Source organism: Diceros bicornis, chromosome 10 (genome assembly GCF_020826845.1).
Source record: "Diceros bicornis minor isolate mBicDic1 chromosome 10, mDicBic1.mat.cur, whole genome shotgun sequence".
NCBI lineage: Eukaryota > Metazoa > Chordata > Mammalia > Perissodactyla > Rhinocerotidae > Diceros > Diceros bicornis.
Genome location: NC_080749.1, coordinates 14,546,300 through 14,673,283, shown reverse-complemented (window position 1 = coordinate 14,673,283; position 126,984 = coordinate 14,546,300). Strand labels below are relative to the sequence as shown.

The following is a 126,984-nucleotide window of genomic DNA, read 5'->3' as shown; positions in this document are numbered from 1 at the left end:
TTGACTTAACGTAGGATCATATGGAAGCATCCCAGGCAGAAGGAATCACTTACGTCGAGTCCTTCCTAAAAGGAGGTTGTTTGCTTGCTAATTTGGTGGCAACTTCCATTGGACTTTTTAGACTTGAACCTTTTTTTTTCAGTTAGTGAGGCCTTCCCTGACCACTCACTATAATTAAAAAATGCTCAATTTCTGAAACAGATCAGTTGATGATTGACTTTATGTAAGGATGCACTTGTAATTCTTTTTAATACAGAGTATCAGATATAGAAGTCTACTGACAAAATATCTGATTTACAATGAACATTCCAGGAACTTCCTTAATAAGCATAATGTGTCTGTTGTGCCTCAAATCTCTTTGTACAACATGACTAAGATGGGGTTGGGAGGCTGCAAGAGGAATTAAATCTCTTCCCTGTCAGGATTTATTTGCTGATTAAGGGAGCACTCAAGTGTCTTCATGTCAGAATCCAATTCCACAAAGTTCCAGGCCTGTAGGATGGATGTGGCTAACCTAATAGTTTTATTTTATAAATTTAGTCATGTATGATGTAAAGTATACTATGTTTCTCCCCTTTAACACGGCCTCCACGTTTCTTCAGGCATGTCTGAACGGAATTTGGATTCTCATCGTGGTTGCTGTCCTCTGTGAGCATCTATTCCACACGTGGGTACCATCCCCAAAAGCCTATTCTTCTGGCCCCTGATCCGGTCCCTCCACACTAATGCTGGATGGTACAGAGAAGTGTCTTTTAAACACCAGGTCACAGCCTATCATGAAATCAATTTGGTGGTTGTCTGTCAGCTGTGTTCTCAATAACTGTGCACAATTACTACAAAATCTCAGCGGTGTGGAGCAACAAGCCTTTATTTCTTGCTGTGCTGTCTGTGAGTTGGCTGGGGTTTCACTGATCTAGGCTGGGCTCTTCTGGGCTCGGCTTCAATCTGCAGGTTGGGTCTCTGTTTGCTTCTTGTGTCACTCGTCCTCCTTGGGCCAGCAGGGTACGTTCTTCTCAAGAGAGGCGTGTAAGAGGGCAAGCCCAACCACACAAGCACATTTTCAAACTCAAATATTTGTTGGTTGAATGAATGAGTTAACGGGGATTTATTTTTCACATGGAACAAGAAATATGGAGGCAGGTGGTCCCCAGGTTGCTCATATCAAGTCTGCTAACAAGCCGTAGACCAAGCAAAAGCCCAAAGTGAAGGGGTGGGGAAGTACATTCCACTTGCCAGGAAGCCATCACAAAGGTGTGTGCTCCGTGGGAATTAAAAATGGAAACCAATAATTCAATGCTCAGCATTTTTAAAAAGTTAAGTAGAACAGGAAAAAAATCAGTGTGTAGTATAGAAAGGGTAAGCCTTGTCTCATAAAACTTTTGCTTCAGGTATACTTTCATCTGGATTATTAGTGGGCTCTTTACTGGGCTCCTGCTTCTTCCCCTGCGTCCCCTGCAGTCTGCAGTCAGCACAGATCTCTATTAAAATCTTCTCAAAACCCTGCAATGGTTTCCCACGCAGGTCCCCTTCATGTTCCTCAAACTCACCTACCGGGCATGCTCCTACCTCAAGGCCTGACACCGGCTCCTCCCGCTGCCAGGAATTTCCCTCACAGGGGGTCTATAGGACTCACTCCCTCACTAGTTGTGAGGTTTATTTGTTTATATTTATGTAATGCTAAGAACACAGTTATCCTAAAGAAGAGGCAATTAACAGAGTTTTTTCTAAACAGGATTTTGATCATAAAAACACCAGTAATTCAAACCTCTAAATCAGAAAAGCACATAAATATAGAAAAATGTAAAACATATTTTCTCTTACCTGAATTAACCTGAGAACACCTAAATATTTTCTTTAAGAGATATCAATATTAAAGTCATGCAAAGAAACTGTACTCATAGTGTTTATAAAACCAATACCTGGTTTATACATGACAAAAATAAAAGCATATAAAATAATGCACAGTTTATAGAATTCAAAGAAAATCAGGGTGACTAAGAGTCAGGTGAAAGAAGGCAGTTAGGGACAGGAGACGTTTGTAAAGAGGGGCGCTCCGGCCATGTCTGTGGCAAGCCCAGATGACCTAAGAAGCTCTGGATGCGGAGCATCCCTGATAGGAGGGATGAAGCCTGAATCTCTAACAGACAGCAGATTAACTGATGCTCTGGAAAAATGTCCACAATTAAAACCCTGGTAGTTTTCAGTACAGAATGTAAAGCAGGAGTCCCTAACTACTCATTATAAAATTGCAACCGTCACCACCAAACCAGACACTCCGGATCCCTGTTCCTCGCTTAATCAGCACCTTGAAGCAACATGTCGTGGTTTATCTATTTACCTTGTTGTGTTTCCCCAGAGTACAGCCTTAAGAGGGCAGGTGTATGCTTCGTTCACTGCTGTATTCCCAGGGCCTGAGCCATAGGAGAAGCTCAAATATTTGTTGGTTGAACGAATGAGTTAACTGGGATTTATTTTCCTCATTGAAGAAGAAATACGGAGGCCAGTGGTCCCCAGGTTGGTTCAGATGCTCACGATGCCTTCAGGGAGCCAGGCTCTTTCCACCTTTCACTCTGCCAAGCTCAGTGTGTCAGGATGTCTCTTCTCACAGTCTCAAAAAGGCTAAGCTGCTCCAACCACCTTGTCCTTCCCCAACAACTTGCAAAAACAGAAGCTCTCCTAATGCATCTTGCGCTGATTATCAGCAGGAAAGTCTCCTCCCTACTCGCCATAACTGGGTTAGACACACATCTGTAAACGAATTCTTGGCAAGCAGAAATAGGATTCCTATGACTGTTTTAGAACAGCTGTCATGAGTCCTCACCTGGGCTGGACACATTCCACATCAGAGGCAGAAAAAATCAGAGCTCTGCTGGTAAGGAAAGAGGGGCGGGGAAGGGATCACCCACAGCAGGTTTCCACAGAGGACAACATGCCTCCTGGAGAATGCTAACAGCTCCCCTTGGACCATGGTACAGGGGTACCATCTCCACCTTTTCCAGCCCAAAAGCCAGAGGACCTGGGGTTGTGCTGTGATTCTCACGAGATGGAGGCAACCCTGCAGCAGCCCTAGTCTGTTCCCGGGGCGCAGCCACTTCACAGGCCATCTCCCCATCCCCACCCCCTCCTTTCCAGCCCCACACGCTCACACATCAGAGCAGAACCACCCTCACTGCTTCGTCTCCCAAAGCTGCTCCACCAGAGGAGGGCGGTGCCCTTTCACTTCCCTATTTCCCTCCAGACCTAAGAAAAGGAGAGCTTAACTACTTTTGGCTCAAGGGCCTAAATTCCTAAGGAAAGCAGATTTACTGAATGAGAATCTTCTCTCTTATTTTTGTTTTTTAGAAAAGTAAACCAAATTAAAATTTAAAAACTTTATTTTTTGAATAGATAATACATGTACATGGTACAAAATTCAAAAGGTACAAAAGGTATACAGTGAAAAGTAATTCCCACCCCTTTTCCAAGAGGCAACCAAGGCAGCCAGGTTCCTTGTATCCTCCCAGAGATATTCTAGGCATATGTGAGCAAATATGTTTAGATATACATGTGTGTGTGTATACAGATATATACACACACACACATATATATACACCCACAGACACATTTTTCTCCATCTCCTTTCTCTTTTTAAAAACAAACACTGGTACACCATAAGCCTCTTTTCCCCCACTTAACCACACATCCTGGGGATCAATCCATGGCAGTATATACACAGTGGCTCCATTGTTTTAAATTTCTTTTAATATTCCACTGTATGGATTCGCCATAATTTACTTAACCATTGCCCTATGTTGGTGGTAGATTCCAACTATTTTCTATTACAAACAATGCTGCAGTGAAAATCCTTGTACATGGAAAAATTCCTAGAAGTAACATTGCTGGCTCAAAAGGTCTGTGCGTTTACACCTTTGATAGATATCGTCCATTGCCCTCCGTGGAGGCGGTACTGTTCAAACTTCTGTCAACACTGCATCAGAGTGCTGCTTCCCAGTTCTCGGTTTCTCGTGGCTGAGTCATTTCAATCAGTCAAGTTACCTTTAGAGTCATGACATACTTTGAGCCAAAACATACCCCATGATCTAATCTCTGACATCAGTGTGTGTGCACCCTTTCTTTTTTCCTCCCTACATGGGGAGAAAAAACATCTGTAAAAGGTAATTCCTTTGAGAGGTTTGAAACCCCTGGCACCTTTCTTATTCCACCCTTCAAGATTAGGATATAACAAACACACTCTGAGAGAGACCCTCCGAAGCTGCTGAATAAAATTGTATACCTGTTCTCAAACCACGGTGTAAATGAGACACACAGTTCAATCTGAACTTTGTTAACACAGGGATGCAAAGTGGCAATGTGGAGTAGCTGTTTTACCCAACGAGAGTTTCCTGATCACCCTCCCCAGCCAGGTGCTGGGGAGACTGGTGATAATAGGGGCCAGGTCCCTGCCTTGTTGCTTTTATACCCCCAGGGGAGGGCAGGCACAGGGTTTGCAAAGGACCAAGACACTCAAACAGTGACATGTGCCATCAAGACAGACAGCAGGGAAAGGGCAGAACGTGGTCAGGGCTGCAGGCTGACACTGAAGGGGTTTGTACGAGTGTCAGGTGGTCAGGGAAAGCCACTGCCCATGACCTTGGAGGGAGGGCCGTCCAGGCAGAAGCAACAGCAAGGGCAACAGCCATGGCCAGGCGCGAGCTTGCACTTTGAGGAACTGACGTAAGGCTGACGTGGAGAGCACACAGGATTCCCTACATTGTCAAACAGGCCGCAGACCAGCTACTAAACCCCTCTAACATTTTTATAGTTATTGTGAGAAGAGGAGAGACTATCATAACAACATTTTTTATGTAGCATTTTCAGCCTATCACCATGCGCTGTTAGAAGGAATGCTCTGGACTGGGGGAAAAGAACCAAGACAGGGCCTGGGGTTCCCTGAAGATGCATCAAACAAGGCGCCTCCGCTGGCTGGAGCCCAGCCATGGGACAGACAGTGGGCACCGCATCCTGCTGGGGCTCTTCACTGCACTGCTCTGCGGTAAGATGTGCCTTCACCTGGAGGCCAACCCAGGCCATGAGCAAATCCGACAGCACTTCCTTAGTGCTCTTCCTCAAGGCATGAGTCAAGCCAACTACCTGCATCTCAGGCTCAGTCAGAGTAACTGTTAACACAGAATGACTACTGCCCTCTGCCACTGATCATCAGTCACCTGCAGAGACGGCAAGAAGGCTGTACTGACAGAAATCAAGGTGGCACAGGTTCACAGGCCACTGCTTACTGTCCAAAGTGCCCTTTCAGGCAGGTCTGCTTTGGTCACTACAGATGGTATCGGGGCTTTCAATATTACAGCCTGAAGTCGCGAGGACGGTGCTTTGTGAGGTAGTAGGAGGGCTGCCTGGGGCCTTCCCCATCCTCTGCCCTGGTTTCAGGAGGTCCCAAGAGCTATCGTTCGTCAGGGCGTGCTTCCTCAGCCTGGTAAGGGTCTCCTGTCTGGACCAGCCCCTCTGCCTTCCGGTTCCACAGCCAGACTCACAGACACTCGCAGGACCTGGCTCTCCACCGAATATGGGCAACGAACTAGAAGCCAGTTAAAACCACGCAGTTCAGACTCTAACAAGAGCTTAGGCCTGACAAACTCGGAATTTGTTTAAAAGGGAAACAGGCTCCTCATGTGTGACAGCGCAGCTGTTCTCTAACACTCGGCAGCTCCCGCCAGTGCTATTAGCTGACCCCAGCGATCCATGAGAGACTGAACCCAGCCAAGGACAACAGGAAACATGTCCCAAGTGTCTCCCCAGACGGCCTCATAATAGTCTAGTCTGTCCTGATTTTGCAGCTGATTTTGGCTTAAACCAAAGCAGCCCCATGTACTCCACGAGACGCACATAGGAAAGAGGGGAGCCCCTGACCCAGAGGCTGGCCGAGAACCCCAGGGCACTGGGCAGTCAGCCACAGCAAGTCTGCCCCGTTAGCAAGCTCATTGCTCTGACTGAGCAGGACAACTGAACGCTTCCTGGGGAAACCTCATTCCTCCTGAGGCACACCGTTCATAAAAGTAACTTAAGGATGTTTCCCCCCCCCCCCCCCCCTTTCTTTTTGTGAGGAAGATCAGCCCTGAGCTAACATCCATGCTAATCCTCCTCTTTTTGCTGAGGAAGACCAGCTCAGAGCTAACATCTATGCTAATCCTCCTCTTTTTGCTGAGGAAGACCAGCTCTGAGCTAACATCTATTGCCAATCCTCCTCTTTTTTTTTTCCTCAAAGCCCCAGTAGATAGTTGTATGTCATAGTGGCACATCCTTCTAGTTGCTCTATGTGGGATGCGGCCTCAGCATGGCCAGAGAAGTGGTGCGTCGGTGCGCGCCCGGGATCCGAACCTGGGCCGCCAGTAGCGGAGCGCGCGCACTTAACCGCTAAGCCAGGGGGCCGGCCCCTCCCCCTTCCCTTTTTCACTCCAGAAGAGCCTGTGGGCTTAGCAAAAGACCCAGCCATACTCTGTCTGGACACACAGAAGGATGCAGTCCTGGGAGGAACCCCCTTGAGTGACTTCTGAAATGATGGAGGCCTCGGGGCCTCTCCTCAGCCTCTAAGGCCTGACCATAAAGCACACTTAATGTCCTAATTACTCACAAAGGCACCAGTCACTCTGTGGGTTATCTGCGGCAAACAGAGAATTCTCAAGACTGGCTTCTGCCTAATGCAAAACGTGTTCAAGGAATGGAAACTAATTTATTATCTGTATTAGGCTTTGTAGATTAAAGAAAGGGAAAAGATTTCTACTGATACCTCCCTATCCCAAAAGCAAACCAAATGACTCTTTAGAAACATAGTCTCAAATAAACGCCCCCACTTTTAAAAAGAATTATTGGTTGCTCTGGATTAGCTGTGGCAATAATATAGAGAGGTGGACTACCATAACCCAGAATATCACCCTCCTCCTCCCTGCCACCTCTGGACAAATATACAAATAATCTCCTAACTGCTCAAAAAGTTGTTAATTAGGGAATGGGTCTATGAGCTTCTCAACAAGATAGTGCAGATGTTTTCCTGAACCTGAAATAGTTTACAGTCAAACTGCTGTCTCCTTCCCCTGCCTTCAGAGTGCCACCCACTCTTTGGCAGTCACTTGCTTCAACTTCATGGAGCCCTTCCACAGTCCACAAACAACCATGGCCCAGGGACCAGCCTAAGTGGAGATGCACGTGGCCTGGGGAAAGTGTGCTCAGCACGTGGGAGTACCATTTCAAAGACTGCTGCTTGCACTCAGCTCCAGGAGCAGCCATGCCCATCAGCAGGCCCTGCTGGCCCTGGCACAGAAACTGACGGCTGTTGTCAATCCAGCACGAAATTTTTTAAGTCTGTACACATCAACCCTGCTTAATGCATACATTAGGGCACTAAAAATGAACATGAGGCTCCTGTGGCTGCACTGAATGCCCTATTTCCCTGACATGCTTAAGCTTTCACGTTTTATGGTCCAAACCTGCTGACTGGTATGTGTGCAGGCTTATGCACAATGAAGCGCAAACCTCCTGCTGAGGTTAAGTGAACATGACTGAGGCCTGAGGGCCAGGGCAGGAGGAGCTGTGTGTTTGGTCTGGAATGCTCATTTTCAGAGAATAAGTCAACCCCTCTGCCTTCCCCTCGAGGCCCTCCAAAGGCTGGTCCCGCCCATCTTTCCAGACTGGCCTCTAAGGCCTCCTGACGAGACCCGTCCACTCCTCTCCCAACGAGCATACCTCGTCCTCTCCCCGTACCCTTGAGTTTTTAATCATAGTTGTACTTTATCCAAAATGGCCCTGCCACCTATCTCTGCCTATTATAATGCGAGTCCCCCTTCAGATCTAGCCCAAATCTTGCCTGCTCCATGAAGTCTCCTGATCTCTGCACACCTCACTGCTCTTCCTCTCGCTGCCCTCTGCACCTGCTCATGGCCTGTCACTCTGGGACTCATCACAGACTGCCCTGGACTGCAGTGAAGGGTGTGCAAGTCTCATCTGTGTGCTTACAACATGACCTATCCAGAGCATAGGGCACATTTAATGTGCTCTTAATGACGGGGATGCACAAGTCCCTCCCCATGTTGGCTGTGACTCAAATGAGAAATAGGGCATGATAATATGTCATTCTTATTTAAGTGTCCTCAGTGTGAGGCCCCTGTTTTCAATTTTGGGTGAAATGACCTTGAGCAATGAATAGTGTGTAAGGAGTAAACCAACAGCAGACACCGACCTTTCACGCCAGTTGCTACATCATTAAGCCTGGTTGGGACCTCGAGGAGCCAGGAATAAAGGCACCATGGGCAATGAAGGGCCCAAGGGACCAACATTCACACGGGCTGTCATTCAGCTAAACGCCTTTGTTTGCTAAAAAAATCCCAAGTGGCAAAGCTCTGGGATCAAGTGGGCTATATCTGCACCCCAGGACACTTGCTAGGTGCCTGAGGTGCAGGGTCTGTGTTTTATACTTCTCTCTGTCTCCCTCAGTGCTTACTTCTCAGTGGTTGCTCAATTAACATTTGCTGAACAAATGAATTCCTCTTTATTCAGAGAGTCCATACAAATACAGGTACCTTCATATGTGCAATGATACTGAAGAAATAAAAGCTGAATCGACACAGAGAACAGATACTGCCCACATTCTTCACAGGATTATGGGTGTTATCCAAGCCACAATGTCTACACTGATTCCATCAACAACAACCAACACAGAGATGAAATGGAAGCAAATCGGAGAAAGAAAATGTCCAGGGTGTTGAGATCATTACACCCGCATCTCTCTACTGTAGCGTTCAGAACCATTTCACAATCTTGTAGTCGATATATGGCATTTAAAAAAAAGTCATGGACGTACGTTGATGAAGTTGGGGAACTTTCAGGAAGCCTTGGCTTTCACCTTAGACAGCAGCACCTCGTTCTTGCGGCCTTCCTGCAGGGGAAGCAGAGAGGTGGTGACTACGTTAGCACCCACGAGGCCCAGATGGTCTTAGTATCCTTCCCCTAGTCCCACAGGGAGACACCTACTGACCAACTAAACCAGCCTCCTGGTACGCTGCTATGAGCACGGTGAAACTTCCTGGTGACATGCTGACCTTCAACGGCACGACAGCTATATAAGGACAATTAGTTTCTGGACTATCAGACTGAGAACAGGATGAGAGGATTAGGCACGGTCATTCCAAAAGGCTTCCTGAAGCTTCTCTAATCCTCAAGGGGTCAGAAGCAGAAAGCCCACACTTATGTGCCGATCTTGGACAACTACGGTGAGCAAGGGGAGAAGGTAGTCGGAAACAGCAGCCAAAGGAGTGATAAAAGGCAGCCCGTTTACACTGCAAGCAGAGCACGCAGAAAAGTTCTTACTCTGATAACACTGAAGGTTAAGAATGTCCTAGCTTTAAGAAAGGAAGAAACTCATGGAAGGCAGGGTGAGAGAGATGCATCAAGGGGCACCTGTCCCCTTAAAAACGAGCAGTATGAGATCTATTACTGTCTGTGCTGAGGAATGTTATTGAGGAAGGTCACTGCCCCATCCGGTGCGTGGAATCTGACGTCTAGTAGTGCAGGCTCACCTCTGCATCATTTTGTATTCCTGATTTCAGACATCTTCCAAAGCTTCTCACTGTGGGTCCTCCTTCCCCCTTGTTCCCACTGGCCTTGAGAGCTCAGGATACCTCCATCTGTGAGCAAACAACCCCCACCTCTTCCCTGGGCCATGTCACAAGGAGCCCTGTTTAAATTGAGAGGTGAATGTGGTAGTAGGAAGGGCCTGGAAAGGGCAAGCTCAAGGGCCCAGGCTTGACAGGGTGGCCAGGTCTCCAATGGCCATGCTTCCTTGGAGATCCACTTAGTGTGGAAGAGAAACTTTCTTTCACCCTTGAACCCTCTGCATCCAAGACCCCAGAGTCAATGTTTCCATCTCCCTGGGCCCCGTTAGGTGCTCCCACCTCTCTAGAGGCCCTTTGATCTTTCCGGCTACAATGACCCTGGTTTTACTAAGACAAATGCCAGTTCACTTGTACGGTTTATACTTATCTTCCACTCAGAGCTGGGGAACAGCTAGGCTCTGGGCTGGGGGGTAGGCTAAATTATTCTGTTAGAACCAAGGTACTCTGGCACTTCTTGAGTAAATGTATTTGGAGGGGAGGCACTTAATTTTTCCCACGGGTGGGAAGAGAAAGAAGGTGAAGTTGAGTAACTTTAATTGTATTAGAAAAGTTAAGAAGAAAGTTTTCCTTCTTAAAATGAGTTACTGAGATGTGCTTGGGGGAAAAACCTCTAGCCAAAAAGTGGGGAGGGGTGGAGAGGGAACAAGAGCAGGCAGACAGGCACACTGTTGTTATATTGCCTTCTCTAATTCTGTGTGTTTCTGAAAATTTCCAAAATAAAAACATGAATAAATAAATTAGCTTCAATTGTCAGCCACCTCGCCTTTTAAATGAGCAAAACACCTCAGAAGCATTCAAACGCTCCTGTGGTAGAGTTCCACCAGGGGTAGTTCTGTATATCACACCACACTGAGATGCTGCTGAAGTTTTCAGTAAAGATATCCTAGGTTGTCACCTGGTGTGTGTGAACACTGATTAAATTTCATGCAATCTACTAGAAGCCTTCTGGGAGACTACGGAATGATATTGTCTGTGCAAAGCAAATACAGAAAGAGTCCTTTAGGCATTTCTTTCTAGAAAAAAAGGAAAAATGTCTCCCTGTCTCTATTTCTTTCCTGCTGAAGACCATACGGGGCCCACTATGAGCCAGACACGCCACTCAGTGAACTCAGCTCACTAGAGATGAGGTACCCAGAGCCAGCTTCCAAAAAATGTATGGTTTGTACTCGTCAGTGCTAGGCTAGAATTTAAATCCTGGTTTGGTGACCTTGTGAGAGACAATGAATTAATGTAATGCTGTGATTAAGGTGATTTCAGAGTATGTGCTGTTTCCCGGCCAACCTGTTATTCACACACTCTCCCTGGGCGAGCGAGCCAATGAAATTTCAGAGATAACCCAATGTCTCTAATTAAAAAAGTCCTGATAGCAGAGGTGGCCGGGAGTCAGGATGAGGGCATGACTTGTTACCCACACAGAGCCCATGGGGCATCAATGGTGCTCAATTAATGTGGAGTAAACCAAACTCAACAAAGGGAACTACTAAGGTGGCCAAAGACCATGTTCTGGACAATAATACCGTGTTCTGCATGAAAAATAATTATTGCCCAGCACAGGTGCTAGGGACCAGGATGCGGCAGAATTGAGAACCTGGGAGCAGACGACCAAGCAGGTGGGGGAGAGGCAGGGAAAGAAGGCAGAACAGAGAGGGTTCTGGGAGAAGATTCCACCTGGGATGAAGGTCTGCCTTTTCGAACTGTTTTTCTATCACAAACAAGATCTTACCAGGAACTGCAATGTGTAAAATAGCAGAATTACTCTGGCTGAAGGAACAGGGTGGAGACTGGGGCCCCCATTGCCACCTCCTCCTCAGTACTGGTGGTGGTCCCAAGAGGGACCAAGTTACCTCAGAGGAGCTTATGGAAAAAAGTTTAAGATTTGGGAATGCTGACATGTAGTGGCTAATTTAAAATTTTTGCCAAGTACAATGTTTAAAAAAAAAAAAAAGGAGTACATACTATCACCATTATTTTAAAAGAAAAAGGCAATTTTAACATTAAAAAACAAGAGGACATGCTATTTTTTAAAAAGGTGAGTCCTTTAAATGAAATATATTTAGGTGTCTGAAGAACATCTTGCATTCCCCCTCCCTTTTTCTCCGACTTGCTTTGGACGGAAGAAAACAGGCATGACAACACCTGGTCTCAGGTCTCCACCGGCTCCGAAGGACCCACCCTGTCTCTGACGTGTGAGTTACTGTGCCTGAGGCGCAGTACACAGGCGCAGAACACAGAAATCTTGACGCTTAACATCTGAAGGAGCTGTTTTCTTTGGAAGGCACCCTAAGCCCTCAGCCCTGAGAACCTGGACTGCAAGAATAAGCGTTTCTGTTTTACTTTTATTTGCTTTGATTTTGACAGCTTATATTTATCTTTCCCAACTTACCTGCTTTGTATTTCTGCTGTCAAAAGGGCAGGGCTGGTGTGTCCAAGCCACATTTGAAAAGTAATTCATCCCCTCTGGGTCTTTTCTCTTGGTGAGTTATTTGGATTAAAGGGAAAAAAGAGCTCCGGCGGGCAGCAGAGGGTCCCTCTTTGTTCCCTGGCAGCTCACTCACTGGCCCTTCCAAAATCTCAGCACCACCCCTGCCAGCCCTGGAGCACCTTGCCGCTTACTCTCCATGCTGCCCAGCCTCAGCCCCTCACCCGTGCTGCTCTTGGCTGAAGCATTCCTGCTCTGCCCACGGCCAAGTCCTTTCCACTTGACCACATCACCTACATTAGCCCCCAAGGCAAAAACTGAAATTACTTCTCATCTGTTACTACTTGTTTACTAGAGTTTCTGTTTTCTAGTGTATCCTCTGTCTCCCTCCCCACAAAGGAAGCTCCTTGACACAGGGGCTGGGTCTGTTCAACAACTCGATATATCGCCAAGGGCATGGGAGGAGCTGGAGGAACATTCACGGAAAGGATGAGATTGTGAAATGCCCATGAGTTGTGGCTACCAAAAATTACAATTACACAAAAGAGAAGGAAAACATAAGGAAGAAAGGAAAGGGGGAGGAAAGAAGGGAGAAAAGTCTTAAAAAAATGATATAAGAACAAAATTATTGGTATAGATTATATTTTTTATTCTGTAGAGTAAACACCAAGATACAATCTACCTTTAGCACCTCTGCATTTTCAGCAATCTCTAAACTCACTAAAATCACATGGATTTAGTTTAGAAAGCCAGAAGGAATTCCTGAAAATAAAGCTGCTGAGATCCTGGCAAGAGACCAAATGAAGTCTCTTTTCTCTTAAGGGCAAACACTTTTCTTTCTGGAACAATGGACAGTAACCCTGCTCAAATGCAGGGAGAAAAGACAGAGACAAAAAATTCAGTTGAGTGTTGGGTGTTCCAGGCACCAAACACAGTGCTAGATGCTTCCATCCCTCATCTGATTCAACAGAACCCATCAATGAGGAAACTGAGGCTTAGAGGGATGAGGTCACAGCCGAAGTGCATGGTGGGTAAGCGGTAAAAGTGGGACTCGAACTCAAGCTTGCCACACTCAACGTTCACTCTCTTCCCATTCCGCTTCTCAATGTCCCTCCCCTCCTAAGGTGGGGTGAGGTAGGGGAGCAGGAGTGGGGGGGGCGGGGGGGCCCGGGGCGCGGGCGATTGTAGATCTGAATCCATAACAAATGCTGTTTCCAGGTGGCCCTTGATGTGGGCTGATGGTGCTAGTTTACTTGTGAGTTTAATGTGCTTACTAAACGTTAGGAAAATGAAAATAAAGATATGCTGTCTCGTAGAACATTCAACTAGAGCCTCAAGATGGGCCACAGAACAACACAATCTTGAGCTACCTAGATGCCACACTTAACTGTCAGAGGCCAACTTGCTATTTCCCATTACAGACCAGGGGAGAACTAAGGAATTGCTCTGGTTTTGAAAGGCACATCTGGAGGTTAACACAGATCTCATGTCAGCCTCACATGCCTGGCCCAACTTCCTCTTACCTCCTTGAACTCCTTCACGGTCTTAAAGTACAGCCTCTGCTTCTCTAGCAGCTCCAGGTACTGGTCGTTCAGCTGGTCCCTTCTCATTTTGTTCTCTTGCTTCTTCTTTTCCATCTGTGGAAACATTTTGGGACACAGTGAAGAAAACGCACATTCTGACGAAGGGCTGCTGGCAACATCCAAAAGACAATTATTACTAACATTTTCATGGATTTCCTTCCAGTATTTTCCCTCTATACAGCATTTTTGAGGTTGGTTTATTTATTTGCATGACATTGCATAGAGGCTCTATAATTTATTCAGCAATTCTCCTATCATTAGGTGTTAACTATGCATCACAAAAATTTTTTTGTGACTACAAATAATATCATAACAAGCAGATTGGCGGTTCTCAACTAGGGGCTATTCTGCCCCCAGAATGTCTGGAGACAGATTAGATTGCCACAGCTGTGTGTGTGTGTGGGGAGGGGCAAGGGGGGCTGCTTGTATCTACTGGCAGAAGCCAGGGATGCTGCTAACCACCCTACAACACTCAAGATAGCCCCATAACAAGGAAGTATCTGGTCCAAATGCTGTGTTGAGCAACTCTGATTTAAATAACTGAGATCATAGTATAAAATTATGTATTCTCTTTTTACTTAGCGTAAGTGTTTCCATGCTATTACAGACTTTCTACAATTACAACTTAAAAAACCATACAATATTCTTAATCATCATTGCTTACTTACTCATCTTTCTATTGGTGGACAATTTAGGTTATTTCTAGGATTTTGATCTCATAAATAAAGGCTAGTCTTTGATTAAAGAGATTTTCCTAAGGCACCTAAAAGCTTATTCATTTAATAAATATTGAGTGAGTAGACATCTTGAGAACTAAATGCAGTGGTGACAAGGCAAGGTCACTGCTCTTACAGAGTACACGTTCTAGAGACCGACACTAACCAAGCACCCACACAGCGAACTACACACGCGAATCCCCAGCAGTGATCAGTACTGAGAAGAAAATGAACAGGCTTAGGTGACAGAGAGGAGGGTGGGTACACGGCCTCTTCAGGCAAGATGGTCAGGGAGGGCTCTCTCAGGAGGTGACATTCAGGTAGAGGTGGCAGCAGTATGCACTTTATTTTCAGAAGACAAACCAGAGCCTCGCTCAGCCAGGAAGTGAGCGCAGAAGGAAGGTGGTGTTGAGCAGTGCCTGGCTCATGGCAGGTGCTCAAGAGCGTACTGAGTGCTGAATGAAATTATGAGTGATGCTTTGCCCTGGCTTCACTGGTCCTTTGACGCCTGAATGTTATTTTTGAGTTACTCTCTGGAAATGGTTTTATAGTTGGTAAACACAAGTTAAAATTGAATAGGCTGCACTTTATTCAGCATTGTCTCCCCTCTCTCCACACCACAGGCCTCTGCTGATCACACAGGTGAACTGCAACCTGGTGTCCCCAAGGCTACCCCACCTTATTCAGAGGAAGGCCTACCCCACACAGGCATTTGCCTCGTCCTAACCACATGCCCAGCTCCTAAGTCCACTGGTAACCAACTCTGAGACTCTGCGCTCTCCTCTTTCCACAGGTCTGCACACGGACACCTGCTGCATACCTGTGCCTAGGTCTGGAGTTTGGAAACCTGCCTTGTGACCAGCTCTTCCAGAAGTGGGCATTCCCCTCTGGGGACCCTGGCCAGGGCCCTCCGACACTCAGAGCCCTGGTTCAGCAGTCAGCCCTACTCCCTTCTGGCCGACTTCCGGATGCTGCCCGAATGAAACTCTATCACTGGCTCACAATTCCTGCCACAACGCCCACTGCGGTTCCTTCTTGGACCTCACTTCCCAAAGCCGTCAGATATTTTCCTGCTGGGCTGGGTGGGACCTCACAGCTAGGCCCCTGTCTCACAATTAGCAGAGCAGGCAGGCATGTCGATTCCAGGACTTTCCTGTCTGCTCTGTACTCTAGCAGAAAATCTGGCCATGACTGATTATATCCTAGGGATGCAAACAATGCACTTTAATTTGAATGTATCCAGGACCCACTCTGGGAGGTAGTGTGGAAACCTTGAAAAGGTATAAACTTGAGGCCAGAAAGGCCTGGAGTCAAATTCTAGCTCTGACACTCACTGTATCCTTGGACAGTTACTTAACCTTTTTGAATGATATGTCCCTTAGCTGTAAAATAAGGATAATATCACCCATATCACAGGTTTTATTGTAAAGAATATATTATATTAAGTATTAAGTAAATGATACATCATTTGGTTCACAGTAGCTACTCAATAAAGATAGTGCTTCTTCTTAACATTTAGCATCCTAGAAAGCACATGGTAAGAAGTGGTAAGAGGCCCCCTTACTCTCAGAATCAGGAGCTGACTCTTAGGTCTGAGTTCCACTTGCACACTGTTCTCAGCATCCCCTTACTCACTCACACTAGTCCTACTCCTTGCTTATTGTACCACCCCTTCACACTCCAGATCAGGAACTCCAGAGTCTTCGGCCGAGCCCTCGCTCTCAGTACTCCAAAGATGCAGAGACCTCCTCTGGGTGAGGCCAAAATGCCTACTAATATGTGAGTCCCTCTTTACTCAGGAACCCTTCCATGGGCCATAAGCACGTATTCTACTACTTATACCCACTGCTGGTCTATTCTGTGTACACCCTGCGTCTGCCAGTTCTGGGGAAATCAGTGCTGCCCCTACTCTGAACAGGACCCATCATGGCACCGAGACAGGGAGGGCTATGGTTTTTTTCAAATGCAACAAAAGACATCCATCCAAATGAGTGCTGTTCTGCAAAGCAGACAGACTTACTCCATTCAGGGTGCTAGTCAATATTCAAACCCTACCTGGAACCCTCTTTGAGAACTGCTTTTGGAGTCAATTGAATGAATTCACTTGTTCTGCTTTTGGAGTCAAATGAATGAATTCACTTGTTCAACGAAAAGTTCGAGTGCCCACCACAGGCCAGGAGCTGCGTTAGCCACTAGCAACAAGACAGGAGAAAGAGAGACTTCTCTGTCAGGGTCCTGACCACCCACAGAGTGCCCCACCACCTGGCGGGGGAAGCAGACACAGTGGCAGCCTTCTCAGCCAGCACTGATGTGCCACCAGTAGGAAGCCTGGGAGAGAATGGAGAGAATGAAAGGTCAGGCCTACTTCTTCCCCCAGGAATCATCTCCCAGTAAACAGGAAGAGGAAACCAAGTGAAAAAGCCCAATAAATTCCTGTGGTTCTTTACTATGAGCAAAAGCAGCTCCCCGGGGGAGGAGCATGCCAGGGGTGGAAAGGTCCACCACATTGAGATGTGCGCTGTTACAGGCTTGTGGTGAGCCAGTTCCCTGGCCTCCACCTGCCTCACACCTCAGAGCGTTGAGAAGAGACTCACTCTCTGTGAGACAGCCTGTCCTGTCTGGGTATGTGTACCTGCACACGACAAGTGCTGCCTCACATTGCTCTCATTTTTGTGGCTGAATAATCTTGTTACTAGTGATCCATTTTTTTTTTTTTTGCTCCTTTGGCATCATTTTATTGAAGTCATTAATGGGGAGATGAATATTTTCTACAGGGACAGGGATGTGGAGAGCTTGTGCCCTTAGTTCATCTCTCGTGAGAGGAGATTACAGGCAGCCTGAATGTCTGTCTTTGTGCGTGGGTATCATGATGACAGGTCCTGCAGGCATTCCTTTCTTTCATGTGTCTACTTTCTGGCATCACACACTGAACCACTTTGCCCTCAGATCATGAAAGAAGGTGCCCTAAGACCAGCAGGTTTTTACTGCTGTGCCTGAGGACCACTTTGGTGTGACACATTTTTTAAACAGGACCAAAAGCAAAAGACATTGGAGGTATTAGTGAAGATTCGTTGGTTTTGGTAGTAGGGAACTGCAGCTGTGTTTCTGGCTTCCAGACAGTCAGCAAGTCTACTTCACTACTGACAAACCAGCCCACATGCAGAGCCACAAAGCGAGGATAACCCCACGCTGCCCCTGACCAAATGATTCTCTTTAAAGCTTCTCTGGAACTCCCACATCCCTTATCAGTTCCTCTTTTCTCTTCTGACTTTCAAGGCTCAATATCCTCTCACTTTAGCAGAATTCGGTTCAACAATTATTTGCATTTTTTTATAGGGGGTTCCTGAAAACTAAAATGCTCTCAAGATCTGCAGGAATGAATCTCTAATGGCAGAATGTCAGGAACCAAAGATCCAGTGAGGAAGTGATTCTGAGCAAGAGAGGAAGCCTGCTGGTGAAAGTCAGTAAAATGGGAGTAACACAACCCACTTAAGAGGGCTCTGAGGAGTGGGTCAGCACCATGCTTGGCACACGGGTGTTGGATCCATGGGGGCTACTGCCAAAAGCAGCCCTTGGACCACCAGTGCAGACAGCGCCTGGAGCTGGCTGGGCCCACTGCAGGCTCAGAGGCATGGCGGGATCCCCCTGCAGAGACACTGAAGATGTGTCTCCAGGACTAAGAGCATACTCCCAGAACAACCAGAAGAGGCCTGCTTTTTGCAGGGCCTTCTCCATCACCACTACGAACAAACAGAAAAGAACCATCTGACCTTCATTTTACTTTGCTTAATTCCTTCTACGATCTGTTCCATCTGACGTAAAAACTGGTCCCGGGCAGCAGGGGAGGCCATGGCTCTGAAAGAAAAACCAAAGAAGGTATGACCAGCACACAGGACTCTGAGAAAGGGGGAGGTGCCAAGGAACTGGCCCCATCCCCAGATAATGCCCCAAGAGGCAACCAGGCCTTTCAAGGCATGATGGACCCATGTGGGCCCTGGAATCCCAGGCAGTTAGGGATCCTAAACTCTGAGGAAGGCATGAAAATTAGCTTGGTCTTTTAAATGAAAATTAATCTTTTTTTTCCATTCTTCCTATAATTTTCTTAACTATCTGTATTTTCTTAAAATAAAATGTGACTAAAATTAACTAAAAATATATTTTTTACTTTGAAAGATGGCAGGTACCGCTTAAGAAATGATTTCGATTTAGTTTTTAAAAATCTGAGGATTTGAAGGCACTGCTCAAGACTGGAAGAGACCTTCTGAGATTTTCCTAAAACCAGGCTGGGAAAACCTGGTCCTGTTTCCAGAAGCAGCAGCTAAACGAGTGGATTCCCTGATGTCCTGAAACACTTCCCTGCACCTCCAGTTCTGCAGAGGGAATGACGCCAAAAGGATAAGAGCACATGCATACAAACACTGAGAACTCTCCCAAAGGGTGGGTTGACAGAGGGCAGAACTCATCACAAAAACGCTCAACATGCAGTCTCTCTCAATTACCAGGAAATAAAGATGAAGGCACCATTTTTGGAAACGTCACAAGGTTGTAAGCCATTAGTTGAATCTCATCAGGGAGCTGTGGGATTTTTTGTTTGCTGTTTATTAGAAACGAAGCTTAAAATCTAGAATTTGCAATCCATTAAAATCTTAGTCGCTGGTCACCTGCCAGGGGAAAGCAGAGACTTGTGCTGGAAGGAAAGGAAGCCTGTGGCACAGCGAGCTAGCCGTGGGGCTGCCAGACGGTGGGCCGGCCATCGGCAGGCTGGAGGGCTGCTATGATTTGGGTATAGGTGGGCCTTGCCATCCAATTTTTGGAGAGAAAATTCATCTCTGAATAAAGCAGCTTGGAGGATGCATGTTAACTAAAAAACAAAATCTACCACAAGATTAAAAAAAATTTTTTTTAATTATATAATTATCCAAATTTTAAAGGATCTCTAGTGCTCAAGAACAAGTGGTATTAATCTAATCTTAGCAACAAAAAAGTAATACCCAAAGAGATTAAACTAGTTAGTTAGGCACAGTCAAATTATTTGCAAGTTAACTTTTTCCTAAGATATTCCTTGGTGTTTTCAAAACTCGCTCTAATATCATTGCGTTTTTGCAAGAATTCAGGACCATGTAAACCAAGACACGTTTGCACGTGGCAGCAGGGGTGGAGGTGTAGGAATCACATGTGAGCTCTGTCTTACTCAACCACACCACTGCAACATGAAGGCGAGCTGAAGACAAGGGACAGCACCAAGGCAGTGACAGGGAGGAGGATGACAACACTTACTGTGAGAAATTCTCATGAATTGAGTTCAGCAGGCTAATCTGAGGAAGAAAGAAAAAAAAAAAAACAAAAAACAATCAGCAAAAGGTTGAAAGGTCCTTGTGCTACTTCAACCACCGGAAGCTTGTCTTGATTCTAGATGTCGCTTCTGAAAGGAGCACACCTTGTTTGTACAGATGCAAGTAACATGAGGAAAAAGAGCAACATGTTCTTAGCCCCATGGTTTTTCCCAGAGCATCTACCTTACGATAACCCATGACATAAGAATGTAGAAAAAGGGCCCCTTGAAGGGACCTAAGTCCCAGCCGGGAAGACACTATAATTAGGGCTCTGGGCAGCTGCCACCCTTTCTATCTTGCCAAACACTGCACTTTATTCCCACAGCTATCAGCTTAGCGGAGGGTGAGCTGGGGCGGAGAGCAAGAACACTGTGCCCATCCTATTGGTTCCTACAGAATCTTTTTGCCAATGTGGCCAGCTGCTGCATAGCTCTGAGAGCCTCCATGGGAATGCATCATTCAAGGCCCCCATTCCCATGGAAACTGCCTTAGCCCACAAAGTAGGACCCTCTATCTGCCCCAGTGACACAGTCCACACTGTGGGCTCTGAGACTGGAGTCTAAAACCTAGGTCCTCTTTCTGGCTGTGTCACTATCTCAACTTGTGAGCTCAGGACAAAGCATTTACTATACGTGGAACTCAGGTTCACAGTCTGTAACACAGAAATGATATTCCTGTCTTTATGACTCCACAGGGATGTTTGAAAGCTAAAGTATCACATAAATGGATTTGGAATAAAATGCACAATTTTTTCAAATGCCAAGTTCTAATTGTGTTAATATGGGTTAGAATGAAAAGCCCCCAGCCCCCTGCATACTCCTAGATTTTAAAAGGATGCAACAACTTTAAACACTGCTGATGAAGGAAGGTCAATGGGGTTCAAGGCTTTCTCAGAAGGGGCTGGCCTGTCCCTAAGTTAGGGTTGGCAAGTCTTCCCCTCGCCAGGTAGGAAAACCCAAGGCCAGGGTGTGTAGCAGAGCTGTCCCCAGACTGGATGTAAATCGCACCAAATGCACTCAACTCATCTATTCAAACATTTATCAAATGCCTGTTACGTGTCCATCACTGTATAAGGCCCTGGATACAGAGAAAAATAGAACCCAATCCCTCCTCTCAAAGAGTGCCCCCTGGGAGGAGAGAGATTCATCTGGTTTGACTGACAACAGGCAATAAAGGTGACAATAATTACAGATGCCCGCATTTCGGTTCAGGTAAGATACATCTGTAATATTGCTTTTATTAAAGTGGTAATCAGTGCAGGTCACAAGGTGAAGATAAAATGAAAACAACTTCTGTCAACCTCAAGGTGACGGTGTAGGCAGGAACTAATACGTACTGAGAACCTCCCCATGTGCAAGAAACGTCACCGTCACTTTCTCCTTCTGTCTCCATCATAATCACGTGAGGCAGATGTTGTTTCCATTTCAGAGGTGAGGAAAATATGGCCAGGCTAAAACCCAAATCTGCCTGACCCCAAAGCTCATGCTCTCTGCTACACCATGCTGCTACTGTGAAAACCAGTGCTATTCTTTTTTTAAAAATAGCTGCACACCCTGCCCCCATCATTTGTCATCCAACCTGAGGGAGCCCTGAATCATGAATGGATTTAACCTGAGTCAGAGTAACGAGGGGCTGTCAGTGCCCATGGGAACCCCTTTTCAGTCCTGCTTTGAATTTTACAATCCTTTTAGTTCACGCCTCTGTCTGCCACTGACGATTAAATAGCTCCTTTCCCCATGTAAACTATAACGGCCCACCATCCCATTTCATTTAGCTGGTTCCTTCCTTCCTTTAAAACTCAAACTGAAGTTTCACCAACTCCAGGACTCCCTGCATGTGCACTGCTCAAGCATCTGCCGTTTCTTTTTATGACGGCATTTCTCACACGCACCAGAAAACAGCTGTCCACCAGCCTCACCTCACCCCGTGCAGTGTGAGCTCCCAGTGAACCCTGCACTCTCTGACTCCGTACCTCAGCACTGGGCACACACTGGGCGCTCCTTCCACTTAATCAGAATGCATCCCAGACATCAAGTCCATCTGAACTTCCTGGAGTCAAGAGCACTGGCAGCTGCACATCTAATTAAGTTATTTTCTTTTTATAAAGGCTCTTACCTCTTTTTCCAAATAAACCTTTTTATCGTCCAGGGTATTATATAAAGTGAAAAACTGCTTGGTTTCTTTGTGCACTGCTGAAACTGTAAATACAAAGAAATTAGCATACGAATGAGAAAATGTATCAACAGGACCCTAAGCACCCTCTCCTCCATGAGGCACATGGGCAGGATTCGGACCTGTCAGGGCACCACTCACTCGGCCGTCTGAGCGGAAGGCCCCCAGGGCACAAAAGCTGGTGCAGAGCTGCTGCAGGGTGATGGTACTTGGCCCGTCATAAACTGGCCCAGCCATGACGAGGGGCTAGAGGAACCTTCCTGTCGGTGTGTGGAATAGGGGCGATTCTCAGAAGTCCTTCAGGTGAGGTGCCCTGGGTGGAAGGTGGCAGGGATGAGGAAGCCACCATGCCACCTCTTCCTGTTTGTGTGGCTTCCTTCCTTCCCACATCCCTCAGGAGCAGAAGCCACAGCTTGCTCACTTTTGTAACCCCCATGCTTAGCACAGGCCTATATAGCAGCCCCTCCAAAATATCGACTAGACAAATGACATGCCTATCCCAGGGCAGAACACATGGCCTAACAAACATGAATTCTCTTCCCACCCCTGTGCACGTGACTAAGAGGGGCTTAGTTACCAGGCTCCCAACATCTTACTTATAAAATTACTTTGCATCTCTGTCCACCTCCCCTTCTTCACTCTTCCCTACAGAAGAATGACTTATGAGCAAAGGGCCAAATTCTAGGACTGTCTGTGTGCCCTGTTTACCAGGGTACTCGGGCACTGGGGTCAGAGCTTCCCATCCAAATGCATCCCTCTGTTTTAGGGCTGGGTGGATGGGCAGCCCCCCACATGGCTCTGAGCCTACGTGACTTCCTCACTGCTCTGAATTCCCATAACACACACCTGCCCAGAGGGAGATAAAATCCCAAGACCTGCGTCCACAATCAGGCTTTGAGCCTAAGCTGAGCTCTCGGGTTAGCTATAGCTAAAGATCCTATTGCCTAACGGTTATTAGGCACTGGCCAAGACTACAGTGGGGTCTTGTTTCCCAGTGGCTCTTGCTCCCTGAACGCAGGTTCCCTCTGGAGCATCATGGGTTGGGGAGCAGAGAGAGGTGGAGCAGGCTGTGGGCACTTCTGGTTTCCTTGGGCAACTGCAATTAACATTTAAACCTGATCCTTGAAACCCATCAGTCAACTTAACTTTATTACCCAGTAATAGCTGTGTCTCCCTCCAGCTGTGTAGCTCAAAGACGGGTGGGAGTTGGGGATATCTGCTGTACATATTTGGTAACAGAAGTTAATAATCTGATACAAGTATTTTGATGCAACAGTTAAAAATGCTCCCAACATCAAAATGTCTAATTTATATGAAAATCACTTCATGAACTACTCAACATAAAGTATTATTATTGCTAAGAGCTTTGGAAAAGTGATACTCAATCCTGGTTGCAAAAAAAAAGAATCACCTGCGGAGTTTTTAAAGTCTTATGACCAATTAAATGAGATGTTCTGGAGGTGGGACCCAGGTGACAACAATGTGTAGCCAAAGCTGAAAATCACTGCCATAAACAAACTAGTCAACTTTCGGCTTTATGGCCCAGGAATGTGTCTGTCACCCTTACCCCATCAAGCTCAAGGACTGGGTGGGGGTTACAGATATTTGATGATCAAAAAAAAAATATATAGATATTTTGGTGCAACTGCTTGAAAATGTCTTTGGTGTAAAAACGTCCTGTGAAAATGATTCTAGGGGCTGGCCTGGCGGCGTAGTGGTTAAGTTTGCATGCTCCGTCGGCGCCCCAGGGTTCGTGGGTTCAGATCCCAGGCGCAGACCTATGCACGCCTTACCAAGCCGTGCTATGGCAGGCATCCTACGTATAAAGTAGAGGAAGATGGGTATGGATGTTAACCCAGGGCCAATCTTCCTCAGCAAAAAGAGGAGGATTGGCAATAGGTATTAGCTCAGGGCTAATCTTCCTCACAAGCGAAAAAAAAATTCACAACTCTAACGTGTGAAATTTACTCTGTGAAATATACAGATGCAAGGCATTATTACTTATAATTTTAAAAGCTTTAAAGTAGGTAGGGGTAGAAAATTAAGGGGAAAGATTTAACTTAAGGCAGAAACTATTTTCTGCTGAGAAATTGCTATTATTGATAGCTGCCCCTGTTCATCTGAATCAAATGTGAGGACTGTATAAGACATCAAGATGGCGGGGTAACATGCGTGAAGGAGGCATGATTCTGGACTCCAGTAAGGATAGTGCTCTAGCTTGAACCTGGAAGGATGCTTGAGAGGTCAAGATCTCAAGGCAAAATCTGAGATGGATTTTGGAAAAAGAGCCAGAGTTTGTAGGAATTGCAGGGCACTGGCACTGTGGACTTGGGGACCAGCTCACAGGCCAAGACACAGATGCCCTCACGAAAGGGGTGAGGCACCGAGGGACTGCAGGGGGAGTCAGCCCATGAAGCTGGCCCAGACGATGGAGGACTTTGATCAGCATATTTAGGATTCTGACCATTATCCAACAAGTTATGAGGAACTATTAAATATTAAAGCTTTTAAAAGCAAGAGTGTAAAATGATTAAATTTATGTTTGAGAAAGATCTCTCAGGCAAGAGTGCAGAGAAGGAGTTAGTCTCCGGGCAGTGATGAGAGGGCGGCTACAGCAGTAGTCCAGAAGAAATGGAGTTGATCATTACTCAGAAAAAGAACTGGCAGAGCAGCATGAGCCAGAGAAGACTAGGAGGGGTAAAGCTTAGTTAGACAGTGATCCCAGTGACCAAGAGGAAAAATGGGATAGGAAGGCTGGATTCAGCTTTATACCTGTTCAGTTTGAGGCATCCAGGGGATGTGCAAGAGTGGGGGCCGAGAGGAAGTGGTAATGGTCTAGGACCTGCTTACACAGGATATATGGGCTGGGTCTTGAAGTATTTTGTCTGACAGAGGGGAAGGGGTCCTAGGCACTGGTAACAGAAGGAGTCCAGGCCTCAGATGGCAAAGTGCATGGTGTGTTCAGAGGCATTGTGTGGACTGGTGAGGCCAGTGTGGGTTTAGAGCAGGAAAGGTGGCCTCTAGGAGGGCCACTTAAGACTAGGAAGGATCCTGGGCATAATAAGGAGAGAGGCCTTTTTCAGTCCTGAAGATTTTTCAGCAGAGGGAGAAGTGACACAATCAGATGGGTGGACGAAGGACTCAGAGAAGGGGCTGCACACCAGCTAACGGTCATTCAGCTGAGCTACGATGGACGTAAAAACAGATGTGGCAGTAGCAATGGGAACTGAAAGGCCATGACAGCTCTGAGGGCCACTCTGAGCATGACAAGATGTGGTCACAGATTCAGGCTGAGGGAGACCCAGACCTGGATTACTGAATGAATATGATGATGTTAAAGGCAAGGACCACATTAGCAAGGAAGTTTGTAGAGAACAAGTGAGGACTGATCTAGAGATGCTGGGGTCACCGTGATCCACTTGGAAAGTGGATGGGTAGCTCAGTGGAGACGAATGGCTGGCCAGGATGAGGGTGGTTCAAAACATTACTCTAAGGGCTCAATTAGTGTACATAATCAGTCCACGAGAGGGCAGTAAGAGCACCATGGCGTTGCTCCCTGGATTACAGGTCACCCACCAGTGGGCTACGTGGAACGAGTGGGCTGGATGATGAGATGGAGGCCTTTCCAGTGGTGGCTTTCATGGACTGAGCTATGATGCACGCTCCTCCACACTAAAGCGGGGCAGGTCCCCTCGCCTCTTGTCCCTCCCAGGACCAGCCTCGAAAGCTTGTTTGTGGTCGATGCACCTACTCTGGCGGTAGAGTTCAATAAATCTCTTCTGATACTGTATTAGCTCGGCTCGGCTGGGCACTTCATCAATCTTGCGATGCAGAATTGCTATTTCTCGGTTTCTTCGAGCCTAAATGCAAAAGGGAGCGGGAGACAACACTATTTGGTACAAGGCCTTACATGTTCTCTGGGAAGCCAAGATATTTTCCCCTCCCTCACCTGAGCACAACCACATGCCCTGAAATGCAAGCACAAAATTCTGCTGTTGGCTTGAGGCCCTCAATCTCAGATTCTGATGGACTCCACTTTGCAATACATGAAGGAGTGGCTGTGAACCGGAACCACAGAAGCCATCACACTAATGAATAGAAAGGAAGATTCTGAATGGGAAGGGCTTTTGTGGACAGAGCCCCCAGCTAGCCCACCAGGCCCCAAAAGACTCTTGAGTAGCTGATTCCACTAACGCCAGGTGGGGAATGAGCAACGAAAGGAATGCTTCCCAGATGGTAAGGAACTGATGCCACCCGCTGCCTCCTTATAAATTCCAAATTCCTTAGGCTGGTTGAAAAGCTCCTACGATTTACTCCTAAAATACCCATCCAGCATTTTCTCCCTACCATGAACTGGGGCGTGTCAGGCAAACTGCTCCCCTGACTGCGTCCAGGGAGGCTGAGCAGTGCGGTATGGCGCAGGGAGAGCTCAGGCTCCTGGGGCAGGCAGCTCAAATCACCGCTGCCTTCCTTCCCCAGCAGGGCAGCCTCCTGGGGGAAGTCGCTCAGCTCCCACCACATATTTGGGTCTCAGGACTAAGTGGGCTCCCAGCACTGCCTTTCTTCTGTGCCTTCACCACCCCCAACCACCACTCACTCCCCCAGCCCGCTTTATTCACAACAGCAGATGGGGATCTCTAATTCACTGGGGAAATATAAGCCTCCAGGTGAGAAATCCATCATCAACTCTGGCAATCAAACTCAAAACAGGGTCTCTGCAGCTCTGGTGAGAGGGAAGATGTGTTTCTCCTTCTGGCTAAGGCCACACCTCCCCCCATGGGGGCTCAGACTCTGACTCTATATTTTTTTTTTCAGGAATCTAAAGATACAATTATTCAATTTTTTTTTTACTGTATCTTTAACCTCTCCTTTTCTCCTGCCTCCTTCTCATCAGCATTTAAGTATATTCAACTCCCTCACTCCTTGTACAAGCCCTTCCTTAAACCCAGATCACCTTTCAGCTGGCAGCCTCTTTCTCTTCCCTTTAACAGCCCACCTCCCTGAGCCAGGTGCCCTCGGCACCTCTAACTCCCCTACTCCCTTCCTGTCATCCTGAACCCGCTGCAGCTGGCTTCTTCCATAGCTCACTGAAACTGCTCTTGCCAAGCTCACCACAGTCCTTCTCTGGGAGACATCTCATGGGCGAGTCTCAGCTTTTAGCTTTCTTGACTTCTAGCAACATTTACCATTCACTCCTCTGGGCCCTCTCAGTTCCAGGAGACCTGGGGCTCCTTTTTTCTCCACGCCTTCAGCTGGAGTCTCACCTTCATTGGTGGATTCCTCCTTTTCCTCTGCCTGTCCTTACACAGGGTTAGTCCCAGAGCCTCTTCTCAACCTTCATTTTCACAGCCTCGGTTATCACCTACCCAGTGCTGACACCCAAATCTCCGTCCAGACTATTCTGACATCAGAACCAACGCCCAAGCACTTTTTGGACATTTCCACTTGGTCCAGTCCAACTTTTAAAAGCCCCAAACAGATCTCGTTAACACTCCTCGTTATACTCCCACCCACATTAGCCTTTTCTTTCTCCTTTACGCTTTTTCTCAATCAGAATTTCCGAATCAGAAATTCCAGCACCCTCCATGACTCCTCTATTTCTCTCACTCGACTGATGCTAAGTTCCATCAGATACAGCTTCTCAATCTCTCCCCTGCCAGTTCATTTCCCTCCATCCCTGCTGACCCTGCCCTGGCTCAGGCCCTCCGCAGGCTTGTGGTTTTACTGTAGCTTCCCTCTAGCCAGTCTGATGCTGCCCTATGCAATTTGTTTTGATGTATATGGACGTATCTTGGTTCTCAAATAGTCAGCCAGCTCCCAGAAGATGGACCATCCCATTTACTATTCCTGGGACCTAATGCAGCACTGAACATACAGTAAGCACAGTCAAAAAGTTTCCAAGTATGCAGCTGTACTGTCCTGATTTTATTTAATTCTGTGTCTCCTTAAAGATTAGTACAGTGTCCTTGCATCAAGGACAAATTTCACTCACCTGAATTTAACCAAACAGCTCAGCAAAATAAGCCAGAGCCAGAGATGGGAGAAACAGGGTCTCACTGGCCCCTGCGGCCCGTTGGCTGTTCCCACCAGAACCTGGACTTCCCCTTCCCAGAGGAAAGAAAGAAACTCCAGGCCAAAGTGCAACACACTTTAACTCTTGACTTATGAGCCTCCATGAGCCAGATCTGGGCAACATAAGGGATTTTCCAATGTCATTTTGACTTTATGTAAATTTAACTGTAGAGCCAACTTTAAGACCTACCTCCTCTGTATTTGCTGGCCTTCTCACAAACACCCAAGGCCATCAACTAAGAGAGCTAAAATGGGCACTTAGTCTTAGAGGAAAAGTACTAGATAAGAACATTAGAACTTGAATTCTGCCTCTGGCACTTACCAGTTGCTTGACTTTGAACAAGTATTTTAAGGATATGAATTAATTTCTTCATATAGAAAATGAGGCTAATACCTACTCTCCACCTGGGGTGAGGATCAAATCAAATGAGATGATTGTGCAAGTAACATACCAATATGAGGTGTCATTATCAACATCTTAAACCACTGAGTGACATCCCAAATAGAAGACTGGCCAACAGCAGCCTCAGTGCTGAGTCTCTAGTTCAGGACATTCATACCTAGTTAGATGTGTTTATGTACTTTTTTAGCTCTTGTTTTCACTCACCTGTAGTAAACGGATCTTGTAAAGTTTCTCTTTCTCCATATTATATCGTCTGTCTAGGTCTTCCTAAAAATTGGAAAAGGACATAATTATCTGAGAATAGGAGACTTTCATTCTTTGATGAAGTCTTTTGAAGTTGAATGTTTTTTATCCTATCTTGCCCAATCCTGAGGCCTCAAATATAGTTTCTCAATCAGCTGAGTTAGGGTCTGGATTCGGTCATGTGAGACCCCTGACACCCTTTCACATCACTTTATAACAATTCTTCCTTCTTCTGGGATCCAGGCTGAAGCCTGTGTTCCTGGGTTAGGTATCCCTCAAGTCCATGTGCCCTTCCCTCCTCCCCTAATAACTGAGGAGACAATTTATTACTTAAAGAATCTGCTGCTTTATGCCTCTGTGTTTGGAGACGATGCTGGTTTACTTTCCATGTTTCTATTTAGAGCTGCACTGTCCAAGATAAAGCCACTAGCCACATGTGGCTATTTAAATTTACATGAACTACAAGTTAAAAAAATTCAGTTTCTCAATTGCACTAGACACATTTCAAGTGCGCTCATGCAGGCCACATGCAGGCAGTGGCCACTGTATTGGACAGTACAGATATAGAACATTTCCACCACCAAAGTTCTTTTGGACAGCAGTGAATTTAGCACCTCACTGAACCCAATGAGGTAACAGAGATGGCTAGATGGCTGCAAGGGGTCAGAGATGCCCCTCTTCCAACACACACACACACACAGAGTCTCCTCCACAGGGCTCAGCTGCAGGCAAACCCCAACAGATTTCACTGTAGGAGTCCCGAAGCTCATTCTCTAAGAGCGTGTGAGGGCACAAAGGGAAGACAAACCCTAAAGGAGGCAAACGTTTAGAGGTTTTCCTGCGTCTCTCTTCCTCGTCTTCCTTTTCTATTTCTTTCTCCCGGAGGTTGCCGAGTGCTGGAGCGCTGGGACCACCGGTTTAAACCCAGGACAGGGGTCAGCAAACTACAGCCCATGAGCTAAATCCTACAGTCCTTGGGCCATATTTGCCTCTCTGCCTATTTTTGTAAATAAAGTTTTATTGGAACACAGCCATGTCCTTTTATTTACTGACTAAATGACTGCAGTATTACTAAATTATTTTATGTGTTGACTATGACTACCACAGTGGAGTTGGCCCACAACACTGAAAATATTTACTATCTGGCCCTTTCCAGTTTTCTGACCCTGGAAGGTAATACCACCGAGAGAGGAGTTTTCCCTCTGCACCACCCCCACCCCTCGGAGTCTACGGATTGTGACCAGCATGTGCGACCAATGTGGGCCTCTCCCCTTCTCAGCTGAGACGCCAGAGTGAACACAGAATGTCTGCCCAAGGCCCTGGGAGAAACCCACTGGAATGGTGGCCTTCAGGGCCGTCCCTGGTGAGATCCTGCCTCCATCTAAGGGGCCAGGCATGTAAAATGGAGCAATGCCCTGAGAGCCCGCAGCTGAGGAGGTGGTCGTAGAGAAAATTAAAGAAGGCATGAGAAAAACTGTCACAAGAGAGTACAAAGCTGGCCACCACACCCGCAGAGGACAGTGGCAGTCCTGAGAATGGGCAGGTACTTACATTATGAGTCATCATAGGTTTGAGGGCACCATGCGGCTCTCCACTGGAGAGGGTCTGAAATGATGAAAAGTAACAAAGAGCTTTTCTGAGTAAGGGGACTGGGATGGAAGCTGAGGTCTAGATGTAGGAAGGGTGGGGGCAGGGGACAGGTCACTGACCGTGTCTGGACAGGGAACAGCCTGTACATGAGCCCAATTTTAAACTGTTCTTAAATGTCTGTCAGTTACACACTAACAAGCTAAACTGTAACTGTCTTTGAATGTAACAATCCCTCTAACAAGATTGATTGCTAAGAAGAGAAATGTGATCCTGAAAGTTTGTGATCTGTGCAAACTCAGAGGCTAACTGAGCAGATGATTTGGCCCTCAAAGCTTCAAAGTCTTAGAAACAACTGGAAAGGCAGGCTGTGTGATAACAGTCACAGGACACCACTGCACGGCAAGATTCTGCCATTCCCCAGTGCCAGTCCTCACAAGTGTGAAGAACTGTGTGGCCCATCATGCCAGGGGGGAGGCACCTCCAAGGCCTGTCTCCCCGCTGAGTACGGCAGTGTCTCGCACAGCCAAGGGCAAACTCCCCCGGCTGAACGTACGTGGACTTATGCTGGTTGACTTAGACAAGTCTTTCTCCCTCTCTGAGCCTCAAGTTCTCCATTTCTGCAAGGGAGAGGGTGCCAATAATGGGTTCTGAGGCCCCGTCCCGCTCGCACTTCCTAAGCACAGGGGTTCTCAAGTAATAAGCTTTGAATGAGATGTGAGAAGGGAAAACAAAAACAGCAATCCCTACAATCTTATTTGGTGAGAAACAAACTTTTTGTGTATCCTTATGTTTTAACTTAATAGTTAATGGAAATCAACACTAGCTCCTGGAGGATCAAGTCCTTTGCTCAGAGGGCCAGCTGCTCAGATGTGCTCCTTAAGCCCACAGTGCTCCCACACTGCTGGAGCGCCAACATAAATCCACTCCTGCTCTCCTGTTGCGTGTTCACTGCTGCCTCCTAGGGGTGGGGCATGTCCCTGGGCAGGAGTGGAGGTGAAATGGGTAAACCGGCACAAAATTTAGAGAAGAACAGGTTCAGGGGGAAACAGAGCTCAGAAGGTTCCTGGAAACATGCCTTCCCTAAATGGAGGGAGAGGCCAGACTTATAACCTGCTACTTCCCGTCTGGGGTTGCTGCCGTCCACACTGGCTGCTGCCTTTTACCCACCGGAAGGAAGAGAAAGGAGAGGAAAGAAATCTAAGAAAATCCTGTGATGAGAACAGTTGAAGAATGTGTATTCAGAGGAACACATTAAGGAAACCGGCCAGTCCTCTTTAGTATCTGACTCTTTGCTGGTCAGTCCTCTAGGAATCCTTTCACCGTTTTAAGTCATAACAGCACTGAACGGTCTAGAGGATCCTTCAGAGGCTGTACCTTTTCATCTCCGCCTGGTGATCTCTCAGCTTTCAGGTTCTCAATTTCCTGCTGCAGCCGTGTCATCTCCTCCTTTAAAAGTGATATGAACATTTACAAAACTCAGATAAGCTAATAATTAGATGCAATTATTTAAATACTTTCCAGAGTCTTATTTTCATATTTTGTGATTTATGCTGGACAAAATTCAGATGAAGTTTTTTTTTCATGAGAACATGGGCAGCTGTACCTCAGTCAGAAGGAGCCTTTCTTTCTAAAGGGCAGGTGAGGCCCACTAATCACCGGGACACGGAATGGATGAATGGCTTAGACCCCAGTTTCAATCGGCCTCATTTGCTTCCTCTTCTTGACAAGCCAGTCCACTTTCCCTGGGACCCTCCGGCCTGGAGCTCACCAGGCCCCTCTTCCACTTGCCCTCCTCACCTACCCTTAAGTAAGATCCAGCTTCCAGATGGCCCCTGTGCCAGAGTGACCTCTCCTCCCTGGAGCTCACACAGAACTCTCTGGCCCTCACTTCCTGCCTCTCGCTGCCATCACCTGTGCAAGCATCACCCCCACTACTAGACCACGAGTTCCCAGGTGACAGGAACCAAGGCTTATACACGTGACACACAGACATCCCAGGTTTTCAAGACAGCTCTGGTTTCATAAGATGTTATTCATTTCACACTTCATAACTTTTTCTTTTAATTACATTTGTAAATTAGAAAACATTGTTTGTTAGACTATGCTCTTAGTTTTGGGGTTTGGCAGACACAGTTACTAATATAACTCACTTCTGGCATCCTCGGAGGGTACCTACCATAGTACTTTATTCATCTGACACATGACTGCTTGATCAATCTACTTTTTCAATTGCACCTGGACAGGATGCCACACTAGGACAAGGTGAGGTAAAGAAAGAGATTTTACAGGAGTCTTGGTTTAATGTCTGCCGAAACCAAGCAACACTTACTCGACAATGTGCTTTAAACTCCTGTTCCTGACTTTTCAGATTTTCATTCATGGCTACAAGTGCTCTTAAGTTCTGCAGGATACTGAAGAGAAAAGATCAAAAAGTGACATACAGCAAGCCATTACGATTTTATGAATCACAGCAAAAACCAAGACCCCAGTTAAAAAGGGACTCCTTTTTAATTTCCTTTGTCTCTCCCAAGAGTGTCTAATGGGTTCTCCACAAATGATGACTACCATTTAACTGACATTATTATTCATTTATATGCTGGAGTCTATCAGGCCACATCCAAACGACCATTACAGAATCCAGAATTAAAATGTCAACTGCAGAAACATCAATGAGTTTCAAGATACTGGATATATTTAATGATACCAATTAGTCAACAGTACTCAGAGCACAGACAGTATCACAAATCATTTTTAATTTCCATTCTGAAAAAGAAACAAGTTGCTTAATGTCATTAAAAGCACTAATTTGAAAATAAAAATGTCAAGTCTCTAACAGTACTTTGCTCCATATCATGAAAGCAGAGTTTCTAATTATAAAGCCATGTAATCTGTGGGTACTTCTTTGCTAAAAATGTCCATCAAACCCAGAACTGCTCAGTCTGTGCCTGAAGCTTTTTATGATTTCACAATCTCATTCAAATGAGTGATACTCAGGAGATTTAACCCAAACAGTTTGGTGCTAAAAAAAGATGCTAAAAAGAAGTGCTTCTTATATTTAATTTAAACTGTCTAAAGACAATTAATATAAAATGAAAAAAAAAAAAAACCCAGCAGCTGTTTCTTGGCAAAAAAAGACTGTACGTTTACTCCTAAGGAAACGGCTAAAATGTGTGCTGTTAAAACACTGGTAACAACGGCTGACTCCAAGGGAGGAGAACTGAGTGGCTGGGGGACAGGGGTGGGAGGGAGACTTTTCATTGAGTGCCTTTTTGTACTGGAAATATATTACTTAGTTTTTAAAAACAGAAAAAAAAAAAAAAAAAAAAAAAACATGCTGCTTCTGATCCAAAGGGGAAGTGGGAGAAGGAGGTGGTTATCTCAGCACAGCCCGAGCAATGGGGAGTCAGCACATTCTGGGTCTGCATGTGAAATTACCTGACCCGTAGGGGCCAGAAGCAATGACCCCCTGCTCCTTGGTCCTGTCTCAAACAAATTAAGTCACCACGTACTGGCAAAGTTAATCTCTTCAAAGAGAAAATAAACACATGCTGAAACCTCTCACCTTGGATCAGCTTTGGATTCTATCTTCTCGAGGGCCGCTTGTTCTTGGTCCAGTTTCTCACTGTAACTCTTCAACTGCAAGAGAGAATGGAGGCATCGTTGCTAGAGACTTGGTGGTATAGAAGAGTGAGCGCTTCCACTCTCCTTCCTCCTGGCTCACACTAGCACTCCACTTCTGACAGGTGGCCAAGCCCACTGGATTTGGCTGTACATTGAGAAAACAGGTGGACAAGAGAAACAGGATGGGGGTGGAAGGACAACACGGTAAGATCAAAACCAGACCCTTCTTGACACATTCTATTGGTAAAAGAAACCTTGGCAATAGCTTTAAATCACAGCAGCAAATGGGTGAAAAGCCAAAAATAACGCCGACAGCAGGTGCTTTTCAGTAGGAAGGGGCTAGCAAAGAGTGGCTGTGCGAGATAGACCTGGGTTTAAACTCCAGAAACCACTATCATGGCTAGTAACAGGCGCAGGGTTAAATCTCCTCTCTTCCTGAATAACTTCCTTTTCTTTTTCTGAGTCAGATAGTGAGGATTTTAAAAAAGAAATTTTAAAGAAACATATTTTATGAGGTGTGCAATTATACAATATAATATTAAGCTGCTATTAATAAAAAGTAAGAATAAAGCAGCTCTTTTATGATGAGCTCTAATATTTACTGTTAGTTGAAGAAAACAACATACAAAATCATGATTTCAACGTGCTTCCAATGTGTATAAAGGAATGTATACATGCATAAAAGAATATACACGTTAGTTGTATATGCATAAAATATTTCTGGAAAGATTCACAAGAAACTGGTTATGCTCCAGAGAGAGTAACTGTATGGTTGGGTTACAGGAATACACCCTTTGTACTTCTTGAATTTTCACCATGTGAATGAATGTGTTACCTATTCAAAAAAACAAGTTAAAAAAAGTTCTAAGAGCTCTAGTTGAAAACGGAAGACCAAGCACAAGTTGCAGCAAGCCCTTCCTGTCTCAAGTCCTAAAAAATCCAGACGATTATGTTGGAACACAGGACTGGGTACCTCGGGGACAAGAAAGATGGCCACAGAGAGGAACAGACTGTGGAGGACGGCTGTGTGGAGTCAGCAGACGCAGAAAGGACTGGTCTGCAGGGCTGGGATCTGCATTAGGAGCAGCCAGCTAGGCTAAGCAGTGAAGCCTGGCTCCCTTGACTCAAGAGCTGGTGTTCAGGCCCCAGAGGCAGGGCAGGCTCCCAGAGAGTCGGCAATACCGGGGAGAAATGGGGAGTTCCTGACCCCGAATATCAGTTATCACTGGTTGATCCCACCAAACAGTAGGAGCCACCCTTCCAAAATAATCACATGAAGCAAGCTGCATAAAATGGAATCCACACAGCTGGTATCGGGAAATTTCAGAATCAAAGATAAGCATACCACCAAGAATTATCAAATATTTGAAGAAACACAAAACCATTAAAAAGATGTATCAACTCAACCAATGAATTTTGATCTGAAGGAATAGTTTACAGATCAAGAAAAACTTTAGACACAATAAATGCCCTAGAGAGAGAGGAGAGGGTATTGCATACATTAAAAAGAATCAACCCCATACACAGGAAATTAAAGTTGTGCTCACTGAAATTAAAAGTGGACAGGCTAGAACCTGGCGGCCCCTGCCAGTGCAGCCTCCCCATAGGTGTCAGGTGCTGTCATCTGTCCTCTACCTGCCACGCCCTGCTTTACTTTTCCTAAATTTACTGCAAAGACGGGTCTTCCCTGTTTTTTAGTGCCACTAGGTCATCTGGAAGGGCAGGTTTTGCTGAAAAGTTAAAACCTGGGCCCACTGGCAGGAAAGGGTTCAGAGTGCTCATTTTGCTCAATCCTTGCCTTGAATAGATAAGGAGACTGAGGCTCGAAGATGAAGTTCATTACTTATTCAGAGGCCTGGTCTTCAGTATTCAGACCAATCAGGCCTCTTCATAAGTTGTTCAGCACGAGGTTTCGTACAGCTTGCCATTTTCCTAGATGGGAATTAGTTTGACTGCCCTAGTAGACAGTAAGCTCTCTGGGAGGTCTTTGGTGCCAGACTGGCAGCATTCAAACCCTGGCACCCCTCTGCATGGCCTATCTGCCTCAGTTTCCCCATCTGCAGACAGAGATACTAACGGTGTGCTGCCAGGGTTGTTATGAAGATTCAGTGGACAAATACAAGTGATGTGCCCAGAGCACACCCAGCACATAGTTATGCTGGCTGCGCTTACTATTTGAGGACAAGAAGACTATCTCTTATTATTAACTTAAATCACACCCTCTACCTTTCCAGCATAGGAAACGGGCTCAACAAAAAGTGACTTTATAGCCACTTAGGATTTATATCCTAAGACATATAAGTGTCTTAGGAAATTGATATCAAGATGTTTCCCTTTAATCTCCTCCAGATTGTTATGCAAAGACTGATCCATGACTTGGTAACTTCATGCCAGGGATTCTGGAGCATTAAAAGTAGGACAGCAGCAGGGACTCCATCCCAGGAGTTTGCCATCTAATCCATGAGGAATGTAGTCACAGAGGAGTGTAAAGAAAGCTGATCTGTCCAAATGCAACACAGGCATCTTTAGAAAGAATGAAAAGAAATTTATTCTATTGTCATTCTTGTGCCTGCCCTTTTCAAAGATTTTGACAATAATCGAAGAAACTAGTCCAGTCAGAATTAAAAAGCTTTGTCAGGTTTATAGCAAGGCAGTGGACTAAGTGCTGTTATATTGGTATAGAAATAAGAATTTTAAATGGGCAAATTTCATGTGAAATTAAAAAAAAAAATAAGGACTGCCTTGGTTTCAGAGATGTCTTCCACATGGTCCAGCAAGTACTCGATGGGGTCCTTCCTCACAGTGAAGCCCTTGTAGGGTACAGCTATGGCCTGAGCACCGAAATCACAATGAGGAGAGCTTTTCAGATCCGGGTGACGACAGCTTTCTGTGGAAACGCGAGGGACAGGAATATCTAAACTCCCCTCGTGACAGAGCTGGCATTAAAAGCAATTGTCTTCCTCGCCTGGTTTCCCAGGCAATCAGAAGTGGGAGGTAAGCAACACTCTGACGCTCATGTGAGATGGCACACTCACAACCTGGATTAGAAAATGGATCACATGGTTCAAAATAAACCACAACCCTCCTCCTCTCCTCAGACCCCTCCCGCACTCCACCCAGGAGATAAGCGGCAATGGTGAACACGAAATTATACTCCTCTGTAGTTCTCTCATCCTACAAAAAGAAACCTCACTCTCAAGGAATTCGGTATTTTGGAGTTATTCTACAACCTGTGGCTTGAGGAGCAGGGTCCACTGACTGTGAACGACCCTGCCTGTTCTTCTGTGTGGCCTCTCCCCTGTCTATCAGGCCCGCCCTCCTCAGGAGCCCTTCCTGACTTGCAGCCCACCAAGATCAGTGATCACTTAGAACATGGCCACATGGATAGACAATGGCATGAGTCACACACTACCACGTGACTGTCCATGTCCCCAAATGGACCTGAGCCCTGAGAAGGGGATCATGACTCCTCCACACAGAAGGATGACGCAGGGCATTCCACTAGTAGTGCAGGTCAGAAATGATTCTTAACAAGGCCCACAGAGGAAGAAGAATCTGCTCACCTCTGTCAGCGTTTTCTTCATTTCGTCATATCTGGCTTGTAGGTTGGTATGACTTGCCTGCAGCTGTAAATGAAAGATAAAAGAAACCTGCTCTCATCTGATCCTTAAAACAACACAGATATGGGTGGTATCCCCATTTCAAGATTAGACAAAGGAAACTCAGAAAGATGAGCAAATAAACTGAGCAAATGAAGGAATTTTAGAAGGATTATCAAGTGAAGAAAAAAACTCATATAATTAGCACCAACTACATGTCAGGTGATGTACTAGGTCTCCTGCATAAATCCCATCACTGAATCTTTACATTCAATGGAAGAAAACATTCTTCTTATTTTGCAGATGAGGAAATAAAGACTTGGGGGGGTTAAGTTACTTGGCTAGAGTTTCACAGTTGATAAGTGATAAGGCCAGGATTTGAATTTGGGTCTGACTTTTCTGTATGGCCACCATCAGTCCAGTTAACTAACTGGCCCACTCACAGAATACAAACTGCATTTCAGCACTTGGGATTCTAGCACAGAATCTGACTGGTTGGCAAACAATGCCAGACAGGAGAAAGGATTCACAGCTTCAACACTAAGAGAAAGAAAATGAATTATGTTTACTATTCAAAGTCATGTAATTGTAAAGTTACATCTAAAAATATCACTTCCCTTTTCCTTACTAAAAAGGTGTATCGGGCCGGCCCCGTGGCTTAGCGGTTAAGTGTGCGCGCTCCGCTGCTGGCGGCCCGGGTTCGATCCCGGGCGCACACCGACGCACCGCTTCTCTGGCCATGCTGAGGCCGCGTCCCACATACAGCAACTAGAAGGATGTGCAGCTATGACATACAACTGTCTACTGGGGCTTTGGGGGGAAAAAAAATAAATAAAATTATAAAAAAAATAAAAAATAAATAAAAAGGTGTACCTTTGTGCTATCTATGACTTTGTGCTCTTTGACTCTGAACTTAGAAATCTGAAAACATTCCATTAAAAGATCAAAGGGTTTGTATATTTCTACTTTTGAAAAGGCGAAGTGGCAGAAAACCACCATCAGACTCTTTGGTTGTTACCTACATACAAATTAACAATGAGAAATTTTATCCTATATCTCAATGATTATTTCAAAATAACTTGCCCCATCCTTGAACCTATGAGAAACCTATTAAGAATTATGTCACCTTTAAAAATCGTTACTCCTAAGTCATGTTTCTAGTTACCGGTCTTCATGACTGATGAACGGTTACATTTCCTTCAAGGCCCATCAAGAAGCCAACTTGAGCAGAGAGCAGAAGTGATAAAGGCCGGAAGCAAGTGGGTTCTGGTTTCTCTCTTTTCAAAGGGAGCCTCTGTCCAACGAGAACTTTTATTACCCTGTTTATGTAACTGGTAGATAAAGAGTATTTCTGGAGACAGTTTGTTTTTCTCTTGAAATTCTAGTGACTGAACTCTTGAAGTTCTTTCGGGGCTCCAGGAAGGGGTCTTGGCATTTTCCCACCTGCTTCACCCACGTTCCTGCCCACCTCTCGCCCCTGCACCCACTGACCCATCTGACATTTACCCAATGGTCTGCTCAAATGAGGTATGTGTGGGAGGAGATGATGAATATGACACAGTCCTTGCCCTCAAGGAGCTGAACCAGTAAACCGGGGATTAGAGTAAAGTACAAGAAGAGACGGGGCAGAGACAGGGCCAGGAAAGAGTCAACTTGCTCTTCCGGGAGTTCAAGGAAGGCTTCACCAACAAAGACTCATGCAAGTTGGAGCTTGGCAGGGAAGGAGGAGCTTGCTAAGAAGGGAAGACTCATTTCTTCTCTTTAACTAATTTAACTAATAAGAGCTCTCTTCATCTGCTCATGTTACCATCTTTTCTCAAACAGGGAATGTCCCAGGAGCTTAGTTTTCATCTTGCTGGAGTCCTCCATGATTCTCCTACCTCCATGTTCTTCTTCATCATCAACCCCATGACTTAGCCCAAAAATTCAGCTGCTGGTTAACACTTCCTTTCTGGATTCCTCTTTCTTTCCTCAATATCAGGTTTCTTCTCAGCTATCTACTAGCTGTATTCCAGTTCTCTGCCTCTGCAGCATATTCCCTTGTTGGACCAAGAGATGTTCTTTATTCCTTCTCTTGCATTACTACTCCTCCCATTTCTCTGTTGGGCTAAGACCTTGTCCATGGTTCTTACCACCAAGGTGATAGTTGCATCTTGGTTGCTTTCCACCTGCATGACCTTGTAGGAGAGGATCTTGGATATAAAGAGTTGGCATTCTCTCATATACCATTAGTAGAAGTGTAAATTGGTAAAATAATTAGTGAATAATTTGACAGTTTCTAGTAAAATTGAAAATGCTTATTTTTCTGATCCAGCAATTCCACTTCCTAAAATCTATCTTACAGAAATACTTACATATTTGCATAAGGATGACGATACAAAGAGGTTCACGGTAGCATAAATTTGCAACTGAGGGGAAAAAACTCTGGAAAAACCTACATGCCCATGAATAGGGGACATGTTAAATAAATTATGGTACATATATACTATGTCACAGTATGCAGTCATCAGAAAGAATAAAGTAGATCTATATACTCAAATCTTGGTTCCACCATTAATAACCTGTGTGACCACAGGCAAAACTGCTTTACTTCTCTGCGTCTCCGTTTTCTTATTTGTAAAATAAGAATAATAGTACTTCCTTCATAAGGATGTTGCATGAACCAAATGAGTTAATTTTGCAAAGCACTTTGTAACTACTCAGTAAAAAAGTCCATATTAGCCATTATTATTACTGACAGAGAGATATCTGTGAAAGAATAAGTGAAAAATGAACTCAATTTTGTAACCAGACAACCTCCTCTCCCCAGGTGAATGGGCACATGTAAGTGTTTGCAAAGACCTAGAAAACAGTGGCTTGCTCTAAGGAGAGGGGTGGGGCAACAGTAAAGGGGACTTTCATTTTTATCTTTATATAGTTCCATTAGATTTGGTTTATTTATAGTGAGCTGTATTATACTTATAATTTTTTTTAAAAAGTGGTTGAAGCATTTAAAAATTGATAGAGATAAAAAATGTTTCGCACATCTACATACACACACACGGAGGATAAACTCTCACTATGACTTGTGATCCAGTGCCCACCAAAAAGTGAGTATGAGGCAGATGCACAGGGCCAGATGAGGTGGCCAGGGAGGCGGTCGAGGAGAGAGAGTGTGGAAGGTGCTGGATGGAAGTTCCAGAGACCTGGATTCTCACACAAGAGGCTTGTTGTTTGCCACCCTGTGACTTCTGGCACATAGAATCAGACTATGAGAAGATGAAGGGATTCTGGAGACCAGCTAGCCAGAGGTGAGCAACCTTTTGTAGAAGGGCAAATTTAGGGATAGTAACAAAGTTTAGTGGCTGCAGATTTTTTTTTTTTTTTTTTTGTGAGGAGATCAGCCCTGAGCTAACATCCGCCAATCCTCCTCTTTTTTTTTTTTTTTTTTGCTGAGGAAGACGGCCCTGGGCTAACATCCGTGCCCATCCTCCTCCACTTTATATGGGACGCCGCCACAGCATGGCTTACCAAGCAGTGCGTCGGTGCGCGCCCGGGATCCGAACCAGCGAACCCCGGGCCGCCGCAGCGGAGCGCGCGCACTTAACCGCTTGCGCCACCGGGCCGGCCCCAACTGCAGATTTTTTTTGATAGGACATTCCAAATTAAAATCGGTTTAGCAAGTTATCTAGAAAAAAATGCATATTCTTACAACTCAAATCATTTTTTGAGAAAAAATGTTTATGAAACTGTTGATGTTGGCTTTTTTTTTTTTTTTTTGCTGAGGAAGATTTGCCCTGAGCTAACATCTGTGCCAATCCTCCACTATTTCATACGTGGGTCACCGCCACAGCATGGCTGATGAGTGATGTAGGTCTGCATCCAGGATCTGAACTCGTGAACCCAGGCCGCCAAAGTGGAGTGTACCAAACTTAATCACTACGCCATGGGGCTAGCCCCTTTGTTGGTTTTTAATCTTTACAAAACATTCATATCTAGTTTAATTTGAGAAACTTTCTAATCTTTTGTTCCTTACATTTGCATAAAGCTTTGGTTCATAAAAAGTACATTCTTGTTTATATTTTCATTTAATCCTTGAAGCAATCTCTCTAGGCACATTTTTAGCATCATCTGAGACTCTTAACTCATATGTGCTATGTGACCCTGGGCAAATCTCTCCCTTCCTACCTCATTTTCCTCATCCGGTTGGCCTAGCTACATGGCCAGGGACTACTGCATATGCTGGTCTTTAATAACACTAACCACAGCAATAATGATTGTTGTCCTTTATTGAGAGCCTGCTATATATTAGGCAGTATGCCTGAAAAATAATAGGCTTTTGGTAAACAAAGGTTCTGAACCATTTGTAAAATAGACCCAAGAGTTGGAGAGGATGGCCCTTTCAGCTGGACTAAGAATGTTCCAGGACTGCCACTGGATGGAGGCTTAGCCTTCCTTCTCCCCAAGTGTAGATGGAGATAAAAGCAAACATCTACTCATGTTAAGATACTCTGGCTCATGGGGTCAGCAATATTCTCAACTACCTTCCCTCAGGGGATAAAGACATTATGAGCAAGAATCTTCATCCTTGATTCATGCTCATCTTGATTCTGTGATGAGTTCTTTTTGAACCAATCACTTTCAGGTTCTTATCACTGGCAAGGGTCAGGGGCAGAGATGATACTCTTTGAGCTAAGAATTAAAATGTCTAAACAAATTATAAAACAGAAACCAAAACAGTCAATCTTTGATTCTTTGTTTGCTTATCATCCACAGCATTTTGGTAAATCCAACCTATTGTTTGCTCAGCTATGGTAGAACAAATTCTATTAGAACAAATTCAAACAAAGAAATGATTGAGCAGGACCATTTGATATATTAATATCTTTTGAATAGGTGGAACTTGAAAGGATAAAAATGTACAAGTTCAAAATGCCAACTGGCACCCATTTTTGGAAAATCAATTGTTAAAGAAACTACTGGTGAATTGTTCTTTAGAAAGCCATATTCATTCCCATAATTTTCTGCTACATGTATTTTTCTAATTAATTCTTATTGCCAATGCAACTGAAGCATATAACAACTTTTTATTTTCTAATGACTGTTCCTGAGCCAAACTCCACAGCTTCCTCTTATGTCTACTTTCCAGGGCAAATATATGAAGGTCATTCCAAAACAGTGCCATCCATCACCAAGTATTACAGAATGCCATCTGCTAAAGCTGTTTTAAAAATGATCTGGTTTCAGACAAAGACAATACAAAGAAAGAAAATTACAGGCCAATATCGCTGATGAACATTGATGCAAAAATCCTCAACAAAATATTGGCAAACCGAATACAACAATATATTAAAAAGATCATACACCATGATCAAGTGGGATTTATACCAGAGACGCAGGGATGGTTCAACATCCGCAAATCAATCAACGTGATACATCACATCAACAAAACAAAGAATAAAAACCACATGATCGTCTCAATAGACGCAGAGAAGGCATTTGACAAGATACAACATCCATTTATGATAAAAACTCTCAATAAAATGGGAATAGAAGGAAAGTACCTCAACATAATAAAGGCCATATATGACAAACCCACAGCTAACATCATACTCAACGGGGAAAGACTGAAAGCCATTCCTCTGAGAACAGGAACGAGGCAGGGCTGCCCACTCTCACCACTCCTGTTCAACATAGTACTGGAGGTTTTGGCCAGAGCAATTAGGCAAGAAAAAGGAATAAAAGGAATCCAAATAGGTAACGAAGAAGTGAAACTCTCACTATTTGCAGATGACATGATTTTATATATAGAAAACCCTAAAGAATCTGTTGGAAAACTGTTAGAAACAATCAACAACTACAGCAAAGTTGCAGGGTACAAAATCAATCTACAAAAATCAGTTGCATTTCTATATGCTAATAATGAACTAACAGAAAGAGAGCTCAAAAAGATAATACCATTTACAATTGCATCAAAAAGAATAAAATACCTAGGAATAAATCTTACCAAGGAGGTGAAGGACCTATACAATGAGAACTACAAGACATTATTGAGGGAAATCCACGATGACATAAAGAAATGGAAAGATATCCCATGCACGTGGATTGGAAGAATAAACATAGTTAAAATGTCTATATTACCTAAAGCAATCTACAGATTCAATGCAATCCCAATCAGAATCCCAATGACATTCTTCACAGAAATAGAAAAAAGAATACTAAAATTTATATGGGGCAACAAAAGACCCCGAATAGCTAAAGAAATCCTAAAGAAAAAGAACAAAGCAGGAGTCATCACAATTCCTGACTTCAAAACATACTACAAAGCAATAGTAATCAAAACAGCATGGTACTGGTACAAAAACAGACACACAGATCAATGGAACAGAATTGAAAGCCCAGAAATAAAACCACACATATACGGACAGCTAATTTTCGACAAAGGTGCTAAGAACATGCAATGGAGAAAGGAAAGTCTCTTCAATAAATGGTGTTGGGAAAACTGGACAGCCACATGCAAAAGAATGAAAGTGGACCATGTGCTATCGCCATTCACAAAAATTAACTCAAAATGGATCAAAGACCTGAAGGTGAGACCTGAAACTATAAAACTCATAGAAGAAAATATAGGCAACACACTATTTGACATTGGTTTTAAAGGAATCTTTTCGGATGACATGCCTACCCAGACTAGGGAAACTAAAGAAAAAATAAACAAGTGGGACTTTATCAGATTAAAGAGCTTTTATAAGACAAATGAAACCAGAATCAAGATGAACAAACAACCAACCAGCTGGGAGAGAATATTTGCAAAACATACATCTGACAAGGGGTTGATCTCCATAATATATAAAGAACTCACACAATTGAACAACAAAAAAACAAACAACCCGATCAAAAAATGGGCAGAGGAAATGAACAGACACTTCTCCAAAGAAGATATACAGATGGCCAATAGGCACATGAAAAGATGCTCAACATCACTAATCATCAGGGAAATGCAAATCAAAACAACACTAAGATACCACCTCACGCCCGTTAGAATGGCTATAATCACCAAGACAAAAAACAACAAATGTTGGAGAGGATGTGGAGAAACAGGAACCCTCATACACAGCTGGTGGGAATGCAAATTGGTGCAGCCTCTATGGAAAACTGTATGGAGATTCCTCAAAGAATTAAAAATAGAGATGCCCTATGATCCAGCCATCCCACTACTGGGAATCTATCCAATGCACCTGAAATCAACAATCCAAAGAGGCTTATGCACCCCTATGTTCATTGCAGCATTATTCACCATAGCCAAGAAGTGGAAGCAACCTAAGTGTCCCTCCACTGACGACTGGATTAAGAAAATGTGGTATATGTATACAATGGAATACTACTCAGCCATAAAAAAAGACAAAATCGTCCCATTTGCAACAACATGGATGGGCCTGGAGCGTATTATGTTAAGTGAAATAAGCCAGAAAGAGAAAGACAAACACTGTATGATCTCACTCATATGTGGAATATAAACCAACACATGGACAGAGAAAACTGGACTGTGGTTACCCGGGCAGTGGGGGTGGGGGGTGGGCACAAGGGGTGAAGGGAGTCATATATGGGGTGGTGGACAAACAAAAATGTACAACCCAAAATTTCACAATGTTAGAAACCATTAAAACATCAATAAAAAAAAAAAAAATGATCTGGTTTCCTCCATTTCCCCTACCACCACTAGTTAAAGCCATCAACAGCTCATGTCTGGAGTACTAGATGATCAGCCTCCTCGTAGTTCTCCCTGAATCCCTTCTCTACCAAGCCCAATTAATTCATGTTCCCACAGCAAACAGAATGGTCTTCGAAACATGAAATCTGATCATACTACTCCCCTTTCAAACCCTCCAATGGCTTCCACTGTCCCTAACATGACCTGAGAGGTCCTGTCTGATCACTCTACCAACCAACAGCCTCACTCATGGCTCTCCAGCCACAAAAGAGAAACTGGCCAAGACCCTTCCTCTCCCAGGTCTTAGTTCATACTGTTCCGTAAGTTCCCACCCAAGCCCCCACACCTCCCAGCCAGACTTCCTGCCCAGCCAATGCCTACTCATCTTTCCTGTCACAGTTCTCTGTGACCTGAGGCTAGGTCAGGTCTCCCTATCAGTCACTCTTTCAGCTCCCTAGACTTCTCCTTCAAGCACTCATCACAGCTGTAATTAGCTGATGACATGTGTGATGTATTTGTTTAGTGTATGTCTCCCCATTACCACCTTAAGGTCCCTGAAAGCACGGATCATAACTTGTTCTTCCTTCATCCCCATAGCCTAGTTTAATGCCTAGCACACAGCAGTGCTCAGGATGTATTTGTGAATTAATAAATGCTACTCTTGCCCTGTGATCCTCTTCTAGAACAGAGGTTGGCAAACTTTTTCTGTAAAGAGCCAGATAGTAAATATTTTAGGCTTTGTAGGCCACATGGTCTCTGCTGCAACTACTCAACTCGGCCACTGGAGCTGGAAAGCAGCCACAGGAAATATGTAAACAAATAGGTGTAAGTATAATCCAAAAACTTTATTTACAAAAACAGGTGCTGTCTGGATTGGCACAAGGGCCATAGTATACCCACTCCTGTTCTAGAACCTCCTTTAAACATTCTACCATGAAGATCTTAACTCCTTCCCCAATTTCTCCCTTCTTGAAGAATGGTTTCATTTTACTTTAATGAAAATTATAAAAAGAAAACACCAACCTCTTCCAGATGTTTGGTCTTCTGCAGAATCTGCTTGTTCAAAGAAATGACTTTTCGACGATGTAGTTGGGAGGTTCCTAATTTTTCTGGACTTTCTTCAGCTGATAGCTCAGACTGCTGTGGGAAACAGGGAGGGCAAACCCAAAGGATTTAGTTAGTCCACCTCGGTTCACGTAAGACAGATCCATCCCTGTTCAGCCTGGGCAGCCAGTCACAACCGAGCCAGTGCAGCCATGGGGTCTTGTGCAAAGCCCAGTCCAGAGAAGATTCTGACATAATGATCAAAATCCTTATCAACAGAATCTGCATTCCTAGCAGAGGGAACAACATGTGCAGAAGCACAGGGATATATACCTGTGGTTATGTTGATATCACATAGGCAACAGGGCACCATCGAAGGGTTTTAAATAGAGGAATAACATGGTCACATTAATATCTTCGTAAGACCACTCTAGAGTTATCATGAATGATGAATTGTTCACTTCCATCAAAGTATTATAAGTATATGGTTAAGAAGTTTAACCATTCAGAAGAACTTACAATGAAAAGCAACAGCCTCTCAACTTATTTCTCCCCATCCATGGGCCCATTCTCTTTTAGCCATTTCTTATTTCTTTTCTTCTGGTATTCACAGAGGACAGAGTTGAGAGGGATGAAAGCTGCTGAGAGAGGCCAGTAGGAAAGGAAATTCATGAAATTATGTAAGTGAGGAGAGGAGGGAGAAGAAGGGTTGGACAGGATGTAGAGACTGTTAGGACTGCAAGGGTCTTGAGGGACTCATATCTAAAAATTTAAATCTAGAGAGAGAGAGAGAGAGAGAGAGAGAGAGAGAGAGAAAGAGAAAGCCAGCCAGCCAATCTAGAAATCTTCTTTCCAGATATCAAGATAGCTACTGACATTCCTGAAGTGAGTAAGGGAGAGATTTCTGGACAGGGTGATGAGGTGATGTAGCAACATTACTGAGAACCTCCGCAGTACAGACATTGAATACAAACACTTGCCTCTGACCCTAGTTAGAAGCCCCAGGAAAAAGAAACCAGAAGGTTGACCCTGTTGCAACAGGTGTCCTTAAAATACTGGGATGATCATAGATAGCTTTATTAAACAAATACCCATTTCAACCACATTTCCTTTTTTACTGGAAATATCCTAATTCCAATTATTAACTTTAAGCCCAAGTGCAACAAAACTATTTGGGTATTTGTTTTTCCCTGCAGGTTTTAACAGTGATCATGGGCTTGAAAATCTGGCACACTTACCCACAGGGAAAAGAGATGGAAAAGTGAGGGGGAGGAGAAATTGGATGGTGTGGCACCATTTATTTTGGTTAAGGATTTCCCTGAATAATTCAGCAGCATTATTAACAGATGATGAGCTTTCTGCTGCTTAACAACTCCGGATGTGGGAAAGAATCAGCAGGAAATGGTTGCATAAAACAGTAGGGAACATCATTGTCCATCTCATGGCCTAGTAGGCTATAAAGGAAACAGAAAAACTAAGCATTTGGTATTATAATATATCTAGCCTTGAAACCTGGGATTTTGGAAAATGTCAACTAACATGCTCTAGTTTATCTGGATTTCTGGGAATTAACTTTCAAAATTGCAATTAATTTTGCTCACATCACGATATTCACAACATGTAGTCTAGGGAGGGAGAACTGTTTCTGAAAATTATTTGAGAATATAAAAAAAGGGGAAAGAGGAAAGACCACTCTCTCTCGATTTCCAAATCACCTGTCAGAAACAGAACTATAATTAACTAATTATATGTCCTCTACTTTGACTACATCATTAATTTGGCCACTTTTTTTTTTTTTAAAGATTTTATTTATTTATTTTTTCCCCCCAAAGCCCCAGTAGATAGTTGTATGTCACAGCTGCACATCCTTCTAGTTGCTGTATGTGGGACGCAGCCTCAGCATGGCCAGAGAAGTGGTGTGTCGGTGCGCGCCCGGGATCCGAACCCGGGCCGCCAGCAGCGGAGTGCGAGCACTTAACCGCTAAGCCACGGGGCCGGCCCATAATTTGGCCACTTTTATCGCCATATATTTAATAGCTTTTTTCTTATAGTTAATTTCAGATTTGGGTTTTAACATCCAGTGTGGATTCCTTGAACGCTGATTTCCAAAGTGTCACAGGCATATCCTCAGAGCATTTTACTTTACTAGCAGAATTACATAAGCCTTCTATTCCATGACTTATTGATATCTGAAAAAGAATTAATTCCCCATTCATTGGAACTACCCCACAGGTATGTCTCTGTGTCTGATACCAGGATTATCTTGAGTCCCCTGACCTCCTCCAGCTGCCTGTCTGGCTTTAGACCAGACCAAGTTGTGGGCAGGCAGGCTCCAGGGGATCGACGTCTCGCTCGCCTCCCAGACTTCCTTCAGTCTGCAGGGGTGAACACACTCATTCACTGCTGTTTTGCGCCTTTGGCAAGGGTTGGATGATGTCTCCAGCTCTCAGCAGGTTTTCCTGCTGATTAACTGCTTTTATGGCCAAGGTCCCAAGAGAATGAAAACTGCAGTTCCTACCCAGCTTCCACACCCTCTTATCCGTGTACCTGGCACACACACAGCTTTGTTTTAAAACTATGAACTTTGACTTGACTTCTAAGAACCCTTCCTGCAGGAATATCAGTAGCTATCTTCATATCTGGAAAGAAGACTTCCAGGTTGGCTGGCTCTCTCTCTCCCTCTCTCTCTATCTAGATTTAAATTTTTAGCCACATAGTCCCTCAAGACCCTCTCAGGGGATCCTCAAGGTAAAATCCTTTTCATAATAATACTAACATGTCATTTTTTTTTCACTCTCCTTCTCTCATGATTATACATTGAAATTTTCCAGATGTTACATGACATGCGATAATATCATTGCTTTGATGTTAATATGTAATGCATTTATTATTATTTGTAAATGAATTAATATGTAAGCTATTTGGACCTCAGTAATTTTTAAAAGTTCTTAAAGGGTCTTGAAACTAAAAATTTTGAGAACCACAACTTAAACTAAGGGGCCTGTCTCACTTGGGAATCATGTGGTGGTCCCAGCCATTGATTGGGACAGCCTCATTAGCACTGAGCTCCCATCAGTGGAGTGGGCCCACCCATCATTTACATAACATTGAGGTGGGAAAATTCTTTCTTATTCCACTCTTTTACCACACAGGTGATTCAAAGAACCATACAAACAGGGAGAAAATACTTGCAGTGCAGAGAAAGACTCCTGAAGTCTCTATACAACTTACTACTACAGCTCTGTTATGAAAGTTTATGTTCTAAGCACACACAGGCTTTTAAAGTCCTTTCCCTTACTGTTAGGTAGCAAATCTCATTGCTCTGTGGAGTCCCTTCCATTTGCATCTGCAAAGTATTAATGTACACTAACATTAGGATATTAAGTGCCATTTCCATATTTGACATTTCTCCAGCCCCATTAAAACGAATAATATGCACATGAACAGGCCCATAGTATATACAAATTTGTGAGTTCCTCCATTTGCCTTTGAGTTTAGAGAAGGTGCTGTGCAAACTTTGTTTAATGAGAAGTTATTTTTGTACTGATAAAATTGTTCATTCCAGAGCTGAACTGAAGAGATTCTTAACCCAGTCAGCAGAAAGCTGACTGCTCCATTTTCAAACATACTTTTTATTAAGCAATCTAAATGTTTCATTTCTTTCAAATATCTTCCTTAACGCCAAAAGAACTAGACTGATGAAGGCAGAAACAAGTTTTTAAAGCAGTTTGGCTCATGTGACATTCCGTTCATTGCAAGTCACAGTGAGAAGAAAACTGAAGATGACTAAGTTGGTTCTTGAAGGAGGAGACATAGTTAGACAGAGGGAGAATAGGAAAGGGGGCTTTATAGTAGCAAAGCCTTGACAGAAAAAATTTAAATCCTTGGGGTATCTTAACTGATTTCTACTTGAAAAGTGCAGCGTCTCTCTAAGAATGCCAATCATCTACAAATACTCCACTTGTATTTACAGTGGAGCAAGGGCTAAACAGCCAATCTAATTTTGTTCAACAATTTCAAATTAAGAACGTGCTTTCAAAACCAGAGTGTGGATTAAGATGACATCTAGTGTAGATTCAATATTTTCTAAGAGTTGACAGATATTCATAACTTCCATTCTTAAGGGAACCGGATTCAAATGTCATTCAATAATATTAATCTGGTTCAAAACAGTAAATTCCTAAGAGAAACAAAAAAAGATTACTTTAGCTAAAACTATATACTTTTATAATGAAAGAGACCCAAAAGGTTATCTACATCTCAACCTTCTGCCTAATACAAGGATCTCTCTTATATCACCTGCCTCCCCTACCAAAATACAGTCACTAAGCTGTCAATAATAAAGATTCCTGTCTCGTGAGGGGGCCAGAAGTTCCCTATACTGAACAGACAGACTTCAGTTTCTGGCACCTTGATGAATGCTCCCACTGAAAACAAGTAAACAGGTAATATAAAATATTTATTTTTTTTAATCTTTTAAAAAAATCTATGAGAGGGAGCGATGTCAGCGTCATGGCGGAGTGAGCTTTCCCGTAACCTCTTCCCCGGATAAGATACAACAAGAGGAATAGTCATAGACCTACAATGGACTCCTAGAGAGCGAAAAGCAAGATAGGAAAGATCCACACTGCCACACATCTGAGAGTGGAACATGCTGGGCCCCTGGAGGAAGTGAGGAGAGGTAAGGAGAACAACTCTCCCTCCCCAACAGATCTGCGATCCTGGTCCTTGTGGCTCCCAGAGAGGGGGGAGGGGCGGCCCTCTGCAGGGAAACCGTAGCTCTTTGGGCTCCCTCAGCCAGTGGGAAACTCCCACACAGAGGACTCAGAACTGCTACAGGGGTACCATCAAGAGCACCCCAGGAGAGCAGATAACGAGGGGCGAGCGAGAAGGCCCCCACAACAGGGACCCAGCGGGCAAAAGAGAGAGCTCCCCGCCTCCCCGCAAGCCGGACACTGCAGCTCAGCCGACCAGACCAGACCAAGCGGCTGGTGGATCACAGCAAACAGCTGGGGCAGAGCGCAAGGGGCTCAGATTACACAGCCCTTAACCCCCACACAGTGGCGGCGGGTGGAAATTGCCACCAGATATTTCCAGGATGAGGAAAAACAAAGCCAATACAGGAACCACAATGCAAAGGTACATAAAATCACCAGACGAGAAGGAAAATGACAAGCACCCAGAAACCAACCCTGAAGACACAGAAATCCACAACCTAAACGACAGAGATTTCAAAATAGCTATCATAAAAAAAAAACAAAATACGAGACAACACAAACAATTCAATGAGATTAGGAGTTTCTTCACAAAAGGGATTGAAATCATAAAGAAAAACCAATCAGTACTGATGGAGATGAAGAACACAATGGAGTAGATAAAGGAGAATCTGGAATCTTTAAAGAACAGAGCTGACAATATGGAGGGAAGAATTAGCATCATAGAGGACAGGAATACAGATATGCTCCAGATGGAAGGGGAGAGAGAACTTAGACTAAAGAGAAATGAAGCAAGTCTCCGAGAAATATCTGACTCTATTAGGAAATGTAACATAAGAATTATAGGTATTCCCGAGGGAGAAGAGAGGGAAAGAGGAACAGAGAACCTATTCAAGGAAATAATAGCTGAGAACTTCCCAAATCTGGGGAAGGAGCAGGAAATACCAGTAAGCGAAGCCAATACGTCAATTAACTACGTCAACAGGCAAAGGCCCTCTCCACAACACCTAGTGGTAAGGCTGGCCAAAGTCAATGACAAAGAAACAATATTAAGGGCAGCTAGACAAAAACAAAAAATAACGTACAAAGGAACTCCCATCAGGCTCCAAGCAGATTTCTCAACAGAAACTTTAGAGGCTAGGAGAGACAGGAATGATATATTCAAAATACTGAAAGACAAAAACTTTCAGCCAAGAATACTCTATCCAGCAAAAATATACTTCAAATATGATGGAGAAATAGTACCTTTCCCAGATAAACAAAAGCGAAGGGAGTTCATGGCCACGAGACCCCCACTACAAGAAATACTCAAGAAGGCCCTCAGGCCTGAAAAAAAGAAAAGAGAGGGAATACAAAGCTTGGAGCAAGGAGAAAAATAGGTAGACAAAATTAGAAAAATAGTAGATCTTTACTGGAATAGGTTAGCAACCACTTAAATAACAAAATCAAAGATCAAAGGAAGGAATTCACCAAAAATAAATATAACCTCATCACTGTAAACACACACCCACAACACAAGATAGAATAAGGTATAAGAATGACTTAGAAGGGGAAGAGGAAAGTGATTGATTTGACTTATAAGTATAAGAAAATAAGAGGCTATCAGATAATGGACTATCTCATACACAAGATTTTTTATACAAACCTCAAGGTAACCACTAAACAAATAATCAAAACAAAATCACATATGATAAACAAAGAGAAAACTAGAAGAGTCATAAGACAGAACAACCAAAATGAATTGGCAGTCCGAAACAAATGGGACAAGAAACAAAAGAAATGCAAAAGAACCAGAAAATAAGTGACAAAACAGCAACATTAAGCCCTCATATATCAATAATTACCCTAAATGTAAATGGATTGAACTCTCCAATCAAAAGATACAGAGTGGCAGGATGGATTAAAAAGCAAGACCCAACAATATGCTGCCTCCAGGAAACACATCTCAGCTCTAAAGGCAAGCACAGGCTCAGAGTGCAAGGATGGAAGACAATGCTCCAAGCTAATGGCAAACAAAAGAAAGCAGGTGTTGCCATACTCATATCAGACAAAGGAGACTTCAAGATAAAACAGGTTAAGAGAGACAAAGAAGGGAAATATATGATGATAAAAGGGACACTCCACCAAGAACATATACCACTTATAAATATATATGCACCCAACATAGGAGCACCAATGTACATAAAGCAACTATTAACAAACCTAAAAGGAGACATTAACAACAACACAATAATAATAGGGGATCTTAATATCCCACTTACATCAATGGATAGATCATCCAGACAAAAAGTCAATAAAGAAATAGTGGACTTAAATGAAAAAGTGGATGAGATAGACCTAGTAGACGTATACAGAGCACGCCATCCAAAAACAGCTGACTACACACTCTTCTCAAATGCGCATGGGACATTCTCAAGGATAGACCATATGTTGGGAAACAAAGCAAGCCTCAATAAATTTAAGAAGACTGAAATCATACCAAACATCTTTTCAGACCATAATGCTATGAAACTGGAAATCAACCATGAAAAAAAAACTGGGAAAGGGACAAAAATGTAGAGATTAAACAACATGCTACTGAACAATCAACGGATCATTGAGGAAATTAAAGGAGAAATCAAAAACTATCTGGAAACAAATGAAAATGAAAATATGCCATATCAAACCACATGGGATGCAGCAAAAGTGGTCCTGAGTGGGCAACTCACAGTGATACAAGCCCACCTTAGCAAATAAGAAAAAGCCCAAATAAGCAACCTTAAATTACACACAACAGAACTAGAAAAAGAAGAACAAACAAAGCCCAAAGTCAGCAGAAGGAGAGAATAATAATAAAAATCAGAGCATAAATAAATGAAATTGAGACCAAAAAAAACAGTAGAAAGGATTAATGAAACAAAGAGTTGGTTCTTTGAGAAGATTGAATTGACAAACGCTTAGCCAGACTTACTAAGAAAAAGAGAGAAATGGCTCAAGTAAATAAAATTAGAAATGAAAGAGGAGAAATTACAATGGATAGCACGGAAATACAAAGGTTTATAAGAGAATACTATGAGAAATTATATGCCAACAAACTGGACAATCTAGAAGAAATGGATAAATTCTTAGACTCACACAACCTCCCAAAACTGAACCAAGAAGAAATGGAGAATCTGAATAGACCAATCACAAGTAAAGAGACTGAAATAGTAATCAAAAACCTCCCAAAAAATAAAAGTCCAGGACCAGATGGCTTCTGCGGTGAATTTTATCAAACATTCAAAGAAGATTTAATACTCATCCTTCCAAACTATTCCAAAAAATAGAGGAAGATGGAACACTTCCTAAATCATTCTATGAGGCCAAGATCACCCTGATACCAAAGCTAGACAAAGACAATACAAAGAAGGAAAATTACAGGCCAATACCGCTGATGAACATAGATGCAAAAACCCTCAACAAAATGTTGGCAAACCGAATACAGCAATACATTAAAAAGATCATACACCATGATCAAGTGGGATTTATACCAGGGACGCAGGGATGGTTCAACATCCGCAAATCAATCAACGTGATACACCACATCAACAAAACAAAGAATAAAAACCACATGGTCATCTCAATAGACACAGAGAAGGCATCTGACAAGATACAACATCCATTTATGATAAAAACTCTCAACAAAATGGGTATAGAAGGAAAGAACCTCAACATAATAAAGGCTATTTATGACAAACCCACAGCCAACATCATACTCAATGGCGAAAGACTGAAAGCCATTCCTCTGAGAACAGGAACGAGGCAGGGCTGCCCACTCTCACCACTCCTATTCAATATAGTACTGGAGGTTTTGGCCAGAACAATTAGGCAAGAAAAAGGAATAAAAGGAATCCAAATAGGCAACGAAGAAGTGAAACTCTCACTATTTGCAGATGACATGATTTTATATATAGAAAACCCTAAAGAATCTGTTGGAAAACTATTAGAAATAATCAACTACTACAGCAAAGTCGCAGGGTACAAAATCAATCTACAAAAATCAGTTGCATTTCTGTAAGCTAATAATGAACTAACAGAAAGAGAGCTCAAAAAGATAATACCATTTACAATTTTTTTTGTGTGTGTGTGAGGAAGATCAGCCCTGAGCTAACATCCATGCTAATCCTCCTCTTTTTGCTGAGGAAGACGGGCTCTGAGCTAACATCTATTGCCAATCCTCCTCCTTTTTTTTCCCCCAAAAGTCCCAGTAGATAGTTGTATGTCATAGTTGCACATCCTTCTAGTTGCTGTATGTGGGACGCGGCCTCAGCATAGCCGGAGAAGCAGTGCGTCGGTGCGTGCCCAGGATCTGATCCCGGGCCGCCAGTAGCGGAGCATGTGCACTTAACTGCTAAGCCATGGGGCCAGCCTACCATTTACAACTGCATCAAAAAGAATAAAATATCTAGGAAGAAATCTTACCAAGGGGGTGAAAGACCTATACAATGAAAACTACAAGACATTATTGAGGGAAATCCACGATGACATAAAGAAATGGAAAGACATCCCACGCACATGGATTAGAAGAATAAACATAGTTAAAATGTTTATATTACCTAAAGCAATCTACAGATTCAATGCAATCCCAATCAGAATCCCAAAGACATTCCTCAGGGAAATAGAAAAAAGAATACTAAAATTCATATGGGGCAACAAAAGACCCCGAATAGCTAAAGAAATCCTAATAAAAAAGAACAAAGCTGGAGGCATCACAATCCCTGACTTCAAAACATACTACAAAGCAATAGTAATCAAAACAGCACGGTACTGGTACAAAAACACACAGATCAATGGGAACAGAATTGAAAGCCCTGGAATAAAACCACACATATATGGACAGCTAATTTTCGACAAAGGAACTAAGAACATACAATGGAGAAAGGAAAGTCTCTTCAATAAATGGTGCTGGGAAAACTGGACAGCCACATGCAAAAGAATGAAAGTGGACCATCTGCTATCGCCACTCACAAAAATAAACTCAAAATGGATCAAAGACCTGAAGGTGAGACCTGAAACTATAAAACTCATAGAAGAAAATATAGGCAACACACTATCTGACACTGTTCATAAAGGAATCTTTTCAGATGACATGCCTACCCAGACTAGGGAAACTAAAGAAAAAATAAGCAAGTGGAACTTCATCAGATTAAAGCAGCTTCTACAGGACAAATGAAACCAGAATCAAGATGAACAGACAACCCATCAGCTGGGAGAAAATATTTGCAAAACATACATCTGACAAGGGGTTAATCTCCATAATATATAAAGAACTCACACAACTGAACAACAAAAAAAACAAAAAACCCGATCAAAAAATGGGCAGAGCAAATGAACAGACACTTCTCCAAAGAAGATATACACACGGCCAGTAGGCACATGAAAAGATGTTCAACATCACTAACCATCAGGGAAATGCAAATCAAAACAACACTAAGATATCACCTCACGCTCGTTAGAATGGCTATAATCACCAAGACAAAAAACAACAAATGTTGGAGAGGATGTGGAGAAACAGGAACACTCATACACAGCTGGTGGGAATGCAAACTGGTGCACCTCTATGGAAAACGGTATGGAGATTCCTCAAAGAATTAAAAATAAAAATACCCTATGATCCAGCTATCCCACTACTGGGAATCTATCCAATGAACCTGAAATCAACAATCCAAAGAGGCTTATGCACCCCTATGTTCATTTCAGCATTATTCACTATAGCCAAGAAGTGGGAGCAACCTAAGTGTCCCTCAACTGATGATTGGATCAAGAAGATGTGGCATATCTATACAATGGAATACTACTCAGCCATAAAAAAAAAGACAAAATGGTCCCATTTGCAACAACATGGATGGGCCTGGAGGGTATTATGTTAAGTGAAATAAGCCAGAAAGAGAAAGACAAACACTGTATGAGCTCACTCATATGTGGACTATAAAAAAACACATGGACAGAGAAAACTATATACTGGTTACCAGGGGCAGTGGGAGTGGGGGGTGGGCACAAGGGGTGAAGGGAGACATATATATGGTGATGGACAAACAAAAATGTACAACCCCAAGTTTGACAATGTTATAAACTACTACAACATCAATAAAAAAAAAAATCTATAAGCTAGCAAGAACGTAAGAAATCCTGAAAGGCCAAAAAGTTAGTAAAGTGGAAATCCAGGAAGGTATGTGTACCCACTGAAGTTGGCTTTTTTTTTGAGTATTTGCCCAAACCAGGTGATCTCAAGCTTTGTTTTTTATAATTCAACAACTGCTTTGCATAAACCTTGACACAGGTGTAAGAGGAAGCAAATCTGCGATTTTTTAACAACAGACTGGCCCTCATGTAGTTCTGCAATCTAAATTCACACACTACCTAGATGGCCCAAAAACCCCACAAGTCAAGACGATGTGTACAGTGGACTTGGGCCGGGGTGCCCCCAGGTGCTTGCCAGAAGCAAAGGTGAATCCTCTCTGGAAGAACAGAGCTTCAAATCTAGGCCTCGAAGAATTTCTATAGATAAATTTCCAAGGAATATGAACTCACACTCAAAAATCAAAAGCACACATGAAGTCAAAGTATCATGAGCAAAAGCCAGCAGAAACAGACAGCAGAATCAGACCTACTAAGATTCAAGTGCATATACGCCATTCCTCCCTGCAGCAACAGAGATTAAGTGTAATCACTCTTCCACAGATCAGTTCAACTTACCTTATCTAGAAGCATCCACAGCTCCTTCCTCTCTCCCTTCTGTAACAAGATGTCAGTACCTTTCACCATCTTTGGCTGCTCTCCTCTGGACATAACCTAGCTCCTAAGTGACCTTTTCAAGTCCTCTTGATGGAGTCTGAGCACTGCAGATAGAGCGGGATTATCCACCCTCCCTGATCTACACTCTGCCCACTAATGAAACCCGATACATAAACAATCTTTTCAAGATTCTTGACTGCCACCAATAAAACCCATGAATTTCAAAGACCCATATTCATGTAACCTTGCTCAGTCTAAGGCACAGCTCTGGGTCCCAAGGTGAGCAACATAGGATCCCTGCCCAGGATGCAATTAACATTTGGGAGGCATGAACAAAATCCAAAACCTCCCACTTTTACTCCCCATGAACTACTCTAAGGTCAGACGGCATCTTCACCAAATCCTGAATCGGTAGGACTGATTTTTCTGAAATTAAATAACAGTTCACATTTACCTTCTTTAAAAAATGAGTTTATTTGTTTGGGCTCATAACTTCAATCTAAGATATTTTTGAATGTTTATTCTATTCTCCAACACACTAGCCACCTTTTCTTTTCTAGCTTTAAATGACATTCAAATCTGACAAAGCTAATTCCTATGTCTTCATCCAAATTGATCAAGACCCTGAAAAGTACAGGTTGTGCTATGTGGTTTGAGACAATCCCACCAGGTTGACAACTCAGTAGCTAATACCACTCTCTTTGCTATTAATTACTGTGTATTGCATAACTTAGTCACTCAGAATTTAGGAAATCTTGGAGCAAACATATTTAGCATTATTCTCTCCACATTTAAAGGATTCCTTAATCTCTAAATTCTGATTCAGTTTTAAATCCCTCTCCCCACCTTCCTCCGTTTAGTTCAACAAACCTTTACTTAGACCCTGTTATGTATGGGGCACAGTGGTAAGCACCGGCGAAGTGGAAAAGACATAGACCTTCCCCCTGGACCTTCACAGTCCAGTCAGGTAAAACCAGCTCATTCACAAACAAACATGCTGTGACCTCCACATCTCCCCAAACCTAAACTGTGCCACAGAGGAAGAGAGAGTTTTCAAAGCTCTTCCTGTTCCTTCTCCCTCCCTTCCTTTCTTCCACAATGTTTATGAAAATCCCATTATGTCAGGCACCGGGGATATACAATGATCCCAGCCCTAGTTTACAGCAAACATTCTAGTCCTGGAGATAGGCAGAGACGAATGAAACAGTGCATGCTATGAAGGAGACAACAAGGACTTGATCCACACAACATCACAGAAGAGCCTCTCTTAGGAAGAGAAGTCATCCTCCATGGTTATCAGGTGAGTCTCCACAGAGTCTTCCGGTTATCCATCAGCCTCTATTGAGTATTCATTATACGTCAGGCAACAGGGATACAGAGATGAAAGATGAAATCCTGGCCCTCTAGAAGAGTACAGATTTAGGATATGACTTATCTAACACCTGTGACTTGATGTGAAGAAATGGAGTCTAGAAGCAAGGGGTATAAAACTCCATCCACGCCCTCACTTCTCTGCTTCCCAACCTGGGTTTTTCTATCTGTGGCCACAGCAGGAGGTTCCCAAGAGGGCAACTACTCCCTTGTCCCACACTTCTTCCCCAACTCCACATGCCAATGCTACTAGAAAATGATAAAAATGTTTATTGGGGTGGGGGCTGGATGCCAGGATTAGAAACATTCATAGCTAAGCTTATTAGAAGTCACACTGGTTTCAGCTCAGGCCTGATTCTCTAACTAAGTAGTCACGGTCTCCTGGTTGCTAAGCTTCCCATGACCTTCTGACCCAGGCCAGGTCCCTGGGGTATGGTATCTTTACTCAGTGCCCAGCCCTCTTAAACTATTCTTTTCCATTTCACCTCAACTGGGTACAACTTTAGAAAGTCATCCATTCTGCCTATTAACAGGAAAAAAAGTTCAATACCAACTATACCAACCACATTTCTTTGGGCAGATACTGACAGTTCCAATGGCAACACAACCCAAGTAGCAACTGGTATCCACTTGAAATCACACAAATTATATTATTCTGTAATTTATCTTTTTACAGGTTGACTGACTCCTAACCAGGAGCTCCTCAGGGCAGCATCCATGTCTTCCTCATCACCCTCTCCCTGACCCCCACACCTGACACTGCCCGGGACAGTGCGTGCTCAACAGATATTGGCTGGAAGAAGAAATCATCCCATCTAGGGGGTCAGTTCTGTCAGTTCTCTGGCAGAAAAGAAACCAAGCTGAAAATTAAAATATCTCCAAAATTATACCAATTTTCTATATAAATGTTTGCAAAGCCTTCATAACACTAATTGGAAATAACAAAACCAGGGTACCTCAAGAGAGCAAATGATATATTAACAATTGATTCTTTTTGGTCAATTCCATCCAAGTTAGTTAAATAAATTTCCTGAGGGCCTAGTATGAACAAAGGTGTTGGCTGACATGTGTGCCCAGCATCCTTTAGTTTAGTAACAGCAATCTCTTCCTTTGGGGAATCACTCTCAGTCCAGAGGGGCTGCCAGTCACAGAACCCACTTCCTGGCCAGAGTAACTGGCCCAGGAAGGAATACGTGACCCCAGCCATGCCAAACAGAGGAGAATCCTTCCTTAGGATTTTACACACAGATGTGGGGAGGCTGCTGTAAGACTGAACCAGTATTTGGTGAAGCCTCCAAGGTGATAACAGACAGAGAAAGAAAAAGTGAAGCAAGGGCAACAAGATATGACAACGCTATTTGAGCACCTAGGACCCTGCATTCATGGGCCTCCCAGTTCTGAAAGCTGATGAAGGCTCCCTTTGGCTTATACCCCCATTCTGGGCAGAGTTTCTATCACTTGCAACCAAAACGCTCTTATAAAGCACACTGGCCAGGTTAGTGAGTGACAGACTTAAGAGGCAGTTTTCTCTGCTGGTTGCATCATAAAGCGAAATAAAAATTACCATGGAGGAGGGGGACAAAATCCATGCTAGTCAAATGTCGTTGTCTGTGTTCTCTAGGGGAGACTTTCTTTCCTTTGTGTTTTCTGACCACACCCTGGCCATTACCTCTTTGCGGGTACACCCAGATCTAACTACCTAATGAGATTCCCCAGGTGCTCTTAAAAGATAATTTCAAGACAGAGTATAGGTTTCTGATTAACTACCAGAAAATGGTCCTCAGAATCAAAGGTCAGAAGCAATGGCGCCAGAATTTTTTAACTGCTGGACAGGAAAATTTCCAAAATCTATTGAGAAAAAAAATTCCTTCCACAAATAAGTCCCTTGATGACCCCTAAATTCATCTCACTATGGAAATAAGATCAAGATGTTGACAGTCTTCTGGCTAGGACGTCACAGTCTAAACAGCTGGATGAGAACATCTGAATGTGGTATTTTCCAGTGACATGAAAAGCCACTCGTGCATCCCAAATAGAAACTTCCATAGCTTTCAGCAGCTTAGGAACGATTGTGTGTGAGTGCCTGGGCTGCACTGTTTTCATTTTTACTCATTTCTGTGGTTAGTTCCCAAAATGACGCAGTCTCTTCTCTCCACTTAGCCCATGGTAGGCAGTTGAATGGTGGGAGAGTCTAAAGAGACCCTGTCACTACAAAGTCTGGAAGGCAGACACTAAAGATGGCAAAGTAGGCCATCTGCTTTCCCCTAAAGATGCTCCATCTCGCCAAGGAGACAGGTTTCAAAGTCAGACAGTCCTGTATACAAATCTGGAACTTATTAGCTACACAGCATTGAACAAGTTACTTACCCCCTCTGATCTTTAGTATCTTCATCTGTAAAATGGATATAACATCATGAGCTCATGTATTGAGCACCAACATTGCCAGTCACTGGTCAAGGCTCTGAGGTTACAGAGAAGAGTAAAATGTAGTCCACATATACATAAACAGATAGTTTCAACTGCATATGAGTAAGTAAGATGATGTAGGAAGGCAGAGGATTATAAACAAGGAGGCAGCACACTGTTCTGAGAATTAAACGAGATAATGGTATACAAAGTACCTGGGCAGAGAAGGCACGCAGGACAGATTCTTCTGATTCCCTAAGAAAGATCTGTGCCTCTAGATCTACAAAATGCTCTAAGATCCTGTCTCAGGGAGATGCTGACCAAGGAACGATTTAGTTGCACACAAGTATTAAAGGGGTCAAAATGGTGGTTGGTTAGTATATGGCATTAGGGAGAGTCCCCTCCTGTCCTTCTAGGGGCATCTTCTCTGGCTCAGCCTCATTCCCTTTCTTCTGGCTCAAATTAGTGGGGGATGGTAGAATGGAAGTCTATTTTAGATAGGCAGGCTTTTTGGTTCTCTGCAAATCACCATAATAGATTCTTCTTCCCTATAAAAATGAATGCTAAGATGCAGTGAGAATATTAGACATCAACACCAAGAAGCACAGTGGTGCCTCACCTAGCACATTCTGGGAAGGGTGTTACCCTTTGGAAACAAAGAAAGATGGTGCTCCTTGGCCCAGAGCCTACCGACACTCATGAATTATGTATCTGGAAGCTTCTTCACATTCCTCTTCCCTGCTGCTTTACAGGAACCATATTAAATTGAGTTACATGTCTCAGAGACTTGCTTTGAAACACACAGATTATTTATCATGTTATATTATTATAAGAACACGTAAACTTTACAAATGAAAGAGAAGCCTACACGTGTTTTTCACTTCATTTTTATATCCCAATGCCTGTCAACTTCCCAAACACTTGTACTAGGCAGGCTGTTCGATTCATTCCTTGGTCACAAACCCATTTTCACACTTTTGTCCTCCAAAAATTACCTTGTTCCTTTTCTTCACTAAGCAAAAATCTCAGACTAATTTGGGTTTCTTTCAAGTATCACCAATGGCTTCCTGCCTGGGCACTCCTCAATCCCATCTCCATTTCCAACGGTTTCATTACTGAGACCCTGAAAGTAGGGGCATGAATTTTAGGTGAATTGCCAGTGCCCAGTTTCAGTCCAATCTACAGTAGTAAAATTAAAGAGAAAAACAAACACACTGTGGCGGACAACCTAAGATCGCCCCATGATCCCCACCTCCTGGTGTTCAGGCCTTTGTGTAATCCCCTCTCCTTGAATGTGGGCAGGACCTCTGACTTGCTTCTAACCAACAGAAAACAGCAAAGGTGATGGAACGTATGTGATTGCATGTACACAATTATGTTACATAAAACTATTACATCTGTCTTGTTAGGAAATGCTCTCCGTTGCTATTTTTGATGAAACAAGTAGCAACATTGGGGAGGCCCATGAACTGGGCCCCAAGAACTGCTGACCTCAGCCAACAGGCAGCAAGGAACTGAATGCTGCCCATAACCACGTGAGTTTGGAAGCAGATCCTTCCCAATTTGAGCCTCAGATGAGACTGCAGTCCCAAGCAGCACCTTCACTGCAACCTTTTGAGAGTCTGAAACAAAAGACTCTGCTAAGCTGTGCCCAACTGCTGACCCAAAGAAACTGTGAGATAATAAATGCGTGTTGTTTTAAGCTACTACATTTGTGGTAATAGAGAATTTATTCATGTTTACAAGAAAAACATCACATATCCAAAAGATAAATGAGTAAAGGCTATAACAGACAATTCAGATAGAAGAAAACAGAAAGAGCAAACAAAAACACGGAACCATGTTCAATCCTCCCAGTGGTCCAAAGAGGTGCCATTTTATAGCTACCAAAGTAGCAAGTTAGACAAACGAAAAATCAAAGCTGGAAATGTTTAGGCCATGCTGGGAAGCCCCTTCACAACTGATATTTTATACTGTGACAACTTATTTGTAAAGCCACACAGAGAAGTCATAACCCATTCATCTAACTCCTAGGAAACCTTTTAGCAGAAACTATCTGCTCAGATTATACAACAATGTTATCTACAGTGGCAACCAGAAACAACTTAAAAGTCTAATGATAGGGAAATGTTTAATGAATTGTGCTGTATTAACAGATGGATTATCTATTAAAATAATTGTGAAGGCTAGAAACATGGCAAAATGTTAAGGATTTGATATGACCAAAAAACGCAGACTATAAAAATGCAAATAAAGGCTACCACTAGCTGAACAGCTGTAATGTGTCAGGTACTGTTTTAGGCATCTTAGTCACATTTAATTGCATCTTCACAACATCCTGCCAGGAAAATATTATTATTCCCATTTTATAGATGAAGATACTAGGGCAAAGAGAGGTTACATAAATTAGCTAAGGCCACCTAGCTGGGAAGCAGAGGAGACAGATACGAACCAAGATATGACTCCAAATGCTGTGTTTTTAACTGCATTGTTCTACCTCTTTTAGACATATGTGATGACTGCAATTATGCACAACTATGGATATCTGGGAATACACACTGGAAGATTATATGCAAACATGAAAAAACTGTGATATCGGAATAGGATTAAAAGCAATTTAGTTAAAAAAATCATCATCTTTAATGCTATATGATCGACCCAATGCAAATATGAGAGACAATCAAGCAATGGACTTTTGACCTCCAATTCTCCATGAGAAGTTTAATCATATATGTCCTTGGAAAGAGACCTGTCCAAAACCACTTCAAATTCCACTCTTTTCTGGCAGAATGGAGTGGAAGTAGAGAATAGTCTAGGATAAAGAATCCCAGAATGCAGCCATCAGAGTTGGGTACAGATCCCTGTACAAGGGTGAGGAAGGGAAAGCTCAGAGTTAAGGAAACATGGAAGCGCAGAGCTGATGGGGGAAAATAGGTAAGCTTCAGGACTTCCAGGCAAGGAGAGGGCTGGGAAGGAGAGGTGTACTATCAACCAAAGGGGGGCCTGCCTGCTTGCTTTCCCTCTAACAATAATCTGAGCTCCTATCTGCTTGCAGTGGCCAAGTATAAAGTTAAAAATCAGGGTCCCTGTAGAAATAGCAGTGGGTGCTCATCCAGTTGTCTTGTTTTATTTATTTTTTTGTGTGTGTGGAAGATCAGCCCTGAGCTAACATCCACGCCAATCCTCCTCTTTTTGCTGAGGAAGACTGGGCCTGGGCTAACATCTGTGCCCATCTTCCTCCACTTTATATGGGACGGCGCCACAGCATGGCCTGACAAGCGGTGCATCAGTGCGTGCCCGGGATCTGAACCCGGGCCGCCAGCAGCGGAGCGCGTGCACTTAACCGCTACGCCACAGGACCGGCCCCCAGTTGTCTTGTTTTAAAAACTGGATTCAGCAACACTATGTGGCAACATAAGGCCAGGTAGAGACTCACACTCTTGCCATCCAGATGCATGTGCTGATGGCAAACCAAGATACTTTCTTCTCGGGGCAGTGAATTAATCACTCTTTCCACTACGACATCTTCAAGTCTTTTTATTTGTGCTCTTAGGATAATGTAAATCATTTTCTGGTCAGATGTCAGACGACATTTTGACGACTGTCACCTTTCCTAGGTGGTAAACTGACATAGAGGACACTTTGGATTCTACGAAAGTTGGATTAGAAAACGACATTAAGAAGCATTGACTTGTGGACATTCTATGCCATTTTACTTACTGTCTTGCTCAGAAAGCCCCTCACTTGGTGGGAGATGACCACCTGCTGTGTTTACAGCAGATTATAACTCCCAGATTACAGGCGACATCCCTTCCCCAACTACATCATCTGTGCAATCACTTCAGAAGAATATTGCACAGAGGGTCAGAGCAGAGTTAATTTGTGGTCAAGCCTTGTGAGACAGGAAAAGCAAAGCTGGATGCTTCAAAAGACATCAACGTTTTAGGGGGGCAGACTAAGTACGGCTGAGGAAGGAAGGATGTGAAACAATGCCTTGTAAATCTGATTCTACTGATACTACATCTCAGCCAGACCAGAATCAGTTATGTGCAAAATGATTAATCACTGTCTCCCTGAAATATTCAAGGTCCTGCTGCCTATTCTTAGGATGGAAAAAATCTACCGCTGAAATATGACTTTCAGGCTTTTGTTCATTCTGTACCCTTTTAATAAAGTAGAACAAAAAATTTTGCCTTGGGCTTGGCTGAGTTATGGGGTTTACCTCCTAAGTGGCAAAGCTTCATTCCTCAGCCCAATTACCAACTAAGCCCAAGTTATAAGAAGCCTGGTAAAGAAGGAAAAATGCCTGTGCTGTACCTCAGGCATCGATTTATCCCATGCAATAATTGCTCTGAGAGACAGGTTTTCTCTTTATATTTATAGAAAAAATAGGCACTGCAGAAGAAAATTAATACAGCTAATGGGCAAATGCTGATGGCTTCGCGTGGCGTATATTTTTGACAAATGTGGCTGATGAATTACAACCTGACTCCATCACTGCTGGGGAAGGCCACAGGGAAGCAGGAGAACAAATCGCTGGGGCAGATTACCTGAGGCAAAGACCCCAGGGGGCCCCCACGTACCTTCTCTGCGTACTCAGACACAATCTGCTTGATCTCGGCGGAGCAGAGTCCCACGATCTGGCCCACGGAACTTGCGGTGAGACGGCTCTGCAATCGGAGGGAGGTTCTCAAGACCATGCCTTATCTTTCACAGAATCGGAAAACGTGAACACTCTGAGTATTATGGCAAAATAGATAATATTTCCAGGGGAAAAAATAATTTGGCCTTTGTTCCTGTATTCATCAACGAGCAAGGGAGAAAACAAGCCTGAGAACAAATGTTAAGCCACCTTTCCACCTCCCGGGTCACTCAGCTCACTGTGTTAGATTCTCCTCGGATCCTGGATACCTCTGGAAAATTGTTCTTCACCCTGTTTACCCCATCCCAAGGTCTCTCTTCCTGAAGGTCACTAAACAAGAAAGGAACTTGACAGGCTTAGGACTCAGGGGAAAACGAAGTATAAAAGGGAGAGGAAGAGGAATCTTAGAACTCCTAAACTCTCTCTTCACTGCCACAGGCCTCTCCTGCCCTAAAAAGGAATGATCCTTTCAAAGCACTTGGTTAAAGATTTTGGGCAGGCCTTGAGCTCTGGGAAGACTAACTATAAATTCGGTATTCTATTTTCTACCTAGATGGTGTAGGAAGGAAACAGAAGACAGGGTCTCCTTTGGCATGGGGTGTGACTTGTGGTTCTGCAGAGGCAGGGCTGAACCACAGCTCTTCCGCAGAGGCCCTTGTGGTGCTGTCTCAGCAGGGACATCCCGCTCTCACGAGGGTCCTTGAAGTCTCCCTCCCAGAGGTTCCCACGGATGGCAACACTATGCATTTATAAAAAGCTTCCCAAAAGAAAGATCCTGAGGAAACAGGGAGCACTGAGTGCTGAAAACAGAGGGCTCTGAAGAAGGTGGTCCCTCTGGGAGGAGGCCCCCACAGAGCAAAGCAGGGTGGTTGCAACTCGCCGTCTCCACACCACCCCCTCTCCCACGACCACTCCTACCTCACCTCGTCACTTGCCATGGCGGTCATCTTGGTCATCAGTGACTGAATACGCTGCTAAAAGAGGAGCAGGGAGAAGTAGCAGTGAGCAGATCCGACCACGTACAACTTTGGCAGAATGTCTAACCAGGTCTCTGTGGTGGAATCCAAGGGCTGTTTCACTTGATCTCATTTTATGGTGAGTCTCATGAGAGGTGACAAAAGGAAACTGGAAAGGGTGTGAAGGGCCAGCTAATAGCAGCTGGCTGCGGGAGGGAGCTGGCCATTTTGGAAAGCTGGGGATGAAAGTGAAATTTCTCCCCAAAAGATTTAAACAGAAGCCTCAGGGGCCTACCAGGGCCACACACCTCTTCAGCAGCCTGAAGCTCATCTTCCTCGTGGGCATCAGCTTTCTCTGTAGCCAAGAGCCCCGTGGGAAGTGCTGTTTTCTTGTCCTCAGCCTGGAAGGGAAGATGCGAAAACAGCTGAGCTCTGGAGTTGGAGACTCAGTAGAGAAAGGATAACATTGCAAAGAGGCATGAGTCTGTGAAAGAAAACACACAGATCTGGAAAGTTGAGCCACTGCTTGAGAAAGAACGGAAAATCCAGAGATCTGAGCTTCCATGCCAACTACAGACCAAGCAGGTTGAGCTTCAAGCCTTGGCCAATGCCTGTCTTTATTTCCGAACTGCTCTCTGATTAAATTCATATCAGGTCATACACATTTGCCAGACTTATCCTTATACTTTGATTGGGTCTTCCCCCTACTTTAATGGCTTCAGGGGCAGATCACTGCCTAAAGGAGTGTTTTTTCAAACTAACAGTTGATACCCATTAGTGGGACATGAACGGAATTTAGCAGGTATAAAAAAACAATAATCTAACGTATCTAAATAAAATAAATAAAAATAATAGAACAGAACATATTAGGGTGTTTTGCATGGAGTAAAGAGTTAAGTACTGCTTTGTGAAACTTTCGTTTCTGGTGTGTGTCTGTGTGTACTTAATCATGATGAAAAACAGAATTCTTACTGTCAAGAGTGGTCAACAAAGTTTGAAAACCACTGGTCTGAAGGATAAAAATCTAAACTGTTTCACCTGGTGATCAAACTCCATGCTATGGACCCAGCCTCAGGCTCAAGACACCTGGATTAACTGCTGCCCTTCGAACATGGGCTGGAAGTCTGGGTTTTAATTCCATCTTTGCCATTCACCAGCTGGCGACCTCAGGCTTACCCTCTCTGGATATTAGGGTCTTCTAGAGCTGAATGTGAGGATTGGTCTCAGACGCTCTTCTCAGACCATCCCAATTCTAGGATGCTTTTTGACTGACCTGGGGAACACCCTGAGCTCCTAACTGCTGGGTATATCTACATACCCAGGGGACAAGACTTCCAGTTCAAATGTGCCATGTGACATAAGAATGACAAGACAAGCCCAATGTGAATCCTGTTTCATAGGCGTATCATGATTTTTCCAATCATAATCAAATTGCCTTATTTCAGAATACAATCATATACATAGACATTTTTTTCAGACAAAATTACAAATCAAAATTAAATGTACACATCAAATTCTTATCATATTATACCAGATGCCACATGACATGCAAATCCAGAAAACACCTTGCTTTGGAGGAAATGACTATTTAGTTGAGTGACAACACAAACGTGGAAAAAATAAATAACAAGAAAACCAAAAAAGAAGATATCATAATCAGTGCAGGACTGACTGCTAAAGAACTAATAATAATAATGAAAATAGTTAATGCTTGCTAGATGTTTACTATGTGTTGGATCATTCTATGTCCTTTACATTTTAATCTTCACAATAATGCTGAGAAGTAGTACAATTACTGCCCCCATTTTAGAGATGCCATGAACTAAGGCACAATGATCAAGTATATTGTCCAAAGTCACACAGTGAAGGGGAGGAGCTAGGACTTGAAACCAGCCAGTCTGGCTTTAGAACATATGCTCCTAGTCACAGTTGGTGCCCTCCGATGACTGAGACAATTACCACAGGAAGCAAAGGGAGGCTGGGGGTCAGGCAAGGCTTCCTGGAAGGACTGAAGGATGGGGGATCCGGACAGAGGGACGGTTGGCAGGAGAACAGCAGGAGTAGTGTCCCATTCAAGAAAATCTGGGGGTTGGGTAGGGAATGAGAAAAGAGGTTATTAGTAGATCTTAAGCTGTAGGACTCTACTTTTTAAGAGGCCAATGACCACTTTAGTTTACACTGTATTATTTAAAAGGCAGTGGATAAGAGCACAGGCTTTGATGTCACACAGACCTGGGTTTAGATTCTTATTATGGCACTTTAGGAGCTGTGTGATCTTGGACAAATCACTGAGTCTCTCTAAGTCTCAGCTTTCTGATCTGAAAAACAGGAATAAGTACCTTCCTTATACAGCTGTTCAGAGGAGTTAGTGATAAAAATACACGCGAGCCCTAAAGAAAGGGCCTGGAACAAAGTACAGGTTTGGCACTACAAGATTTATATGCCTGCCCTGCTGCCGACAATTAAGGATCATTAATAAATACAAAAATTAAGAGAAATCTTTGAGACTCCTTTGTGAAATTAGAAAATCTCATCTTGACTTACCTGATTTTCCACACTGGGATGTCTTAGCACTGGACAGGCCTGTAATTTATGGTTGTGTTCTCACTCATTGCCAGCATCCCGTCCACACCTGTCTAGGGTCTGTCTCATCAGAGGAGGAGTGCTCAGGGCCCTGCAAGTGGACTTCATCTTGACACGTCTAGAGCTATTAGAACCCAATGACTGACCCTGGTCCATGACTTTCAGTCACCCTTCACTTCCAGCCCCACGATGAGGCTGCTGCTTCAGCTCCCTGGCCTGTGGGGGCAGCAGGCTGTGATGCAGGAGGGAGACGCAGTAGCCAAAGGCAGCTGGCACATCCCCACTGCCTCGCGCTGCCCAAGGACCAGAGCCTGGCTGGCAGCAACCCTGCCATCCCACCCCTGCCAGGCAGCCGGTCAGTGTCAGACAAAGGCAAAGGGGAGGGGCACGTCCATCTCTCAAGTATTCTCTTCCACTGTCTATTCTTTTCTTACCTTCTCTGTTTTGCTCTGGCGGCTAAATCCATATCTCCTGCAGGCCACAAAAAAGGGGAGTTCAATTACTATTAAAAAATCACATAAATTTGGTCAAATGCATTTTGGTTCGATTTTTATATGAACAGCACCAAAGAGAATTTAGGCTTAGGCTATTTAGTGACTGGAGAAAATGTTTTAACCACAAACATATTCCTCTGTTTTTGAATGAAAGGCTAGCCATGCTATTTGCCACATAAACACTATAAATGGGAACTCTCAGGTAGGGCAGAGTGCAACTTTCTCTTGAAGTGCAATCATTACTCTCTGAATCAGGAACTGCATTTCTGATCCACAGTTTAAGCTAAAAGCCTTATAAATATCTGTATAAACAAACAGAAACGTGTTTGCTCAAGCTAAACATGCTCTCTAATGGTTACTTTCAAACCTCAAGCGCAGCCCATTTTTTATTCTCAATCATAACCCAAGCACGATGTCAATAATGTTGTGTGTTCATGCAACCTTAAATTCAAAGGGGCAAACAAATGCACTTTAGTTAAAATTAGTTTATTTTTAGGTTCTATTTAATACCTATTCTTTTTTTTTTTTTTTTGAAAAGCAAGTATAACAATGAAAAAACCATTCAACCCAAAACAAAAAGCACAATGCAAAACACCCGACCTCACTTACCTTTAAGTAGTTTATAAGGAAATAATGTTACAATCATTTAAGAAAAACAAACTAAGGGCCTCTGCTCTGCCCTCTCTCACACCATGCCTCACGTGCTGGGTCCGTGTGCTGGCCTCTTACCTGGTCCCAGGCCTCCAGCCTCACTCCACTCCCACTCTTCCTCCCCATTCGTTATGCAATCCCCCATTGCTCTGATCCACATTTATCAATGGCAGTCCTCTTCCCTCAGGAGAAAACAGCGCCTCCTCAGCACTCTCCATAGGGCTCCTCCTCTACGGCCCTGTCTAACAACCATTTAGCCTCACCTCCAGCACCTCACCTACATGCTCCTCTCCATCCACTGCCTGAACAGAGAGCTTTGCACACACTGTGCTGTTCTCTCCTCTCCTTCCACTTTCCTATTCACTCCTCACATCTCAGCTCTAAAGCCACCTCCTCTCCAATGCATCCCCCATGCACAGACACCCTGTCCTGGCCGATCCATCCATGTGTCTGTACATGTTCCCCCACTTCCCAAATGGCAATCATGTCCAACTGCCTTCTCCTGCAAGGCACTGATGCTACTTTTACCTTCTGTATTTCTAATTTATATTGAATAAATAAACAAAACATAAGTGAAAGAGAATGCAGGAATCAAGAAGCCAGAAGTATCAGCTGACCTTGCAATAGGCTGTCATATAACTGGAAAGACCAAAAAGTCACAGCCGGGCACAATGTGCCCATCCATGAAGTATAAATCTACAGGCCCCAAGTGCAGCACACTGAGGTTAAATTCCGAGTATCCACATAAATTCTGTAAAGGAGCTTACGGCAGACTCTGTAAATTGGCTTAATCAATATCTACTGCATCTTCCTCTACTGCAGAGGCTGGAAAACAAAAAACTATTTTCCATACTCTCTTGCACGTAGGGTGCTGAATGCCATTTAAGTTCCACCAATCAGATGCATTTGCTGGAGTTCTGAATGAGCAACAGTTTGATGAGGAGAGAAAGAGGGCATATAAGATTCATTGTGCTGGTACGGATCACAGTAGAAGCAACTTGTACTTGGTTCTGGAGTCAGCCTCTGTCACAGTGGCTTCCTGACTTTGGCAGAAGTAGTGTGGTTCCCTTGTCAGCAGCTGCCGCACCAGCCTCCCCATTCCATGGGCTGCTAGCTAGGTTCCTGATCCAGGAGGCGAGGCAGCATCTTTGGAGGCTCAGTTCTAATGTGAAGCTTGGGATATGATGTGGGATCAGCCTAGATTCCATCTCTTAAGCTTCCCCATGGATCCCTGTAATCTAGTAGGAGGGTTTTGTGTTCTCAATCAGGGAACCCTGACCAATAGAGGGTCTCACCAAAGTTTCCTGCTCCTAGAAGTGTCCTTGCACCTTGGGTATTCCTTTGTTTTCCAGGCTGTTAGTCTGTGGAGTCTCTTAGGGCAGAAGACACACCCTCAGGCAGACAGCCCTTGTCTAAGGCTCAGGAATTTTATGGATTTTCCAAATAAAGCAGTAAATCACTAAATCTGACTCAATTCCCACGTCCCACTTACTCCTCCTTAAAGATACACAGGCTCTGAGACTTTCTGACCACCCCAAACTAGGTCATGCCCCCCACATGTGTGTTTCTGTGTTTATACCAGCAGTGTACTCATCCCACAGTGTACAGTAATTATACATTATATGTAATCTGTTAAGCTCCTAGAGTGGAGAGAATTTGCTTCACTCACTTTTATTTTTTTTTACATTTTTAAATTGAGGTATAATTCATATAACATAAAATTTACCACTTTAAAGTATATACTTCAGTGGTTTTCAGTGTATTCACTATTTTGTGCAACTACTACCACTACCTAATTCCCAAATAGTTCCATCTCCCCAAAAAGAAACTCCATACCCACTAGCAGTTAGTCCCATTTCCCCCTCTTACACCCCCTGGCAACCACTAATCTGTCTCTATGCATTTGCCCATTCTGGACATTTCACATAAAGAGAATCATACAACATGTGGTCTTTTGTGCCTGGCTTCTTTCATTTAGCATGTTTTAGAGGTTCATCCATATTGTAGCACGAATAAGCCTAAATTCCTTTTTATGACTAAATAATATCCCACTGAATGGATAAACCACATTTTGTTTATCCATTCCTCAGCTGATGGACATTTGGGTTGTTTCCGCTTTTTGGAGATTGTGCATAGTGCTGCTATGAATATTCACATACAACTTCATTCACTTTTGTATCCCTAGGGCCTAGTGCAGTGCCTGGCACACAGTATGTACTGACTGAATGAAGAGTCCAGCTGCCTTTCCTAAAGGGCTCCTTCTCCATGTGACATAGTGGCAACGCTTCCATAACAAAACAGAGCTGCCCTCAGTTGCCTATTAATGCCTGCCTCATCGTGTTCACTGGTCCCAGTGTCGCTGGGAGGCTCTTTCACGTTGTTTGAGCGTCACCAGGAGAATAAGATATCCCTTTATGGCCTGCCATCCCTCACTAAGAGCAGGAGGATGCTTCCACTTATTTCTACTACAAAAGCATTTACTTCTCTTTTATCCTTCCTATGCTGCTCTATCCTACAACCTCCTTTCCTCTTGCCCTGTCAGCCCTGCCTTTCCTCTCAAACGCCAGCCTGAACATCAGTGCCATATGCTTCAATGTGTCCCTGCCTTCCCCATCGCTAGCTCTGACTCACCAGGCCTGCTGACGGCCTACTCTGTCAGCACCAGCAGAGCTCCCACACTCTTACCCCTCAGTTTACTTCCTCACACCCCAGACTTGGTATTTGGTCTTTAACATCAAGAGTGTACAGCTTCTAGAATAGCATAGTCCGCAGGAAATACGGGAGCCACATATATAACTTAAAATTAGTAGATTCACATACAAGTTATTCCAAACATACTTAAACATTTTCCAATAACTAAATCAATCATGAGTTTTTAAACTTAAATTTAACTTAATTAAAATTTTGTTCCTGAGCCACACTAGTCACATTTCAAGTGCTCAATAGTCACATGTGGCTACCGGCTACCATATTGGACATCATAGTTCTAGAAAACAAACTAAACTTCAAGAACAATTGCCCCAGGGCAAATTAAGACAGATATCAAACTATCTGGAATCCAGAACAAAACGGGTGCATAAAAAAGCCCTAAATACCAAGGACTGTGGACCCTGTTCTTTGTTCATTCAACAAGCATTTACTAACTACCTTCTATGAGCACGTCATAGGCCTTATCATCAGAGAGGGCACAACAGGCTGGGAGAGACACATCATATTTCATTTACAAAGTACAGAATGAATTCAACGCACGTTGAAATTAAGCCTCAAATAGTGTAGAAGAGGCTAACTCCAGCATTCTAGTGGCGGTGCTCCAAAATCCCACTTGCAAGTCAAATATATTGCACACAAAATGCATTTCCCCATAGTGGCAGTTTTAGAGCATGGTTAGGTATTTAAGTTAGCTCCTAAAAGTTGATTAGACCCATAATAAAATTGAAATATTATAGAGTTACAATTTTAAGTCTAAAATCAGAACTATGAGTTTTGTTTTTCCAACAATATAACATTTAAACAAATACACCCAAACATGTTCTTAACGAACACACAGTCCTTAAGGCCTTCAGCATGGTTGACCAGGTTCAAAGTTTAGCCTTACTTGAGCAACTGAAAGTCAAAAAAGGGGGAATAAGCTGGAATGCTGACCTTAAAGCCAGATGCACTATGGGCCTAAGCTGATGAATGATCTTCAACCCCAAAGAGGAAACACTATTTTCAGACCTTCTTACCCTAGGAGTCAAAATACTTGCCCTCTTATCAAGAGGTGAGATGAAGAGGAAAACAGAAGCACTGACAATAGATAGAGGATCTGGATTCCTGGGCGGGGATGAGCAATTAAGGGATGCCACAACATAAAGGGAGAGGGAGCATAGAGCAGAGTGGGGCTCAGAGCCAGCAGGGGGCCAGCCTTCTTTGACTGGGGAAGGGAAGGCAGAGGGGGTAAGATTAAGCATAAAGGGGCTGGAGGCAGGGCTAGTGCTAGGGGTACTAAGTGTATAGGGACAAGGAGAACTGAAAGGGAAGGCTCAGGATAGGATTCTCATTTGAATCTAAAGGTCATATTTAAGGGCATTTGGGAACTGAAAACTGCTGCTGCTAATGATGATGATGATAAAGGTGATGACAGATAGCACCTAAGAGTTGACATTTACCGTTTTCTACATAAGACAAACTGTTGGAAGTTCTTCACATATATATTGTTATGTAATCCTCGTTTAACGGGAAAGATCTCCATGCAGTGGAGAGCACTGAATAGAACCATGAGGAAAGAGTCTGATAGCTAGAAAAGGAGGGGAGGGGACTTCCCAAAGAAGGAAAATAAAACACACACTTGTTGGGGCTTTAAGTTTTATCCCATATGCTCTGTCAGTTTTCATAACCACTCCCTTCTTGTTCAGTCTCAGACCAAACAACAAAGACTGGGCCTGTCTTTTTAAAACCAAGAGCCAAACTCCCACTAGAGGCTCAAACAATATTTGTAGATAATGATAAGGACATGCTTTGAGAGTCCAACAAACCCGAGTTCAAGTCCCAGTCTGAGGCTCTTAATAGTTCTTAATAGTTAATAGTTGACCTTGGGCAAATTATTTTTTAACCCTTCTGAATGCTGTCTTTATCATTCTCACAAAGGAGAATGAGCTAAATAAACTATAAAAATGTCCTAAGTATCCACTTCCCCACCTCTCACAAACCCACCCTCTCTCCTTACCAGACAGCTAGAAAGAGAGCAAAATAATCCCTCTCCTAAAAAACAAAAACAAAAAATCCTTCATCAGACACCTACCCTAGGCTTAGAATTCAGCAGAACTCAGCATGATCCACCAACAGTAACTAAGATTGGTATTGACACACTTTGCCCCTTTTTATACTCCAAATTTGAGAGGAATCACAAACAAAAGCTGTGCCCTGCTCCCTTCCCTAAAGACAGCCAAGCCAGACTCTGGCCTCAAACTGTACCAACCTCTCCTGAGGACTGGCAGGGATGTCTTGAATTTACCCAGCCATCACAGGGTGATAACAGCTACTGTCTATGACACATGCAAAAGATCCAATTTGAAACCGAGAATTTCAAAACAAAGTATTGAAATATTCTCAGCATGGTCTCGGTGAGGTGGGTGATTTACTGAATCTCTGACTCCTTTTCACTCCCAGGAACGTTTGAGTATCCATGATATTGGAAAAAATGGAGGTATGAATAATACAAACTAACAAACACCACAACATTCCCCTAAATACTCTGGCTCTGAAACATGTGACATTCACAGAGGTTGTCTCTCCAGCTCTGGGTCACCCAGAGCAGTGCAGCCTCATCTGCTCACTTGGCAGCTGGGGCTTGGCTGGAAAGACCCTATCATGGTTCCCACAGCACGCAACTGTCCAGTTGCACAGGGCCCAACAGGCAGAAGGGCCCCACACTTGGTTGTTGTTGCTGTCTTGAAATCATTAATAATTAATTATTATTAACAATTCTTAACAAGGGGCCCTGCATTTTAATTTTATATTGGGGCCTGCAAATTATGTAGCTGGTCTGGTGGTGTCTGACTCAGAAGACCAGTTCAACTCACAGCAGCAACTGGTGAGCTGTGGGGGCCATCACACCTGGCTTAGGGACAGAACAAACAACTAGTTAGAAAACAGACTAGTTTTCATTCTTAGGAAGGAAGGACCTGATCCCACACTACTCCCTCAAACACAAAAACAAGTGGTGATTGCAATTCTATTTGAAAGATGGAATAAGTAAGCCAATTAAGCCTAATTTCCTTCTGGTCCTCTCTAGTACCCTGGAGGGGGAAGCCATCAGATGCTCAGTTAGGGAAATGCTAGTGGTAGTGCCGTTAGTTCCAGCCACCCAAGGAGAGTTGGGTTATGAGACAGAGCAGCACACAGCAACCACTCCCAGCATAAAGGAAGGAAGCACAAGGAGACATACTCACAACAAGGAATCAATTACCCTAAGTAGAAAACGCAGGACATAAATGAAGGTTAATATCCACGGTTAACCAAAAATTCAGTGAGGAGAAGCACTTCCTTGCATGTGTGTTTTAAGTAAAAACTGAGGATATAAGAATTATTTTTTAAAAATTAGAGATTTGTTAACAAGTAACAAACTACTTCTAAATTCTTCATTTTTCTGGTTAGGACAATTTTTCACAGGAGACGAAAACTTATTCTAACACTTAAAGTAAAACTGCTATAACTGCTTTCAATTTAGTTTACCTGAACATTTTAACAAATGGTGGGAGCATGAAGGGCAGACCATCCCGAGCCTCCACAAATGCCCCAAACACCCCAACTGCCCAACAAAGGCAGAGCCAGGGCGCCCAGTTACACCCACATTTCCAGAGAGAAATTTCAAAGATCAGGCCTCTACCACCATCAGGAAAGCTACCGACAGAAACTTGGGTAACAACACGAGAGACAAAAGTCCCTGATGCTGGAGCCCAAAACAGCAAACTCAATCAGGTAACAGTCAACCAAGCGAATCGCAATGAAGCAATTCAAATTAGCTTTTCTTTTCAATGGTTTTATAAAATAGACACTTTAGACTGGGTCCCATTCATTACCTGCCATATTCCAAAAGTGTAGCATGGATTCGAGATTCTTCATCAAGCAGCTCCTCTGCTCCCTGCTGGCGTTTGTATTTCCGACGGGGCTTGTAAACATCCTAAGAAGTGGATGAGACAGATAAGTTACTGAGTGTGAAAAGGCTCTCCTCCTGAGCTGGCTGCCGGATGCGTCCAGCCAATCAGGGAGCACGTCTTTCCCCAACACGGTGACTATGCATCTCTCTGCAGGTCAAGAGTGGGCACTCAGGGTCACTACCTTCAAGGAGTCTGCTCCTTTGAATTTGTATAGGTAGCAAATATTTCCACCCACTCTATTGTTTGCCAACTTGGTTTTAACTTGGTGGGGTTTTTTGTTCTGTGACATTTTAATATTTTATATAGTCAAAGTTATTAATCATTTTATATCTTACTTCCTATGCCACGGATTGTGAAAAAAAAGTTCTTGTATGTTACTTTTATAATTTATATTTAGCTTTTTAATCTACTCAGCTTTTTCTTTTTTTGGTATAGTGAAAGGTAGGGATTTGTTTTCCTGAATGGAAATTAAGAATCCCAACATCATCAGTGTAATAGTTATTCTTCCCTGACTTGAAACAGCACGCATATTTAACATGAGCCAATATTATCCTCTCCAATTGCTCCTGCTTTGTGAGTCTCTATCATGTCTCCACTGACCTTTTTCAAATTTCCTGACTATTCTTACACATTTTCTTCCAAATGAATTCTAGTATCAGCTTGTCGAGTTCATTATGAAAAACTGTTGAGTTTTGATTAGAATCACACCAAATTTATAGATTACTTTGTAGAGAACCAACATCTTTATAACATTGAATCTTGCCTTGAGAAGCAAGGTTTCTCTCTCTATGCAAATCTTTTTTAGTCATTAATAAAATTTTCCAGAAAAAATACAAATTTTCCAGTCACTACATATCCAGACCTTTCCACCACCCAGAGCCACAAACCAGTCCAACAATCACAGACATATATGTTAACCCAGAATCCTTAAAAAAAAAGTCCTGAAATGGCAAAGGAGATCTCAATTCTTACATTCTAATATCAGAAAAGGAGAGTGGATACAAACCCTTCAGAGATATATATCTTTTTTATAAAAGTGTTTTGAGGTTTATCCTCAAAAAAATTTATGAAAACATAAAATGCACTATAAACTTTCAATGACTTGTTAAATTATTAGAGTGTAATTTAGGTATAAATGTGGAAGCAAATCCCGATCTATTTCATGTATGACACATTCTGAAACTATATATATATATCTTCTAAACAAAATATATGGCTTGTAGTAGGTTAACGCAGGTCTTCACCTCCAGATGACCTGGTTTGTCACTCTACCCCAAATAAATGTCCTTCTTGACTGCCAAGTGGCAGTCAAATAATACCTTAGTAATATTTGCTCAAGGCTCTGGGTGCAAATAGGCAGCTGTTTACACAACCAAGGTATTCTAGTTGTTTTCTGGATCTTTTCTTCTCCACTACCAGAGTTCACCACATCTAATCTCTACCTGGACATCACCAAGACAAGTGTCACTATCAGGTTTCTCCAGATAGTGGCATTTTTATTCTAATTAGAATTGTTCCCCCCTTGATAATTCTAGTTAACTTTATTATTATTTTACTTTTTATTATGAAAAGTTTCAAACATACAGAAAAACATTCTTTCTACAACACACACTATACAATCTCAACAATTTTGTGGAAAAGGAATGGAACAGGGTCTGATAAGATGCTGAAGGTTGTTATAATTTGCTGCCACAAGTATTTCCTAGTTTGCTGCTGGTGTCTACATGAATAGGAAGCTATAAATAACATAAAACAGATTTACGGGGAAATGAAAAATATAATTAACCCATATGACGTCAGTTACTGCATATGGTTTAATTTCCACTGAGCTCTACCATTGTATAGCAGCACTATGTAATTGAGCTTAACTACTATCTTCCGTAGTTACCACTGACAGAGTCAGTGACCTAAGACAGGAAACTGGATTCTTCTAAAAAAGGACTGACTCCAATACAACAGCATACTGAAACCAACAGCTACAAAGACCTTTTATTCTGCCAAACAATGACAGTATTGGCCTTTGTGTAATTATTCCTTATACTTTAAAGCACCTTATATGCATCTCACCTTTTGCATTTTATAATTACACTATGAGGTAGAGGCAAGGCAGATGCTATTACCTCCACTTTATTATTGAAGAAGCAGAGATTAAATAATTTGTCCAGGATCTCTAGGATAGTATGAGGCCTGGCCCTAGGTACCCTGACTGCCTGTCCAGGGTTTTTCCACTACACTACACTAGCCTCTGATGAGCATTCTAGTCACCCACCAGCCATTTCAGCTGAGCTCTCTCACAAGACTCACTATCCAATCTGAAGCTGCCACATGGATCGTCACAAGGGTTTGCTTAAGAACCTAAATGTTATAGAGGTTTCCAGGCCCACTATAAAGAACTACTGTCAATAGGAGTAGCTGCCAAAGCAATGGGAGTCAGGAACACTGAAGTCTAGTCCCATCTCTGCCACTAACCAGCTTATGACCTTGGGAAAGGCAGTTCCCCTCAAGGGGCCTATTTCTTTATCTGTAAAATGAAGGCTGGACTCATAGATCTTGAATGATACTCCCATCTCTCACTTTTCATGTTCTTTTAATCTTGCAAAGATACTGATTTGGTAACATAATTCCATCAATAAAGTCTGTGATTATTAAAAAAAAAATGCTTTACACGATTGTGCTCTTAAAAAGGTATGCAAAATCAACTTATCTTTTGCCATTAATGCAAAATCAACATCTTTTGAAAGTAATGGCTATCGTTTATTGAATGCTAGGTATGTGCCAGGCATATACCGCTCTATATGCGCTGCTGGTTTGATCCTCACACCTACGAGCATAGCTATCCTTGTTTCCCTTGAGTAGATGATGAAACAGACACGGAGAGGTTAAATAGCTTGCCCGTGGTTACAAAGGTAGTAAACCATAGAGGCAGGATGACTCCAGAACTGGGACTCTTAAGCACTCTGCAGGATGTTTGATACCCCAACTTTGATCACCCTTCATGGTGGGTTCTGATCATTTGTCTCAGTAGATGCTAAAGGACACGAGTGGGACTGAAAAATTAAGGTGAGCCTTTTGTAAAGCAGAGACTTGCACCATGAGAGCCACAGATCTCTACTCGGCAGGTTCACCTGTTGGTGCAACTCCTCTGAGTCACATCACGTGGCAGGGTGAGGAAATAGGAGAGCACAGCACCACGGCAGTGTCTGCAGCAAAGCCCTGATCAGTACCCCTCACAACTCCTCCATGAACTAACGGAGAAGGCAGTGCAACAGTCACTACCAAATGGCCATTCTACATTCCAGAACTCTAGTGGGCCAGAGCACACCCAGCTCGGCAGGAAGCCACATTCCCCAGTTGTCTCTATTGACCTTACTTAACAGCTCATTCTCACAGGGCTCAACAGCCCAAAGCCAACTCTAACAGACACACCTCAGTTCACGAGCCCCACGAACAAACTCTGGGTTCCACCTAAAGGAGCTTCACAAATGTTGCCACCACCAAGGGCAAAGTCCTGAAAGATCCCATAAGAAAAAGTTATTATATCGTTTCTTATGGCTGAGTAGTATTCCATTGTGTATATATACCACATCTTCTTTATCCATTCATCCTTTGATGGGCACTTAGGTTGCTTCCAAGTCTTGGCTATTGTGAATAACGCTGCAACGAACACAGGGGTACATGTACCTTTGCAAATTGGTGTTTTCAAGTTCTTTGGATAAATACCCAACAGTGGAATAGCTGGATCATATGGTAGTTCTATCCTTGATTTTTTGAGGAATCTCCATACTGTTTTCCATAGTGGCTGCACCAGTTTGCACTCCCACCAGCAGGGTATGAGAGTTCCCTTCTCTCCACATCCTCTCCAACACATTTGTGACAACGTGGATGGACATTGAGGGTATAATGCAAAATGAAATAAGTCAGAGGGAGAAGGTCAAATACCGCATGATTTCCTTAAGCAGTAGATAATAACAACAATAAACAAACACATAGGGACAGAGATTGGATTGGTGGTTACCAGAGGGGAAGGGGGGAGGGAGGAGGGTGAAAGGGATAATTCGGTACATATGTGTGGTGATGGGTTGTAATTAGTGTTTGGGTGGTGAACATGATGTAATCTATGCAGAAATAGAAGTACAATGATGTACACCTGAAATTTTTACAATGTTATAAACCAATGTTACTGCAATAAACAAAAAATTAAAAAAAAAAATAATAAGACTGAACTAGCACAATAAAAAAAATAAATAAAAAAAATAAAAAGAAATAAAAAAGAAAAAAAAAAGAAAAAGTTATTATAACTGACACAAACACGTTTGTTTGTTTTTTCATTCTCACATTAATAAAACAACAACAAACAAAACAAAGCCCCTGGGGACTGCGTGAAGGAAATGCTGAGACATGGATGGACGGTCATCATTTCTGTAGACAAGGACGTGTCTATAGATAAGAAAGCTGGGGAGGCAGAGTTTTCTCCAGAGACACCTCAAACCTTATTTCTTTTCTATTCTCTTTTACATGAGCTCTGCAGGCATGTCTTATGCTCTTTGAGGTCCAGTGCAAGTCCCTCTTTAGGTCTCCTTGAGTCTGTACCAAACAGTGTAACTTGGTAAACAAGAATAAGGTCACTGTGTTATATAAAGGAGCCACAGATGGCTTCTGTATGTTGGCTCCTAGGTTTACTTCTTCACAGCAGTCTGAGACCCGTTGGCTCAAAAGCCCACCAGTGCCAAAGTCAAATTTTTACACATCCAATTATTTTAAACATGGCCCCCAAAAGCAGACTTTTTAGCCATTTACAGTCTGTGTACGTTGGCTATTCTGTGAAACTGCACCCAGCATTTGCTAACCAGGTAGGATAAGTCCTGGGGCTATAAGGAACCCAAGCCTTCAGACATCTCTGACCAGAGACCTCCCACTGGGCTGCTGAGCAACATCACCTAGACACTGAAACCTCCTCTGTGACACCCCGGGGGGTTCCCTTGCTCTCTTCCCCTTCTGGACGGCAGCCCCTGTGCTTAAGCCTCTGGATGGCCACATGCTGTGAGGGACTCCCCCACCCTGCATGCAAACCTGTCAAAGCTTGTGTGTGCGACTGCCACCTCGAGGTCACAACTTTTTCCTTGATGAGTCCCCAAATCTCTTGAACCCCTTACTGGAACGTCACTGCTTTTACCTTATATCCTAGAAGGAAGTCTAGCACACAGTGAGTGCTTGATTAATATTACTGAATGAATACATGGAGTCAGACAGTCAAGGTTTTAGTCCTTGCTCCATTACTTACTACCTGTCTGATTTAGGGCAAGTTACTCTAACCTCTGGTTTTCCATCTGTAAAACAGGTATAAGTAGCATTGTGAGGATTAATCAATCAATATATTTAACAGTATCTGACACACAGTAAGGGATAAGATATATATTTTTTGCATATTTTTATCATACATTTGCTGGGTGAAAAGGCCCTCCTCACAGAATTCCCTATGGAAGAACACATTGGAGTAGTAATTTTAAATGACATGGTCTTGTGGGAGATCTAAATTGGCCACTCTGAAATATATCTCTTTACCTTGATTGTTTTCTCTGACGGACATTTGACCTCCCCCACTAACTGCCTAAAGAATTTAACATAGAAGACCTGTTCCAGGAAGGAGTTACTATCTGATGGCTGTAATATAATGTAAAATAGATGTTACAATAGGAAAGGCACCAACGGGCCCCTCTTATCAAAAATTCTGTCTCTTCCTGGCCACATTCTCTAGGTGGCCCTGCTAGGAGTTGCCAGACAAACATTTACATTTATAAGGGAAATCTCCATTTGTAAAGGTATCTATCTCCCTGTCTGTACTGGGAAGAGGGGGGATGACCTCATCTCTAAAAACTTATCAATGTGGAAGGTAAGGCCTTAAATCTGCATAATAACCTTACTCTTGTTTACTGTGCTTTTCTGGTAATCTCCTGTAACTGACTCCCCCCACCCCCAACATCCTCCTTTGTCTTTAGCTGAAGATAGTATTTAAGATGAGAATCTCTGCTATTGTGTTGAAAAACTCAGTTTCCCTGGTTGCTCCCATGTATACATGTTATTAAACTTGGTACTATTTTCTCCTGCTAACCTGTCTTTTAATTATTTGGCCAGCCAGAAGAACCTGAAGGGAAAGGGCGAAGGGGGATCTGCCTCTTCCCTGACAGTCTCTTAGCTGATTCAGTAAGTTCAGCAATGCATTTCCTTTCAACTAGACTGGAAGCTCTAACAAGTCTTTTTTTGTTGTTTTTTCCTGTCCCCTCTATTCTCATACAAAATTCTAAACATTACCAAAAAACTGCTCAATAAACAGTAAATGAATATTTTTTTGGGGTTTTGGGTAAAAATTCACAAGTATTCTTTACTCAAGGTTAAGAGTGGGTAACAGATCTCACCGCACAGGACAGATATTTCATGAATATGGAAGGCTGACAGCTCATAAAAGCAGGAAGTAAGCTATACAGCAGCACACTAAGTGAGGCCAAGGAGTGATTATTATCATGATGCAAAAGTGGAAGGTGGTAAGGAGAGGCTTGCCCTAAGTGGCAACAATTTCATTTTCTTATGGCCTTTGAAACTACTACCTCCTATCATGCAAGCCTTCATACAAAACAGATGGCTAATCTGTAAAAAGGAGGTATGGAGAAGTCAAGAAAGTAATGTAAAAATAATACACAGAAACCTCATTTAAAATGGAGTCAGGGGGCCAGAAGAGGAAGCTCTCACATCCTACAATGGTGGCAGAGCACAAGTGGAAGAAGAAAGACTTCCTCTTCTTGCCCAGCAAGAGTTCAGCCAATGAGAGACTATCACAACTCAGCCAATGAAAAGCCACTACATTTCAAACTCTCAATTCCTCCAATGAACTCTCTGTTTACAGTAGCCCTCCCCACTTCCTCTTTCCCTCTATGAGTTTCTCTCCTCCCCTTGTTGCTTGGAAACTGCAAGTGGCTCACCATGGTTGTAGATCCCAAATTGCAATTCTTTGTTCATCCCAAATAAACTTACTTTTGCTGGAGAAATAACTGGCTGTCTATTTGTTTAAGGTCAACATTTGGTGGCCTGTATGGGGATCCGGAGAAGACCCCTGACAACTCTGAGGGTGGTGGGCAAAAAGGAGTTGGCACCCACTGAGCTCACTGTCTTTCTCATTGACCCTGGAGTTTGAGGGTAAGTCTTTCTCCTGGATCTGCGCTTCTGTTCTCTTTGTTTTGAAGCTCTCTCAGCCTCTATTCGGGATCTATTTTAAGGCTTCATCCTTTTCTGGTTAAGGCCTTGTTTTGTCTGTGAGTACTCAGTGGGCACTTTGGCCTGACTCTTCTGAATCAGCCTGTTCCACTGAAACTGCACTGTTCAGCCTTTGGTCCAATTCCTCTGGAATCAGACTGTTTCACTGGAACTGCGCTGTTCAGCTTTCAGTCCTATTCCTTTGGAACTGGGCTGTTCTACTGGAACTGTGCTGTTTAGCCTTCAGCCTAACTCCCTCAGGATTAGAACTATGCTAGTATTAAGCCTGCAGGCTGTTTGAGCTGTTCAAGTTGTTTAAGGGGCAAGCTGTTTAGGCTGTTTGAATATTATTCTTTTACTCTAGAGAAAAGTCTTTGGGAAACAGAATCCCAGTTATCTAAATATTTTAAGGCCCTCTCACCCTACAGGGACCCTGGCTGATTTCATGTTTAAAAACTGTAGTCCTCACTCATGCACACTTCTAACTAAATGGACCAACTTAACCAAAGGTAATTCAGAACACCAATGGTCATTATAGGGAACTTTTGAACTCCCCAAACTTACTTTTCTTAAAACCAAATTGGACAACTACAGCTCTGTAATTTCTAAAACTAAACAGACTATTTCGAATGGTATTTTGAGGCTTCCAAACATTATCAGAAGTCTAAAATTGTCTCTATGCAAAATAAAAATTTAAGATTAATTGAGGCAAACAAATGACTAAAGAAAAATTAAATGGCTTCCTAAACTTCCTGTTCCTCTTCCCTGGTTTCTTTGTCTCAGGCTCTGCCAAGGGCCAAGGGTAGAGATTTGTCCAGGACCTCCAAGCAATAAACAACACATCTTGACACCTTCTTGTTCCTAATCCTCATATGCTACTAACATCCATTCTCAGTGGAAATAAATTCTTTACTATAACTGATTTATGCAATGCATTCTTTAGTATTCTAGTTGATGAAGCTAGCCGATACCTTTTTGCCTTTAGTTGGGAAGGGAAACAACTCACCTGTAGAGAAATACTTCAGGATTTTACTGAGAGTCCTTCTTATTTCTCACAAATCCTGAAGGCTGATCTGGATGATATAAAGTTCCCTAGGGATTCCACTTTGCTGCAATATGTGGACCATTTGCTTCTTTGTTCTTCCTCCCTAGCCTACTCAGGGGAAGAGAGCATCCACTTGCTAAAGCTTTTAGCCTTAAAGGGACACAGGTCGCTAATGAAAAATTGTAGTTTGCTCAAACTCAGGTTCAATATGTAGGGCATCTGATATCAGAACAAGGGCTATACCTAGATCCAGATAGGTTTCATAGTGTCCTAAGTTTCCAAAACCCAAAACTAAGCACCAACTGCAAGGTTTTCTTGGGTTAGCTGGCTACTGACAAAACTGGATTCCAAATTTCTCTCTTATGGTCAAACCTCTGTATGTTTTATTAAAGAACAACCCCAACCCAGTTTTATGGGAAAAATAGGATGACATAGCCTTTAAGGCCTTAAAGGAGAGTTTAATGAACCCACCTGCCCTTGGACATCCCAATTACCGGATTCCCTTTTTCCTTTTTGTATTTGAAAAAAAGGGAATGCCATTGGGGTATTCACCCAAAAACACAGAGATAACCATTGACCCACAGGGTATTACAGCCAGCAAGTGGACCCTGTGCCCTTGCCTTAGAACCATTACTGCCCCTGACCTTTTGGTCAAGGCCACCAAGAAAACCATGGGATCCTCTTTAACCATCTTTGAACCTCATGCAATAGAAGCCCTCCTGAATTCTCACTACACTCAACTCAGCCAGCCGCCTCTCCTCCTATGAAATCTTTTCGTTACCTGCTCCTCACATAACTCTATCACATTGTTACTCTTCTTCTCTCCATTACCAACAAAGCCCCTCATAACTATTTAACACTAATGGATCACCTCCTGACCCCTCATGATGATCTGCAGGAAACTCCTTTGAGTAACATCAACTTCTCATGGTTCACTGATGGTTATTTATTTATTTTTTTGCTGAGGAAGATTTGCTCTGAGCTATCATCTGTTGCCAGTCTTCCTCTTTTTGTATGTGAGCTGCCACCACAGCATGGCCACTGACAGACGAGTGGTGTAGGTCTGTGCCTGGGAGCCGAACACACCAAAGCAGAGTGTGTTAAACTTAACCACTAGGCCATCAGGGCTGGCCCAGATGGTTCTTATTTAAAAGGTGACAATGGCAAATACTGTGCTGGGTATGTTATTGCAACTCCTTTTAATATTGTTCAGGCAGCACCTTTACCTATGGCTACTTCAGCCCAACAGGCCCAATTATATGCTCTTATACAGGCTTGTACTTTTGCCAAGGGAAAAACTGCCAACATTTATGCTAATTATAGATACACTTTCAGAGTAGCTTATGATTTTGGAATGTTGTGGAAGAAACGTGACTTCCTTACTTCCAGTGGAAATAAAATTAAAAATGGTTCCTACATTCAGGAATTATTAGGTGTTATACTTTTACCTGCTGCTTTAGCTATTATTAAGATACGAGGGCATTCTAAACTTGACTCTCTGGAAGCTAAGGAAAATCACCTTGCTGACACTTCTGCAAGGAATGCTACCCTTAAAGGAACCAACAGCAGCTAAGCCTCTGTCATGGTCCAAAGGGATATTCCCCCAAATGATAACTTAGAAAAACGGGCTACAGAAGCCCAACAATTAGCCTCAGAAAAGAAAAAAAAAGAGTGGAAATTCAACAATTGTTGGTTTGATAAGAAGAGAAAACTCTGGTTCGAACCAAATACCAACCCAGTCGTACTGCAGACTCTAGAATTCCCTCTCCTAACCACTGTACCTGCTTTAACCATTGGTCTACTGACAAAATGATAGCATCCATGAATCAATATTGGTGAAGAAACATTAACCACGAAAAGTATCTACCTCACTTGTCCAAAATACAAACCAAGGAAGCCTGTTCGTACCGCTCCTGGACATTTTAAACTGCCTAACAGAGCATTTGAGGTTTGGCAAATGGATTTCATACCACTTCCCCTGTCTCATGGATATAAATACATTTTAGTCATGGTCTATGTGTTTTCTCACTGGACTAAAGCCTTCCTTTGCAGAGAGGCTACTGCCTCTTTTGTGGCTAAAGTCCTTTTGGAAAAGATTATCCCTACCTGGGGAACTCCTCTTGAACTTGATAGTGATTGAGGAACCCATTTTACTGGTCAGGTACTCTGACAAGTCCGTGCTATCTGGCTGGTTTTATAACACTTTCACTGCACTTATCACCCTCAATCCTCAGGTTTAGTGGAATGCATTAATGGCATTATTAAGACTCAACCAGAAAAATTCATAGAAACCCTCCAAATACCTTGGCCAAAAGCATTGCTGTTGGTCCTTCTAAATCTCAGATCCATCCCTTTTGGAACTCATAAACTCTCACCCTTTGAGACAGTCACAGAACACCCAATGCACTTGGCTCCTGCCTCTTTTGACCTACAGCTGATAAAAGGAGATACACTTCAATGTTGTAAAGTCCTAACTGATTCTATCAAAACTAACCATGTTCTGGTAGAGCAATCTTTTTACAGTGTGCTCCAGGGAGACAAAGACCTTAAGTATTACACCTTGCAACCTGGAGATTTTGTCTATTAGAAAAGACACCTCCAGAAGGACTCTCTTCAACCTCGCTGGAAAGGCCCGTATCAGGTACTGCTAACTAACCATGTGCCACAAAACTCCAGGGAATAGATTCTTGGATTCACACGACACATCTAAAGAAAGCACCAAACCCTGACTGGACCTGCACATCGTCTGGTGACCTAAAAGTAAAGATTTCCCAGAATTGAAGAAGACAACATCTGATGAGACAGCTTTCCTAAGATGTCCAAACCCAGCCTGTTGGAAGTTTGTCTGCCAAACCTTTGATGATGACACAATGCTTCAGATGATCTCCAATGCCTATGAACTTGGTAACATATGGACTTTAGAAAAAAAAATTCTGAGAGTTCTCCCTCCTACCCCTCCTTATTACTTGAATGTGACCTCACCAGGTTTCCAATCTGTGCACTTTTCCTCTGATGTGGAACATGACACCCAGGAAAAGTCCTTCTCAGCATCTAGGAATAAAGGGCTAATACAATCAGAAAAACCTCTCAATCAGTGATGCTTTCAGAGGAAGATCTTGATCAAAAGCGGAAAATGTGAAAATTAATAAACAGAAACCTCATTTAAAATGGAGTGAGGAGGCCAGAAGGGGAAGCTCTCATGCCCTACAATGATGGCAGAGCCCAGCTGGAAGAAGAAAGACTTCCTCTTCTTGCTCAGCAAGAATTCAGCCAATGAGACTGTCACAACTTAACCAATGAAAAGCCACTATATTTCAACTCTCAATTCCTCCAAAGGGCTCTGTTTACAATAGCCCTCCCCACCTCCTCTTCCTCTCTATAAAAGAGTTTCTCCTCCCCTTGTTGCTTCCACCTTGTAAGTGGCTCACCATGGTTGCAGATCCCCAATTGCAATTCTTTGTTGATCCTGAATAAACCCATTTTTGCTGGAGAAATAACTGGCTGTCTATTTGTTTAAGGTCAACACTAACATATTTCAAAGAAAAAAGCAGAAGTCCTGGGAATAATCCCCGGGAGAAAGAAAAATGAGGCCTAGACAAGGAGAACATCCAAAGGTGATGAGCTCAAAAGTAAAGTTCACAACAGCTTTTCCGCCTGGCAATCTGGCAAGAGGTACTAAGAGCTTTAGGCATAACCTTTGACCCACACTTCCACTTCATGGAATGTATCCTAAGTAAATAATTAAAGATAAAAGAAAAAATTTAACTATGAGGACGTCCTGCACAACGGCCAAAAGGGGAAAAAAAAGATACAAACTAAGCTAGTTAATTAGTACCACACAATAAACGATCTACAGCCACTGAAAATGCTATGGAGGTATATTTATTGACATGGGACGATCTCCTCAATTATATTGTTAAGCAAAATGAGCAAACAACAGAACAGAATACACAGTATAATACCATTTTGGGGGCTCTCTAATTCCCCATCTTGTTGGCCATAACTCTGTATTTCCTACTTGGAATATAAGTGATTATTCCTGGCTGGTGGTATCATTGGTGATGTAGTCTTTGTATTGTTTCTCCAATTCCTAATATTTTATTATTACTAGAGTACTAGTACTAAATAAAAACAAGCTTTTTTAAAACAAAAAATCATGCATCAAAAAAATGGCTGGGCTACATAACCAAGGATGAATGCAAAGACTGGAACAGTCCTATAAGGATGGCAAAAGACAAGAACAAGCTAAATATTTTGAAAAATATTAAAATGTTTAATATTTATTTTTTAAAAAGAGGTCATATCTGAGGTAGAATAAGTAAAAGCCTACTGGTTGAGGGACAATGGTAATGAGGCACATGCTAATAGATGAAAAAAGAGGACAACAAGACAATCTCCACTCGGCATCTATTCTCCAGCTGGACAAAGGGTCTTCAAATGGGAAAAGTCACAGTAAATGCCCCCATAAGGAACTGAAGGTGTGCTGGGAGAGCACCCAACCACTTTGGATGTGTCTGAGTCTCCGGGACCCAGATGAATAATATCCCAGAGTCCTGAAATGTCAGGAACATTTGTGCAAAATTGGGGCCAGCAACATGTGAGAAATCAGAGACCATGTGAGGAGGGAGAAAACTGGACAAGCACCAACACCTATTGTGTTTGAGGAGTCAGATGTAAAATCAAATTCTGGCTGCCTCTTCCTAGCTCTGCAACTATGTAGGGATTTTATTAACTTTCTAAGCTTCAACTTCCTGATGTACAAAATGAAAATAATAATATATAACTCCCTGAGTGCTGGTGAGGAGTTAATGAGGTAATGTATAAAAAATGCTTAATTAGGTGCCAAGCATATAGGAGGCACTCAGTCAATACATGGCAGCTACATACATATTTTATTAGAGGCTGGGTCTAGAAACTAGGCACCTATATGTTTGGCCATATTTTAATCCTTAATTTACCATTCACAATTTAAATTTGAGATTCTAGATTTGTCAGTAAAGAGCAGGTAAGAAACAATGATGAGGCATCTGAAGGGCAGAACTAGGAACAGGCTAGAAGGAGAAGAAAACACCCTTCAGAACCTGAGACTTGCGAAGAGCCACAACCCCTGGTCATCTAGGAAAGATATCACTACCTTTACTAAGGGAGGGATTTTCCTTGGGGAGAGTGACAACAAATAAAAAACAGCAAGCTGTCCCATTTCTTACACTGATTCACAAGAATAAGCCAGGGACATGCACTGCAGCCCTGGAGTCTTCTGCAAGCTTCTGGCACTCTTATTTCAAGGCTACAAGGAAGCACTTGCAGAAGTGGTGGTTGGGAGGGATGGAAGTTAACAACAATGGAGACCAGCTAAGAAACCTAAGAAGACAGCATATGGAAGTGAGGAGTATTTTCAGTAGACAGGGAAAGAAGAAAACAAACAAAACCCGAAGGCCAGCTCTGGCCCTCCATAAAAATTCTTTATCATGCCTGCTACAAACGTACTGACGGCCAATTGAGGAGTAAGTTCACACGTGAAAACAGAAATAAACCAAGAATTTGAACTATCATCAAAGAGACTTGCAAATTTTTTTCCATTTTCCTTTATCTTGATATTATTTTCTAATTAGCTGCAAACAGTGATTTATCTAGAAGCTCACAGCATAGTGGTTACAAGACTGGGTTTGCATCCAGTCTCCACCATCACCAGTGTGCCCTTGGACAACTGACATAACCTATCTGTGCCTTAGTTTCCTCATCTGCAAAAAAATACTACTACTTCATAGGTTTGTTGTGAGGACTAGATGAGTTATATATAAATGCTTAGAACAATGTCTGGGCACTAGGTTTTTGTCACTATCTCCTTAAATTCTATGCAGTCACATTATGAAGCAGAAGAGGATTTTCTTTAAAAATTCCATTACAAATGAGAAGAAGAAATAATGTGTCTCTAGAAGCCTGAAATGTTTAATGGGTATAGAGATGCCAGGCCCAGTTTCATTGACAGGATGATTGACAGCTACGCTGGCCTTTTATTCTCGGTGAGAAGGCCGAGAACCGTAATGTTTTCTCACTCTCTACCCAGAGCTCAGAGTGAGATTTACTCAGAAAGACATTCAATTAAGCATTAAAAAAAGTTTTTTATTTACTGTTTTTGAATAGGTAATACATAGACTTAGTATAAAATTCAAATACTACAAGGTTTATAGGGAAAAGAGAATTTCCCTTCCTCTCCTGCCAGCTCCCCAGATTTCTGTATGAGACGTAATGCTGTCATCTGGTTCTCGTATCTTTCCAGAAATGAAGTATCATTTAAAAGAAGGCAAAGCAACAGCATATCCAATCAATCGGTTATTATTTGTCATGACAAATGCTGTTAGGAGGAATCTTTAATAGCATACAAAAGACTCTATATTGGTAAGTGAAAAAAACTACAAAATTATATTTAAAGTATGAGTCTATAAAAATGCACATTAAAAATATGGAAGAAATATGTCTAAGCATCAGAAGTGGCTGCTTCTGTGTTGTGAAATTAAGGTTGAGTTTCCTCCCTTGTATCTATTAACCCTTTTTTTTAAAAAAAAAAAAAACACTTTAAGGATGTTCTAAACTGAACATTTAATTCATAACTAGGAAAAAAATTACTCTGCTGTCATATCATGTCCTCTTATTTTTATTTAATACTACCATCAAACTTAAAACAGTATCTGGCTTCAGAGTGTAACTATCTTAAAGGCTTTCCAATCCTCCCATTTCCAAAATGGAATTGAGGAAACAATACATATTACAACTATGAAGTGAAAAAGACTTTTTTGTTTTAAACAAGCACTTTATGTCTTTTATCATCAAACGATTGTTACTCTTTTCAGACTAATCACCTTGGGAGACTACACACAAAGTAAAAAACATGCAAAGTAACATTATACATTATTTTCGGAAGAAAGAGAATTTACATCTTGGCATTGAGGCTCCATTCCCATCAGCTCAGGCAGGAAGGCTGGGGGGGTCGGGGTGGGGGTGGGCTGACAAGGTTCTGCTGGGATCTGGCTCAGAGTGTTCTGAAAGAGTCCAAAGCTCTCCTCTCTACCTCTTGTGCTGGAGAAGTGGGCACATGCATACAGATTCCCAGTGGTTAAGACACACCGCGTATGGTGACAAAGGCCATCTCAGAGTTTCCCACACAAAGCTCAGAAGCTACTCTGCTCCTCCAAAGCAACCACAGAGGTGGTAACCTCAATTTACCATCTCCAGGTCCTCATGTCCTCTCTAGAGCTATTCAAAGTTTACACCTGCCACTGGGACAAACGAGGAAGGGCTTTGAGTTTGGACTTCTTCTCCCTTGAAACTGAAACTAAGAAAAACACTGGGCAGTGGCCGTGGCAAGTTGAACCCATGAATGCTGGGTCTGGATACTGGGCACGTAAGGCAGGGCTTCCCTCACACACACACACACACACACACACACCTAGGTCAGTTCCTGGGCAATCCCAGCAGATGGACACCTCAGGGAGCAGGGAGTGTGTGATTAAATCAAAGGGCGATTTGGAGGCTGTGAGCCTATGTTCTTCTCTTACACAGGAACACGGACAGGAGAACTTACTGAGAGATCAACAACTGTCTTGATGGCCTTTTCTTTTCTCTTTATGAAGTCATCATCCTGCAAGACAAAACAAGGAATAAACAAATCCCATGTGAAGACTGAAACTCACTGGACTGCTCAGAAATCTGCCTTATAAATTGACTTCCCATCACTACCTTGCCTGAAGAAGTCTCCATTTTCTAACAAATTGGAATATATTCTGCAAGGGAAAAAGCTAGGGCCTCTGCAGATGGCTCCAAAACAGAGCCCTACAGCCACTGAGTGTAGTGGTGAAGACAAGCACTCTCATTTCAAATCCTTATAAGCTCTGAAACCTCAGACAAGTTACCTAGTCCCTAAGCCTCAGTTTCTCCATCTGTAAACGGGGACAAAAACACCTATCTCAGGGGGCAGTCATGAGGATTAAAGAGTAGCAGGCATGTGATGTGCTGGGACTGGAATGTAGTAAGCATTCGACAGCCATTAGCTACTATTGTTGTTGTGCTTATTATTTAACTGTTACTATAAGAATGTTCCAGGCAGGTGGTCTCTTGAAAACCTTTATATGACTGTACAAAAATATTTTCATGTTTTGTAATTTAATAAAAGTTCTGGATCAAGTAAAAAAATTGAGAGAAAAGGACAAAATCGTAGGGCTTTCCACTCAATGCCCATTTAAAGAGAGAGTTCTAGTGACCAAGGAGGCCCAGTTTCAATGCCGACCAGGTAGAGGCAGAGATGTCAAGACCAGGTAGGAGCAGCGATGCCACACAGGGTGGTGGGAGTGCAGGGAGCCTGAGCTTACTCTGCTCCTTCCTGCTCCTTCTAAGTGTGCACCCATGTTCTCAGTTGGACAAGAAAAGAAAAGCAGACTACCGACCTCAGGGAGACTGTAGGTTTTCTGGAACTGGGATATAGAGTAGGAGCGGATATAGTCACCCATCTCTTCTTTTGTTTCTATAGCTCGCTTCACCAGCCACTGCAGAAGAAAGTTAGGAAGCGTGAGTTGATGGGATGAAATACCACTGTGGTAAAGGCCAACTCAGAGATGGCACCACTCATGGACCCAAACCACTGTACTTGAACTGAGCAGGTGATGAGAAGCTATCTACACACACTGTCCCACAAGAAAAGCAACCGGCTGGGCATCTGAGATGCTAAGATCCAGTGGGACTGAGAGCTGAGTAGCTGTGCAGGAGCTTTAGAGCTTCACTTCAGATCCTCAGGCCTCAGTTTCCCTCTGTATAAAGTGGAGGTGAGAGTATCAGTTCCTTCCACCTCAAAGAGCTACTGTGGGAGCAAATAAAACCACAAGTACTAGAGTGCTTTGTAAATACCTGAAGCATAAGGCAAATACAGCCATCCCCACAACCACCTGGTTCTAGCGGCAGATTTTAACATAACTCTTTTTCCTGTGCTGCTTGCACCACAGACCAGAGAAAGGGGAAGAACCACAGAGAACACCTAGTATAACCCTCATTTGACAGGTGAAAAAAATCCCCAAAATATTCAGATTTGAGAACAGGGTGTACTGAGTACACAGCCCTAGGCTTCAGGTTAGCTTGGCACTTGCAACCTTCTCTCTCTTAATCCGCGCAGTGTTATATGGTAGTTGGTACTGGCCGCGTTTCACAGAACCTGAAACTCAGAGAGACTATGTGATTTGCCCATCAATCCACAGCTAGCAAGCCACAAAGCTGGGAGTCACAACTTCCACACCGGAAGACTGAACATAGGGTTTTTAGTAAATGTTTCTGAGCTCTTCAGGGCTGATGTGCAAAAGAAGCTGTTCTGCATTTCTCCCTACTTAAAACTCCAGTTAATTAAAACACACACATACACACACCGTCACCCCATAACCTGTGGAAGATTCAGGTGCTCTGAGGGTAAGAACGCAAAGTGAAAAAAGAGCCTTTGCTCTCCTCCCTGGCTCTTCATTCATTCTCTTTATTACTGAAGAACATTATGGACGGGCATACCATCTTTTAGGGCTGCCACTCTCTCTCCAGAGAGCGCTACTACATCTCAAAAGCAGTTTTCGGACAGTAGTTGCGTTTCCCTGAGAGCAAAGCCATACTTGGCAAGATTTAGCTCCCTAGGAAGGTAGACACATGGCACATTGCACGGTGCTCCCGCAGGGACGGGAAGAAATCACGGAGGGCACTCAGCTCAAGGAAAGGACACGTTTAGGAAGTAGCTGCCCAGGATAGGGGTGGTTGCAAATAACTATATAAGGAGTATTCTTTTGTTGTAAGTATCTTCCATTTATTCCCATTGCTCCACTCCACCCCACCTCCAAACCATGACCTCAGGCATTGCCTAAAATCCAGAAGCAGGGGCAGAAGATCAGATCACACTCAGAACTACTCAGCCCCTGACCTGCACCCCGACCCCAGCACCATGGCCCAGGACAACTAAGGAGGGCTGACTCTTGCTCAGCTCAATCTGTCTCTGCTTTGCTTTGGATCAGGAGTTCATGTCTGGCCTTTCATACTTGTTTCCTTTTCTGTTAACCAAATCTACCCAGAACTATTACTTGGCTGGATCCTGGAGAGGGTGATCAGATGAGGAAAGTAAAGCATGTTGAGTCCTAGGATTCTCACAGAGAATCGATCACTGTTTCGGAGCAACCAGCATAAAGGGCTATGGAGGGAACCTCTTAGAGAGCCAAGCTCTGCCACACGTCCCTAGCATTGGAGAAAAATAGCTACCCTCACAGGATACAAATGTCCCACATGGGAGAAAACACTGTGACCTAGAACTACCAGTGGCTGGAAGTTAGATCTGTTTTTCTCTTGGTGGGCATTCAGAGAGTGTTACTACAGCTTTGCTAAATGGTGTGAACATGGGTGGTAAGCCTTTAGAAGCACACAAGACAACTAGTTCGATGGTTCCCAACTGCTGGTCCGTGACTGTTCTTTTACTGGTCTCCAGCAAAACAGGAAAAAACTATAGGCATGTGGTGAGTGTTTCATAATGTTAAACGGATTCAATTTGAAAGACTGTCCTTTATTCTAAGATTGGGGGTTAAATGGCCTTTCTTTTAGGAAATGATAGAGAAAGCAACATAGTAGCTACTTTTAAAAATGTTCTTGCCTGGCAAAACACAGATGGTCAACCTCCAGTTTTGCTTTAAAATTTTACTCGTCCATGAAATTAAGAAATCTGGTAACCACTAGCCTAGGTTCTCACATCCAGACAGGAAGCCTTCCAGCATTCCACTCACAACATGGAACATTTACAGACACTCAAAATGCCCAAACCAACTATGGAAAATCACTTCCTCTTCATCCCCTTCTCATATCTGGACTAGATTTTTTGCCCTCAAAGTTCTAGCACAGCGTTGAGTAAGATCTAATCACTAGAGATCCAGGCTTTGGGGGAAAAGGCAACAACTTCACAGCATGTGGTATTGGAGGTTTCAGTAACAATCAACACAGAGTCCCTACTTCCCATTTTCACAAAAAGGATCAGGTACCATCCCTCTGCATCAGACAGAAAGTCTAACAAAGACACAAATCAAATTCTGAATTCAAGTCTTAGCCTCAAATTTACAAATTTCATGGTATTTGATTTGAAGTCTAGTGCAGGGGAAGATTCCCAATAACAGTAACAACAATAGAAACAGCTATATAACATTTATAAAGCACTTACTAAAATATGCTGGTCCTTCAGCTAAGTGCTTTACACATATTAACTTAATTCTCATCCTATTAGGTAGGTACTATTATTATTTCTATTTAACAGATGAGAAGTTAAGTCATTTGCCCAAGGTCACACAGCCAGAGAGGGGCAGAGCCAAGATTTCAACTCAGGAAGTCTCTGGGGTCCATGCCCCTAGCCCCTACGCTATATAATCTTAACACAGAATTAGAAGACTTTTCTAGCAAGGGATGCACAGCTTCTTTCTCAGTGGCTGCATGAATGGTGGAGTGGGAAAAGTCCAAAGCCTGAAGACAGGGAATTTAGACTGGAATCTTTGCTTCTCCACTCACTAGTTCTCTGCCCTTAAGCAAATCAATTAACCTTTCTGAGTCTCACTTTCCTCAGATGTAAGACTGGGATGATAACAGATGCTTCAAAGAATGTTATCCGGATCAGATGCAAAGTACTGTTCACAGAGCAGGCCATAAAGTGAGTTCCTTTGCTCCTTTTCTTTTCAAGGTGCCTAGAGGGCAGGCTGAGACAAGAACCACACAGAATAGAGGGAGCTTTACAGCACGAGCCACTTAATCACAGAGCCTTGGGGAAAAGTAGGATGGAGATAAGTCTCCCATCAGACATTTAGTCATCAAATAAGGACTAAATGACTACAAAGTGCCAGACATTCTGTAAGGAGCTGGAGTCACAACAGTGAGGAGGACAGCCGTGGTGCCTGCCCTCATGAAGCTTACAGTCTGATGGGAGAGACAGGTAAATAACCAAACATTTGAACATACATGGTTACAAACTGCAGTAAGGAAGTTTCCCGTGAAGGAAAGGAATGTGGCCATATGAATAGACAGAGCTAAGGAACCTGTTCTAGATTAGAGGATCAGGGGAAGCTTTCTTGAGGTTTGGTAGAACCGAGATCTGAATGATGAACATGAATTAAGCAGGTAAGAGAAGAAGAGAAGAGAAGAGCTTTCCAGCCTGAGAGAAAGAACAAAGAAAAGTAAGGAATAAAACAAGGCTGGATAGGTGAGAAGAAACCAGAGCATGGGGGGCTATGGAGTTCTATCTTTACCAAAAAGGCAATGAACAGTGACTCATGGTAACGTTCCAAGATCATAACAGGTAACACTGTGAAACTAGGGTGGACGGAGTACCAGCGATGTTTTGAGGATGACATCAGGAAACGTCATCATGTTCTGCTGCCAGCAGATCCATATCACACCCAGGATCCGGGCCAGATGGCCCAAGAGCCAGACCTGTTACAGGAATTCTGATGTTCAGAGGACAAGACACCACACAGAGGCCCTCACCTGAACAACAGGAAATATGTGAATAAAATCCATCCCCTGGATCTGGTGGGGCTCCAGCTGGTGGGGACACTTCATCCTTGGCAGGACTGAGACGATTTTTTCTGATAGAGCTCTGTTTGGAAAAAGCAACAAGCAAAGAGTGAGAACAAATTAAGTGGTCCTCCAGCCTCTCAAGTCTGGGCAACATCCCAGAAGAATCCAGGGCTTTTCAGTGCCAGACCAGTGCCAGACTATGGCCAAGTTTCTCCTGGCTGACTGCAAAATGAGAAAAATAAACACAATTTAGATGTGTGTGTGTGCACGCAAGGTCACAAAACTGTCTTCATCCTTTATTCTAAGATTGTATTCTTCCTACTTTTTTACATTAAAATACTTTGTTTCCTTATGAAATTATAGTGATGTTAGAGGTTGTAATTACTTTTTAACATCCTTACATGGTGAAATAAAAAGTCATCAGCATCCCACATTCTTTTACATTTCATTTTACTGACCTACTTTTTCTAAAAGTTTGGGAACAACTAGGCTACACATCAAAAAAATTGTTCTAAATATTATTCAGGCAACAAGTAATTACCAGACCATGTGCCAGGAGCCCAGAATAGTAAGTCAAATCATGCAGCCTCATTCTCAAAAAAAATTTAGAGTTCTCTACTCTGGCACAAAAGTATTTTTAAAATAAAAAATTGGGGCTGTGGCTTAGCGGTTAAGTGCGCGCGCTCTGCCGCTGGTGGCCTGGGTTCGGATCCCGGGCGCACACCCACGCACTATTTCTCCGGCCATGCTGAGGCGGTGTCCCACATACAGCAACTAGAAAGATGTGCAGCTATGACATACAACTATCTACTGGGGCTTTGAGGGGGAAATAAATAAATAAAATCTTTAAAATAAAAAATTGCCTTTAATTTTGTTGATACTCTAAAATTAATCCTAGATTGGGGGGAACCGTGTATCCTCACTCTTTTTTCCAGAGAAAAGAAATTTTTCGCTTCTCATGAGGGACACTGCGATCTGTCTCCAACACCTTGTCTCAGTCCTCCTCCTATAAAATGGCTGGGAGAAGGGGAGGAACTGGGCTCCCTGAGGTCCCAGAGCATTCTTCTCTCTTGGTCAGGAGGTAAGCAGCTTCCCCCTACTGGGGCGGTTTCTCAGCTCAGCCTGGGCCTGGGTGAGACAGTTTTATGGCAGGAGTGATAGAGGGACTGGTGTGCAAGTCCATTTCATCACAGATTTAAGCCTCCTTTATCAGCTGATATTTGATCTCCAACTGTCTGGTTTCTGTTTCTTATATCTTAACTGGACTAGATTCAAGAGAGAAAGGAGATGATTTAGTGGGTGTGCTAAACCACAAAGCCATGGTACATGGACTGGGAACCTTGAGGAACAGTCACCAGGCATGGTCTTAAGGGGCCACAGAGAGAAATAGGGTCTTCTGGCTCAGTCTACACGGATAGTTTAGGTTACATCCTCATCTAAGACACTTTAAAAAATCTTAGTCAGTTACAGCAGCTAGTGTGGCCTTGTTTACAAGCACAGGGCTCTTTTCTAATAAATGAAGGCCCTGGTGAACAAGGTTACCAGGTTTTCCTAGATGCTTCAAATTTAGCAAGTTTTGGGTCTATCAAAAGTGTTCTTTGTTTAAAGAGATCTTGTCCATCTTTATCTTTCTGCAGTTCCATAATCCTTCCCAGAAGACAGACACCTAACTTGGGCGTGGGTGAGAGCCATTATTGTCTCCCCTGTGCTCCCCTTAGTAGAGTTGACCCCCTCAGTCTTGGCAGGAACTAGGTAATCTAGGGACAAAAGCTGAACAGCTCCCTAGGGAATGGTCCCCAAAGAACACATTACGAAACCATGTTTATACCCACGTAGCTTCATAAGGTGGGACCAAGGTTAAAACTGCTGAGGGAAACAGTCACACTCCCAGCTCCACTGATCATAAGATCAAATGTCAAGTCCAATATGTTAAGAGAAAAAAACACGGAGAGAGGAAGACTGATACCCCACTGCACACATTCAGAGGAGGGAGCATCCATCTCCCAGGAGGGAAGCATACGGGGGAACACATTCACCCCCAGCAGAAACAGGGGAGGTGATTTCTCCAAAAGGTCCAAGATGTAGAAGGAAATCGCCATGTGGCTCTCAGCTGTTCCTGTGGTTCCTCCTTCCTGAGCAGCCTGTCTTTGGGACACATGCATCTTTTCTGCTGTAAGATGTGTAGCCTGCCCCATGGGGGATGCCTGAGGCTGTCCCGCTCTTCCTGCGCCTTGAATGGGACAGTCTGCTAAGGAAGTACTAACAAACCCATTTGGCAACATATCTAAGGCTCTCTCTCTGATAAGCTTTATTTTTTATTTTGATTTCCATCAGACTCTTGTGCCTTGTTTCTTTGAAACTTGTACGGGGAAGGGTGCTTAACTGGCCCTGCTTCCCAAGCTCGAAGCTTAGCATATGAAGATGGTTACCAACTCCGGTTTTGTGTCCTTGCTCAGCGCAGGTCTTAACTATACATGTGGGGCCACCTTTCCTCATAATTACATTTTGGTTCAGTAGGAGGAAAGCTCCCTCTAGTGGCTACAGGTCTATGGGTGTGCATAGAGTACTGATTGCTCAGAACCATTGAGTAGCCTAAAAACAAGAGGCTGGGACTCCCAACACCATCCAGCTTAACCCTCTACCTTCAGATAAGGTTCTCCCTGGCCACTCCTCAGGGACAGCCTACTCTCCCAGTTCATAAAGGCCCTGAGGGAAGAATCTCTCGGGTCATCTCAGGGTTTACAACCCTCTTAAACCCGCCTCTCAGAAATTACAGCCTATGCAAACAGCTGAAGGCACTAACACTGCCAGGAGTGAGGGGTGGGGGTGGAGATGTGGGCAAAACACAGGCAGGCTAGGGGCAGGAGACAAAAGTCAGAAAGACTTCTCGCAGAAACCCACCAGTCCTCATTTGGGTTCTCCCTAGAGCTCAGGTTGGATCCTCTGACTTTCTCAAAATCAGGGAAAACAATTGCAGAGGTCACCAGACAGGTCTCCTAGCCTAAGATTTTAACATGCCCACTTGTCATTACAGGTGATTAGTTTCATTCCTTTAGTTTTTAAGTGTTAAGTGCACTGTTTGCTCCTCCACTACTAACAGTTTGGAAGAGAGTGAATTAAACCAGGGTGTAAATTCCAGCTCTATCACCTACTCTGGCAAGCCACCTGGTCCCTCTGGTCCAACACTCTCATCAGAAAATGAGGGACAATCTCTATCCTGTCTATTCAAAAGTTGTTGTGAAGATTATATAATAAAATGAGTGTATAAGCGCTCTGCACACAGGTGTCTAGTAAACGTGCGTTGTTGAAATGAACTCAGTGATAAGCCTAAAATCTCATTTACGGACCTCTGAACATAAGACCCTGCAGTAAACTGGGCTTAAGAGCAGTCTGGGATGGAGGGTAGAAGCTCATGGAACCCTCAAGAAAGAAGGATCAACAAGGAGAACAAGGCCCCAGTTGGACACGTACAGAAGACAGCCTGAAAGATAATCACGCCCTCAGGAGGCAAGAGCGCTCCTCAGAGCATGCTGCCCAGCCCCCACCACAGCAGCTAGGATGTACTAAAGCATGGCAGACATAAAGTAGTACTAGTCTAAAATGCAGCTAACCAGAAACTTTGTGGGGAGGAACCCCAAACGGAGAACACATTCCAAATCCAAACAAAAAAGATTTTTGGATAATTCAGTGCCCTGTGGCTATGACATTTCTCCTATAGTGTGATGCACTGCTAGGAGTCTGGTCAGTCTTTAGTCATACAAACCCCTGTCCCCAGCTTCGCCCACAATTATAGTTCATGGCTCTGCACTTAAAAGCTACACTCAAGTACTTACCAGAGAACATCATACATCCTTAACCCCTTATCCAAACCATTTGGGGCCAGGCATGTTTCAGAATTAAGAATTCTCTAGAAGTTTCCACCTTAATGTACCTACGGGGCATACACTATGTATTACGTAGAACCCCAGTGAAATCTAGAGCACCACCATATAATCAAAGAATTTAATGTCTGCAGCAAAACTCAAGAATATTCACATAAGTGGGATCAATAGAGACTATAAATAGCCTTAACTCAGTTCAGGTCATGTTTTGCTTCCAAATAAGGTCTGTATCCACACTTGAAAAGAAAAAAACTCATTTTCAGTGTTTTTTTAGATTTCAGAGATATGGATAAGGGACTGAGAATCCATATAACAAACAGTATGCTCCAATATCTATTAAGAGTACTGTCACTGATGGGAATGTATCATAACCCCGAAGGACACCAAAGTGAAAAAGGCGCTAAGAACCACTGTAAAACTCCAAAGGAATTTAGGAAGGAAGGATACGTAGAATCTAAGAAATGGTAAGACCAGCCCAGAAAGCATGCAATGAAAGAAATCCCAGCACATTAGGGGTGCCACAGGTGTAAGAAGCAATGAACTCACACTGGAACAGAAAGAGGCTTCAGTCAAGAGTGTCCTCAAGAAGGCAGTGAATTCATGTTAGTAAATACACTGATTAAGAAGTTGGCTGATCTTAGCTACAGGTAAAGCTATGGCTTCTTTGTCAACAAGGAAAAAAAGGCAATCAGAAACTCAAGGAAAAAAAGGTGCATAAATACGGAGTAAATTACAGTGTGCCTGATTTTCAGTGACGCATAGAGACCATCTCCACTTGCTCAGGCCAAATACCTCAGAATCATCCTTGACTCCCTTCTTACTCACACCCCAAATCCAATGTGTCATGAAAGCCTGTTGGTTCTACCTTCAGAATAGATCCAGAATCCCCTCACTGCTAGCCCACTCTGCAGGCCACCATCTTCTCCGGTGAGGATTATTACAATGTACTGAAGAGTCTCCCCGCTTACACCCTCACCCCCTTACTTCAATAATCAGAGGGTTCCTTCTAAAACAAAGAACAGATTATACTCCTCCTCTGCTCAAAACCCTCCAAGGATTTCCCATCTCACTCAGAGTAAACCCAAAGTCCTTACTCTGACCTACAAAGCCCTACCTGATCTGGCCCCCATGACCTCTCTGCACTTGCCTCCTACTGCTACCCCTCCTCACTCCACTCCAAGCAAGCTTATGCTTGAGGCCTTCACACTGGAGGTTCCCTTTGCCTAGAGCCCTCTTCCCTCAAATCTTAGCCCCCATATCCTCTTCTCAGTGAGGCCTACACTGACTTAAAACTACAACTGCCTCCTGCCCTACGTCCCTCCTCCTATTTCTTCCAAGCTTTAATTGTTTCCATAGCATATATTACTTCTATATATAGTTTACTTGTTAAATTTGTTGTTTATGGTCTGTCTCCTCCAATAGACTCTAAGCTCTGTGAGGGCAGGACATTTTTCATTAATGTATCCAAAGTACCCAGAACAATATCTGACCCAAAATAGGGGCTCAACAAATATTTGCTGAGTCAATGAATAAATGAAAAGAGATTCTTTTGACTGTGATATTTTGAATATTCTCCTTTAAACAGCACCATCATGGTCCAGATTACATTTCCTTTTCCCTGACCCCATTACAATTCTTAGTTCTTATTGTACACACTGTTTATAAATTTACTTTTAGAATCTACCAGTAGATAAAGCATGGACAATTTAATTGCTATTATAGAACAGACTATAAATATTATTCTGTAAACATTATAAAAGTAATGTTATGATGGTAGACGGAGGTTGAAAAGTAGGACAAACAGAGATACCAAAACATTTACCCTATGTAGTTAGGAACCAGGAAAAACTATCCTATACTAATGGTCCAACAGATAGAAGCTTAAGCAGATTAAAATTATATTAGTGATAGGGGCTGGCCTGGTGGCCTAGTGGTTAAGTTCAGCGTGCTCTGCTTTGGTGGCCCGGGTTTGGTTCCCAGGCACAGACCTACACCACTCGTCAGCCACGCTGTGGTGGTGAACCACATACAAAATAGATGAAGACTGGCACAGATGTTAGCTCAGGGCAAATCATCATCAAGCAAAAAGAGGAAGACTGCCAACAGATGTTAACTCAGGGAGAATCTCCCTCAGCAAAAAAAAAAAAAAATTATACAAGCAATCATAGAAAAACAGATAATAATGAAAAGGCTGGAAAATGAAGGGAATATAGTGAGCAGTATAGGTGAGCTAATTTCCTCCTTTCATCAGACTTGAATGAAACAGAGTATATACACAGTTGGAGATGCAGAAGTGACTTCTCTGAACAATCTAAAACCTAAACAGTCAAAGATGATTCTTTCCAGGGAATAAAACTGGGGTGTAGAATGGGAAGGGGGAGAGACATCAGCTGTATATTTTGTTCCCTTTGGTAGTATTTGAATTTTTTTTTAACTTCACGGATGTAATACCTATATAATAAAAACAAACAAACAAAAAAAACAAGAATAAAAATCTACCCCTGGATTTAGCCCAACCAGCAGGGAGCAGAGCCAAACACCTGGATTCCTCCCAATGCCTCCCAGTGAAGGACTTTTCATTATAGGTCGCTGGACACGATGCCACAGTCCTGGAACAACACGTTAGAGATGCAGAGCCCTGCTATTCACGGCTGGGCACCGATGAGCACAGTGTCATAGAGAACAAGATGTCCTTTTTAATGAGGAGCCAAGAGATGTCCTTTGGTCTTAGTATTAAGAATTTTAGTAATTCTGTGGGACCTATTTTTTTTTTCTACTGAGCAGAAACTGTGAATTGGCTAAGTTATCACATTATTTCTCTTTTTGTTAGCTGCCAGAAGGCTTAGAGCCAAATCTGTGGCCCACCCTTAGGGAAACAAAGCATTTTGTGGCCCATCACAAATGTAGTAGCCTTATCCCCAATTCCATTTTTTTCTCCTTTTACTTTGCTTCACCTTTCCATTATTACTGCTTCATGTGCATATTCATAAACATCTTTAATCCATTTGGAAGTGTTTTTTCTTGGGGAAGGATAAGCCTTCAGAAAAATGAATAAATAAGTCACAAACACATAGATCTGAGATCACAAATCCCTCTCCTTAAAGAGAAGGGAACTGAGCCTTGCCCAAGGTCACACAGCTGCCCACTGGCAGGGCTGGGCAGAACTGGGGATCCCAGATGGTCTAATGAAATCACCAAGCCCCTAGTGAGCTACGGAAGACCAGACAGGGTACCCTCAGGTGAAATCTCTAGCAAGGAGCCCATGCTGCCTTCTCTCGATGGCAGGCAAAGTGAGGCTCTGTCTTACACGGAGGCAATGAATGGGGAGAGAAAGATTCTCCTTTCCTCATCCTATTCAACTTCCATCCAAATTAGATGGCTTTGGAAACAGAGATAATCTAAGCAGTCACTAGAAACTGTGATCAAGAAAAACTATTAGAGCTGCTGAATATGACTAATCATCAGGGAAATGCGAATCAAAACCACAATGAGATATCACCTCACACCTGTTAGAATGGCTATTATCAAAAAGACAAAAGATAACAAATGCTGGTGAGGATGTCGAGAAAAGGGAACCCTTCTGCAGAGTTGGTGGGAATGTCAATTGTTGCAGCCACCATGGAAAACAGTATGGCGGTTCCTCAAAAAATTAAAAATAGATCTACCATACGATCTAGCAATTCCACTTTTGGGTATATATCCAATCAAAACAAAATTACTATCTCAAAGAAATATTTGTACCCCCATGTTCATTGCAGCATTATCCATGATAGATAAGATTTGGAAACAAACTAAGTGTCTATCCATGGATAAATGGATGAAAAAGGTGTGGTATATGTATGTGTGTGTGTGTGCATTTTATATATATAGATACATATAATCTATATAAGACAGACACAATGGATTATTATTCAGCCATTAAAAAGAAGAAAATCCTGCCATTTGTGACAACCTGGATGGACCTTGAGGGCACTATGCTAAGTGAAATAAGTCCAACAGAGAAAGGCAAATACTGTGTGATCTCACTTACATGTGGAATCTAAAATAACTGAACTCATAAAAACAGACAATCGATGGGCGGTTGCCAGAGGCAGGGGGTGAGGAGTGGAAGAATTGGGTGAAGGTGGTCAAAAGGTACAAACTTCCATTAATAAGTTCTGGGGATGTAATGTACACTATGGTGACTATAGCTAATAATACTGTATATTTGAAAGTTGCTAAGAGAGCAGATCTTAAAAGTTCTTATCATAAGAAAAAACTGTAACTATGTGAGGTGATGATGTTAACTAAACTTGCGGTAATCATTTCACAATATATACATATATCAAATCATTATGTTGTGCATCTTTAATATAATGTTATATATCAATTATATCTCAATAAAACTGGAAAAAAATAAAAGTTAAAAAACAAAAAGAGCAAGTGTTACAAACAGCCTACACATTAAACGACTCTTATATGCTACCTGTGACCTTGGCGTCTATCAGCCTGTTTCATAATCTGTAAAAGTGTGATAATACCTGTTGTAATGAAAATTAAAATAAAATACATAAAACGTCTAGCAGAACTTTCAGCACACAAAAGGCACTCAAAATTAGCTCCCTTCACCCCATTTAGGCTCTTCCATGGCAAACCCTGATAACTTACATTTTTTGACCTATTGTAGAGTTTTCCTGAAAGAGCAAATCAACATCTATGTCAAAGCTGCAAGTGGTAATGCACCAAGTCATTCCTCCAACCACCTGCAAGACACAAAGAAAATATCTGTTTTCTCTTTCTAGTTTGGGGAGAGGGGGAAAAGTGTAAGGTAGAAAAAATATAAGTAGCTTTTACAGACTCAGTGAACCTACAAAATTATATACGTTTAGAGAGAGACTATATGTGTCCTTCTGAGTGCATCAACTGTAATTCACCTGAAACAGCACTGCTGAATAAAACATTCTGCAATGATGGATAAGTTCGCCATCTGCACTGTCCAGTATAGTAGCTACTAGTCACGTGTGGCTACTGAGCACTTGAAAGGTGGCTACTGTGACTGAGAAACTGAACTTTCATTACTAAATGGACATATCATTCATAGATTCTCTTTATAATGAAGGGGACAGACATTAATTCTCAGCCAAGAGAAGTCTTAATCCACTTCTAGGCAAGTGCCAGATTCCAGAAGAATTATGTGTTTTACAGACCAGATATGTAAGTCGCAAGGCTGACATTCTGTGGCTCATTACTTAATTTCCACACGTCTTATTTTTTTCATCTACCTAAAGGCGATGAGAATCCCTGCTCTACTTTTCTCACAGGATTTCTCTGAGATGCAAATGAGACTAAGGCTAAAAATCCATTTTGAAACAAAATCCTTTTTAGATACAGCTTGATGTTAGAAAAACAATAGTGAATCTTATCCCTGGTTGTTTCAGACTCATGTGAGGTGCCTAATAAAATACAGATTCCAGGCCCCAGCCCAGACCTAACTAACCAGAATTTCAATGAGTGAGGCCTAGACATCTGTATCATAAAACAATCCACAGTGATTCTGTTATGCGTAGCCAGGACTGTGGCCCACTGGAGCACTCAATACTTTCTTCCACCAGGAAACTTTCCTGGCCTGCTCTGTTGGATCTGGTGCTTCATTTCTGTGCACAGCTCCCTGTAGCACTTACTGCATCGTGCCATTTATTCTATGAATGTTGGTTTACTTATCTCTCTTCCTTATCCATAGAAATCGGGCTCTTCGAGTACAGGGCCTTCGTCTTATCTCCATGCCCTCAACTCCTATTACTATGCCTTGTGCATAATAACTGTTCAAGGTTCTGTTGAATTAAAAAACTTCCTCCCACAGTGACTTCTCCCTCTTCCAAACTCAGCTTTTACCATCCATAGAATATGTGGCAATTGTCTGTGAGCACACTGACTTGGGATAGCACCTTACTAACTCAGCTTATTTATCTTACGTAAGCTTTATCTCACCACCCAAACTGTAAGTTCCTTGAAAGGAGGAATTATTTCTCTTGCTTCTTTGCATTTCCCAAAGCTTTGGACACAGAAAAGGAATTCAAGGCATATCTACTGATATATTATTATTTTCTTTTAATAGGACACTTGAACACTTCCATTATGAATCTGAATTAGGGAGAAATGGAAACATGGACACAGACGAAGTAAAAACACAATGTCTTCCCCTTTTCTCTACCATGATTAACCATGCCACCTTGACAAAAAATAGCCTAATGATTAGAAAGATTTCCTCTTACCTTGTCAAAAGGTGACAAGCCTTTAATTCTTGCCCTGAAATACCCAGCTGCCACCAAGAGCTCCAGAATTTCAGTCAACTTGACATTTTGTTCTTCATCTTCTCTTGTTTCTACCTAAATCAAAAGGTATAAGTTAGGCTGGTAAAAGCTACCTTGAATAAAGGAACATCAGGTATATCCCCTGAAGCCACAATCTCACTGCCAAGGAGCATGCGACACTGGGTATATCACTGCATTCATGCAGAAGCATGGGGACACCGTACTGCCAGAGTCGCAAAGAACAGGGTCCCCAGGCATCAACAAGCTGTTAATCGTCATAGGTGGAGAGAAGACACACACAGGTAGTAGAGACTTTTCCTTAGGTGCTGAAGGAACCCAGGGGAAAGGAGCATTACAGCACACTGCCTCCCTGTTCTCTAACACATGGTTTACTTGACAGGCTTCTTGACTAGATTATAAACTCCTTACAGACAAGAACAAGGTGGTTTTTTTCCCTTAACTTTATACTCATCTTGGTCCCAGAAGTTACTAACAAGAGGAGCAAAAACAAAGAATTCAAATATGTAGCCCTCTCTGCACTCCTCTTTTTGGTCTCTAAAGCAAATATTAGCAAGGCTTTCAACCCAGATATGTTAAAGGGTGGCCACATAACATGGTTGCCTTAAAATAATAAATTCAACTAATATATTTAAGTAGGAATTTGATTTAAAAATTTTAATATATTCTACCTTCACTCCCAAATGTTTATCTACAAGTTAAACACATCTAAATATTCTAGTACTTTTGCCTCCATTTACTTTCATGAACTGTGCCTTTCCTCTCTTCCATTATTGCAGAAAATCAGAAACCACCTCTCTCTATAAATCAACACCAAGGTATACTTGTTCAAATCCTCCTACCCCTCTCTGACTACTCCCTTACCCAACACGCCTGTTAAATCTTCCTTTACCATGCACGTCATGTTTATCCTCCCTCCCCTTTTATTTACACTTCATGCCAGGAATATTGCAACTGTCTCTCAATCTTTCTTCCCTGTTAATTTGTCTTGCTCATTCCTTCCTAAATCACAGCTTTCACATCACCTTGCTTTACTTCATCCCCCAGCCTTCATCATGAACGCAACACCCACTGTCTATAAGATAAACTCCAAATGTCTTGGTTTGGCATTCAGATCTTTGGCCATAACCTATCTTTTCAGCTTCATCTTTTACCTCCTCCCAAAACAATCCAGACATGGCTAGGGCCAACCTAGGCAAGCACTGCTCACTCCCATTTCTTCATTGTTCACACCAGCCCCCTTCTCCTGATATTCTCTAACCACGCAGAAATCATCTTCAAATTCTAGCTCCTATTCAATGCCCACTCTAACAAATACAGCCTGAAATGGTCATTCCTCTGCATTTCTATTTTATTTATAGTCCATGCCATTCGTAGAATTAAGTATCAACCTTTTCCAAGTGACATGTCTGGTGTTAATGTACATGCTTGTCTTTCTAACTGGACTATTAGCTGGTTCAGAAGACCTATAAATTATTCACCCATGTTTACTCCTCTGCTCTGAAACAGCATTAGGCTCAAAGGACACACTTTTTAAATATGGCATGATGTGCTTCATAAACATGGAAATCATTACATAAAGTGCATCCTAAGCCAGTCATGGATTAATAAAATGTTTTCATAGTCATGACACTGGTAATGGAAATTCAAGTTTATTTTAAAGCACTAACTGCCAGGAGAGGGAGCATACATATTAGCATACAGTTGAACATGGAATTATTAAAGTGACTGATAACCGCTTGCAATGGGAGGTGGTAGAGGTGACTGCCTTGCACCGCTGCTCGTTTGACTTACCCCTCTCTCAAATGACCCTGGTCCAGCCTATCAAAGATTCTGAAAGTTAGCATTCACTAGTTCCTAATGCACATGCATAAACGAAGAAAGTAATACTAATTATTCACACCTTCTCTTCCTTCACAAAAGATCTGAGATGGTTGAGAAATATCTACAAATAGAGAAACTCAAAGAAAAGAGAATGGTTCATAAAGACAGAGTGGAAAAGGAAAATGGGATGATATAAGTACTTTCTGAAAACTCCTGGGAAGTAAAACAGGAACCCTTCATGCGTTCAATCATCATTTATCATGAAAACACTTCCACAAAGAAGACAGTCCATCACAGGAGGATCATCCCTGCCTCCATTTGTACCTAATGAGCACCCACTGGCCACCCGACGGCAGACGCATGGCCCATGCTTCCCGTCCACTCACCCCCAAAATGGAGAAGTGGACTTTCATAATTTAACCTGTGAAATAACTTTCTGGCACAAAACACTGAATGAGAACGTTAATATGACTCCAACTTCACTTCACAGATTAACACTGAAACAAACAGAAAAGAGCCACTGACTAATATACAGGGAATGAAAGAATACCCTCTCTTGAAACTGTAAAAAGTCACCAGGCTTTACATCCAATTGTTAAACTAAAATTATGACAAAGATGAAGGATTGTGAACTCTTAAACCAGGCACACTAAATTTTCAATTGCCCTCTACTGTAGTTCAGGTAAGGTGGAAGGCAGAGCCAGGTCTAGCCATCTTTCTGTCCTTCACATATATACAGTAACAGGTTTAAAAATTGAATTTAATGAATTAACAGGACTAGTAACAGCTTAATGACACAGACTATCCATATTCATGTGTACTGGTCTTTGAAGTGAAAGATAATAATTTGATTATATTCACCCTGTCTGCCTCATAACTGCCAGAAACTGTCTTAGGCTCTTGAAAAGTGACACATCATACCCAGTCTCCCAGCAGTCAGAGAAGGGTTAAACAAAGGACACACAGGAGCAGGCTGCTTTTCATTTTAGAAAGAACCCCACTGTTAGTACTGTGGGACACTGACTTGGAGGGATTTAAAGTAGAATCTGAGAGACTAGACAGGAATCTACAGCAAAAGGCCAGGCAAAAACTTGACGAGAGCCTAGAATAAAGAAGCAGCAAAAAAGAAATATTAAATCAAATATCACAGTACAGATCCCGGTCTTCACCAGCCCTACCCCATCAAAGCAACTTGCATGTGAGGTTTTTACCTAATATAAGGATTCTGAACACATTACACTTCTTAGGTTTTCTTAAGATAACAAAATGGACTTGCATTCTGGGAGCACACACTGACAGGTAAGTCTGTCCTTCCATTACCATATCCCCAGCTTTTATGCACAGCACAGTGATCCCTCAATTAGTGGGTACTTGAGGGACGAAAGAACTGAGAATTTGAGGATGAGGGGCCAGAGAAGCAAGATTGGCCACAGGCAGGTAAGTGTGAAGGGACCACTCATCATGTCAACGAATCAGGCCCCCTGCCAAATGCCTGCTTCAGAACCTTAGGAGGGGGATAGAGGTGCAGTGTGGATTTCATTGCTTTCAAGAATCTAAAAAACTAGACTAGCTTTTGAGTAAATCAACTGGAAGAGAAGACAGATGCAAATCACCCAGCTAAGTGATACCTGCAGCCAAAAGGAAATGCTCTTTCCCTTTATTTCCAGCCAATGTGGAAATCCGGAAACCAGTGATTATCCTGTCCCGAGGACCAAGTGAGTACTTAATAACAAACAACTCTGGAAGGAAAGGCACCCGCTGTCTTCTGGAGAAGCAGCAACGCTTCCGCCCGGCGCTCCGCTCCCGGCCACACAGCACCATTGGAGACCGCGGCGCGCTGACCCAGCCGGACACAACCCAGGGCGCGCCCGGCTCCCAAACTTCCTCCCGCCGCCCCGGCCGGGCGTGCGGGTCAACGCAGAGCGGCATTCCCTCCGACACCAAGGCGGGGCGGCTGGCGCCCGGACCCCGCGGGCCCCGCGAAGCGGCGGCAAGAGCCACAAGGTCACCGCCCTTTGCACAACCCGAGCCCGGACCGTCCCAGCGCGCGTCTCGTGACTCCCGGGCGCAGCAGCCCCGGCCCTCCCGGCGAGCCCTGGAAACTGCCCGGGAGAGCTGGGTCCCCGGGCCCCGCGGCGCCTGGGGCTGCGTCAGGGCACTTATTGCGCTGGGAGGGCCACTTCCGTCCCAGGAGACCCGAGAGCGGCTGAAGTCGGTCCCTGCCCACGCTCACGCTGGGGGACTAGCTCGGCCCCCGGCGGACGGACCGCTGCTCCCCGCGGTGGACACACCTGAGGAAGGGGGCGGGGCGCCCAAACGCACCCCGGGCCCCGCTCTGCCCGCTGCCGGCGGGCTCGGCCCTGGCTCAGGGACGCGGACTTGCCAGGCAGAGTGGGCTCTTACCTCCGGAAGACCCTGGCCCTCTGGCCCTTTGGACAACCCCATGGTCCGGTCGGACAGACGTGCTGCGGCGGCAGCAAAGCCAGCAGTGCGTTCGGAGGAAGCTGTCCCCGGCCGCGAAGCTGCTACCGGGGTGGAGTGCAAAGCGGGAACTTCCTCCACCGCCGCTGCCGCCGCCGCCCGGGAGCACCGCGGCCCGGCGGAGCATGCGCGCTGGGGCGGCAGCGCGGCGCGACTGCGCCTGCGCAAGGGTAGCCCCGCGCCAAGCGGGCAAAGGGTGAGACTCTGGAGTGGCGGTCTCGCCAGGCTGTGGGGGCTGACGTCTGTGGAAGCTTCGCGCCCGAGCCCTGCATTTTTCTCCCAGGTGCCTTATAAAAGGGACTATTCCTTCATTTCGGAGAAATTATGCATCCTGACTCCCCTTTCTGCTTTTCACGGGCATCAGATGCCCCAAGTGGGTTCTGTCCTCTCCATGAGCCGGACTTCCGAAGCCCCCTCGCTCTCGGGGCGGAGTGCGAACACGAATGATTTTGGGGATTCCAGACCCTGTCCCGGTTCTAGGCGAATCAGGGTGTCGCCTGATTACCGCGCACTTGGGCAAACTTCTCCATACACGGACCACGGAAAGGAGCTCCCGAGAAAGGATTCTTCACGCCCGTCGCCCCTCTAGCGTTCGAGACAGTGCATCTTGTTACCCAGGAAACCTCGTTTGGGATAATGTTCCGCCACCCCACCACCACCATCCCCAGTTGTGTCTTCCTTAGGGGAAGGTCATCTCTGAGAATGCGACTCCGGTGTTGACGGCATTTTAGCTGCCACATCGCTTAGGCGTTGCACCCTAGTCTGTCCCAGAGGATGGCAGCTATTTAAGAGTTGTCTCCCTGGCCACAAGCCCCTCGCTCCAGCCCCATAATGCCTTACACAGCTTGTTTTTTTGTTGTGTGTGTGTGTGTGTGTGTGTGTGTGTGTGTGTTTTTTAAGGGATGACGACGAAAGAGGTGACGTGAAAACTTTTGCTGTAGAAGAGATCCTTCCCTCTGTGTGTGGGGAGAGGGGAATATGGAGTTATGAGCTCCTTGAGATCAAAGAAGTTGTGTGTGTGTGTGTTTCCTCTGTGCATCCCTAGCATCTTAAAAAAGTAGATACTGAGTAATTGTATGTCCTTGAAGAAATTCTTTTTGTACTCCTCCTAAAGTTTATCCTGACAGAACAGAGATATCTCTGGAACGAGAGTACACAAGTGATTGGAAGGACCGTAAGAACAGACATTTCCTTCTTAACTGTAGTTAGCAAATATCACTAACCAAACTGCGTGCCAACCCTCCAATAATTTGAGAAATTCGAATACACAAATTAAGGTGTTGAGACGGGAACTCTCTTATCTGAGTTATATAACATCTTGCTCTTACCCATTGTGAAGCTAATGAAACTCAATTTCTAAAGTGCCTAACTTCCCAAATGTGTTATTTTTGTAATTTTAAAATTGTCCTTCCTTGAGATAGTATAGGATGAGGGAGAATGAAGTGATAATTTTGTAGCCACTGTTGGGTGATTAGACAGGTATTGATGCCTAGGGACAGGTAGCAAAATCTCGTGTAGCAGGCAGGCCTAAATAGCTGTATACAAAGCAGCCCAGGAAATAGGGCCTGGACAATAACAGGATTCAAGTAGGCCACACACCAGTCTCTTGTTGTAAATGCTTTTGCAATGTTTTAAATAAACATAAGCAGCTAACTTTCCCAGTAAGAAACTGTCCTGTTTTACTGTCTCTGAAGGGTGACAGTAGCAGAGTTGGGTTGACAGCTTGCTTTTTTTTTTTTTTTTAAAGATCCCAGCAAAACAGCCATGGCAGCAGTCAAGAAAGCTTGAGCAGCCCATGTTTGAGAGAAGAACCCCTGCACAGCCTTGGAGAAGACCTTGAACAGACAATGTCAGAGAAGGAGGTTTGTGAGGACTTTCAGATAAATGCATCTCTCTCCCTCCCTCCTGGCTCATACACATTTTATCTCCCTAGTGGGATGGTTGGGAATTAGGGATCATTCTGTCTCTCCTCTGTACATTCAGTACAGAACTGTGTGATGTTCTTGTAAGTGCAAGATTCTCGGGAACCTCACAAATACTTTCCTTTCCTGGGTAAATAGAGTGTGATAGTAAAGAGCTTCCTGTTAAGATCACCTTAATTTGGATGAAGTTTTCAATAAAGCCGCCATCATTCTGTCCTCATATCTCTCCCAGCCCTTCCATTCTGAGCTCTTGCTGTGACCAGGAAAGGGAATCATGAAGTCTCGAAGCAGGAAGCGACCTTAGAAGGCATCTAGTGCAACTATGGGTGTTTAGAAAAGTAAAATGACACAGTTTAGGTCACACAGCATGTTATTGGCAGTGCTGGAACCAGAGCCCCACATTTCTGATTCACAATGTCCTTTTATTCATCCGCCATCCATCCAGCAAATATTACTGAGTTCCTTTTATGTTAGTGGCTCTCAAACTTGGCTGCATGTTGGAATCTCCTGGGCAGATTTAAAAGCTACCAATGCCTGGGTTACACCCCCAGAGATTCTGACTTAATTGGTCTGGGGAAAGACATGAATATTGGATTTTTTCCCCCTGGAATATATTGTTTTATGTAAAACACAGTAGTGAACAGTGACTTCGTTATTATTGTTTCTTTATAGATCACAGTGGCACACAGAGTTTAAGATCCATAAACAAAGTAAGAGTCTTTAAGTTAAATGAGTTCTTCCTGAAAATTCTTAATTGTATGCTGATCTATTCTCAAGCAGTAAAATTTTACAACACACCATCCTATATTTGTCATGTCACATTTCCATAGTAAAATATGGAGGCTCAGGTGGTGCAAGCAAACCCAAACCCCCTCAGCTTCTGGACACAACACTGCGCACACACACACAGACACACACAATCTTGGATGAGTTCTTCTAGTGCATTTTTCCAAATAAATGATAGTTTTATTAAAGAATTCCAACAATTTCCATAATTTTCACAACCACACTCTATTAGCTACATTAGAAAGGATTTGACAAGGATCCAACCACACAGCAATGAATAACCATGCTTGAGAACATCTCCTACATTCTGTATCTCCTGTAGAAAATGATATCTAACATTTTCTTGGTAAAATGATTTAATAATGAAACGTTTCTTATGTTGGGGAGCAAGTGGATTTTTAAAACATCACAGGAGAGTCCAATGAGCAGCCAATCTGAGAACCCCTCTTCTGTGTGCCAGAGAATAGTTCTGGGTACTGAAATACTGCAGTCAGCAAACCAGACAATACGATTACTGACAGAAATTAAACATGTAGATTAATAAGATAATATTGGCTGGAAATAAGCATTCTTCAGGAAAAAAACCCCAGTGTAACGTGATGGAGAATAGCTGGAGTCAGAGGCTCTTTTAGGTGAAGGGGTCAGGATAGGACTCTCAGGCATCATTTGAGGGGAGACCTGAATCTCAAGAAGGTGCCATGGGAAGATCTTAGGGAAAAGCATTCGAGGCAGAAGGAGCATCTGGGGTGTTCTGGACAACTTCCCTTTGCCCCTCCAGACCTGCTCTCACCCCTCTCACCTTGCTTGCTGCTGTACAAGGCTGGCCACTGAGCGCTTCATCAACAGAGCCTGGAGTATGGGTACTGGGGTGGGGGGATCTGGGGTGTGGGTCCTGGGGTGGGGGGATCTATGGTGGGGGGATCTGGAGTGTGGGTCCTGGGGTGCGGGGATGTGTGGTGTGGGTCCTAGGGTGGGGGCATCTGGGGTGTGGGGTGGGCCTGGAGAGCAGAGTCTCAATAGTAATTTGGAAAAATGTATCAAGAACTTTAAAAATAGTCTTGGATATGATACTCCACTTTTAGGACTTATGTACAAAGATCTTTATCACAATGTTACTTATGAGAGAAAAACCTGGAAACCATTTAAATAGCTCATAAAAGGAAATGGTTAAATACAATACAGTAGTGCCCCCTTTCCCACAAGAAATACATTCTAAGACCCCCCAATGGATACCTGAAACCACAGATAGTACTAAGTCCTATATAGACTGTGTTTTCTCATATACATACATACCTATGATAAAGTATAATTTATAAATTAGGCACAGTAAGAGATTAACACCAGTGACTAGAAACAAATAGAACAATTATAACAATATACTGTAATAAAAGTTACTGTAGATCTTAGCAACCTCAGAATACAATTTTTTTTCTTATTAAGTTGAGAACTTTCACCTTTTCACTTAAAGGAAGCAGTTTACAGCTTCTCTTTGGCATATCAAATTGCCAGCATCACTACTCTTGTGCTTTGAGGCCACTATTAAGTAAAATAAGTGTTACTTGAACACAAGTACTGTGAGACCATGACAGGGTAGATCTGGTAACAGAGATGGCTACTAAGTGACTAATGGGCACATAGCGTATACAGTGTGGATCTGCCGGACAAAAGGATGATTCATGGCCGCCCCAGGCAGGACAGAGCAGGATGGCGGGAGATTTCATCATGCTACTCAGAACAGTGCACAATTTAAAGTTTATGAATTGTTTATTTCTGGAATTTTCCATTTAATATTTTTGGACCTCGTTGACTGCTGGTAACTAAAACTCCAGAAAGTGAAACCTCTTTTACTGGCAACAGCATGTTGCCAGTAAAAATGTTCACTGCAGCAGGCCATGAAATGAAAGGCTGAGAGATGAGGCTATTTAATATTAGCAATGTCTGCCTGTCAAAAAATCATTAAAACATTTAAAAGGCAAACTGGAAAAATGTTCATTACCTGTGACAAGAGTTCTTACAAATTTAATAGAAAGACGAGCAAAACACTTGAATGGAGAATTCCTAAAAGAAACTGTCACTAAATCTATGAAAAAAATATTCTCAGCCTCACACTAAAGTGTTAAAATGAGGTTCCTTTGCATCGAAGAAATAACTAATGTGTTAAGGAGATTAAACTAATGCCATAGCACTCCCTAGTCATTGAGTAAGTTTTTACGAGAGTTCTGGAGGGCAATTTGACAAAGTTAATTTTTCACCAAATATCCATTGAGTGCCTACTGTGTGCCAGACACTGAGAAGTTTCTCATTGGGGGTGAGAGGAGTGATTCTGTACCCCATGGGCATCTGGAGTTTTGACAGTGACTGGGAGGTATTGCCAACATTTAGCACTCAGCTATTGTGGATGTCAAGTGTCCTGCATTGACTTTGGGTCATAAGAATTTCTTTGGTCAGAGGAATGTGGGGAGATATGGGATTGTGCCAGTTCTGGGTGGAGGTGTTAAGAACCGTTCTGTATTTCCCTCACTCTCTTATGCTCATTTCATCCATCATGAGAACATTCCCAGGCAGCCACAGCTCCCTCCACCTGAGCCCTTGAATGAGAAGCAGACGTGAGAGAAGGCTGCAGACTTGAGCCCAGCTAAACCCAGCAGAGCCAGAGCAGTGAGTGGGAGATCAATGTTTGCTGTAAGCACTGAGATGGGGAGGTTGTTTGCTGAGCATCGTCATCAGGGCATAACCTAACACACAGCACAAAGAAGATTGTCCCTCCAAATGCCTTAAGCACCCACAACTATCTGCCCAAAAAGCACTGGATACAGGAAATGAACAAAATGGAGCTGTAGATGGACGTGCACAGTCAAGATATAATTACATGAAAAGTTACATGCTTGCATGTTGAAATAAGTGCCATTAATGGCAAGTTGAAAGATAGGATGCAAAAGAGGAACAGGAGGAGTGATTTTGAGGGAGAGGTCAGTGAGCGTTTCTCCAAGGACATGACATTTAAGACCTGGGGTTGAGTAAGAGTTAGACACAGAGTAGGGAAAAGCATTTGGGGCTGAGGGACCTGCATGGCAGGGCAAGGAAGAGCTTGGTGTGCCTGAGGGACAGGAGCACAAAGAGCACGGGTGGTGGGCGAGGCGGAGGGGCCCAGGCAGGACCTTGTGGTCTGGCAGGACCAGAAGGGGTTTGGATTTCACCTAAGCACAATGAGAGCAATTGGGGGCTTTAAAAATATATATTTTGTAAACATATTGGTCTTATCACTACAGTGATTCAGCCTGTGGTCTGTAGAAATGGACTTTGGGTTTCACGTGTCCCCAGTGGCAAGACTGCTCATGTAGGATTCCTACCACTGTTCGTGTTATGGGGATTGGTAAATGGCAAGGACTGAATCCAGCCCTCACACTGTCTGGAAATGGAAGGAAAGGAAACAATGACTCAGGAAATTCACTTTTAAATAAACTGCATTTATATAACATTATCCTAGGAATTAAAGTTCCATCAAGCTTCCATGTAAAACTAAATGAGAAAAAAATCCAAAATTACTTTTGAAAAGAGACTGAAAAATGCTGTTTTTCTAGATCAATAGCAGAGACTTCTTAAATAGCAATAAAGACACATTATACTTTCATTATATCAAAATCAAATAAGATAGAAATAATTTACTAATAAGATTCACACATATATTATAGATTTATAAAATGTTATCCTAAGACTTTTTGTGTTTCTCGGCAAAGGTAAAAAATTACTGCAGTGTTTCTGGATTATTTTATTGGACTTGTTAACAACAACAAAAAAACTCTAGTTACCTACAAATACAGTAACTTGGAAGTCATTAATTTATAAGATTGGCATTTACTTTTTTTGTGTGTGTGTGTGAGGAAGATTGGCCCTGAGCTAACACCTGTGCCTGTCTTCCTCTACTTTATATGGGATGCCACCATAGCATGGCTTGACAAGCGGTACGTCAGTGCGTGCCCAGGATCCGAACCTGCGAACCCCGGGCTGCTGCAGCGGAACGTGCACACTTACCGGACCAGGCCCCAGATCAGCATTTAAATAATCTAAAATTATAAAACATCATCCTAAAAATGATAATTCTAACAAGCTTGTATTTGAACCATTGTATCATCACTTAATAGCAATAAAAGAGAAAAAGAAAGCAGAATTACATTAGTAGAGAGAGAAAAAATCATTTTGTTGCAATTCTGATCTTCAGAAGTGGACTCATTACAAGATAGGATCAACTGGGAAAGTGACTCACTTGTGTTTTCAGGCTGTGTGGACAGAGGACTGAATCCAGTGCTTAGCATAGTGACATTTCTTGTTAGCAGAGGATGTGATGGACCAGTGAAGAACCTTGGTGGGGAGAACTCCTGTGGAGGTTCTTCCTCACTTTCCAGAATAGTGGGGAAGGACAGAGGGTCCTCGTCTCAAGACCCCCACATGTGGACAAGGAGATGTGCATGAAAGTCTTCACTCTCAAGGATTTGAGATAGAAAAATACTAAGTACAGCCTAAATATTCATGAAAAGGAGAATAGATATATAATTTGTGATATCTTCATACAGTGGATTAATGAATGAGAGTTACATGTTTGAATATGAATAAATATGAAAAATATAAAGTTAATTTTTTAATAAAGGCAACATTCATAATGATTTTGCTAAGTTTACAGACATTAAAAATAATATTATTCAATGCTTATGGATACATAAATGTGTAGTAAAAGCATGAGAGCATGCATGGGAATTATGCTCATGATTATGATTTTCCCTAGGGAGGGAAGGAGGAGAAGCAGGAAGGATGACCAGAGAGCATCAACTCTATCCGTAATGTTTTATTTTTTGGAGAAAGAAGATCTAAGGCAGATGTAATATAATGGCAATATTTAATAAAGTTGGGTGATAAATATATGGATAATTAGATTACTCTTATCTTATGCATATTTTAATTATTTTATAATAAAATATGTTAAAAATGAAATAGAGAAAAACAACGACTAAAATGAGTTAGAGGCAAGAAAGAGGTGACAGAAGGTGTAGACTCACCTTGGAGAAGCTTGACTATGAGTTGAAGGAAGAAAATAAGAAGATGGTTAGCGGTAGCATGATTGATGGAGAGTTTGTTTCTTTGTTTTTTTTCCTTAAGATGGCAAAGACTTAAGTATCTTTTATTAAATTACAGGGAAGAAGCCAGTCGAGGGGAAAAAAAGCTTAAAACACAGACTTGAACCTTAGACCCTTAGCTCTTACAAATTCCCCTCAAAAAAAAAATGCATGTTTTTCAGCTCCTCAAGGAAAGACAAGACCTGTGTGTGTTCTGTTTATCTACATGCCCAGAGCCTGCCTCGAACAAGTGCACCATGGATGACTGGATGGATGGGTGGGTAGGTGGGTGGGTGGATGGATGGATGGATGGATGGGTGAATGGATGGAAAGGTGTCAAGTGTGGTAATATTAGCATAATATGTGCATTAGAGTGGCCACCAGGTGGCAGATGTGATGGTCAATAATTATCCTTTCAGAGAAAGGAGTTCAGATGGTAGCTACAAGATAATGGACCATAGTTATAATTTTTCTCTCAAGTTTATGTAAGTGGAATATGCTTAATATTTAAGTGGAAATTTGGGACTATCCTGTCATCTATTGATTTCTCACTTTGAATATCAGTAGGTCAACTTAGTCTTTCCTGGAAAAGGAGCTCTTGGTGCAAAAAAGTGCAATTACATTGACTTGTTAAAAAAGGGACTGAACACATGTGTCCATCTTCTCTCTCTCCTGAAATCCAAATAAAATGATGGTAAAAATATGATTCTACAAGGACAAAGAAGAATGGAAGAAGAAACAAAAATGATTTTATAACCAGTTTGTTGAATGGGTTATGCTTGACAAGGTGCAAGCAGGAAACAACCTGGTTTTCTTCCCATCTGTCTTCTTTAAAGTTGCTCTGTTAGATTTGCTTTCCCCCACACCTGGACATATCTTGTGCAGATTCTAAAGCTCTTCTGTGTGCTTTTGTAAATTCGAATAGTCTCCTTTTCAGATATTAAAAAGTCCAGTCTAATCTAATTTTCAATCTCATCCAGTTCACACCTTCTCCCCCGCTTCCTAGCTTGGGTCTGACCTTGAATTCTGCAGAATGGAAGTAGGGGGTTCGCGGTCTACTCTTTTCTCTCTCTCTCACCCTACTTCTTTCCCCATTCACTAACTGATGTTTCTGCCCCACCCCCATTAAAAGAGAGGAGGAATATTGTATTTGATTGGGCTGTTGTACCTGGCACTGATGCCTCTGTGTGGCAGGTTCTCCAAAGCTGACCCTTTCTGGTGGGGGTGCTTTTGCAGGATTGTTTTTGCCTATTGTCTCATGGGACTTTTGACCTTGCACTGTTCTCTCCACACTTCTCTGGGTGAAGCACCATGCAACTGACATCTCATAATGTTTCCTTAATTCTCCTTTTACATACTCTTGACGAAAGCTCATTCTCCTGGTGCAGAACTTGAGTGGGGTCCTTTGAAGCTCACTCTTACTTTGCTGCTTTCCTACTTAGTTGTTGGGAAAACTCATGAATCTCTGTCCAATGTAACTATGGAAATTTAGACCATTCCCACTGTGGTCCCTTCTTTGTCCTACACAGAAGTCAGGTGATTAGCAGTCACTAATCTTTCTGCCTCCCACCCACCTGACCCCCTAAGTCTGGAGGACATGGGTCTAGTTCTCTCAAGAACATTGTTTCCCCCATACTTTGCCCAGGTTGCAGCATAGAGCAGGCCTACAGTCTTCTGCAGCTCAGCAGAAGCTGGCTGGGGGTTGAGATGTTAGCCTTTACCCATGGCGGATAATCCCAGGGTCTTGAGTGTGTGTCATGAAGCCTCCCATTTCTTGGCCCAAGGGGTGGAGAGAAGCATCCACTTTAAATGTCCACACTCCCACATGTAACTCTTCAAAAAAAATCCTGACTCATTCTGAAGAGTCTCTAGCCTGCCCTTATTTATTTATTTATCTTCATATATGGGCTAGAGATGGGAGGTAGGCTAAGGGCACAGGACTTGTTTTACTGTCTCAGAGTAGCAAGTCCTGTGTGAATGGTCTCGCGTCTTCCTTTGGAATATGGGGGTACATTACATTCTTGGCTTTGAGCCTTAGCCAAAACTCCAAATTTATTTTTAAAAACTTCACTTAACAGCTTTGTATACTATAATTACATAGTTATAATTATAGATAGTTACTGATGATAATTATTAATTAGAATATTAAAAAGGAGCTCTTGGAAATTAAAAAACTGATAGCTGAAATTAACAAGTCAATAGAAGAGTTGGAAGACAGAGCGAAGGAAATGTCTAGGAGGTCAGACATCCTAATAGAAGACAACACATGGGGCAGCCCCGTGGCTTAGCAGTTAAGTGCGCACACTCCGCTACTGGCGGCCTGGGTTCGGATCCTGGGCGCGCACTGATGCGCCACTTCTCCGGCCATGCTGAGGCGGTGTCCCACATACAGCAACTAGAAGGATGTGCAGCTATGACATACAACTATCTACTTGGGCACTGGGGAAAAAAAGGAAGAGGATTGGCAATAGATGTTAGCTCAGAGCCGGTCTTCCTCAGCAAAAAGAGGATTGGCATGGATGTTAGCTCAGGGCTGATCGTCCTCACAAAAAAAAAAAAAAAAAGAAGAAGAAGAAAAAAACAATAGCGGAGGGGATTTTCAAAGAAATAATAAAGCAGCATCCGGATTAAAAAGACACTCCAGATGCCATGCATAATGAATGGAAAAATGATCCACACCAAAGCACTTTATAATGACATTTCAGAACACTAGAGATGAAGAGAAGATGCTAAGATTTTATAGAGAGAAAAGACCAGGTCATGTAGGAAGGAAACGAGAATCAGAATAGCATGATTTCTCAAGAGCAACACTGGAAGCTAGAACACAATGGAGCAATGCTTTCAAAATTCCAAAGAAAAATTATTTTAACCTAGCATTCTATACTCTGGTAAGATTTTAATCAACCAGGAGGATAGAATAAAAATATATTTACGTACTTGCTAGTTGTTTACACAATGTCCATTCTTCTTTGCTCCCTTTCTAGCAGAACCTGTTAGGCACAAAAATATGCTCAGTTAAATTCTACATTTCCCAGCCTCCCATGAAGATTAAGAGTAGACATGTGACCCACTTCTGAAAAGTAAAATGGAAGTGGACGTTTTCTAGGAAAAATCCTTCCAAGGGGGTAAGTCTCAGCATACACGTTGTTTGCCTTTTTCCATTCTTGTCTTCCTGCCTGGAAAAGTGACATGAAGCTGGAGTTGTAGCAGCATTTTTTTCCCATTTCTTTACAAGGTCTTGTAGACCTGTACACATTATTCTGAATTCTATGACTGCCTACTTTCTAGTTCTGTTAACTAACCTTGAAACCTTCACCTGCCTGAAGACATTAAGTTCCCCCTTTGATCAAAGCTGCTGACTTAATGTGTCTTGTTGGTGTCTGTATTCCCAGTGCCCCGTGGAGTAGGTTCTCAATTACAGGTTTTGGAAAGAATAAATGAACCAAAGAGGGAAGAAACATCCTCCTCCTCCACTCCCACCCTCCTTCAAATCTTAAGCACTTGATTTATACTTTATTTTCCTCACTATCTCTTGCTCACAACCTCTACAACTTCAACACCCACAAGATCCTACCAAACTCTGACCTCAATGTGCCTTGACTTCTAAGTGGATGAACTAAATGATTCCGAAGTTCTTTTCCTTCTTGCTTCCTTATTTTCTTCTCCCACAATCTTTTATTGCCTCTCATCAGGACAATTACAGTACCTTTCCTTCATCCTGTGACATTGCCACCAGATTGATCATCTGAACAACATAGGCCCCTGATTTAAAAACCCACTTTTTGGGGCCAGCCCCATGGCATAACGGTTAAGTTTGGTGTGCTTCACTTCGGTGGCCTGGGCTCGTGGGTTCAGATCTTGGGCGCGGACCTACACTGCTCATCAGCCATGCTGTGGTGGCGACCCACAATTAAAGTGGAGGAAGATTGGCACAGATGTTAGCTCAGGGCTAATCTTCCTCAAGCAAAAAAAGAGGAAGATTGGCAACAGATGTTAGTTCAGGGCTAATCCTCCTCAGCAAAAATAAAAACAAAACAAAAACAAATCCCACTTGTTAAAAATAATCTGTGGACTTGAAGTTTCCCCTTCACAATCTAGTCCTAATGTGTCGTCTTCTCCTAACCACTTATGCCCACCCTAAATTTCTCACCTCTTCTCAAACCCAGCTGGACTTTTCCTAGTTCTTCGCAATTGTTTATACTGTTCTCTCTGCCTGGAATTGCACTTGCATTCCCTCCAGTCTACAGCCCTTTATCTCAGCCAATTGAAAATGTACCCATCATCCTAGGACCAGTTCTGATGCCACTTTCTCCCATGAAGTATTCCCCAGTGATTCAAGCAGAATTAATCCCTGGAACCTCTATGACTGCAAAAACACTTTGCTATTATGCCTATTCTAGCATTTGTTAGGACAGTTGATACTATACGTGGTTATCTGACCACGTACACTCATTGAAGGTGGCTATTTCTGTGATACTCACAGACCTAGCACACAGTGCCTGGCATGTAGTACATGCTCAAAAATTGTTAGATGAACTGAATTGAGATTCAAGGAGCTATCTCTGACTGTGATTTGAGTCTAGTGACTTGTGGAAATAGGCAAGGGCAATGCATATCTACTCCCTTAGGAACACTGCCTCATAATTATTTTTAAAGTTCTCTATTTTATCAAAGAGCCTTAGAAACTGCTCCTTTTCAAAGCTCCACCAAAGTATTATTTTCTAATTAATTATTGCAGAGGGATAACTACTGCATAAATCAATTCTCAACTTAGTTTGATCATGATCACTAATGAAATAGATTGGAGATCTGGAGCCCCAAAGAGAATGTTTTCAGATGAATAATATATTTTATTTGTCAGCAGTCCTCAGACTCAATTTATGGTGAAATTAACTGAAAGTGGATTGCAAATAATTGTCAGCTCATTGTCAGTCTGCATTTCCAAGGCCCTGAATAGGTAGAATGACGAAAGGTAATTTTGTTTTTCTTCGTAATTGCTTCTGGATAATACCAAAGCCTTTGAAAGAGAGTGTGAGGCTGTGCATTTTGAAAATTGCAAAGAAAATGCAAAGCTTGGGTTGAATACTAAAAATTTTCCATATGCCAGAGGTAGCAGAATTAACATTTCTAGGGTTTTTTGCAGTCTGTTCCACTAAAATTGTCTACAACAGATAACACGATTTTGGACTTGAGATATGAAAAACTATTTTACATGTCAAAAGTGATAGTTAGGATGGGGATCTGAGTCCAATTAGCTTTATGATAATTCCCAAAACGGGTTAAAAAGGAATAAAGTTCCTTTAAAGTGGTATAAGGAGTTAGTGGAAGTTTTATGGGTACTTAATTACTAGAGAAGAGAATAATCTACAGCCAATGAAGATGAATGAGCTTCCAAAGAACAAACGCAGAAAATGAGTAGATAATGGTGAAGAAAGAAATAAAACTTGGTGAAAGATAAAAATAAAATAACATGGGGTCCCGCCTGGTGACATAGTGGTTAAGTTCGTGTGCTCTGCTTTGGTGGCCTGGGGTTCACAGGTTCAGATCCTGGGCGTGGACCTAAGCACAGCTCATCGAACCATGCTGTGGCAGCATCCCATATACAAAATAGAGGAAGATGGGCGCAAATGTTAGCTCAGGGCTAGTCTTCCCCAGCAAAAAGAGGAAGATTGGCAAGGGATGTTAGCTCAGAGCCAGTCTTCCTCACCAAAAAAAACAAAAAAATAACCTCACCTTTCTGTCATTTATTTACATTTATTCTAAAAATGAATTAAGAAAGAGGTCATTGCTTATCATAATGCCATAAATCGCTAACTAGTAAAAAATACCTAAGCACTGTGCTGTCAGACTTTGGATCACCATTTCCCACAGTGTGTTTCCTTAAATAATACCTTGACTTGCTAATATTATTCACCCCACAAAAGGGCTCCATGGTTCAAATAAGTTTGGAAATGTTGCACATTGTTTCCTCCTATTAGAGAATCATAATACACAACTCAAGAAGTCCTGCAGTAGGAAAACTGTGTAACTTGGACCAAGTATCTCACAAGGGTATTTGACTACGGATACCAGTTGATGCCTCATGGAGCACTAGTGTTCGCATGGAAGCATGTCTGAGCAATGATCCACTAAATGACTGTGCTGGCTGGTTATGCAAAAGGGTCTTGGTCTGTACACTTAGATGTAGTCCATCCCCAGAAGTTCTATCTGGGAAACATGTATGTATTCTGTGTGTATGTCAGAGACTGACTCAGTGGTACTGCTGTCTTGTGCAGAATGGGCAGGAAAAGTGAGGAGAGAAGTTATGGTCTATATTAAATGAGTGGATCTCCTAATTCCACATTGGAAAATAAAACACTGCCCCAGAGAGACCCTCAGTTGTCAATTTGGCCAGTAGAAAAAGTAACTGAATTGAACATCCATTCTTTCCTAAGTAACCTATGAGATGTCTCCTCCTTGAAAGCCACTCCATA

At 43.0% G+C, this 126,984-nt stretch overlaps 1 protein-coding gene across 1 annotated transcript; it reads right to left on the bottom strand.

Annotated features, from left to right (window-relative positions):
- Nucleotides 1-8,512: 8,512 nt before the first annotated feature.
- CCDC93 (coiled-coil domain containing 93) lies at nucleotides 8,513-112,779 on the bottom strand. Its single transcript, XM_058548836.1, has 24 exons — nucleotides 112,618-112,779; nucleotides 108,334-108,447; nucleotides 106,730-106,824; nucleotides 98,169-98,280; nucleotides 94,085-94,183; nucleotides 93,226-93,282; nucleotides 77,276-77,376; nucleotides 70,005-70,041; nucleotides 67,296-67,388; nucleotides 66,955-67,005; nucleotides 65,973-66,059; nucleotides 46,124-46,240; nucleotides 37,375-37,437; nucleotides 33,753-33,826; nucleotides 32,520-32,601; nucleotides 31,565-31,636; nucleotides 30,152-30,205; nucleotides 28,562-28,624; nucleotides 25,634-25,742; nucleotides 21,826-21,908; nucleotides 19,655-19,692; nucleotides 18,148-18,232; nucleotides 13,602-13,715; nucleotides 8,513-8,923 (listed from the first exon to the last, which is right to left on the bottom strand). The coding sequence occupies exons 1-24, from the start codon at nucleotides 112,657-112,659 to the stop codon at nucleotides 8,870-8,872; spliced, it is 1,896 nt and encodes a 631-aa protein (XP_058404819.1). The 5' UTR covers nucleotides 112,660-112,779; the 3' UTR covers nucleotides 8,513-8,869.
- Nucleotides 112,780-126,984: the final 14,205 nt, after the last annotated feature.

What these genes read in the sequence shown, in the direction of transcription:
- CCDC93 (XM_058548836.1), bottom strand. Translation starts at nt 112,659, where the DNA reads ATGGGGTTGTCCAAAGGGCCAGAGGGCCAGGGTCTTCCGGAG. An exon ending in AGGGCCAGGGTCTTCCGGAG is followed by an intron (nt 108,448 to 112,617) that starts GTAAGAGCCCAC and finishes CTTTTGATTTAG; the next exon opens with GTAGAAACAAGAGAAGATGA. An exon ending in CACCAGGCGGAGATGAAAAG is followed by an intron (nt 30,206 to 31,564) that starts GTACAGCCTCTG and finishes TCATCATTTCAG; the next exon opens with ACCCTCTCCAGTGGAGAGCC.